Source organism: Gymnogyps californianus, chromosome 2 (genome assembly GCF_018139145.2).
Source record: "Gymnogyps californianus isolate 813 chromosome 2, ASM1813914v2, whole genome shotgun sequence".
NCBI lineage: Eukaryota > Metazoa > Chordata > Aves > Accipitriformes > Cathartidae > Gymnogyps > Gymnogyps californianus.
Window position 1 is genome coordinate 105,357,568 of NC_059472.1, and position 144,179 is coordinate 105,501,746.

A 144,179-nucleotide genomic window follows, 5' to 3' on the forward strand; every position below is an offset into this window, starting at 1 on the left:
GGAATCATCTACAATCCTCTGTGACTAAATGAGTAGGACAGGGAAGGATTGTGGCAACTTTTTTAGAAATCTCTAATTGCACAATAAGGCATTAGAGCAAATGTATATCCAATGGACATGTGTCACCTTTTGCTCCTTCAGAACAGGTGAGGGGAGGGGTTTGTATGCCAAAGCAAATTAGAATAGATGTGGTTGCACCTTTCCACATAGACAGAGTCCACTGGAGCAAGTCAGAAGCACAGTCACTTATGCTTGAGTGTTCCTTAATTTGGCTTAATCTCACAGAAACATTTTGTTCGTGTTTGTGTGGTCATGGCAGCATAGTGGGGGAGAACTGTGGCTGGGATCAAGCTCAACCATTATAAATGCTAAGTATGTAAATAGACTATACTTTTTACTATAAATGGGAAGCTGAAAGGATGCCTATGAGGTTCAGGCTCAGAACAGTGGCTTGGCAGAAATCCGGGCTTAAGCTTTAAGCTCTGCCATAAACTTCCTGTGTAAAACAGTGCTCTCTTTGGGTTTCTTTTTCCTGACTGTGTATGTAAGAAATAATCAGATTTTGTTTATTTTAAGAGTATTATGAAAATAAGATCACTGCATTATTCAAAGGACTTTGGTTATCAGGTACAGTAGACAGACTTCATAGGTTTGAAATGGTTAACCTCAGGGATCAACCTAAGGGAGATAAAATTGATAGCATATTATTTAGCACTTCAGAAAACACAGCTATATCATACAGATGCTCCCAGAGTATAAGGTATAGCTGGGAGGAACAGGAATCATGGAATAGAAAGAAGAGATTCCAGCTTTACTCATCTCTGGGATCAGATTCAGTTTGAATTAATCCATCCTGCAAGAGTATCTTACATGGTGATACTGTTGACTCATGAGTTAACGAACCGTTTTTCAACCACTGTTTTTGTAACACTAAGCAAGTGAGTATCTGATTTTTTTTTATCTACTTCTGTCTTTTTTTGTTGTCACTGAACCACCATTCTTTCTCTCCTGTGGAGTTTGGTGAAATACCTTAAGCTTTTGTTAGGGAGTACTGGTTGGCATAATGGGATGTCACAGAGAACTGTCTTCAGGTCTGACTGAGTTCAGGCATGAAACAAATGTGGGACAATGGCTTTTCAAGGGGTAGTTATGCCAGACACAAACCATGAAATATGACATAGTAAGTGGGCAAACTGGCTGGCTCTCATAATGTACAGCTTGTGGAACTGCTGTCCATGCTGTGAGCATATGTGAACAAACATAGCACCCAGCGGTCACGGCTTCAGTATGGTGTACACCAGGAATATTATTCCTGGAATAAGTGACTGAAGTTCTTAGAAATCTGTGGTTCTGGGCATATTTTTCCCCTGTGCTACACATAATGTGATATCCTACATCTGGTAGGAGACAGGTCACTACTTGAATTTTGTGTCCCAAAACACAAAGATCTGGGAAAGAAGAGATGATGACTACTTCAGAAACCTCCGTAGGAAAATACATTTCCAGAAAAACATAAACAAAATTTGCAGACATCTAAGAAGCAGTTGGTACAATAAAAGGAAAAACAAACAAACAAATCTTCAGCAGCTGATAAATGAGTCAGAAGTCAGTGATCTCTTGTTGCAAAAATAAGGGTGAGACTAGGCCAACAGTGGTTTGTTTTTGATACATGAGTCTGAGACTTGACCTCACATTGAAGGGTCAGTAGCTGCACATATAAAGGCTAATGTTCTCTGGGACAGAACACTGGCAACCTCATTTGTAGCGATTGAAACAGCAAGTGCCAACAGGCACTAGTAAAGTCACGACCAAATCATTTAGCATGATCAGAAGAACTAACTGTGAAGAAGTTTCTCCTGTTTTGGAAAGGATGAAGAAAACTTATCAGATTAGACAGAGAATAATGTATTTTCCATCTTTAATTTGTGGTACCTCCAGTAAAATAGTAAACCAAAAACCATTAGTGGAAGAGAATAAACGTATAAATAGTGGACACCATTTCCACTGTCTAAAAAAGTGAAAATACGCAATAAACTTAATACAAATTGCTATGTGACTTCCCATCTACCCTGTTGCCAGTGAAGAATGAATCACACTTCTTTTTTAATAGTGTATGAAGTGTCTTGCTATAAATCTCAACCAAAGGGATGTTTCTTGTTTCCTTCCCAAATGCTAGGAAATGAAAGCATTTTAGCTATTGAGTTTTACTCTTCCTTTCCAATTGTTCGACAAATTACTTTTTCAGCTGATAAGACTGATGAGACTCTGCCATCCTGCTCTGTGACCTGAAGTAGAGCGGGCATCCCCAAAATGGATGGTTTGTTTATTGCTGGTGCTTCACCTCTCCTCTACCAAACACATCTAATACAGACTTAGCTGCTTTTATGCTAAACTTTTGTTTTATTGTTACCTTGTTTTCCTAACTCACATTTCTTTGTTTAAGCCCATCTGCCTGCCTGACAAGGCAATTGCAAACCTCCTGAGGCTGGGGCTGGTGTGTCTGTACTCGTCTGCATGGCGCCTAGGACATTGCATTTGTCACTTTTGACCAGAGGCTTAGGAAATGCTCTTCACATAATTCAGCTCTGTGTGTTTCTGTTTTTTAGCCCCTGTCACTTCCCTTTCCAGGTTTCTTCTTCCCAATTGAAACTTTCATTTTCCATTCCCGGAAGAGGTAATTTATGTTGCCATATAATTTGATTATTTTGTGTCCATTTTTACCACAGGTGTTTTCTTCATTCTGGTTTTGCAATGTTTGCCTGTCTGCGCAGCAGCTTCATTTAAGAATATAATAGTTAATTCTTCCTCCTGGTTATTACAGAACAAGTGCAATAGGGCTGGCTAGTAGCTAACTATACTGTACTTCATTCTACAAATTGAGAGCTTTCTTGCTTTGCTTCAGTTAGTTTGCAATCTATTTGGTAGTTAGTATTTATATCCAAGCCAATCTGAATTAGTTATACAAGTTACACAGTGTAATCTCGCATCAGATATTTAATTTTAAAAGAAAATCAGATATTGTTTGTTACACCACCTTTTTTTCTCTAGAGTCTTATACATATACTCTTGCTGATCAGTTCCTGAAGCATGGACCTAACAGCTGTGTTGTCAGAAACCTGGAAGACATTACCGTTACATGAGGCATTCTTCTTTTAATCTGACTAAGTGTGAATATAATTGCACATGTGTCTCTGTGGAGCATGGGTATAAAAGAATGACTTTCCTTTCTAATATGGGTTCCACAGTTAGACTTATGATTTGGTTATTGCTAGCATCAGTCCTCCTCTTATTCTGAAGACTGATAGAGCGCTTCCCTTTCATTTTACTTCAATAGCTTCTACCTTTTGCTACTTTTTGAGTACTGAATTTTTTTTTAAAACCCATCATTTAAAAACCAAATAGTTCTGTTAGCAACCCTGGCATCATGTTATCTATATCCATTGACCTGTTTCTATTTGTACAAGTATTCTAGCACTGGCTTTTCAATAAATACTCAGTTTATTAGATGCTCAGTCCTTCCAATAGATATTTGTGGTGGGTTGACATTGGCTGGCTACCAAACCCCCACCCAGCTGCTCTTTTGCTCACCCTCCTCAACAGGACAGGGGGAGAAAATAAGATGAAAAAGCTTGTGGGTCAAGACAAAGACAGGGAGGTCACATACCAATTACCATCACAGGTAAAACAGACTTGACCTGGGGAAAATTAATTTAAGGGCAGTTTCTCACACTTTTTCCCTCACCCCTCGCCGCCAGGCAGTGTTCTGCCCTTTCATAGCTGCGCTTTCCCCAAGGCACCTGCCTGTGGCTGAGGGGCTCAGCTGTGCCCTGCAGTGGGGCTGCTGGAGCTGGCTGTGTCTGGCACGGGGCAGCCCTGGCCTCTCCTCACAGATACCACACCTGGGCACCTGCACCTGGTAAAATATTGCAAGCAGATTTGTGTGTCTATTTCCTCTTAAACAGTACAAAGCAAAACTGAGTATATATTTGTAATACAAATGACAGCTTAGCATGGATGTGTCTGACTTGGCTCATTTAAAGCTAACTCTAAATATTAAAAGAAGCCTGACTGTGGCAAATAAACTTTTATGTAAGGTGAATTAGCATAGGTACCTGTGCTGAATTCTTTAAAGTTACATTGGATGATTCATATTATACTGTGGTCTTCAGTACAGACATATTTTTGACTCACTGAGATGGAATAACTGTGTTGTGTCTGATCACTTCCTTTTTTACTATGAAATCTTGGCAGGATACTGAAATAAGAAACATGTGCGGTTAGTGTAGACAAAGACGTGAACTGAAGCTGAGACTTAGAGCTTCATCTCGATTTGAAGAGGAGATAGGCATCAAGCTGTATTTGAAGACCAGGCAATTTGAAGCAAGGTTAAATAGCTTGAAGTAGAGTTTCTTTCATGAAGCTGCAGAGTAATGAAGTACGTATTGCTTGCTTGCTGCTGAGGAGTCTTTCTACATTATTTTTAATTTCGTTTCATGCATGGGGAAATATTCTCTGTTTTATAATGAACAGACTCGCTAGCACATGGCTTCAGTGATGCCAAATCACTGTTTAACTTCCTACTTATATCAGATTGATATCTACTTTGTTTCCCCAGAGTATGCTGATGACTCTGACTGCCAAAAACTATGTATGTCTAGAGAGAAAAGAATATTTCCTCATGATTGCAGCTTTGTAGACATAGCAATGCCACATATTTAAAACCTGTTCTACAGCGACACACTCCCCCCTGCAAGGTTTAAAAAGCCTGACTTTACCTGAGAGAAGAAAGTATTCACTAATAGACTTTGAAGGACAGGGAAAATGCTGAATTGTAGATTAATGTCATTGTTAGATGTAAAAATGCTACTACAGTTTATTTTTTGAAATTCTCAGAATGCCCCATTTCATTGGATTGAGTCTGCAATTATTTTAGGGTGTCAGTAATTAGAGCCTTTGTCCAGAAGCCTCTGTCCACTGTTTTTGGATTTCAAGTGCAAAAATAAGCATGGAAATACCAAGGAGCAGAGGCAGTTATGATACCTGGAGATGCTTTCATCTTTTGCTCGTGATCTGATGAGCAGCAGGGAGTGGGGAGTCTGCAAAGCAAGGTAACTATGGCTGAAGAAATAATAATTTTGCTCACGTCAGGTGAGAGATGGCATGTAGCGTTGAGATAAATCTAGTACATGAGAATCTCATGCAAGCCGTCAGTATCGGTAAAGGTCCTTTCTCTGCTGCATTTCAAAATTGAGGTGCAACCTATTTTACAATGTACAAAATGAACCTAGGAAGACACCAAATTTTAGGTGGAAAGGAGAAAAAAGATTTCTAAAACTGCATGGTCATTTTGTTTGTGCTTGCTTCAACAGATGCTGTATTACAAAGCAACTATTGTTAAAGTGGTAATGATCAGTTAATCTTAGAGTAGCTTGGAAGCTAAATAATTGCATGCTAAAAATGAGGTATTCAGAAAAACAAGCTCTGGACCTCTGGCTCTGTTCTGTGCATGTTTCTTTGGGATTCCTTCAAAGAAACAGCACCATTCAGTAGAATTGCAAGTCATGAGGCAGATAATGGAACTTTAATCATACTGAAAGCAGATGGAAATTCACCCATCATTTCTATACAGGCCATGACTGAATTTCTGGGCCAATGAAAGGGCCTTGAAGTCTCTGTGCCTCAATTGCTTTTCTCCTGCTCTCCTTCACAAGTATAAGTTGTTTACGTATACATAGCCACTACTGAACTTCCAACAAAAAATCGATTTTCACATAGTTATTTTTTCAACATTGGCACATGTTATTTGACTCAAGATGTTTTTTATAATTAACACACAAGGTCCAGGCTTCTGACCTCTGATGTGGTTGAAATTCCTGGGCAGAACTGAGTTTCTGAGAAGTACACAATCAAGGAAAATTAGACTAAAATGAGTGATTTATTAGAACACTGGCCAAAATATTTATCTTTTCCAACGAGTATATCTTGATGTAAAGTTGTTGTTATATTAGTTTTTAGAAGTAACGTGACTTGTCCACAGTTTTCTGAGGAGCTGAAAACAAACTGGCATCTTTTCAGCCTAATCAAGTACCTCAACCAAAACATCAGTCCTTGTCTTTAATGTATTACTGAAGAAGGGAATCTGATCAACAAGTCACTGGACATATTTGTGACTTAGAGACATGTTGTAAAATGCTATTAAGTTGGAAACTATTTTTTCTGTCTTGTTTGTAACTCTTGCCATTTGTATTAGCTTTGGCCTCAAACTACACTTATTTTGATGTAGTTTTATTTCATTTACATTTAGGCAAATTTAACTGAGGTAAATGTAAATGAAAGGAGATTCTTGATTCTGGTGTCAGTGGGTTGCTTGAGAAAGAAGGGAGTGTATGCTGCTCTTGCAGTTGGTTGTAGCATGCTCCTGTGAGGCAGAGTGTGGAGACAAGCTGAACAAAATTCTTGGGCTCTCACATTAAAATTCCTTCATGTAATTGAAGCGAGGGAGTAGAAATGATTACTCTGTCTTCTGGAGTTCTTAGGATAGAGCTAAACTCCCTGTGCCAGATACAACTGATCCCTTAATGTTCATAAAAATACTTAGGAGCATTTCTTCCTTTTCCCTTTGGAATGACCTTGTACAAACTGTTTAAAAAATATGCTGTGGGAAGATGTCCCAGGTATCCTCATAAAATCTTAACTTGACTTCTCCTCTACCCAAAGTATTGTGATTGTAAAGAGTGTTATGCTAATTTTATACACAGTTGTATCTTTCAGGAGTGTATCTAAAATCATAGCCAAAAGATGCCGCCTCCTTGCAGTTTAATTTTCACAGATGAATTTTTGGGGCAATTGACCTTGGAGAAATGGGCCTTTACTGACTATGTCCAATTGGTGGTAGAAGACTCTGAAACAGAGGAGTTGTTATTCCTTAAAAAAGATATACCAACATTTTTTTTTACAGGGAAAACGCAGAGGTAGCTGTTAACTTATTTATTATTTTTACTGAGAGAGAACCTATAATTCAAGCACTACCTTGTGATAACTGTTGTTAAAGTCCAGGAAACAGATGCTTTTACATAGGTGAAGAGAGGAAAAGTCTTAGAGAGGAAATATCTCCACTTTGGTACCTCAGATTGTCCCTGAGGAGAATACATTTCTAGTCTGAATGACTACAGCGCAGCCTTCTTTGAAGAGTCTAATTTAGTCCTGTAAGTTCAATAGGATAAATGTTCCCTGTAGATTGAAATGATTGTAATGATACAAAAGATGATGATATTTTGGTGTGGATTGCTTCATTAGAAAATTTATTTCAAACGTGTTTAGCAAACCTTCCTTTTGAAACACATGATGTGATCATTTTTTGATTATGAGATACTAGATTAATCTTTTATCAAATCCAACCTCTTATTGCAATTCATATGATTTTTAAAGGATTCAGTGCAGGTTACAGTGTGGACAGGAGTCTGTTTTTTATTTCTGGCAACACTGCTGATCTTTTTTATAACCTCAGTCATCTGACTTCTCACTCTTTGCTGGCCTTATATATTTGAATAATGAACCCACTGAATCTTCTATGATTTTCTACTGTGCCTATCCTAATGGCATCTCCATAATTGGTTGGAGGCTTCTGGGTATTCATATAACTGATAATAGCGGTCCTACAAGAATAACATTCAGAACTTGTATTCCAGTTTTAGCTGAGTTAGTTCTGCAGTTGAATGTTTTGTAAGTCTGTTTAGGAAAAGAGAGGCGTGGAGGTATCAATGACACTATTAGTTGGGATAAAGAAAGGGCTTTATCCCTGGCAGTTTATTGTACTCACACAGTCAGACTCTGACATTAAGTAAGTTTCAACATGATTGAGCAACTGAAGTGTGTTGAAGAAATGAAGAGCTGCATTTTATATTCAATAGTTATTACAGACACGTAATAGCTATGAGAAGAGATTTCATACATTGCATGATTCTTAAAACAAGGACATAAAATGAAGTATTTGGTAAGAAACGAGGATGTTACTGCACAGTAAGTCCAGGAAATATGATTTTCTTGATGTGGGGGTAGTGAAAAAAGGGATGGAATAAGAGACTTTAAAAGATCTTTACTGGCTCTAAGGCCAAAACTAGCAACAACAACTGTGAGAAAGCTGTGCCAAGGCACTTGTGTTGGCATCTCTACTTGGCAACATGATAGTTAAGATGAAGCAGCTCAAAATTCACTGCATATTGGGAACAATTTACCCATGATCATTAACTAATTGATTTATAGGTTTCCAACCTCCCTGCTTTCAAGCCTGTTTATATAATTCCACTGGCTTGTTCTATTTGCAGGCTGTACTGCAAGAATTAATAATACTAGACCAGCTGACAGGATAGCGACCTTCCTACATGTTAAAATTTGAAGTCTAGAATAGGAAAGTTTTTGCACACCATAAGTATTAAAGATGGTGCTGGATTAGTAAACAGTGCTTAGATGTAACAGCCTTTTAGGGAGCCATGTAAAAAGTAAAACATAGGAAAGTGAACACCTCAGTGAATACCTGTCTTTTCTCTGGTGATAGAGCTAAAATTATGAAAGTCTTTACAATTTTGCTAGAGGGCACTATTGGTGGAATGAGGACTAGTCTGGTTAAATTTGGAGATAAAGACCTGTAACAAAAATTTAACACTCAGGGTTACTACAAGTAACCACAAAAAAATTTTATCCCAAAACAGAAAATCAAAAAATACCATTGTAATTAGGGCGTCATTCCTATCTCTTGGTTTCGGTTTGTCTTTGCTTTGACCTCCCATGTTTCAAGAAGGATGCAGCCCTTACCCTGTTGGTAAGAGTTCTGAGAAGAGCTACAAGGATGACCACAGATTTACCGAAGCATTCACAGAAGGAGGGAAAAATAGTCTTAATGCATGCAAAGACCTTGTGCAAAGAGAAAGAAATTTCAAGACCATGGTGAATGGGACTACTTTAGTAGAATGAAATTGCATCAAGGAAGATTCAGGTTAGGTATCTGGGAAAACTTGAAAAAAGAAATGACAGTAAAGCAGTAAACTGGACTAAGGAATTTACAATCTGACATAAAACTCCATGATACTGTTCTCCAAAGGTGTGTGAGAACTTCAGGTTCAAAAATCTACTCTTAATATATGCCTTTCCGCTGCTGCTGAGGTGCAGTTGCTAGCTACTCTCCTCTGTCTTCTAAGTAGGGATAACTGACAGTCTTTATTGCCCTACTGATTCCTTTCTATTTTTAGTTTTCTATTTCTTTCCTAAGAAATAAAGGGAAAGGTGCCTCCAAAGGAAGACATCTCTGCTTTCCTCTGCGCTATATCCTCCCCACCTCACATGTCTGTTTCTCTGTGGGAACACCTGCAATTTTTATAAACTCATGAAAATAAGTTCTGACACGCAGTCAAATCCCATCCGCCACACATGCATATTTTTCGAATATAAGGGCAGCTAAATTGACAATATTACAGAACTGGGAATAATATATATATATATATATATATGTAATTGCTTTAGGGAATTTTCCCTTGCAAGCACTGCCTACTCAGTCCCTTGCATTTTTTGTCACCCAAGGAGCCAGTAGCACTTTTTCCTGAATGCTTTTCCCCCCCAGCTCCTGACACCTGTATCATTTCCCTGTCTCCAGCCCAAAAGAATTACACCTCCATCTTTCCTCCTCACCAAATTCCCTTTAATCTTATCTTTTCCTCTATCTGTGCTTCTGCTGCAGCAGGAGCACATCTGGCAGGAACAACCTGCTCCAGGGCCTAATGGCAGAGCCAGTCTGTGGATTGTAGCTTACATATGTGCAATAGCAACCGCCTAGTTTTGGAAAAGGTTGAAATAAAGTCATTTCTCACATCTTTGCAAGATCTTGTTCTGCCTATGTCCATGGCAGTTGCAGTTTTATCTTTCCTTCCACTACCTCAGGAAATCTGTCCCATCTTTGCCCTGTATCACCTCTATCTTCAGCTATGTGTTGCAGTACTGTGACAGAGATGTTAGAGAAGGTGCCAAAAAATCTGATATGTCTGCGAGGCACAGTGCTGTACAAGGCAGAGATGCCAGCTTGGATTTTAGTAGCTAAATAAACATGTTGACATGGTATATTATTGGGCTCATTAGCCCTGTTTTTGATGGCTAACTTAACTGGCATTAACTTGGAAATCCCAGCATGACGTCATGTTCTGTGATGCAGATATGTTTTTAAAGGCACTTAACAGCTTTGCAGCTGCTTTGCTGCGGAGAAGAGGGGTTACAGAATAGCAAGTAATTGGGATATTTTGCTTCACTTAAAAATACTTTCTCATGACGGGTATTATTTGGCAGATCATTTTGTATGATAAAGAGGCTATTGTGAATGTCAAGCATTGGAACAGGCTGGCCTGGGAAGTGGTTGAGTCACCATCCTTGGAGGTATTTAAAAGACGTGTAGACGTGGCGCTTAGGGACATGGTTTAGTGGTGGACTTGGTAGTGTTAGGTTAACGGCTGGGCCCAATGATCTTAAGAATCTTTTCCAACCTAAATGATTCTGTGATTCTATATGTGCCTGCACAATTGTTGAGTAGAATCATGCTTAATAGTATTAAATTCATGCCATTTTCTGCAGATGAACAAGTGGCTGAGAATTTTTGTTACCTCAAGCAATATATTTTTGCTAGTTTCTGAGGGCCAAAATACCTAAAAGATGTAGTGGTATCTGCAAAAGAGAATAAACTCCAGTTGAAGGCAAAATTGAATCATGTTTTCCCCTAATCTCCTCTGGCTTATCAGTTAGTTGATGGAAGTGCTTACAGAAGTCTCAGCATCAAATTGTAATGACACAAATGGGGCCTAATGCTTGGGTCAAGTCCAAGGGCATGGGATGGGATTGTCCACATTCATTGTCCATGTCTACAATTAAATGATTTCACAAGTAATTGTAAAATTGTAAAGTCACTATCTCACTGAAGTGTGAGAACACTCAATGGCAAATTTATTTAGGAAAGTGGTAAATGTTGCTGTTATTGTCCAAAACTGCACAACAGCAGTGACAACGTTTTAGCACTGTAAAAATACAGTCATAATGCCTCCATCAGCACATGGTAACTATCATAATTGAGACAAGATCTATTTGTATACTACAGATTGGTTGGGGTTTTTTTTCCCCAAACCCATTTTCAGGTTGTTTGGATATAAGAGAGGGAAGAAACCAATGGTTACATTACCTTTACTTTGTTAATAACAAGTCATCATATTCCATTTTAAAGAGAACTCTTAAATGATTTTTAAAAACTATTTGATAACATAAATGTTCATGCTGAAGTCTGTGACTTACTGACTTCACAGGAAAAAAGCTCAACTAAATACATAAATATATTTGATAGTTGCCTCACACAAACTATCTCTGCGATTAATACCATAACACTGCTTACATAAATCCTTGTGTAAATAATGTCTGCAAACATCCTGAAGACTATTCAAATCCTACTGAACCTTGATGGTAATAAAAGCAACAATCCAGGTGAGTTTCCACCCTTCAAGGTCAGGCCCTGAATTCTTACAATGTGTATCTTAATAGCTTATTTTTCACTCCCAGGGAGATTCTTCAAGTGATTTAGCCAGAGCCAGTGCTGGAGCTAGAGCTAGAGCTAAGCAGTTACCACATTTAAAACTCTGGCCATTTCTTTTTTCCCTAGCACAAAGTAATATCTACCAACTTTTGAAGGAAACATTTTTCTTTTGTAAATAACATTCAGGTTGCTTCTTAACATTTCAGTTGCCATCAGCTGACTGACTTGTTGAAAGTCTTTGTCTAGTTGAAAAGCCCCTGCACATGTAGCAGCATCAGGTCAATAATAATTCTGCTGTTGGTAGTTGTTTTCTCATGTATGCTGTGTGTAGAACTATGGGTTTTTTCCCTCTATATCTTTTCTTCTGTTGATATAAACTTTTTTGGACTTCTAATTTTCCTCAGTACAGGTAGGATATGTCCATATTTTTCTACCTTTTTAATTGACTATAAGACTGTCCACACATCTTAAGAGTCAAGAAGGATGAAAGACCTTTTTTGTTTACTTAGTTTCTAAATGGTTACTCTTTTCCTTAAAATACTTTCTGTATGAATATTTGCACTTCACAAATGAATCTATTTCTCTTCAGTTCAAATATAGCTGTTATCATTTGACAAATACAGCAAAATTCAAGTTGTATATGAATCCGAGGAAACATGACTGGTTTTTTGTTGGTTTTTTTTTTTTTTTAAGACCAGAAAGGGTTCACTGGTGTGAAGAGTAGGATTGCCTTAGTGTGGTTATGTTAAGTACAGGAATACCATTGTATACAATTTGTTGCAGCACAAGTGCTCTGAGAGAAAGGTGGGAACCACAATTACTGCCTTAATCATTTTATTGTGAAACAAACATGGTTTGGGAATCTCTGACATGGATTTTACCCAGATCCTAAATGGAGTCTGAAAACCTGTGTTTACTACATTACGATGACTATAAAATGTTCTTTCATATGGAATAAGGCCTAGAAGGCCTGCAATGATATTCTGACACTTCAGTTGTGTAGCCACTTGGACCACCAAGAATGGTAAATTATAGTTCAGTGAGCTGTACATTCGCTTTGCTTGGTTCTCCATTTGGGCTGTATTTCTGTTGAAGAAGGAGGTTAGGCAGACCTTCCTGGAGGAAAAGGGAGCTCATTATTCTGTCTTGGGAGGCTGTGCTGTGGGAGAGGAGGTTCACAAGCCTGCACGATATAGAGTGCTCAAAATTTACAGGAGGGAGCTCCAGCCCCCTACTTATGTGGAAAAACTGGCAGTCTCCTGTGAAGAGAAGAGAGTGAACAGTCAGGACTTGTAGCTAGAAATACCTTTCTAGGGGTCAGATAGTACCACGCTTTGTTGGCTGCAACTATAAGAAGAGAATTATGAGTTATGTTTAAGCCTTTCATACATCTTATTATCTAACTACTGAGTTTTTCTTCTTCCTCATTTAAACCAAAATAACCTATTTGATATTCTAATGAAACATGGCTTTTTTGAGATTATAAACAGTCTGGTCTTTTTTCAGCAGCTCGCTGTAGGAGAGAGGCTCAGGCAGATCTGCCTTGAAGCTTTAGCTGATTTGGGCCTCCATCACATGTTGTCAATGTAGTTAATGAGCTGGCCATTGCATAGAGGAACTCTATCTCTGGTGTTCCTGCTGTCTTCAGTAAAGAGAAGAGCAGATCTCTAAAATTTTATATTGCATGTTAGCCTTGTGCATCTTTTTGTACTATATCTGTTAGCCTCCAACCCCCCATATAATGTGGGGTCTCACAGGGAATTTATGAGTACAAAGCCACTAAAAATTGGGATGTGGAGTGCTATATGAATGTCAAGATTGCTAAGAGTTTTATGCAGAGCAAGCTTCTTTTGGAGTTCTGAAATTGAAATTCAAACTGAATTTGAGCCAGCTTCAGCAATTATGTAGCTATAATTCACATTAACGCTGCTTAAAAGATGTGTGAAGAAACCTAACATGGTAGCTTTGACAAACTTTAATGCTTGGCCAAAATAAGTTTTTCGTGAAAGCATTTAAAAGACTTAAAACAACCAAATGCAAATGTTGATTTAGTTACCCTACAACTGGCACATTGTTCTCCTGTCATTCAAGCATTTGTGTGTGATGGACTGATCTAAGAGAAGCTTCCTCTGTTTGTGGCTTTCTTGTGGCATAAGTAACAAGTGGCAGTTAAAGCCACTTGTTGGCTAAATTCCAGTACATTTTGGGGGGGGTAAACTGATGTACGTATTAGCCTGGAAGAAAAGGTAAGCAAGGCATAAAGCAAGGAGTTGTCTACCGACTAACACTTTAAAGTTCACTTGGATCCAGGACTGGGTGACTTCCAGCTGTGGAAACTCTTGTGAGGAAACATCACTCACTCCACACCAACATGGGAAGTCCAAGGGCACGTCTGCCATGTTATCCAAAAGTGTAAGCACAGTGTAGACAGGGCTGTTTGAGCTTGCGTTAAGCTGGGTAGCAGTAGAAATAGCTTCCAGAACAGTATGCAAGCCTTGGCTTCCTGCTATTATTATGGATTCAGATCCACAGACATCCTAAGCCTATCTAATTGCTCTCTCCTGCTGGCAGGTCTTGATTCCAATGTTCCTATCTAATCAGGTAATTTCCTATGTAATTGGAGAAGTAAGCCTTGCTACATTATCAACATAGGGAGAGATCCAATGAGTAGCAGTTTGGAGGGAGTGGGGAATGCATTGATGATTCAGATAGGTGAGAGTGGGTAGCATGAACAGGACTTTCCCACCCCCATTTAATAGCAGTGAGTTAGATTTGTTCCCTGCAAATCCTGAAGCTGCAGCCTTCAAAAGCTGAATTGTTCAGAAACTTGTGTTAGGACATCTTAAGTATTACTAAGCATATTTACTGGCTTCAGTATGCTTCCTCATGCTATGGACACACTTCAGGTGACACTACTTCTCAAACTTTAAGTTTTATGTCCTTCTCCTCCCTTCTCTGAGATGGCATGCTCCAGGGTTGAGAAGTAAGAATTGACTGTAATTACTAGCTACAGGTGTGTCAACAGTTTTCATTGTACATTGACTCCTCACACATGAGATGAGAAACAAGAGAGTGCAAGGAACTAGCCCTAGAAAAACAAGGCTCTTGTGAGTATTTATTTAGTAACTTACGAGGTATTGTTTCATGCTCATTTATTACGCAGCACAGATAAAATGGCAATGATAAGAAGTCTACAGTTACGTGGGTAAAAATTGTGAGGGAAAAATTAAAATAAGAAAAGAAAGGTTTAAATGAGAATTTAAGGTTTACAGTGAGGATCACTGACAAGTAGTCAGTCTTTTGCAGAAGAAAACTTATCTAATTCAGCTTAGAGTTTGAGTGAAGGTATTGGGTTATGCATAAGCACGTTCATTGGCAGCTTAGAGTTAATGAGCCACTATGTTCCACTAATAAACTACCTTTAATCCACAAAGGTTAACTGGATGTCAGTGCTGTATACATGGATGGGACAGATGGGGGTTTGTTCTGTTCATGGGTCTGTTTTTGTGATATCTCTCTGGGAGGTGGGGTAGCCAGGCAGGAAGAGAACTGCCTCTTTACCATGCTCTGGTTTCTGTCTGGAGGGCCTGGGAAGGCTCTGCCTGAGAGCAGTTTGAGTAAGTGGGAACCGAGTCCCTTCATGAATTTGAGTTGGTGCCAGCAACGGTGACCATAGTGGTCAGGGAGCCAGGTGCTTGGGAGGGCTGTGGTGAACTGGGAGCAGCTAAAGTAACCAGGCCTTGCTGGAAGGGAAGACCTTCACCCTAGAGAGCAAGGGAAGGCAGTGCAGGGTTTGCTGGGATTCCAAAAGTTGCTGAGTTGTTATATGGAGAGTGTATCTGGAAGGTCTTTGCTCTGCAAAGAGGCAGTGGGCTGTGTGAGATCTATTTATGACCTCCTTTTCTTTCTGTCCTGGCTTGTACCAAATGTGCTCTCCTTTGAGAGGTGAGCCTAGGAGATAGCAAACCTTTCTGATTCTTGTGGTACCTGCATCCTTTTTTTGGTCAGAGCTTTACAAAGCTACTTAACATTTAGAAAGAAAATTCAAGGTTCTCCCCAAAAGGTGAAATGGACAATGTCTTATATTTTTGTCCATAAATCTGCTTACTTGAAAAATTTAATTAAACTTCTATCATTCATTTATCTGACTATTACATTCAATTCCCCCCACCCTCTCATCAGTAGTGGGGAGGAGAGAAGCACAGTGGTGGCGGGGCAAAATCCTTCTCCCCCACCCCCTTTCCCACCTCCTTTGCTTACTTTGGGTCTTTCTATGCTCTGGAGACTTTGATGACCTTGGATTGTCTTCTTTTCCTCTTTCTACAACTGAAAAAAATATGTTTGTCTATAATCTACTTTAACTTCACCTGGGCCATGCCAGCTTCATGCTCACTATCAAAGAATTGTTTCTGAAGCCCTCTCCTCTTGAGTAGCCCCTTTTGGCTCAAATTAACTTCCTCCAGGACTTTGTTTCTCTTGCTAGGGTTGCAAAATTTAGATCCAAATCCCTTCTACATAGCATTTCTGTGATGGGAAGAGGGCTGGCAAATGTAATTTGACCCAATTAAATAAGAACACTGAGTCCTTTGGAAAGAATTAGGTAAGGAGTAAGTTTTAGGGTTCACACATCTCTGATTACTGCCACATGATCGGTATATGTGCAAAACAGAAAGGAAATGTAAGCAGAAGCAAACTGCAGCAGGAGGGTGGTTTTCATATAAGCTGAACTCTGCTTCAGTATTACAGCACAATTTTTTTCTCATTTCTCCTGCCCTCTTCCCCTCCCCTCCAATTTTAATCTTGGGTTGCTGTAAACAACTCTGTGAAAGAGACTTTTCTAGCTATAGTTATTCTAAAATTAACAGGCTGATAAACACTTTGCTTTGAACAATTCAGAATGTAGTTCCTTAGTCAAAGCAGGAACCTTTGGAAAATGTCCAAACTTCAAACTGACTACAAGACATTAGTAGTCTCAGGGATGCAGCTACAGCATCTGTCAGCTTGGTGGCTTAAATCCATTCGACATGCTTATACATCTGCTCGTTTTAATAACCCTCTTGCCTCTTTTTTTTCAGAAGGCTCGAAGACCATTAGTAATGGTCAAAACATAGCTTAAGAAACCCATTCTGCATCTGTTCAGGCCAGACAGCTGAAAAATGAACAACTGAGATGCCCTTTCTCTTCCTCGAAGAAATTGGTTAAGCAATCCAAACGTAAATGATAAAGAGTTTAAGAATGAGTGCTTATGGCTGGTTGAGATATTTTTATTTTCTGCATAAATTCACCTACATAGATGCTGCACTGCCAACAGATGGCTCATTGCCATATAAAACAGTTGGTGTCAACTTGCTAAAAGGTGAAAGTTGTAATAAATCATCTTTTTCCATTCCACATTGTCCAACTGAAACTATTTAAATGCTCCATTGTTTCTAAAAACCACACATTTTTATGGTGATCCTTTAAGCAAACTCAGAAGATGAACTAGAGTTGGTCAGACAAATATTATAGCGGATCCTTTCTATCAGATGTAGCACAGAGCTAAGTGAGTTCAAGTAAGTTATTGGAACTAGATGATGATGGACAATCTAGGTACAGTTCTCAAATCTTATCTGAAGGTAAGATTTTGTTTTACTTTCATCGAAGAAGAGAAACAGGAAAAGCTCAAGGATAAAACTGACATGACAAACTCAGGAAGATACACAAATTAGCACAGAGATTATAATCTCTGTGTTGCTCCTGTTGCTCCTTTCAGTGTTTGGCTATTGTTGCAGCAGCAATGAATGATCATATGATGCCTGTTTGGCAAAACAGACTGTCAAAACCCATTGCATAAATGTGCACAAAGACCGTCTATAAATAGAAGGCATACTTCATGGAAAAGCTTCAATTTCAAGGCAGCTGTTCCAAACTTCTACAAAGTTTAAAGGATTGTATGCATACAGCACAATTCACATGGGTATAAATAATTGGATGATCTCTTAAACAGAGTCGCTGGGGTGAAGGTAGAAGAAACTGCTGGATGCAGCTTCCATTGTCTTTGGTTATATGGAATAACACTAAGATAGGACCTCTCCTGTACCACCCATTGCCCTTCTTAGATGATTTGACCATAAAGCATAGTTCTACAGCTGATACCCAGTAGATTTTTTGAGGGGCTTGCTTTAGTAAAAATACTTGAAAAAACCTGCAGCAGTAAAATTTATGTCTGTATTCAATGCTATTTTCTTAAAATCGTAGGAACTGTCATTTCACATTTTTTTAGGAATTCTTTTACATAAGATGAGTAGTATTTTAGTTTATTCTCTGACATGAAATGTTTGAAATAGAAATAATCAATTAGTTTAATGTTGGAGGTGTAGACATAATCAGAATGTAGCAGTGAAGATCCTACTGTAAGGTTAACACACTTGTGATTAATCACTTCAGTAGTTAACTTTGGTCATTTATTGATCATTTTTGGTCACAAATATGTCTCTGATTTTGTCTGCTCGCAAATGTCATGGCCTTCTTTGATTTCCATTTTATTGCTGCTGGCAGGGAGCTACAGCCTACTACTGAAGCAGAGGATTGTGCTTGTAAAGATTTCAGTTTACTGATATCAGGCCTCACCTCTCCCCATCCCCCAACCCTCTCACATCTCTCTTCTATATCTCCCTCCAAAAAAATCTCTGTATTTTCCAAAATAACTTATTTTAATTCTGTCTAGTTGGCAGGGAAAGCAGTGCATGGGTTTTGGTCCGGACACTTGTCTGACTGGTGGCCAGTCAGCTGCCCAGGAACTATATTTTCGTTGCGTAGCTGTCTAGCCTCTCCTTTCTAGCCAGTAGGTAGAACAAACAGCCCTATTGCCTTTTTACTATTTTGTAGATTCCAAAAAGTGTGCATCGTGTCTTAGCAGCTAACAGAATGGGTAGCCTTGTGCTGTCTTTTGCTAATCTTCGATTACAGCTAATTCTTATGATTGTTCATTAAAGATAGGCCAGGAATAAAATTTATTATCTCAGAGTGATTTTTTTTCAGTGATGAGATTTTCTTGTATAGGTCATATTGTTGCAATAGAATCTTTACCATTGGGCTTCTTGTCATGAATTAACTCCACTGAAAAATGGATACAAGATGTGATGTCACTTCCTTTTAGGAGAGACCTGTATTTTAGGTATGATTTGGTATGCTTGTTGTGTGTCGTCAGTGTCATCTCTATCAACTTCCAAAAGCTGAAGCTACTTTACCTCTGAAACTACTTGAAGCTAGCTGGGGTTAGCTTTGGCCTTTAGAAAACCTAGTGGTATGTGATTTAATAATGGCATATCCTTCTTCTGGAAGGAACTACAGGAAGTGCCTGTATACAAGACGTACTTTTTCCTTTTGTGACTGTATCAGCTGCTCCTGCTCTTGAAGAAAGTCAATGTAGAAAAGAGATTTGGGAGCTCATCTCTACTATATTTGGGAAACGAGGAGTTCATACTTTCTTTTAGGTAGTTTCCCAAAAAACCCCCTGGATTTGATCACCTTTTCTGCCTTCTAAGCTCTGAGATGAACAAGAAGAGAAATAACAGCAGACAGGACAAGAGGAGTCCAGCCCGTTTTATATATTTACTGTGCTTGCTGCATCACTGAGCCTTTGAAGCTTGTCATCAGAAAAGTCATGGAGGCTGTTGAAATCTGAGACATCTCTAAAGACAGGTTCTTCAACTGTGCTGTGTGTAACGCTGTGTTACTTTATCAGCTTTGACATTCACAATGAGTAGGGTGAGATTGTTCCTAAGAAGTCTTGGAATTATTTGCTGAGCAGACAGGACTCCTTGGTTGACTCTAAGACCACCATGCATTTATTAGGAATGGCACATCTGTCCTGAAAAACAAAGTTCTGTTGCAATGAAATTACTTAAATTGAACTATTCTGAAAGTAGGAAAGGAAGGGGAAAAAAAAAAAAGGTAACCAGTTATTTCAGCTTTTCTAAAATTTCTGGTCTAGGGGAAAACTTCTACCTAAAAAAAAAATCCCTGTGGCTCCAAAGAAATGTCTGTATAGCCCAGGATTCTGCCTCTGACTGTGACTAGTAGTAGGTGCTTAGGGAAAGCATAACATTCAAGGTGAGTAGAATAATACTCCCTATTATGGTCTGTCAGCTCTTCACACTGTGGTTGAAGACATCCCAATGCCAGAGGTTCTATCTGTACCTTTGTGCTCAATGGTCTTTGACGGGTTTAATGGCAAATTTATTTTTAATCTTTTTTTTTAATCATCTCTAAATGCCTGTGACTCACAATATCCAGAGGCAGTAAATTCAGCAGTTTAATTACTCATTTAAAAAATGGAAAATGGGCTTTTGATTCTGTGTAAACAGTATCTGATAGTTTTACTCAATAACGCTTAGATGTGAAGGAAGGAGCAAACAACTGTGTAAACATCTCTACTATTCATACTTTTACAGATTTATTTTACTCCTTCTGTCACCTCTTTTTAAAGTCAGAGTTTAATCTCTAATGTGGAAGCTTTTGGTCATACTTGCCACCTTTCTAGCTGTACTATACCCTTCTAGAGACAAGAGAGGTGGCTATGGCAAGTTATGTGAAAAAACAGCTATTGCATAATATTTTTTCTGTTAGTATCTTTTACGCAAGACACTAGAATATTACTTACCTGCTTTGGACATGAACTCTGATTGGCATCATGACATTTTTTAGATAGTATAATCAATGAAGATTTGCAATGTTTTGTACGAATAATTTGTGCATTAAAAATATACTTAATAGCCTGTGGACAGAGAGAATAACTTTTGTAGACATCTTCCAGACAGCTCTGAGCGGGTAGTAATTCCCTCTGAAGACAGCTGTATGCCTAAATGTGGACTTAAAAGTTTAATACTTAATATTTTTTTCTGAAAAACTCCACCAGAGAACTTTTTTGTTTATCCGTTTGGCTTAGAACCGATGTTGTGAAGGCCTTTGTTTCAAAGAAATGCGTAAAGTTTAACTTCAGTAAATATCTGTAAGCAAAATAAATAAGGACTAATTTAACAAGACTAATTAAGGTCTGCAAGTTTAAAAATAGGTGAAACAAATAGGACTTAGTCTTAAAAATAGGTGTCAAAATATTCTGAATCAAATTACTTAATAGTAATTTGTAGTGAGTGAATTTCAGAAAATCTTGATTATTGACAACTGTTCTATTAATGCCTGATCAGAGATTATTAAATCCTGATCCCCCTGAAAGTCTAACATGCTTTGTATGAACCTTCAAATACCTTTTATACAACTTCAACTCTGCAAGTGACTGTACATACTGCAAATTGTATGAAAACAGGATTTTTCTTGAAATATCCTGTACTATGTTCTTGCTTTAATTCCATTACAGCTGGAGTTAGGAAGTACGTAGATGAGCAAAAATGAATAACTAAAAGAATGGATCCATTCTAGTGACGTGGTTTAGAATCCTGGAATATTAGAGACCAAAAAGTTTGATTCAGCTTTAGGATGCAGAATAGGTTTTCTCCATTTCTTCATATATATATTTCTACTTGAAATGGTTCATGGGAGGGAAAAGTGAAAAGATAAGAGATGCCTTTGCATTTCATTGCTCAGAGCAGTAAGGAAAACATTGGTTCTCTTGATTTCTCTTGCTCTAGCAGCGCATAGTTACAGCTTTTGGCTACATGTTTGTACTACATGTACAACCCTAGAACTTATCATGTCAAGGAATGGTATTTGGGGATGCTGGGCTCTCAGCAGTTGTCTGTGTGATCTCTGAGCTTCTGCTCAATACCCTTGTTTGTTAAGCCAACAGAGCAAGGCCCAGCTACAGAGCTGCCTTCCTCCCTTGCACTTCTGGGGTCTGATATTACGTTGACAAAGGAGGGAAACTTTCCTGGCTGGTGTGCTGATTGGCCAGCGACGCCCAGGAATAGCCTGGGGAAGTAGCAGTTTTGCTTTGTCCCATTTTCTCTGGTCCCTGAAAGCTGGATGTTGAGCTGTGACTGAGTTTCATCCCACTTACGGTGTTTAATAGAGATGACCTGGCTGTTGTGTGTGGTTCTAGGTCCTTGTGGCTTTAAAGGCAAAGTTGGTGTAGGTGTTGAAACCTCGGATTATGGTTTAAATAATTTGAATACCTCTGTGAGGTATTCAAACCTGAGATCTGACCTGATTTTCATGGTCAGTAGAAAGTGTTGGGTTTTGGTTTGGATTTTTTTTGTGTTCTGTGGGGTTTTTTTTGTTTTATTTTGTTGTCATTTGTTTGTTTTTAAATACAGCTTATGGAACAATTGTGAGAACATGGTAACAGCTTTCTGTTGTGAATGCTTTTTAGAGTACACTTGGAAAGACTAGAAAACTGCTTTTTTTTTTTTTTTGTCTTGAATGAGGTTTGGACTTAACTATTATTTAACTGTCTACTTACTTACTCTAACATTATTATAGTTTAAAACTCTAAAACACTATTTTCTGCTATGAGAAAAAGAAATGAACACTGTAACATGACAGCATTTCCAAGTGTCTGTGTCAGTTGATTCAAGATAGGAGTAAGACCGAACTGATCCTGTTTAGAAGGAAATGCTCTAAAGAAGTTCTGACTTTTATCTTTATATAGAGCATAACTACTGGTAGATTATGTTGGTCTTAAATTGTTAAAAGACTGCTGAATTCTTCACTGGCATTAGATGAGAGGGGTGGGGTAGTGGTCTTGTAGGAAATGCCATTGTAGGTGGCCACAAGATGGAGCACCAAACTGCTGGGTGTCAACCTGATTTTGTATGTGTGGTGGGGGAGGCAGAAGGGAGGAGATGAAAAGAGTGTACTGGCTCATAGGGGAAGGCTGTTTTCTGAGAAGGAAAATGTTCTTTGTGGCTTGTTCTCATGAACAACTGTTCTATGATTGTAACTGATTTAGTTCCAGCACATCTTTCTACTGAGAAATGAAAAGTACAGAGACAAGACTTTATATAGCTTTATTTCCAATTAGTTAGAGAAGAGTTTTATTTTTTTAAGTATAGTTACAGTCAGCATCTTCAATATTGGTTGCTGTTTGCCTCTTAATGAGAATTGCATTCCTGTATAGTACTTTGGTAAAGATGTTCCCAGCTCCAGAGGTAAAGCTAGAAGTTAGATTACTGCCATGTCACATATAGGTGCAGGAACTGACTTCTTGACTGCACCGCATGTGGGAGATGGATTAAGCAAAATATATAGCCTCTAACAGGCAGCATCTTTTTCCAGATGTTCCCCTTTTGGATTTTATGTATTTACTTTGGACCTGGACACAAAAGTACTTCAAGTTTATTTCCTTCTCTCTCTGCACTGTATGGTGAATATGTTCTCACTCAAAGTGTAGGTGATCTTGAAAGGGCACTTTGGGTTATGCCTCACAAGTTCTTGCCTTCTTCATGTAGTAAGTGGTTTGTCTGGGGTTGGTTTGTTTGTCTGTTTGTTTTAACACAGGTGTGGAGGTTCAGTCCAGTTGCTTGGCAAATAGTCCTCAGTGGTAAATTCTCAGGGTTGTAGACCAGTAGACCTAGGAAAGGGGTTGTTCTCTCCTTACATGAACAATGGCTCTATGGCTGGGCTTACAGTTTTTAACTGTAGCATTGCTATGGTTTAATAGAAAATAAATGTGGCTTCTCATTACAAGTGTATCTTTTCGTGTCTATTACCGCTTTATATGGTGTTGGACACTGAAAGAGTCTATTCCCAGAATCTTTAAACAAATGATAGTGATTAAAGGCTCTTTCTGAAGAGGTGATAGAAAAATATTTTTCTTCTCATTGAAGTTCCCACTTCTATGTTCATTAGAGATGTTAAGACAGCAAAGCATGCTTTATAAAGATAGTTATTTTGTTACTATGGAGATACAGAATGACATGGGGTTACTACTTTCTCTGTGCAGCAAACAGAGGCAGCTAACAACAGATGCAACAATTGTTGCAGCAGTTATCCCAGGACGGACACTGGGGCCCAGAAACACTGATCAAGACTGCATGGGACCGCTTGACACCGTGCAACTATGGTAGTGATGTGCCATGGTTTCTGATGCTGCCTGAAGCCACTGTCCCAGGCACATCAGAGGCCTCAATGCGGACAGGCTCCAGAGGGAGCAGCCAGGTCTGGGGATGAGGGAAGTACCTGGTCCCTCTCCCTGGTGCTGGTGGTGAAAAAGACAAATAGTGGAGTTACAGTGCTGGACTTCAGGACAGCAGATTTGAGTTAATTCAATAAAGGAGAGCGCAAAGTCCTGTGCCTGGGATGGAATAACCCTATGCACCAGCACAGGCCAGACAGCTGGAAAGAGGCTTTGCATGATCAGGGGTATTGGTGGAAAACAATTTGAACATGAGCCAGCAATGTGCCCTTGATTGAGGGAAGTGGTTCTTCCCCTCTTTGTGATACTTGTGAGACTGTATCTGGAGTGCTGTGCCTGAATTCGGGTCACAAGACAGGCAATGACATACTGGAGCAAGTCCAGTGGATGGCTACCAGTATTTGGTGAAGGGGCCTAAGTGGAGAGGTTGAGAGATCAGAGTCCCTTCAGCCTTAGGAAGAGAAGGCTAAAGGTAGATTTTATTGGTGTCTATACCTACCTGTTGAAGGATGTAGAGAAGATAAAGCCAGATTATTCTCAAAGGTGTGTGTTGATAGTACAAGAAGCAACAGATGCAAGCTGCAACATGGAAAATTCCAATTAGAGAGAAAAAAATTCACCATGATGGTGGTCAAACACTGTAGCAGGTTGCCCAGTGAGGCTGTAGTATCTTCATTCTTGGAGGTAATCAAAACTCACTAGAACAGGGCCCTGAACAACCTGCTTTGAGCAGAACATGAGTTTGACTAGATGACCTCCAGATATCCGTTCCAACCTTGATAATTCTGTGATTCTGAAAAATACCTGAAGGAAGTATTTTAGGTGAATGTATTCAAACACATTGTCTCTTCGACCCTAACTGGGTGACATTGGTGAAGATGTCTGAATTATTACATCCTTGGTATCTTGCTAATATATTTACTGTCATTAACAACTAGTGTAAATGCATTGGAAAGTTTAATAGTGATTAAACAGTTGTCATCACTGCCTTTTTTCTAAACTTCATGCTCAAAACTAATGTGAAAATTAACTTTGGTTTATTTAACTCTGGTTAGATTGCTAAAAAATAAAAGTAAAAACTTTGAAAAAGAATTTATGTTCAAATTTTTTGGTTACCTAAAATGTGTGTAACCTTCTAAATTTATACTTTGTGCAATGTTATATATTAAATCTGGGTTTGAGCTCTGAGCTTTGGGTTGGAGAACCACTTGCTGTATTTCTGTTACTTTCACCGAGGGATGCCTGTAGCTAGCCTCACTTGTCTAGCTGTTAGTGCAGCTTCACTCAGTCAGTGCAGGCAAAGCAGCTGAACTAGAGGCGCTCAGCTGATCTTGAAATGTTCTATGCAGGAACGGAGGAATGACCTCTTAGTTCTCTAATTCGGCTTCTTTCTGTTCCTCCTCCCAGTGTCCACTGAGGAGAAGTGCTTAAGCTGTAGCTGCATCTCAGTGAACACGGAAGCAATACAGCAGTAAATCTCATAGTCTCTAATCTTAGGGCTCAAACTGTTCTTGCTTTGGATTATCTCCGACCACTCCTCCTTCCTCCCTTGCCCCCCCCACCCCAAAAAAAAGAGAGAAGGATAAATTAAGAGTGTAATTCGGTCTCCCTCCCCTTTGTTCCTTGGAGGGAAGGGACCTCAAAATGTTGTTTATGATACATAAAAACACAGTGTAGAACTTGGTTTTCCTGTGCTGAACCTTCATCAGCTGAAGACTTCTGGAGCATGGTTAGGGGGCCAGCTCAGTCTCTTTATGGGCGGCTGTTTGGGCTCAGTTTTTTCTGGCATTTGGTTAGAGATTTTTTTTTCTTTCCCAGTTCTTATTTTGAAACCTTACTGCTTGTGCTGGATGTCAGTAGGTATTTTATCAAAAGGTTAATAAGCCTATAGTTTGAACTTGCATTTCACTGTGTCTCTTACAGATGCTTACAAGTCATGAACCTAGGAAAGGGAAAGTAGAGAAAAAAATTCTTGTGTTTGATATTAGCTTTTTTGTCTGTCAGGGAGCAGCAGGAGTGGGGCTGTGCAAGGTCAGCCGAGTCAGGAGCTGTGAATGACACTGATGCAGGCTGTGCCCTTGCTGACAGGCTGCTCTCCATCCAGGAGACTGGCCCCAGGCTTACCTATGGCATAGAGCAGGAGAGGGTTCCCCAGCCTGAGCTGACATGTGGCTCCTGCGCCTAGGGGCAGGGAGTGAGTGGTGCAAACACAGGAGACTGTTCAGGGCCGCCAAAGCCTATTAGTCCTGTCGTGGTTTAACCCCAGTCAGCAACTCAGCACCACGCAGCCGCTTCCCCCTCCCCCTCCCAGTGGGGTGAGGAGGAGGAAAGCAAAGGAAAAAAAAGTAAAACTCGTGGGTTGAGATAAGAACAGTTTAATAACTAAAGTAAAATATAATACTAACAATAGTAATAATGAAATATAATAATAATAGTAATGAAAAGGAATGCAACAAAAGAAGGGGGGGGGGGAGAAAAAACCAGTGATGCACAATGCAATTGCTCACCACCCGCTGACCGATGCTCAGTTAGTTCCCGAACCGCGATCCGCGCCTTCCGGGCAGCTCCCCCCTGTTTATATACTGGGCATGACGTTCCATGGTATGGAATACCCCTTTGGCTAGTTCAAGTCAGCTGCCCCGGCTCTGCTCCCTCCCAGCTCCTTGCACACCTGCTTGCTGGCAGAGCATGGGGAACTGAAAAGTCCTTGGCTTAAGATAAGCGCTACTTAGCAACAACTAAAACATCAGAGTGTTATCAACACTATTCTCACACTAAATCCAAAACACAGCACTGTACCAGCTACTAAAAAGAAAGTTAACTCTGTCCCAGCCGAAACCAGGACAGTCCCCTCAGGGCCCTTACAGTATTCCAGAAAAACTAAACTTTTCTAGAAGTGAAAAATTTCATGTACATTTTCCACAACTTTTTTTTCTGTAAAAAATTTTCTTTCATTCAAGTCTTTACCCAGTCATAGCTGTGTTCAATCTACTAATTTTATCACTACAGGAATCTATACCAAATAGAAAATTATTTAACTAAAATGTTAACTAAACTGCAATGTGAAAAATACAGCTTTTTATAAGGTAACTATCTAGGTTGTCAAAATCTAGGATGACAGGATATATTGCAGGTATTTCAGAGGATTTCTTGTCTGTTTTAGAAATGCTAAGAATTGCAGTATTAGGCAATAGACAAATATAATTATCTTGGTTACATATAAGAGATTAATGGATTTAAGAGGAAAATGTTGAGTAACCACAGGTAGGACAGTAAATAATTTCTCTTCAATTGTTTATGTCCCAATTTGCTGACAGTTCATGCCCAGGTAAGAAATAAGGAACAGCCAGTGTACTTCGGGTGATTTGCGACACTGCCCAATCCCTTTGCTTTGGAAATTCTGGGAGAGCATAATCTGTCAAGATTATAGTCTGAATGACAAAAATACATGATTTGTGATCTGGTATGCGTGTCCAGACGTTTTGGCACGTGCTGTCTGACTTGGAAACTTGTTGTTTCAGGTACCATGCTTGAATATCTGGTGAACGGTCTCCTTGGGGGTCTGCTAGTGCCATAGTATGGTTGTCAGAAGTCAAATCCAAATGGGAAAGATTTTTTTAAATCCTGGGCTGTTGGAGAAAATATAATTATTGAAATAGTTGCTTTATATCAGGGCCCTGAGGGCACTAATAGGCCCTAACAGCCCTGACCAGCCTGGCCTGGGGCCTCCACCGACTGCCTGCCTGAGGTCCCTCTTCAGCTCAGGGACGGGTGCCCTGAGGGGGACTATAGGTCAGCTTGGCTCAGCCCACCCCTACAGATGGCCCCATCTCCTGCTTCTCCTGGCTGGTCCCTGGATCTGGTTCATCCCCTGCAATGACAGGGCCTTTGACGGAGCCTGTTATCTGCTTGCAGCTCTGCCCACCTGGCTCAGGCCTGGTGGGGACGGCACCCCATCAGCAAGGGGGTCACCTTGGTGCCCAGCCCACCTCACTACTCCCTGGCATTTCACATGACACAAGCCTACCTTTTAAAAGGAAACAAGCCAAAACATCGCAACATCTCTGAAAACCCAGTTGCTACTTCTGCACGTACTTGTTCCCTAAGAGGAGGTTAGGTTTATTCTTCTGCCTCCTCTAATCTATGCTAGCAAAGATACCTGTCCCTTGCTGTATTTGACTGGATCCTAGCCTGGCTGTTTTCTCTCAAAAGTAGTGTTTGTTTTTCTCCTTTTCAGGTCTGCCTCTGCAGAGTTAGTCAGGGTTGTCCGCTGTGAACAGATATGGCATTTCCTTTTCATCTCTTCTCTTCCAGGAAGAACTAACTCAATATGAATGAAATAGTACCTGCTGCCAAGACCTGAGCATGGTACTATTCATGGTTTAAATAGGATGCAGCTTTACTTCTCAAAAGTCAACATTAAAAAAAAAAACCCCAAATCAAACCAAAAATTGTAACTGTGAGTACCCATTATCCCACAACATGTTTCAATGATGATACCACAGATGTGTACGAAATCTAACAGCAGAGCCATTTATCATATTTATGGTAACTGAGAGGCCAGAACTGTCACCTGGGGAAAAAAAATTTTTCACTGAAACCTGGTTAAACCATTCTAGTTTCAAACCTGAAAAATACTGTTTGTGTTTTTTCTTTTTTTGTTCTTTTTCTCCTCCCTACAACCCCATCTCACTTTTTTATAATAGAAGTTAGCAAAGATATTTTCTGGGACATTATGTTTTAAACTTGAATTGCTTGATCTGGGGGTGAAATCCTGGTCCTTCAACACAACCTGCAGGTGGACAAGTAAGCCTGAGTGGCTAGAAGAATCTTGCTCATGGTGGAAGTGAATTACCTGGAAGAACAAACAGCTCCCCTCCCCTGCCTTGCCATGTACAATAACTATTTTCTCCCTAGTACCATTTGTGAAACTATCAAGTGCAGAGCAGATGTTCTCAAATTGTTCTTTGCAAAGCACTGCTCTTGGTTTGTGAAACAGCAGCTGAGAGGTCGTAGTTGGTCAGATCTTCTTGCACGATTTCATTTGGAGAATACATGTATTAAATATTTTTCTATTTGAGCTGTTACAATCACAGGAATGGTTTGCAATAGTAAAACCAAAGGGATGGTCTAGGCAGGTGTGAATTGTAATGCATGGTGCTCATAATACTATGTCTATTGCTTAAGTCAGGAGAGGATAAAAGAAAATGTGAGAGTCCTAGTCTGGGAAACATGAAATTAATAATGTCTTGAAAGGGAGATGAATGCAAAGAAGATTTTTTTTTTTTCATAACTTCTTGAGAAAAAGGATTTCTTTTACTAGCTGGTTTGTATGACTCCAAATTTTGCCATGGACACCACTGGGGAAATTTAATTTTGATTTTTGTCTCAGCAGAATTTTGTTTGTTGCCTTTATGGGGTTAACCTGAGTTTCCTCCACCTTGCTGGAGGCTTCAGCATCATCTTATCTTACAGCTATCTTATAAGTGAAAGACTTGCTGTATACTTTACTTCTTTCTGATTGCCTTTAAGATCAGAATATTGGAACATTTGTGAGGAAACTGGCTAGTTCTCCTTCTCCTTTACTAATTTGCTAAACAGCTCTTCGTCATAGCGGAAGAGACCAGTTACACAAAGGGATTTTTGAAGAGGCCATGATGCTTCACTGTAAAAAATGCACTTTTGTGTGTGTGTGTGTATGTGAAAGTATAATGACTTCCCTTGCTATCCTTATCCACTGACTGTAAGGGGAGAATCTTCCCAAAAGCCTTTTGGCAATCCATGCCCATATATCAACCAGATGAATCATACTCACAAGCCTGTTGACCCCTTCAGAGGGATCCAACAAGTTCATGAGGCAAGATTTCTCTTTTCCAAAAATACACTGCGTTTGTGTGTATACACATACATTTTGACATGTGTTTGTTAATCACATTCCTTTTGCTTTTTCCAGTGCGTACCAGACTTACAGGCATGATGTCTCTTGATGTTCACTGGAACCTTTCTAAATAATTGGTGAGCATTTTTTGCCATCTTCCTGTCCTTAGATACCAAAACAGTTTTAAACAAGAGATCAAATACCACATGATTTGGCTATCTCTTGAGTCTGGTCAGCAATCTACTCCACAAGCAGTGTGACTGCAGGAGCTTCATTTCCTTAAGAAAGCAGGGCCAAGTAGTAGCTCAAAAAAGTGCAACTTAATACTAATAAAAAGCCACACTGATAAAGAAACATTTAATGTGCATAACAGAATTCAGTCGTAATAGATTGTTAGATTTGCTATGGTACACAAGAGCACTAGTTTTTACCGTGCCTCATGAATAGTAAACATAGTGTATATTATATACATGGATTGTTTTCTGTTTTTTTTTCTGGGCATCATTCAAAGAGCTTCAGACAATCAACTATAGATGCTGTATGATTGGACTGATTTGTTTTATTACTGATATGCCTAGTCCAGTACAATTCTACTTGTGAGGATTGTCATGTTTTGCTGGGAATAAATGACTTGAAACCTGTGATTTACTTGTGACATTACTTGGAAGGACTGTATAAGCAGTACAGACGTCCTGATGCACTCAAACAAAGGTTAGGACTCTGTGTGTAAAGTAGCCATTAGTTTTTTTGGCTTATTTCTATTACATGTCTTGGAGGATCCATATAGAGAAAGATTAAAAAAAATAAAAATTATTCATTGCCTAGAAAATTATTGCGCAGGTGTATTCTAGGTTCTATGAAATGTCTTGAGGCATGGTATGAATATGCTATATATCTTTCTGGGGGACTGAGTGTTATCACAGCACTCTTCAACTTGTTCTAGTGGGGAAATGTGTAAAGAAGGAAGACAGGAGTAGAAGTACTGTTTACAGAAGTCATAACCAATTTATACCAGCTAAAGACTTCAGCCATATATTCTATAGTTGGTGATCTAGCTGCTCCTTGAAGTTGACTCCATATTATGGTTCTAATTTGTATTTCTTGGCATTAGTCATCTGACTCCAACTGTTTCTTCTGGCTTACTTTGGCAACTAAAGGGAAATAAAGAGATTTTTTTTTTCCTTTTTTCTTTCTTTGTTGTTGTTGTTGTCGTTTTGGGTTTTTTTTAGCCTTTATCTAAAATTCCTAGAGAACAGCTTTGTTACTTACCAGTTGTGATGTCAGTACTAGTGTCTACTAATGAGAGTTGTGCAAAGGGTACATTTGCTACTGTGGGCTATATGTATGAATGTCATGTTAATAAAGCCCCCTTTTAATGTGTATTATTGCTGTGGGAACATCCTAATTCTGTAAGTTATCTCCAGAAAGCAGTTCAGACTGATTTGAGGAGGGCTCCAATGGAACCAGGCAGAGTTCAGAAAGACCTTCCTGACTTCCCACCTCAGGCACTTAGCTGTCTGGCAGTTTCTTTGCAGAACTGGACTGCTACCTTTTTCTTTCTTCCTCTCTTTTTCCTTTGTGGTGGTTTTTTTTTTGTTTCCTAATTGGATACGTGCACTCCCCTAAAAGGAATTCAAGTAAGCAGCCCCGGCTGAAAACCACTACTGCCTCTCTTCCACAGTACCCCACCCCAACATGCACTGGAGATGAGGCTCCTTTCTCTTCTCAAGAGAAGTTTGAAAACAACAAGCCTAAAACTGAAATGAAACTATATTTGAAGACTTTGAATTCCTGCATGAAATGTAATTTGCGTCTTTGCTCAGTTATCTGTAGAATACTCTTTCAGACAGAAAAATGAGGAGATTAATGTTGTGATAGCTCATTTGTTTTTAGCACAAACTTCACTTGATTTGACTGAGGACTTTGAAGGCAGATTAAGTTCAGTTTTCTAGAGTAATAAGATTATGGAACTCCAGGGAGATATTTTTTTAAAAGCCTATTTTGTCCAGCAGGTGTCACTCATTCATAAAGAATCTTACAAGGATCTTTCCAGTTCCAATCCTTCGATAAGCGAAAACAAAGCCTTCAGAAACAATTACCTGGTTTGTCACTTATATCCCCCCATTTAAAAGAAAGTACAAATTACTATACCGTATGTTACTGAAGTTTGAAATGAAGGAAACTTCACAAGAAGTAGCTCCCATTTTGATTCTAGTTCAGTCTGAACAAAAACAATGGAAAACATTGTAGCAAGAAGAGGCTGTTCTTACTCTGGAACTGACATGGTGGCGATTCACAGCCATTAGGCCATTCTGACATGGTTTGAGCAAGGTTTCTTTGATGAATGGTCACCTGACAACAGCTTTTAAAATGTTTTTGTATATACTTCCTCTGTTTTTTAAACAAAAACCTTGTCTGTTCAGTGTCCTATAGAAAAACTATTCTTTCTTTTACCTCAGCCAATTTTAACATTTTTAGGTGGTGTTGGAGAAATTAGGTGAAGGTTTGACACTGTAAGAAACAGAGGCAGTATGCCTTTGGCCAGCTATTGCCAGCTGTGCTTATGGCAAAAACATTAAAGGATGGAAAAAGTAGTCATGCTTGCCAAAGTGCACTCAGTTGCCTTTGCAACTGGTTTTTCCTTTCTGAATTTAAAAGTTAAAAGCTACACATTTTTACTGTAAATGCAGGAAGAAGGCAAAAAAACTGCAACAACATAAATGAACCACAAACACCATGATGACTGTACTGAGCTGAGAAGGATCTATGATATGTGGGAAGCTATGGTTTCTAGGAATGCTTTTAGAAGAATAGTGATGTTTGGGTGATATGTTTTAATTGTAGTTAAAGAGTATTTACGTTCTTAAGATACATCCGCTTGATTCAATTTACTTCTAATCAACAACAGGTCTTCAATAAACCGCATGGACAGCACACTGCAATGATGCTTCAGCATTTGCTTTTGGATATCTAGATAGAGCTAACTTGGTATAGACTGGTGCCTTTGATGGTAACAGTACTACATCACTGTAGTGCAAATTTTCTTTAAGTATCTGGAATTTGAAATGGCTTAGGCTTTCAACATTAGGGAATCATATGGATGTAAGAATTGCCCTATTATCTGCATGAAACTACAGGAGGGGCAGAAATTGGGTAGAAAAACTGGAAGAGGTAGAGAGCAATGAGCTCTGTTTCCTCTAGACCAAAAACACACACTCTCAGTGCTTGTCTTAATAGTTGCATATGGACAAATCTATCCAAGGTGGATGAGATGCTGGCTGGGTGAGGAGGGGAATGTTTTGGAGAATTTGTGTCTTATCGAGGCACTTTCATATATGATAATTTCAATGGTGTAGAGCCAGCAAACCGAATACATGTTGAAAAGCTGCAGCTCATACGAAAAAGAGAAGCCATACTTAGAATCTATGAGCGGAAGATCTACTCTTCCATTTTCTTATATTGGCTGTAATGTACAGATCTATTTGAAGTTCTGCTTCAGAGACTAGCACCATTTAGCTGAAAAATCACTTTTTTCTTTGAGTACCTCACATTAGAATAAGGGAGCTGTGATGAGCTGTAGAGAAAGCTAGCAGTACTGCTGATAGGTGTATTCATGATGGAGGTAGACACTTACTTTCAGATGCGAATAGCTAACCCAATGTAGAGCAGGTTAATGAGGGATGCAGCTTTGGTTACAAACAAAACACCAAAACTTGATTATGGGGAAAGTAACAAGAATAAGTGGGGAACTAATTGTTCTCAAAATTAAAATACAACTAGCTCTATGACTTAGGTTATCCTCATGCACAGTTGCACATACATATACCAACAATTTTTTTGAGAACTAAAATCCTATAAATTAAGCTGCTTCTCTTACATACAGAATAGAAAGAATTTGGAAAAAAACCCAAAACACAAGGGAAGACAGAAAGCATGTTATTTCTACTTGTAAATATTGGTTGTGCTTAGATACTACAGTGATGGGACCGTGTAAATATCTAGTTAAATAGATAGAATCTTTTGTGCTGTTTAGCTAAATACTCCCCACTCCTCTACTAATTTCCACTATAGAGGAACTTTTCAGACCTTGCTTACCCTATCCTGGTTGATCACATGATTGTCAGCAGAGCAAGTAATAGTCATGGAGTCTGTTGCTTTCCCCCTTCCCTCCCCCTACCTCCTTTTGAGAATAGTAGTATTAAAAAGTACTCAAGTGACCCACTCAGTTCCTACTCTGATCCCTGCATTGGGGAAGTAAGGAATATGTGGCTAAAGAGAGTAAATAGTGGCAATCTTCTGCAGGCTGAGCCACAAGTGTGTGCTTCTAATGCAGAAAGTGAAAAAGGAGGCCTTTTTGCTCTGACCTGGAAGCTGTGCTGAGTGCACCTCCCTCCCCCATTCACAAATAACCAGGAAATTGGGAAAGTGACTGTACTTCAAATATTGGCAAGCCACAGTGCAGCAGCTAGGAGTATGGGGCACAACAGAAAAAAACAACAATCAGTGAGTCAAAGGAAAGTGGTCTTTCCCTCATCTAGATTATTTTGTCTGAGAGGTGCTGTTTCTTGTAGTCTTATTGAACACTTGATTGCAAAGGCTCCACAAAACCATTGTGATAACAATCTGTTCTCCTTTTAGCTATTTCCACAGTACAGCAATCCAAACCCATGGCTTACTGATTTGGGGAAGGCAAAATAACTGGAATAACAGCAAATACCTGGAATTCCTTATATAGTATTGAAAAGTAAGTGTCTTTAGACAAAACACTGCTACTCTGAATGGCAGATCACACCTGGGTACTACACACTTCAAATCTTGGTCTTCTATCAGCCTTTTATTGAAGAAGAAGCTGACAATATTTTAGTTGTACTGACTTTGTCTATTGAGCATTGTAATCTCATTCAGTCTTCTGGAAGTTGTAGCTCTTAGAGACTGGTTGACCCCTAATTTAATTGGTAGGTTATGAAGCTATGCAGCTGTATCTTGTGGGAAAAATAGTGTATGTCACATTCTCATGCTACTGTGGCATGTTAAAACATCTGTGTTCCTTCCTTTAAACCTCTGTCTTGTTCAACTCATCCAGAAGAAAGGCTGTAATATGTATAAAACAATCAACTTCTTTACAATACTTGTATGCTAGGCTAGATAGAGCAGTACAAGCATTGATATGCAAGGTTTTCTGTTAGTGAATCCTGACTAAAATCTCTTAAGTTTCACATGTAGTGCATGAGCCTCATTTTTCTGGCATTTGTTTGTTTCCTAATGGAAATTCCATATTCTCTCCAGTCTGGGTATCTGTGCTGCAACTTTTTGGTTTTCTGGAGAAAAACACAGGAATGAGTTGCAATTAAGGAGTGCCTGGTGAGGCTCTGTGGGAGGCAGCGACCTCCTACTTGCAGCCTTCTTGTCTTGCTCTTCCATCGCATGTGACTTAACCTAGGAAAAGTGCTTTCCTTTGCCTTTGTGAGACTCAGTGCATGGTGCTTCATAGAAGACAAAGACTGAAAGGTCTGCATGAATTGTTTTTCCTTATTTAGCATTTACATGCTGGAGGAAGGCGCCGGCTGAGTGTTAATTTGTAGGTTCTAATTGAACACTTCAGCTGATCACTCTATTCATGGTAATGTTTTGATTAGCTTCCAATTCTGTACGTTTGAAAACTTCAGTGATTCCCCCCCCCGCCCTCGAATCACGTCATTAAATACTAGAAAAAGTTCATGCTACATTCTCCATAATACAAATACAAATATTTTTTCTTGCTCCTCGAAAATTTGGGCGTGCAAGAGAAAAATTAATTGCAAAGTCTCCTCAAGAGAGTATAAAGACTGAGTTACTATAAGCTTTTCTAAACTTGGACTCTAGGTGTGAAGTAGAAACAATAACTCAAAGGAAACAGTAGTCTAAACTTCCTTGGATTATTCTAGCCCTTATATTTTTATACATACACACATTTTATCAAAACTCTGTGATTCCTTCCATGTCAAGAGCCAGCCCTATCGTTTTCATGTGAGTGAGAAGTTAGACCCTTTTCTCCCACTATCAGCCAGGAGAATTGTATGTTATCAGGTACATAAACTTGGACTTTTTATAAGTGGCCCTGTTGTGTTAGTGTTTCAAATTGGCTTCAAAATGCAATCACTTGTCACATAAGTAATCTGAGCCATAGTCTTAATTTAGAATGAATAGAAGTGTGTGAACTAATAAGGAGTGACAAGATGTCCTCATAATTTTAGGAAGCCGTCCTGAATCATAGCCTGAATCATAAATGCTGCTTTGGTTTTTTACTCTGCCATTCATTCATGCTTTCAGTCAGTTTTAAAGGTTTAAAAGTTGCTTTGTGACTTCATATTTCTAATTCCACAAGCAACTTAGGCAGCATAAACCCCTGATTCTTCAGTGAACTTCATATTCTGTCATAATTAATAGTGCATGGGTGCTCAGAAAGATGTGTGTGCATGGCTGCCACCTTGGTTGACCTGCTGGGAACTGGGATTGCTGGAGCAAAAGCATTAGCTTCTGCAGGGTGAGTGGAGGCTCTTTAGCAGGGATTGTGTCTCTCTCACTCCCCTATGCGACTAAGGCATGGAGGGTTTGTAATGCACTCATTAGGATCAGGTCCTAACACTTTCAAAGTCTGCAGTTTCCTAACCAAATATCAAGCAGTATTGCCAACAGCAACACAGGTGGTCCAGTCACACATTTGTATGCGTTATTTTAGAGGACAAAATGTAGGTGTGGTACCACCACCCTCTTACTGAATTTGTAGTTGACACCTCATATTCTGCTCAAAGACCAGAGGAGGAAAAAAAAGAAAGGATCATAGTTCCTCTGCCCTCATCTTTTCTCTTGTCCCACCAATTCCTAAAGAAGGTGTGTTAGAACATTTTTCTTAGAGTTTTCCCAACATGATGCTATTTTTATCTTCTTGTATTTATGTCTTGCAGTTGCCAAGTTAGCTGACCCAGGAGCATATGTCTGGTCTACTCCCTGGACAGATCACACTGCCATCTCTGCCAGGCAGGAAGTGGTGAATGCATATAAGGATTAGGGTAGGACCACTAGTAAACATTAGTAGCATATTTGTTAATCAACGGGAAATTACCAGTATGATATATAGCTGGAATGAAATATGGCCTCTCTGGGTTTTGAGCTCTAAGAGGTTAAGAAAGCAGAGCAAGTAATATGAAAAGGACATTGATTTGCTGCCATGAGTTCTAACAGAGAACTACCTAATCATAGCAAAAAAGAGTCCATGGACAGCAAATCCCCAGGAATGTAGCCTGAAGCCTCAGACTCTGGAGAGGGGCCAGCCATAAAGCTCCCCTCCTTAACTTGAGTCCATTCACTAGGACACAGAGGCCATTTACAGATGCTAAATTTTACTTAGTGGCTATGTTGCAAAAGCCAAAAATAAATCGATTTGTTATTTAAACTCCACAAATGTAGTTCATATTTGTTTAAATCTATGGTTCCCAGGCCTGCCAGTGACTCCAAGGTAAGATGTTTTCGGAAATAGACTAATTATTTTTTCAGGCTTTTGTGTAACACATCTGTTGACACATGCAAATTATGGATACTATAGTATATTTCGGTGTCTAATGGCTATACTAATCTTCTGTAAGCAATGAAGTGGTAAATTTTTATGAAAGAAGAAACAGCTGTGCTTCTAAGTGTCCCCTTTACTTTGAGTACAGGATGTCCATTATTTCAGCTTGCTGCATAATATAGGTATTTATTTTTTTTTTGCCTGAATGACTGTGGTTGGAAAATATTTGGTGAAATCAGTAATACTAGGTTATAGGACGAATAAGCCATCCAGAAAGAAACCCAAAGACAAAGATATATCTATTAGAATATATCATAATTATTTAAATAATAGACATGATATTTTAACAATTTCCTTAATTTCCTATTGTAGAAAAATAGTTAATTTCAGACATCATGTCACTCAAACAACTACTTACCCTTTTTAATGGGGAGCTTGGATATGCCAGGAAATAGAAGAGACCCAAACTACAGAATACACTGGGCTTTGTGACTTTAAGCATCAAGTATGATGTAGTGTATGTGGTACAAAATGAAAGAGAAAGGATTTGTTAATGTACCTTATCTTACATATTTAATAAAGTTAACTTTGGTGGAATTGCATATAAAGAAATAGAAGAGCATTCCTATTTTGCTGCAGGTATTTTTTTTTCTTGGAATTCCTTTTCACTTTCTTTGAATAACTAACATCCATATTAGTGTTTAAGGCTGCATCAAGAATGCACTTTATCTCCCAATTGCTACCACTTAAAATATTTTGCTTCATATCCTGAAACAGTCTTGGAGTGTATGAACTACTTCTCTCTCTCTCCTCCCCTCCCCGGCCCCCCGCCCGCCCCCTGTAAAGCTATATCAGAAAATGTGCTCCAAAAGTGTACCTAATACACTCTAACCACTAATAGGTCCTCAGTCTAGGTGGCTAGACTAAAGCTACTCCAAAGTAAACCCCCCAAATGCAAGTGTTTTGGACATGGAGTCTTCAGCACTAACTACTGTGCAGTACAAACCAGCCCTTATTGTGCTGTATTACTTGCTAACGCAGACAAAGACTGTGATGCCATGAAAAAATGAGGGAAAAAAAGAGTAGAATTGCAAAATATTTGGGCCAAAAGAATTTTACGACTTTTGCACGTCTTAGTGGGGAAGGTACAGGATTTTAAGCTGATGAACTGAGAGGTGGGAAAAGCATCTTCCTATTGTTTTAGCTAACAATTTCAGATTGTGACCTGTTATATCCACATAGCATCACCAGTGCACGCAAAGGAGCCTCATGTTCAGGCTGGTAGACCATTCTTGTTGTGTTATTTATTTAATTTCAGAGGTGTGACTATAATGATGACTAAAGATGGAAGTCTTGGTGTACAGATTAGCCCAGTGTGGCTCCCTCTTACTAGTAGCAGAAGAAAATGGTTTGTAAACATCACAGTGAAGCTAAACATGCGTATGACTTCGTGTCGAGGTTTAGCCTCAGCTAACAGCCAAACTCCCACTCAGCTGCTTTCTCATGTCCCGCCTCCCCCAGGATGAGGGGAGAAAATAGGAAGAGCAGGAATAAGAAAGCTTGTGAGATGAGATAAAGATAGGGAGATTACTTACCAGTCACTGTTGTGGGCAAAACAGATTCTTCCTGGGGAAAATTAACTTAATTGATTGCCAATTAAAATAAAAATGTAATCACTAATTTGAGTAGTGGGAAACAAAGGCAAACATTAAAATAACACTTTTCCTTTCCCCTTTCCCACTACTTCACTCTAGTCTCCCACTAGCCCCGCACTTCAAGTGGCGCAGGGGGATGGGGAACAGGGGGCTGCAGTCAGTCTGTAACAGTTCCTCTCTGTTGCTCCTTCCTCCTCACACTTTTCCCCTGCTCCAGTGTGGGAAGTTCCTGTCAAGAAAATCTGTTCTGGTGTGAGCTCTACACAGGCTGCAATTCCTTCAGGAATACTCACCTGCTTCAGCATGGGGTTGTCTATGGACTGCAATGACTGTCTGCACTGGTGCAGGTCCTCCACAGGCTGCAGGGAATCTCTGCTCTGGCACCTGGAGCACCTCCTCCTCCCTCTCCCCTTTCTCTGACCTTGGTGTTCCCTCTGTTGTTTCTCACTCTTTTTTTTGTTCCCTCTTCCTCTCTCTCTGTGGTGTTTCCTGTCTTTTCTTACACACATTTTTACAGATGTGCCACAAAATTTTCTGGTGGACTCAGCTTTGGCCTGTGATGGGTCTGGCTGGAACTGGCTGTGACTAGCCCAGGGCAGCCCCTAGCCTCTTCCCACAGAAGCCATCCCTGCAGCCCTCCTCCTGCCAACATCTTGCCACCTAGACCAAATACACTTCTATATCTTTGAAAGCCTGTAGGGTGGCTGGCAGGGTAAAATCAATAATTCTTGACTGACTTGTTTATTCTGACCCACAGAGTAGGAGTGTGGTAGCTATCAGCCAGCAAGCAGGAAGGAAGCAAAAAGAGATATGTAGTATTGTACACAGGTTTCTTTAAGAATTATAGAAGATACACATAGAATAAAAGAAAATTTGTACAGTATCTTTACTAGTCTGTGTTTCTACTTTGCCTGCCTTTGGACATTTCACTTATACTAGGGTTAGGTGAGTAGTAAAGTTATGTTAATGGCATGTGACTGGAAGAACCTTAGACTATATGAGATTTCTTAGAAAGAGAGCAGGAATTTTTGATCAGAAAACAAGAATGCTGCTTTAGCCTGAACCACTATTAAAGTCTAAATTGCAGACCACAATACCTAATATAGGCAAACGTATTAAATTAGGATCAGTGTGTAGCACAAAATGCACAAAAATGATGCCTTAGGCTGTACATGGAAAGCCTCGTTCTGTGTTGGAATTTCACAGAATGCCATCACTGCCAAGGGACCTTTCACTCAGACCATGTGTACTGTATATTTGGGAGGGGAATCATTTATTGCGAGAATATCTAAATTTGTGGTATCTGGTAGGAAACAGGACTTTGCCTTCCTGCAGAGTAACTAACAGAAAGGGAGGAAAGAGTTTATCCATGATTTTTTGATTTACAATTATTCTCTCTGGTAGTTAGTCATTGATGTTTATATACTGGTTCCACATGGACTTCTCTGCTTTGAATGTTTGAGAACAATAGAATCAAAGAAATATGGTCTATTGACAGGTACATGTTAGTGTGCTTTTTTTAGGGACGTCAGTGACCATGAAAGCTGGTGTATAGCCTTAAAGACTGAAGATCTGTCTCTACTAGCATACACTAAAAGAAATAGTGTAAATTTTATACTTTTTTTTTCCCAGCATACCTCAGTTGAGCCTGTTTTGCCATTATTGATAGCTCATGATCCTCTAGGCCCAGATCTACAGAAGCTTCATAACTCCCACTGAGAGTTAAGCATGAGAATTAAGCATCAAAGTGTGTTAGGCATGTGAGACTTAGCAAATCTGCATCTTCGTGTTATTGTTTCATCTCTTTAAGCACATTTACATTTATGCAAGGTAGCATAGTCCTGGAACATCCAAACTAGAGATGTGGTAAATTGTTTTAGGACTGTATATAATATACTTATTACAGTACATGCCTGAGACAACATATATTAACTTAGGAGCACCACATTGCTAGCCCAGCTGTTATGGGTTAATCCCGGTAGGCAATTAAGCCCCACACAGCCACTCACTCACTCCCCTGCAGTGGGATCGGGGAGAGAATCAGAAGTGTAAAAGTGAGAAAACTCATGGCTTGAGATAAAGACATCTTAGACAAAGTCTAAAAACTTGCAGGTAAAGCAAAAGCTGCACACGCAGGCAGAACAAAATACGGAGTTAATTCATTACTTCCCATTGACAGGCAGATATTTAGCCATTGCTAGGAAAGCAGGGCTTCATCACACATAACAGTTACTTTGGAAGACAGACTCCATAACTCCAAATATCCCCCCCTTCCTCCTTCTTTTCTCCCAGCTTTTATTGCTGAGCATGATGCCATATGGTATGGAATATCCCTTTTGGTCAGTTGGGGTCAGCTGTCCTAGCTGTGTCCTCTCCCAACCTGTTGTGCACCCCCAGCCTACTCACTGGCAGGGCAGTGCGAGAAACAGAGAAGTCCTTGACTCTGTGTAAGCACTGCTCAGCAATAACTAAAATATGGGTGTGTTATCAACACTGTTTTGGTCACAAATCCAGAACATAGCACCGTATGAGCTACTATGAAGAAAATTTAACTCCAGCACAACCAAAACCAGTACACCAGCTTTAGTGCTTGAGTTCCCCTTCTTGACTTGTGCAGATGTTCTGAGCTGAAGCTGCTGGGACATTTTATACTGCATTGTCATATGTGACTTTCAAACACCAGAGAATATCTACTAAGTTGTTGCCATGGTACTGACTTAAATGTATAGAAAATAGACTGGAAAGAACCTGTTAAAAGAATGTGACTGGTCTAGATTTGAAATGGTTGTCTAGATTTTTTTCTCATATCTTAGCAGTTTCCTGTATCATCAAGTAGTGCTGTAAAAGTGTTTCTAAATGATACTTTTGTATTTTCTAAACTAAGTATTGCTTTTTAAGAGAATATCTCTTTATTGTGTTCCTGCGGAGAAAGACTTTTCATTAGTCATTAGGATTTTTTCTTTTGATGACTAAAACTTAGAGGAGAAAAAATGGAAAAAATATTCAGTTTTTTATGCTAAAAAAATAGAAGGTTGAGAGAACTTAGCTTGCTTCTTAGAATAATATACTTTAATTGGCCAAAATGGTAGAGGAAAAATGTTGCTTTCAGTTTGTATGCCCTGAAATATGTAGAGAGAACTTTCATTATGCTTTATATAACATGGTTTTGACTGCTAGGAATGTCCCAAATTATGCATAAATAGTTCATTTAAAATGTTTTTCATTAAATGTGCTGACTGGTAATTAGGAAGGTATTCTGATTTCCTCTTGAAGGGTGAGTTGTAACTGCACATCTGCACTTAAAATGGCACCATCGAGCTTTTGCAACTCACTTTATGACACAAGTTACTCCTGGCACAGGATAATACTGGTGCAGTAATACTCACGCTTATTTGACTCCCATGAGTTCAAGAGTGATGATACATTTCTCTGATGTAAATTTGATACTTCAAAACTAGTGTCACAATATATTAAGTACTGTATATCAATTAGAAATTGTAATTTAATAATGTCACATATCCGATGCAGAAGCTTATCAATCCTTATGCAGGCATTGTTGCCAAATTCACCATTGCAAGAGCTCTTGGCCTCCCTTCATACCAAGTGGACATTTTCAATTGATGTTTTGCTATTTCTGCTTTGCTGCCACGTGGTTTGCAGTACATGCTGGTTTTGTCCTATTTGTCCACCTACTAAATCAAAGATGTGGCTGAGATGTGGAAGACATCGCCACTGGACATAATTTACCTAATTAAGTAACAGACAGATTCGGCTTTAAGAGGTTCAGTAAAAAGCATGTAATTGCAGTCCTTGTTTGGTTTTTAATCCGCTTATTGGGCCAAGCTGGAAGCTGTGTGTGGTGGGTTGACCTTGGCAGGCTGCCAGGTGCCCGCCAAGCCACTCTATCACTCCACTTCCTCAGTAGGACAGGGGGAGAAAATACAATGAAAAGCTCATGGGTCGAGATAAGGACAGGGAGATCACTTAACAATTACCATCACGGGCAAAACAGACTCAAATTGGGGAAATTAACTTAATTTATTGCCAATCAGAGTAAGATAATAAGAAATAAGAACAAATCTAAACCACCTTCCCCTCACGCCTCCCTTTTTCCCAGGCCCAACTTCACTCCGGACTTCTCTACCTCCTCCCCCTAAGCGGCGCAGAGCGATGGGGAGTGGGGGTTGTGGTCAGCTCATAACGTGTTGTGTCTGCCGCTCCTTCCTCCTCATGTTCTTCCTCTGCTCCAATGTGGGGTCCTTAAAGAACTTCTCCAACATGGGTCCTTCCCACAGGCTGCAGTTCTTCAAGAACTTCCACAGCATGGTCCTTTCCATGGGGTGAAGTCCTTCAGGTACAGACTGCTCCAAAGTGAGTCCCCCACAGGGTCACAGGTCCTGCCAGAAAACCTGCTCCTGCGTGGGCTCCTCTCCATGGGCTGCAGTTCCTGCCAGGAGCCTGCTCCAGCCTGGGCTCTCCATGGGCTGCAGCTTCCTTCAGGGCACATCCACCTGCTGCAGTGTGGGGTCCCTGGGGGGGCTGCAGGTGGATATCTGCTCTGCTGTGGACCTCCAGGGACTGCAGGCGAACAACCTGCATCACTATGGTCTTCACCACAGGCTACAGGGGAATCTGCTCTGGCACCTGGAGCACCTCCTCCCTCTCCTTCTTCACTGACCTTGGTGTCTGAATAGTCTCTTGCACATATTCTCACTCCTCTCTCCACCAGCTGCTGTTGCACAGCTTTTCTACTCTTTCTTAAATGTGTTATCACAGAGGTGCTACCAACATTGCTGATTGACTCAGCATTGGGTCTGTCTTAGAGCCAGCTGGAACTGTCTCTGCCCAACACAGGAGCAGCTCCTGGCATCTTCTCACAGAGGTCACCCCTGCAACCCCCCCTCTACCAAAACCTTGCCACGTAAACTCAATACACTGTGAAACACCACCACTATAATTGTTACATATATTAGCTAGTTTAAAATGTATGTATGTCTATTTAAGTGGGCACTTCCATTTCAGAAAAGCTGACTGTTCTGAACAGTTTAGACAATAAGAGGGATAATATAGGCTCAGCTAATTTTTTTGGTTCTAGTCAAGGGTAGGTGGGCTGTAGCAGATGTTTTCTTGGCCTGTGTTGCTTTGTCTCCACGTAGGACAGAAGTTCTGGTTTTCAGCTGGTGATGGATGGATCTCTGTAGAACTTCCGAGTGCTTGTGAGGACTGTATGACAGACAACAGAGAAAAAAAGTTGCTTGTCAGTCAGCTTATATTTATTATAAAAGGGTCTGCACTTCCAATAGAAAGTTATGAAGTGTTCATAAATTGTGAATTGGTTGAAAATCACAATGCTTTATGTGTTTAGGAATAATGAGCTGCAGTACCACTGGCAGATCCTAGTAACATTGAGCAATAACTGCAAGGGTATTTATGACAAAGTTCATTCAGTGCATTCCATGCAGCTAATAGTTTCCAGAAATCTTATGTATGTAGTACCTGTTTGAACTGGGGTTTGCATCAGGAAATCCCCAAAGTCAGTTTAGAAATGATGGTCAAACTAAGTCACTTTGTTATATAATCACTAACATACATGCTAGTTGACTAAAAATCATTAGCCAACCTGTACGATACATTCCAGTCTAAAGGTGTAATAAGATATAAGGCCAGTAGATGGACCCAAAGATGTAATATCCATCATGATGTACATACATGATTTCCACAGAAGTTCTCAGTATGCTGACCATATTATTTTTATTTCTTTGTAGTGAATGGCTATTTCCTACTTGTTTGCATTGCCCTACTTCTACATGGCCTCTGATAGATTTACTTACACTTTTGTTAGATTTTTAAAATAATTTCTTTATTCCAAGAACAAAATAAATGGCTATCTGAGGGCTTAGATAACAAGATGTCTTAGAATAAGAGCTTGGAGGTGTTGGGAAAGTCACTAAACAGAATAAAATTTGACCAGTTAATAAATTGATAGTATAGCAGCATTTATGCAGGGGAAACTAAATGCATTGCACATACAATTAGATGCTATATGAATTACAGGGATCACATTCTGAACAGAGGAGAAAATCAATAAAGCTTCAAAACAAACTTTTTTTCCTAAACTAGAATGGCAGCAGAATAACGTAGATGTGCCTATTAGTACATACTTTTTGAAAAGCTTCTGACCTTTCCTTTTTTTGACTGGCAATAAAATATCTGGTTACTTTTCCAATCTGTTGTCATATTGCCTTCTTAGCCAATTGAGGGACAGGTTTATTAGTGATTGAAAAGCTCATAGAAGTGATATATAATATAAGGAAAAACAGCTGGGCTAACATGGCTTGCAGTATTGATCCCAGAATGACATGTGCTAAGTGGTATAAATTGCCAACACTATCAGCCCTATTAAATAAATTAATTTGAATCTGCTACAGGATACTTCTTCTATACTTCAAATAAATAATTTCTACTGTTGCTAAGTGTGTGTATGTGTATACACACACATTTTTACCTCAGTGCCAATGTCCATTTTTACTCCAGCCAATGTGATTTGATCAGTTCTTTCTGCACGGCTTTTCAAGGTCCTGTTAATCCACTTCAGATTTAGCTGGCTATTTCAATTTTTTATTTTTAACCCTGCCCACCTGTATGCTATAGTTACAGGAATGCAAAATATTGAAACTACACTGTTCAGAAAGTTTGGCTACTGGAACGGTTGGGGAATTCCTTGTTAAACTTTTAAAGAAAGAGGAAATAGCACATTACTTTGAAGACCTCCAAAAAGTGGCAGTAGGGAATAGGACAGAATGCTAACTTCTGAAATCTTTCTATAAAAAAAGGTAAGTATCTATTTGTAAGGGCAACATCCAACAGGGATGTACAGAAAGTTGTTAATTAGCTGGTAATGAGAATACAAGTTTACCCTTTAAGCTCTGGCTTACTTTGAATTGCCAGGTTTGGAGATTCCTTCAGACAGGTAGGGTTATTAATTCTAAATTAAAGCAAACTCATTAGAACTTCTTTGATATAGAAATTGGGTAGGAAATTTATCGAGAACAAGATTTGTCATGAGCTTTTCAGTATTCCCTAGATTTGACTGAGTTGGAAACATACAAGAATAGCCTTTCTTGTGGTATTCAGACATTCCTTTCTGGCTGAAATGGAAAATCTAAAATACACCATTTAAAATAAATAAAAAAAAAAGAAGTGCTGAACCTCTGAACTTAAAAAGTTTTGTACCACTGTTAAAGGATAAGGGAAAGCTTTAAGGTAGTTCCAATTTCATTGTCCCCAGACTCTGGTTGATTTTCTTTTTTTGGAGTGGTATGGGAGAAAGTGGAGGATTCATGGATTTTAAGAGCTGTTTAATTTGATCTCAAAGAAAGATTTAAGAGAGATCATGTGAACTTCCCAATACTTCATATGAAGTCTGTAACGGAAGCCTGGAATTCCTGAGATCTAAGTCAATGCTTTAACAACATGGCTATTTTTTACATTTTATGCCCCTCTGTTGCCTCCTCAAGTGAAAAAGCTATGTGATTCTGAGCCAAATTCAACCTAGTGCAATGTCTGCTCTCACTCGGCTGAGATGAGTATAGACATAAACTGTGGTGTAAATTACCAGTTGGCTATATCTCGGTTAGAAAATTGGCCAAGTTCTGTGGTCATCAACTTCTACACTCAATCACATTATTATATATTTGGAATAACTGTAATCAAGTTAAAATAATAAGAAAGGAAAAGAGAACATTTGTTAGCAATAAGTGAATGGGAAGTTTTAAAAGACTTAGTCTGCATTTACATTGCTACTGAAGAGGAATGACCCTTAAAAATCCTTTATTTTTAACTTGCTGAAAACTTGCATCAAGTGACCTGAAAATTATGATGGCAGCTGCCATAGGTAGTAGACATCTCATCCCATAGCACTGTTTCTTGCAGAAGAATTACCAGTACATTTTTTTTTTCTGTGATTCAGATACCTACTAAGATGGAAAAGTAATATGTTTTAAAATAAATTTATCTACCTATATATTAAAGAAGCCTCATTAAAATGATGGAATAAAGTAAAAGCTTTGTCAGACATTTATATTAGAATGTCTCCCACCAACTGTAGTACATTAGAAATAATTTTAGCTTTGATGGATGTACTAAGAGAAGGGAGGACAGAAGAAACAAGAGTCTGGTGGCCTGAAGGTATGGATTTCAAAAGCATCTAAGGGATTTCAGTACACAACTTTCAAGTGCCAAAATCAATGGGATTGGTGTGTCCTTAAGCATTTTTGACAAATCTGCCTTACTTCACTGAAATCCTGATTTAGCAAAGCAAAGAACTACATGGTTTATTAAAGTTAAGCCCTGGGCTTAATATTTGTGAATACTTTGAAAGCCCCTTGTTGAGGCAGTATGGAACGGAAAGTAACTTTATTACACCCCAGCTTACAGTTTTTAGTACTTGTGTTTTGCATTGCAAAATGAGAAAGTTCACATTATCATTTGAATATCCTAAGACTCCTAGAAGTGTAGGGATCTGTTCTGTACATCTAAAACTTAAATGGGCAAATAACTTCAGCTAAAATATCTTATCAGAATCACATTAATATGCAGAGGTTTCTTTTTTACAGTGTTAAAATTCTGAGGAGACTTCTTTTACATGTCTGCTTCACTGTATTAGATATTCCATGTGATAGAAAGATACCTCTAATGCTCAGAATTATTCTGAAGGGGTTTTATCCAGGATTCTGCTGAGCATTCTGGCAGGGTCATCTTTATCCATGTTACAGTTTACGTTCTGTGTGGATGTTGTCTACTTTGCTTGCTTAGCATGTTAGTATCTGGAAGTGCACATTTTCTTAGTCTTTCACCTGTGTGAAACATAGTCCCAGATGTATAATCATGTGTTGTATTATCTCTGTTGTAGTTCCTAGTACACTGAGTCATTGCATAACTGTTCTGTGCTGGACTTTAAGAATTCCAGGAAATATAAAGCTGAACTCCTGAATGCTGATGCTGTACCTTCCTCATGTTAGAAATATTCTGAATATCACATTCAAGACGTTACTTCCTAGGCAAGCTTAAGGAAAGTTTAATAAAAGCTGCTGTCTATTTTATTCTGGACATGAAAGCATTCTTTTATCCACCAAAGCCAAAACATACTGTCCTTACTTAGGTATCAAAATGTTGTCATGGCCTGATATTTCAGAGCATTTTCTTTAATGATCCGCGAGAGGTGATGTGAGCAACCATGGTATTTTCTCCCATTTTCTTTCATATAAAAATATAATACAAAGAAAGAAAGAAAAGAAAATGCAGCAATAAATTGTCTTCCACATTGCTGGGTTTTAGAGTACATAGGTGCTAATAGTATTGAATTTCTGTCTTAATAATACTATCACTTCCCTATCCTCAAGGAAATTCCATTTATTGAAGACTTATCTTTATTCCCTTTATAATTTTTTGTCTGTTTGTTTTGCGTCTGTGATTTCTTTAGACACTGAGAATTTTCCTATCCAGTATTCACAGTGAAATCAGAAATGTATGTGGCCTTCTTCAGCATTTCAATTTACAGACTCATCAGATAGATTCAGCTAGTCTGACAGTGAAGTTTTTGAGCAAACATAGTTACAAGCTAATCAGGTTAGACTTTGAACAGTTCAAATGGAAAAAGCGTATCTGTTCTGTGCTTGGATTTTTCTGGTTTGTCAGGTCACACTTACCTGTTTTGATTGAAAACAAATTGAATGTGTTTGGACTGCAAATCAACCAAACTGGTAAAAATTTATAGAAATTAGATCTATACAAAATTTTATAGAAAATTTTCACACAAATATTTTCAAAGATTTGTGGGGTGCTTAGTAGATTCAGGTTGCAAGTTGGTTTTGTGGTTTTTTTTTTTTTTCTTCCCAGCTTCAGAAGCCAACCAGAAGGCAGATGTAGCTTGTGCTTTTTCAGGTTTATTTAAACTTAAAGTCCAAAAAAATCTCTTTTCTTAATTTCCCTTAAAGAACTTCAACATCTTTTTTTTAATGACTAATCAGCAAGAAAAAAAAAAAGAACTAGGCTATTATGCTAGCATTCTCTCTACTTTACCATGCTGAATAAGGAGATGAAGTCTCTAACATTGCATGTGTTGTACAGACAGTAAGGACACTCTAGTTTGCTAATCCAGAATGCCTCTGGGTGATTTAGAGTACTACCTTTTGTAGCAGGAGGCATGCCTCAAGTTTGCCCAGTAGGCCATGCTGACCTATATAGAAATAGGACAGGCAGGGGCTGCAGCCATCTTCCCAGTGTATTGGAGTCACTTTTGATGGTAGACCATCCTGATTTCTGTGATATTTTTAAATTGTTAAACAATATTAAACATATTAAATATTCTAATTAATATTGCTAAACAATATTAAAGAATACTAATCAAAAGCCCATTAACAGGGAAAGTTTGGTCCTTCTAATACACCACCCTCCATGTGCATCCATGCAGGACTAACCACAGTACAGCCCTTAAAGTCTGGACAAATCAGTGCTCAAACACTCTCCTCCTGCTTGAGAATATTTTGTTTAGTTTTTCATGCCAGCCAGGCCTGTAGGCATTTTCCCATCTAAAATTCTTCCCCACATATCTCATGCCAATATTTGCATTATGGTAGATTATGTTTTTCAGGGGCTCTCCTACAGCAGCTGAATTCTGAGAGGTGACTCCCTAAAGAATGCTGCTGTGGAATTCTGTGATTTTTCTGTAAAAAGAAAGGCTCTTTTTTTCCTAATGACCTTTCCTGCACATCAAGCCTTGGGATCTAAGCAGCAGCCTTTCTGGCTTGTGCTTCGTCACATATAGTGCAGATTCCACAACAGAAGCTTAGTAAGGAATTCTGTCAGTCATTGGTGAGGCAGAATAACAACCCGTGTACATCCTGAGGAGGAAAAAAAATATTTTTCATGCCTATATGGGAACATTTCACTTATGCTGGACCTGAAATGCTAAGAGCCAAAAGGTATTTGTACACATTGATTTAGGCCAATGGGTCTCAGCCTGTTGTCAAGAATTTTGATTTTGACAGGCTAGCCTGTCCCCTAGATTATTCCCACACAGGCAAGCACTATATTCAGGAGTATTTTTGCAAATTTAGGGACCATATTTGTAGGCCTGCTCCCACTATAAAGGTTGGACAGAGGGCTGTGTGGAAGCCAACAGTGCTGTATGCACACAGATATCCTCAGCTCAGCTTTTGCGAAGCACAACAAGCAGAAAGGGCAAAAAGTGAACTCTTCATGCAATGTATAGCATACTTTGTTCTGCTTTTAATCTTGCAAGTAGAAATAATCTAGGTAACTTGTTTGGAGGTCACAGTGAACAGCTGAGGCAGAACAGGGAATTTACCGCAGTTTTCAATATTATCCCAAGTACTTATTATTCCAAGCACATTACCTGCTTCACCCATTAATTTTCCTTCTATGTTCAAAGGGGTCAAATACATGTACTCTATCCATATGCAGAATTGACAAGTGTGCTTGTATTTCTTTTTTGCTACAGAAATTAACAAATATGCTTTCATATATAGAGTGATCAGCTCCATTTACTTGCCAAGAAAGTGCTATTGTTTAGTAACCACTTTTCAAAGCAGAACTGCTCTACTAGTTGTGGGTTTTCTGTGGCTCCAGTTAGCTTTGACTTTTAGTCAAAGCTTTACTGTGCTGGGTTTCTCTCATACTGTGAATGAAAACACTGCACACACAATGTTCAAAGATTTAATTGAACATATTTTCAGCTTAATTGCTGCATTGGACCTTGCCATTAAGAGTGTTATGTCATGTGACTGCTTGTATTGCTATATGAAGTGCGAGTAGTGAAGGCAAATGCCTCAACACCATGGAGCTATTTGTATATTGGGTGTGTGGGACAGTGGTCAGGGAATAGAGGTCACATAGTTTATATATTTTCCAGGTATTTGGTTTTCTGTCTAATTAATTTTATAACTGAAACACAGATTTGTGTTTAGAGCAGTTGCGAGTCATGAAAAAACTAGTTTTACTAAAATATATTATTCCAAGTGAACAAAACTAAGTTATTTGGACAGCATATTTAAACAAGCAAAGAAAGCCAATTGAAAGGATTTTCCTGTTTACTTTGCCATACATGAGTACTATGTTGATTCTGGCTTAACCCAGGCATTAATGAAGAAATCATTCAAACCATATTTATTGTTATTATTTTTAAAAATAATTAAAACATGTTTGAGGCCCTGACTTCCAGAGAAGCCTAAAATAATTATGTTCCTAAATTCCATTAAGTGATTGTCCCTTTTAAGTAATTTTAGACTATTTTGAAAATCAAAACCTTGATTGTTAGATTACTTAAAATTAAGAGCTAGAATCTCACATTCTTTTCTTGAGTTGTCCTAAGACTGGCCAAGTGAGGCTAGGCTTGAGTAAGTATTATCTAAATTGAATATAGGTACTAGGATCTGACCTTACACTGGTAAGGTTATTGATGAAGAAAAAAATATTTTGAAGCCTGTTTCTGAAACAAGGTTATCGAGGCATAGATTTATGTAATTATGTACACAAGGTCAAATCCTAAATGGATGTTGCAGACATGATTAACACCAGTCTTTCACTATGTGTGTTTTAATAACAAAATTTTTTTCCAAACATCTGATCAGACATATTTATTTAAAGACTGAACAAGGAAAGGTGTATGACTATATAAGGTATGGGATGTCTTGGTAGTTTTGAGAATAGAAGTTGAGGAAGCCATGGAATGAATGGAGAAAGACAAAGACTTTTCACAGAAAAATACCATAGTATGTTGGAACACAGATTCTTGGTCTTACAACGGTGTTATCAGTGTTTCTGTAGAATGGCCAAGAATTGGCCACAGCTGAACTGGATTGCCCCAAATTTAAATGTTCTACCGTGTAACATTTGACAAGGATGTAAAGTTTGTAACTGGTTACAGTACACCCAGCTTACTTACACAAATACTACATACATGTCTACTAGTGGACTTCATGGTTGTGCAAACGGCGTAGATTTTAATACAGCAAAAAATGGAATTTACTCCCTGTTTGGTGCTGTAACGAATCGCATTCCATCATAGTAGTAACCACATCCATCATAGAAGTAACTGATTCTAATTCCTGTTTTAAAAAAAAGTATTACACTTCATATGTAGGTAGTGCTTAATTTATTCCCTCTGTTACAGCATTCTAATTTTAACATCCTGGCTCTCCTGTAATTACTAGGCCTGATTGAAATCTTCCTACTGTTTCAGAGAAAGTGAAAGACAAGGAGACTAAATTTTTAACCAAGTTATACTGCCTTTATTTTTATAGAACCACTACAACTTTTAATTTTAAGTAAACCCTGTTGATCTATACTTTAAAGCTGCTAAATTAAGAAACTGAAAATCTGAAAATAAATTCATTTCAGGTTTGTCTGTGAGGAATTATAGCTTGCATGCTTCACAAAACCAATGAATCAAAAGCTGAATTAAATACCATTCCAACCCCCTCCTACCCCCAGGAAAGAATTGGGTTCCTTTTTACCCTTTAGTCCCAATAAGAAGGCAAAGTAGGATACAGAACATTTAAATTCTACTCTACCATCTTCTTGATTCAGTTGCTATTTGTGAGAAGTTTCCTGTCTGGCTATAAGGTATTTTTAGTTGGCTTGTTCTTTCCCCCCAGTGACTGAATGGCCTGAACACAAAGCTGTTGTGCACTTGTGACTGTTCACTCAAGTCCTGCTTAGATTTTGGCTAAGCCAGCTCATGCTAAGGCCTGATGGATCCTGGGAGCAGCACCACGAGGTCAAAGCCAGAGCACCACATAGACAGGACAGGTGGCCAGACAGAGTTAAAGGGCCATTATGCTGCCATTGTCTCCTGCAAAATTGCTGTCTCCTGCAGAAATTATGTTTTCTCTGGCAGTTTTGTCAGAATCCACTAACTTATGGAAATGGTACAGACTAGTCCTCCAAGCTGGAAGGTATAAAAGGTCAGCTTACCCAGCAAGCTTTTAAGCGGATACAACAGCAGCTGGACTCCTGAGGCTTTCATGCTTCCCAGTGTGACCCAGGGGACGCCCGGGAAGCATGGCAGAGGCGGAAGGATGAGCACTCTCACCGTTGGCTACGTAAATAATTCTTTTTTTTTTTTTTTTCTCATAAGTGCATGATATTAAGAGTTATGGGTTACAAGTTATGAAACTTGTGTTGTGTGACTTGAATGGTGAATAAGTGAATTCACGTGCTAGACTGGTCTGGGCAAAAGGGGATTGAGCCCCTGTTTATTGTGTGTGTTTGTTGCATTTCTTAATGAGCTCATGAAATGACGCTTAAATCATGTTGTCCTGTAAATTGGAGAGATCCAAACGGACCGTGACAGCACTTTCAAACAAAATGTTAAGATCATCACTTGAAGGGAAGCCACTTCCTATAGGATACTCTCATATCTACTCACTGTTAAATAAACAGTCTATGAATAAGAATAATTAATCTGATACTAATTACAATAGAATTCTGAATAAATTTAGCATAACCTGAGGCATTGCTAGAACACTTCCACAGTTCCAGGAACAGTCAGTCTGTCTGTCTGTCTGTCTGTCTCTCTCGCTCTCTCTCTTTTTTTTTTTCCTTCCCTTCAGTCTGTACTGATCTTAAACTGCCTCGGATCAATGGCGTGGTTCACCTCTAACTTATCTCTCACTTGTGTTGTTGTTACACTGAGCTAAAACCAACATAAATGACAAGTAAATGTGATTGGTTTTTTTTCCTCCAACATACATGCTGATTGATCTAGGAGGAGAAAAAATTGAGCACTTAATGTAGAAATATTTCTATTATTGTAATGTGGTAACAATTAGCTTAACGGTACTGGAAAATAGTAAAGAAATGCTTGGTCTTAACTGCATGTCTTTCAGAACCATATATTGATTAAAAAAATTAAAAAATACAACTTGTTTGAGAGTGTTGCTTTTGCACAATAAGAAAATTAAAGCTAATGAGAAACCCAATATAAAACATTTTTCCTATCATTCATAAGAAAATAATTGACTCTGAACAGTTTTCTTCTGGAAAAAACCCAAAAAATTGCATGCACTCTAAAGCAAGACATGTGAAATAAGTACTATAATCATTGTAAAAGTGCCAGAAATTTGTTAAGTAAGCTTTTCTTTTTATGGCTACGTTCTTCCAATTTCAAGCTGGAAATGTAGAATACCAAGGATACTAGGATTTGTTGTACTTTATTGAAGAAAAGGATTAGTAGAGGATTAATTAATGGAGTAGCTGTTGATTTAAGGAGCCAAAGGGGAATTCAAACTATTCTCCACACTCATATTTTCAAAAGTGGTAAGTACCAGCTAGTCATGAACGGGATTCAGAAGTACCAAACAAGATTAGGAATCTAATTCACTTTAATTTCAGTAGAAATTATATGCCTAATCTGTTGAAGGACATTTGAAAATCACCTTATAGAAACACATGCATTTTTATGTTGTTAAATCACTTTAAATATCTTGCCCAAGGTAAGTTACAAGCATAAATCCATTAAGTAATAGCAGATTAGTTTCTATGTTGCTTTAGTTTCCTATTAACTCCAGCTCTCCACTCTATGCCTTCAGTTATATCACTGCATTCTTGTGTTTACCATTGGAAATAAGTGCATCTTGTAAATTCAACAGAGTGTGCTTGCTAATAGTAGAGACTTAGCAAGGTCCCCTCTGTCACACAGACTAAAGCATGAAGTCGTATGTGCCAGGAAAAGAAGAATTTGCCAGAAAAATACCTTTTCCCTGCTCCTGAGGCTCCATATACAAGGTGTAGTTGGTAGGGGCTCCCCAAATGGGCAACAAGCTACAGCCAGGATGGGGCATGAGGAAAGTTGAGGCATCACAACTCAGATGCAGCAGTAGCTGCTGAAGAGACCAAGAGGCAGAACTCACATACATGAGTTGTGCTCTGTTGGGAAGACTTGACAAAGTTCTGTGGGAATTAAACTTATCACTCTTCTGTATTTAGTTCATTTTAAAGTATCAGCAGAAAAGAAACTCCTCATGTATTTTCTGCTTGCTAATAGGTAGACAATGCATGTCCTACCACAAAAGTAGTCTCCAGAAAGCCTTATGCTATCTGGCTATGAATGATAAAATTACGTCTTGACGTTTCTTCCACATAGGAAGGGTGGGAATTTAGTTTATAAGGACATATGTGCTGTTACTATTTGAGCTCGTAGATAGCTTTGGGGGAAAAAATTGCAGTTTAGTCAGGAAACTGTTATGAGTAAATTGCATAGCCTTGTTACTTTTCAACAAGAAGGCTTCATTTATTTTTGTAATTAGTTTAATACAAAATAGCTCCATAAAGAATAGAACATGAGTTCATTTTTCCTTATTCTATTGTAAATGTTATTAAGTTCTGAAATAACGTATTTTCCTAAATAATTTGGTAGTTCTTATACATCTTTTCCTTCTGTGGGATGATCCCTCTGTCTTTCCTTAGATGTAAATGGAAATAAACAGAGAAAGAATGCTCATTATTAGGGAGGCTGCCAGTGTATCTGTAATTTTTCACTAGAAGCTGAGTAAACTTAGTTACGTAATAACAGGCTTGGCTCTGTTTATTTTAAGTCGAAGTGACAAATAATTTTTTGTAAAGTACTATCATATCACTTAACACATTTGTCTTTTAACATGATGTGTGCACATGTAATCTGATCATTAGGACTGAATAGTTCTTATTTTTTGTTTTTTAAGGGAAAGTATGTTTTGCAAATAGGATATTTTCACACATTAGGTTTAAATCATAGTATGTTCCAACATCAAAAGAAAGAAAGATTTTTAAGACTTAGGGAGGTAACTGCAAATGCAACTGACATTTTTGACCTATTCGATAACCTAAATTCACCTAATGATTCACTTCTGTGAGCAAGTCATATTGGTAGGTGACTGTGAGAGGTATTAAGGTCTTACAAATGCTAACATTTGGGACATAAATGGTGTGATGATAATGTTTTCATTTGGATAATGTATAACTCTGAAATTTTGCCTGTGTGGTGTTAAAGAAGCGCAATTTGGTCTGGGTGTCCGGTGTTAGTTGCTCCGCAGTTCAAGCCCTAGGTTTCTCGAAGCAGAGTCTCAGGCATCGAATCTCATAAAAAGAAATAATTTAATAGAGTGGTACAGCAGCAGGATCAGCTCGAGATGGGTGCTTCCAGGGAGGGACCCCAGAGAAAGAAATCCCTGGGCAATTATACCCTTACAGGCTATGCATCCACCCTTCATGCGATCTCCACATGCCTGGCACGTGCCCTTTGGTACAATAATGATTCTGACCTGAGATCTTCCGACACCTTCTGACTCCTTATTGGATTCCTTCACTGTCTCCAGGCAAGCCATTATCTTGTCTAGTTGCAGCTGCTGTTGATGGTTGTACCCTCCTTATCTTCTGGTTTGCGCTGGCTCTGAAGGACTTGTCTTGCTTAAATAGATATAAGTTCAGTACAAGTTCAGCAAATCTAGGTGAAAGTTTACAGCTTGCGGCCTAAGGCTTCAGCAAGTCTAGCTACTCATTCTAAGAAAGTGAACAGCATACTAAATCACACAACATTACAAGTCTAAGCGTTTCATTCTATTTAAAACTTACCTATTTAAGCTGAACAACTAATGTTTCTTAACATGTGGAATTAAATTGATTCTTTACTTCCTCTATTAGTTACATTTCCCAGAAGGAGCCCTGAGGGGTGAATTTTATGGTTCAGAGAGTGATAGTTTCTGCCTTGCTCCTTGCTTATTCCTGAAGAGAAATAATTTATGTCCTTATTTTCTCTTACTGCCAATACCAATTCATATTGAGCCAATACAAACATTTCTGGCAAAATGTACTTCCATCAAAGAATGCTATTTTGTCATAACATAAACATTTGATGCAATTCTCTTTTGTGAAAACATTCTAAAATTTCTTTTTTCTGCTTCAGTAGAGAACACAATTCAAAAGTCAAAGTTTGTTGCAAAATAGAAGAGCCAGCCCTGCTCAGCAGCTTCTGCTGTTGTGCTTTTCTGTTTGTCATTTTTCCCAGCCCATTCACTGTTTGCCTATTCTAGATTGCGGAGGGAGGGAGAGAAAGTGGAGCTTTTTTTACCGATACATAAAAGTTGTCTGGTGCCCTCCTGGTGCTTCATCCTGTGGCATTGAGAACTCATTGCAGAAGTGTTGCTTCCCGAGAAAGAGAAATAATTTTTTTCCCTTTTTAATATTGATTTAGAAAAATCAGAGGGAGAAATCAGTTGCCTTAAGTGCAGGAGGCTGGAAGAACTAGTCTTAAAGTCTTGACATTCCTCTAGGATTTAAAAAAGCTGTTTAATGAAAACTATGTTTAGGGCATAGTGGGGTCCATTTTTTACTCTGGAAGAAAACTTAGAGAGAAGTCATATGGAAGTCTTGCTAGTTAGGCTGTTAGAAATCATGATATAGTCTGTAGTATGATCATGATATTGCCTGTAGCGGAATCTCAGAATGATATGTTGAACCATAAAAGATATAGCAGAACCCAAACTTCTGTATAGAATTTTCATCCAAGACTTGTCTTTTAAATAGAAAATAATGTATTTGTATTTTGAGCCTTAAATCCAAACATTTGGTCTTGCTGAATCTCTTAAACATGCTGTCAGCTAACCTTCCCATTTCTTTCAGCCTTTTTGAACTTTTCTCTGGCCCTTGGGGCTGCTTGCAAGAACTCTCTGACCCAAAGCTTTTTTTGGCTTTCAGTGGTTGAAAATCATCTGGAGTTGCTGTGGAAATGATTTTTTTTTTTTTTTGTTATCCTGAAAAGTGGATTCATAGTAAGGCACAGTTTTCTGATTATAGATAGTCTCAAATCTCTGGATGCAAACTGGAACATTTGAAATTCGGGTATAAATTGTATGATTTGGACCTATATTTTTACAGTATGCATGTAGGATACCTGACCCAGGTAAAAGCTAAGTTTATAATAGCGTATGAAGACAGGTGTGCGCTATGGATAGGAAAATATCTGGGTCGTGCACTTGGGTCACAACAACCCCATGCAACACTGCAGACTTGGTGAAGAGTGGCTGGAAAGCTGCCTGGCGGAAAAGGACCTGGGGGTGTTGGTCGACAGCCAGCTGAATATGAGCTGGCAGTGTGCCCAGGTGGCCAAGAAGGCCAATAGCATCCTGGCTTGTATCAGAAATAGTGCGGCCAGCAGGACTAGGGAAGTGATCGTCCCCCTGTACTTGGCACTGGTGAGGCCGTACGTCAAATACTGTGTTCAGTTTTGGGCCCTTCCCTACAAGAAAGACATTGAGGTGCTGGAGGGTGTCCAAAGAAGAGCAACGAAGCTGGTGAAGGGTCTAGAGACTAAGTCTTATGAGGAGCAGCTGAGGGAACTGGGGTTGTTTAGTCTGGAGAAAAGGAGGCTGAGGGGAGACCTTATCGCTCTCTACAACTACCTGAAAGGAAGTTGTAGCGAGGTGGGTGTTGATCTCTTTTCCCAAGTAACAAGTGATAGGACGAGAGGAAACAGCCTCAAGTTGCACCAGGGGAGGTTTAGATTGGATATTAGGAAAAATTTCTTCACCGAAAGGGTTATCAAGCATTGGAACAGGCTGCCCAGGGAAGTGGTTGAGTCACCATCCCTGGAGGTATTTAAAAGACCTGTAGATGTGGCACTTAGGGACATGGCAGTGTTAGGTTTACAGTTGGACTTGATGATCTTAAAGATCTTTTCCAACCTAAATGATTCTATGATTCTATATAACCTCCTAAAGACACCGTTAGTTCCTTCTTTCATGTATGCTCACTGTTCCTCTGCTCCTCTTCTAAAAGGCCTTTTAAATTAAGAGCAAGCAAGTTGTATTGTGTTCTGTGACTAAGCAGACTTAATGCAGCAAGACTGTTCACCAAGTTCTTATTACTTTTATTCTGTATTAGCATGACCATGGAGATGAGCATTTGCTGCAGGGAAAACTAAGCTGGATGCCAGCTGTGTATCAGACAAAAATAAAATGGCCCTTGATTCAAGATTAGGTTGTTCAGCTAACAAATTTTCAGAAACATTTTGGCAGTTCGTTTGACTTCATAGTTAGCTGCTCAGAAATAGGCTCAGTAAACCTATGGGACATTTATATTTTCTAGTCCAAATTTGATCAGATTCTTTTTTTGGGAGGGACGGAGGGTGGAAGAGAGGGAAGTTGGCATTTAGATTGATGCTTGGGTTGGAAAAGATTCCTATGAGTGGAGAAGTATTTTCAGCCTGTTACATTAATTCTCAGGCAGTTATGCTATGCTCATTTGACAGACAACTGTTTTTGCAACACTTAGAAGGTACTGTTTTGTCCTGTTGTAGAATATTTTTGGCATAGATGAAGCAAAGAATTCAATAGATTAACTCCATAGGAAAGGAGAAGCACTCTGTAGTAATAAGTGGGAGCTGTGCTGGCACTAGTTTGAGAAAAGAGAATGAAATATGCAGGCTCTGAAAGGTTCTAGCAAATATCACTGCTGTGGTGGGATGAAAGGCAACAGAGGAAGTGAGCAAGATTTTGGGTCACTGCTATAATTCACTGAACGGTGCAGAATTGATGTTGCTTGCCCAGTGAGAGGCAGTCTTGAGCTTGTTGTTCCTTCTTGACATCAGTCTGAGACAAAATTGTACCAGTTTAAGTTCATATTCTTCACTTTTATAGATTTTCAGGACAGAAAAGATCTTAATTTAATTACTCAGCACCTCTCTAACTGTGCTGAACACAAAGACTTTTTCCATTTTCTCCCCACACTTTTATTCTGTTTTCTTCCTGTAGATTACAGATAGCAGGTTACAGTGCAGTTTGTTCTTTGGCCTTTTGATTTTAATTTCTTTTATTAATTAAAATGCTGCTGTGCATGACTGAGAAACCTCATCAACTCTGAAGTTAATTGCTTTTGTGTCATGAGAGTGCATTCTCAAATTTTGAAGCTTTCTTTTTAGAAAATGTCTGAGGCTGTTAGAACTTAATGCTGTTTTCTCTTCTGCACCCTGGCATACAATAAAAGTAGTCAGGCTTAATGAATTTCCACTAGTCAGCTGTGGCAACAGCACCAACTAGAAACTCTGTCTTTTTATTTCAGGCATGATGTCTGTCTTGTCTGAGTCTCCTGAAATGCTGTCATGAATATGTCTTTTTTGGGGGAGTAGGTGAGGTTTGCTCTTTTGGCAGCTGAAACAAGTAAGGAGTTGGTTTCATATTTGCAGAGCAGAGAAAACGTCTTTTCCTTCAAGTGGGCCAGCGTCTTTGCCATGAAGGTTAAATGCAGGAACCTTTAGTGGTGAACCTGCTGCACAGTCTTCACTCTGAGAATGAGGCTTCAGGATTGTATTTGTTTCCAGTTCTGTTCCCAGGAGCCCTGTCTCCTCCAGTCCCAACTGTGTGCAGAAGGGACACAGTACTTGCATGTCAATGTAACTTTAATGGAAAACTCCACACAAACAGGAGAGGAAGCGTACCACCAAACACAAGACAGGGAACTGGAAATTTTGAGATTAATCATGGCTCTGACAGTGATTAAACAGGCTGTTCCAGCTGTGGACTATATGATTTTTTTTAAAGCACAACTCTAAGCACAAGTAAGATTAATGCACATGGGCTTGGCCAGAGGACAAGTTTCATTTTGGTGAATCCAGTAATTCTCTCACCTCTGTTAACAACCCACTTTGAATGTGCACCCTGCCATCACAGCAGAAGGTGGGCAACTGTACTAATTAGTTAGGTCTTTTCCAATGTCTGGCTACTATTTGGCAGGCTCACTACAGTGAATGTTTCTTTTGACATCTTGCTACTTGAGTTGATGTTGCAGAGTTCATGTGCTGATGGAAGGAAATAGCACTGATTATCCTCCGCCAGATACTCATTGCAAGGACAAATGAGGCAACAGCTCTGTAGTCAGAAGAAGCTAGACAACACAGAGTGCAGCTAGGAGATTTCCCTCCCCGCCCCCCATGTTCTGGATCTAGGAATAGGGTTATGCGATAAAGCTGGTTTGCTTTTCTAGTAAATGCCAGCCCTTCATGGCTAACTGGCTGGCTTGGTGCAATGTGTTATTGTTCTGTCCCAAATGAAAACACGCTGGACGGAATTAGGAATGTGGGGCTAAGTTCCAAGGAAAACATTTCTCTGGCCTAAAAACCTGCCACCACTCAGCACCTGTCTGGGTATGAATTGAACATTGTAGCAGTTGATCCACTGCAGTCTGACTGATAGATGTGTGAAATTCTTAGCTGTGTGTTCTCAGTACTTGAGCACCCTCCTGGGAAAAAAGCATATGAAGCACATTAGCTTAACCCCTTTTGTGGAGAGCAGGCAGCCTAGAGAGAGGACTTGCTCACTTTCTTTTCCTGCTCTTGTTTGTGGAAAATGGGGAGAAGTAAAACACTTGCAAAACAATGCAAATTCCTTTTAGGTTAGAGGCACTGGAGGATGGTGGCAACTGGGGAAACAGGGAAAGAATGGGAGAGACAGACAGACCTAACCTAGAAGTGCACCGTATATTCAGTTCAGGAAAAGATCTCGGTTAGCGTTTACTTCTCAAGGGGAAATTCTAATTGTAACTGCTCAGCAGTGGTAATTTGTGACCAAGGAATGATCTGGCATGGAGGGCAAGGAGGCCCAACTGTAAGAAGGGGTTAAACTGGCTGGGAGCAGGAATGCCAGAGACAAAACAGACTCCTTGCAAGAGAGTGAAGTTTCCCTTGGTAATGAGATAAGAAACAGCTTCAGCATTGTCCTGTAGACCATTCTGGAATGCAAGCACTCAGGGGCCCAAGCTCAGGGGTCACCTTTGGGTAGCAGAGCTGGGCTGGGGGATGGACCCAGGGCCTGGCTGACTTGCCCCATGCAACCGCTCTCGGGATTGGTGCTGGTGCAAGTGTATATAAGGAATCTGCTTGTGATGCATCTTTGCAGACTCCATGTAGAACTGCATATTGTGGTAGGACTCTGCCCAATGCATTGTTCATTAAATTTTTCTGTTGTGTTTAAGCACAAATGTGTGTTTAATTCGCCTTGAGAGGTGCCATAAAAATTCCCCAACAGTTCCCTTCTCTATTTGATTCCTTCTGATACGGTTGCTCAGCACTAAACATGAAACAAACAGTTAATAAGTGGTACGCAGGAAAATTCTGGAGTTGCAGACAGTGTAATTTCACCTGTCTGATCCTACTTTAAGACTCCTAATGGACCTGAAATGATCTACAGGTGTCAGCTATTCCCCATGGAATTCTGTGTGAGAACTGCTTTAAAGAAAACAGTTAAGTAAAATAGAAAACAACTTAAGTAAGGGCTAAGACTTAGTGATGGGCAGATTGCTTGCATTGCACAAGAACTCCCATCCTCACTCTCTCAGCCCAAACATGATCTGAACTCTGAAACTTTAAAATTCAGTTTGACTAACTGATACACATACACATTCCTTTATATTTTTTATTTTCACTTCTTGAATTACTCTGAAAGCAGAACACAAGAAACACAGAACAAGATATTTTTCTATTTCTTAAGCAGCCTGAGGCAGGATATGAAAGAAATATGTGCAAAGCCTCATAAATCTTGAGATGAAATAACACCTTCACAAAAGTTCTCTGGTCAGTTGTGCCACTTCAAAATTCAGACTTCATATATTTGGGTCATATACGAGCCTGAATTTTAAAAACTAGGCTTTTCTAGAGTTTTCAGTGAACTTTGTGAGCTCATCATTGTGGCTGAAGCTTGACAAAGCTTTTCCGGCTGTCTCAAGTCAGACATGAGCTCTCACTTGCCCTCTGGAGGAGCCTCTGTTATTTAACTGACCATAGACTTAACATAATTAGCCTCCACAGGGTAAAGTTAGACTCTATGAAACCATCTTGCCCTGCCTTATTTTTGAGTGTTTTTTTTTGTTTGGAAGAGACCTTCTTGTTATCTACCTGGATGGTTTTATGGTTAGTGAAGTGAAGAAAAATTACAAGATGGGAATATCAGAAAAGTAGAAAAACGTAAGTTCTCCATATGTTTTCCATTTGCCCGCACATTAGCATCATACAGGATTAATTTCACTTTTGTATGTATTTTCTTTTATATATCATGTAAGAGATTAGTCTATCTAAAAGTTATAAATTTCTTTTTTTGCAGTTCATCTCAGCTACAGAAAGTCTAAAAGACTGCAAAGGAATAATTTCAATACAGGCAAGAAATTTGCCCTATGATATCCAGAGCCTTTGCATAAAAACTGCACAATGGTAGGAACAAGCTGTTGACACAGCTGGTACTTAGGGTGCAGCTGTTGCTGTATCCTGTGCTCTTATTGATCCTTTAAGCAAGGGCTTGATGAGACAATTAGCAATGGATAAGCTTCAGAAGTTCAGTCTGGATAAGCTCTCACAAGTTTTAGATGCTTACCCAAAGCTTATCTTGGGTCTCAAAATTTGTGCCGGAAAGGGCACAAACATAAACTCTCAAGATTTATGAGGCTTTGTGCATCTGCTCTTAATGGAAATATTATAAGAGCAGCTTTTCTCAGAATTCAGGAGATTAACTGATGTTTTAAAATGGGTAGGAGATATTAAATGACATTCTTCTCTTAGACAAGCTTTTTGAATTTTCCAGGTTCCTGTATAGTTAAGTTTGTCAGCATGGTTATTCTTTCTTTACTCATCCATACTAATGTTGGTTTCTGATGAGAAAATATTGTTTATTTTTTGTTAAAAGGATAAAATATTTGTAACCTGTGATGTGGTACACTCATTATAGGTAATCGGCACCTAGAGCCTGGTATATTATGTTCACAGCAGTTCTCCAGTAAACTTACTTCCCTTCTCTCTTAAAAAAACCCAAGGAAATAAGAAGTTTTGAAAAATACAAATAAATTCTCTACAGCTGAGTTGGAAACTTGACTGTTTTGGAAGGGCAACTGAAGAGGTTGTGAGGGAGACAAGGTAAACAGGAGAATTTACATGGGGATATTCCCACAATTATTGAAATTTGTCACGTATGATATGTTTCTGTTCTCATACCATCAGTATGATCCCTTGGCTGAGTAATCATAGCATATGGTGATATAAGAAGCTTGGTAGGCTGGAAGTTCAGTTTCTCAGTGGAACAGAGGTGGTGGGTACTGACTGGAGTAGATTCGTTAAGTATAATTTACATTGTAAATATCAGTCTGAATATCCATTCTGAAGAAGCATCCCTGGTACTCATACAGCTCCCTGCGAGAGCCATAGTCACAAACACAGAACCTTGTTGGGCTGCTTAAAGAAACTCTGTCAAGTTAGCTAAAGAAAGCATGGCCTACCTTCTCAGTGCTGAATAGTATTTTGTGCAGTCATTGCATGATACTTATAATCCTGTCTGTGGTACTCAGAGACCAAATTCTCTAATTATCTTCATGTCTGCATAATATCAAAAACAGAGAGACTTCCTCATTCTATTATATGCAGACATATGTTGAGAGAATAAGTTATTTGCATATTGAAGACTGGAGAAGAATAGAAAGGATGGGATTTTTATAAAGTGAAAAATATAGATGAGTTGACACAGTGCAAGCTACGGTTTCAGGAAGCATGCTTCTTAATGAAGCTATTTCACTGATGTGGTCTTCCTTTTTGTCTTCTGAAACTGAAATAGTTTGGTTTTGGGACCTTAGTTTGTCTGCCTCTTCTTCTGAAGTGTATTTTGGCATTGGAAATTGTGCTGTCCAGCTGCAGGGATGTTATTTGGCCTAAAAAAGGGGTTAGGTTGTACTCTAAACCTGCCCAGGGAGAAAATGGGTGGAGATATTTTCCTGTATATATAGTCCATTCCTTTAATTTGTTAACTTTTAGGAAAGAGCTTACCTTTCTGTGAGAAAGAGTATGAAAGGCAGATGGATTAACAGAGCCTTTGTTCTCCTGTGGTAATTCTGCATAAGAGGAGAAAGGATGACATAATTTGCTTGGAAAAAGTAGGTTCCTGTCTGCTTGGATTTCCAGTAACTGGCATGTTTTCGGTCAACGCACCATAATGTACTGTTGATACTGGTAGCACATGATATGCAATGTATATTCTGTGGTGTACAGAGGTAGATATATGATGTGCAAGTAATAAACCTTTATTTGTAGTTAGCACTACTGAATTCTATCGTTTGACTTCTTACATATATCTTTTCAAATTAAAAAATTCGGAATGTTGTAGTCTTCAAATATAATTTGTTATTTGATGGTGAAACAGAAGCGGCATTGGTGCAATGTCTTTATGCTGGTGTATTTGTAGGACATGTATGTTGGCACACACAAGGAATATACCTATGAAAGAAACTCAGTGACACTCGCTCTGGAGCTTTCCATCATTTAAAAATTTTAGAAATCACGTGGGAGTTCAAACCAACTAAAGTAGGTTGCATAGTAGAAAACATGATGTTGTGTATCACTAATTTAATTTAGAATAAAAAACAATCTAGGAGGCTATTTCTTCTTGGAATAACTACAGAGTAACTTGTTCTTTTGAGGTGTATGGAGAAGCCAGTGTAAAGCATTCAAGAGTACCATAATGTACAATCTCAAGACCAGCTCTGGTAAAAGTCAGTAGACTGTAACAAACAAAATATTGATTATTATTAAAAGATTATTTTTGGATCAAGCTTGTCTGTGTTTTAAAATTTATTTTAAACATTCAAGTCCAATATAGACTTCCAGCTGTTTTAATGAATCACTCGATTAGCTTGTTGGCTCCCAAGGGAAAAATTAGTCTATTTATACTGAGGTGTGTTGGATTTCAAAGTATTTGGCAGCACCTAAGAAAGGCATTGTGAAAGTAATTAAAATTAGGAGAGGTAATTGCAGATGTGTTATCAGTCTTGAAATAAGCTTCTGCCTTGAGGTACAACTGCTATAACATCATATTCCAAAAGCTATCTTCTAAAAGGTTCTTCAGAGACTCCTGGCATTATTCAGAGGAAATAATCTTCCCAATGTGAGTAAGGATTGGCATTAGATTCTAGACTGTAATACCAATACTTTGAAATTACAAAACCTGTTAAAGGACACTGGTTTAAAAATATTGCTTTTGTACTTCTGGATTCTGATTTATTATTATCCATAAACCCAAGGTTTTCCAAGTGATCATTCATGACTTTGCAAAGTTGGATTTCAGGAGCATTTAATCACCTTATATAGATTGGATATCTGATCTTTTTACTGAGGATAATTGCACTACTGTAATACTTGACAGTACTACCACAAAAACATACCTGTGATATATCTTTATTAATTAACTGAATGTAGCTCTCTTTCCTGGGAGAGAATGCTCTTCCTAATGCAGACCGGGATGCTGTTGGCCTTCTTTTCTGTGAGGTTGTATTGCTGGCTCATGATCAGCTCGAGGTCACCAGGACCTCAAGGTCTTTCTCTGCAGAGCTGCTTTCCAGCATTCAGACTCCAGCATGTGCTGGTGCCTGGGGTTGTTCCTCTCCAGGTGCAGGACTTTGCAGTTCTCTTCGTTGAACTTCATGAGATTCCTCTCAGTCCAATTCTCCAGCCTGTCCAGATCCCTTTGGGTGGCAGCACAGCCATATGGTGTATCAGCCACTCTTCCCAGTATTGTGTCATCTGCAAACTTGCTGAGGTTGTGCTCTATCCCATCGTCCAGGTTGTTAATAAAGATGTTAGACACTATTGGCCCCAGTTTTGACCACTAAGGTGCACCACTAGTGACTTGCTTCCTAGTAGACTTTGTGCCATTGATCATGACCCCTTGGGCCTGGCCCTTCAGCCATATCGTGTGATATCATGCTAAATGTTATTAGCAGTTAGGTAGTAAATTTCTTAAACACATTTCAGAGTCTCACAATTGAAGTTCTAAGCATATGGTCCTGTTTATTTTTTTGTTTATGGCACAGATTCTAACTTTTTAGGAGGCCATCACTATCTGTAGTTACTGACAAAAGAAGTTGGGTAGCTAGGTATAAGATACTAAAACTTAGCTCTGAGGTGCTAAGAAAAGCAGGAGGTAATTTTCAGTGGTCTTAAATGCCACACTTGCTTCCCCTGGAATTTGAAAAAGCTTGTTTCAGATCTTTAGGAAATGTCTTAAGGCATGTCATTCCCATCTGCTCATTGAATTAGGCTGTCTAGAATTCCTTTTGAGGAATGTACAATCTCATAATTTCTTGACTCAGTGAAAAATTTTAATTAATTTATTTCATGTCCTATGAAAAATAAGAACCACCTTTATACAAAAGCAAAGTAAAGCAGACTGTACTGAAGCATCTCTTCATCATCTGAAAATCCATGACTGTGACCCTAAATGTGACATAGGACTTAAGCAGCTTAAAGAAAACATTAATACCCATGTTTTTAAAGGTGTGGGTTTATTTGGTACATAAAGTCTCATTATTTCAGATCACTAGTATTTTTTAGTGTTTTCTGTACCTGTATTTTCTGTGAAATAAATCAACTGAGAAATTTACTAAAAGTATTCGTTTAGACTGTGTAGGACATCTAACTTCTGGTATCTGAATATATGCTAATATAGCTACATCTTTGGAAACTGGGATATCTAAGTACCTTTACAACTGTGGATTTAAGTTTTAGTAAAGCCTTCATAAGAATCTTGTCCAAAAAACTAAAAGTGAGGAAGTCTTACTCTGTTTCTGCTATTTTGATCTTTACAGTCTAAACGTCAGATGCTGCATTGGCTGTATTATACTGAAATCTTATTTATCTTGTTGACCTGGAATATGTGGGGCGTTTGAGACATAAATGTCATATCCAAGAATCAGAAACTGTGAAACAGAATATCACTGTAATCTTTGGTAATCTGTAATTCTGGTAACAAAGGAAAAATAAACATGGTAACCTAGTGTAAAAATGGTTTTGAAGAAAAAAGTAAATATTTATATTAATAGCCTTGTGCAAATAGAAGACCTTATGCACAATAAAAAAATATAGGAAAATACTGTCTGAAAGTGATCATGGTGTATTAACATCACACATTACATAAAATATCCATCTGTATTTGCATTTTGTATAAGAGTGTATTTGTCGTGGTTTAACCCCAGTCAGCAACTAAGCACCACACAGCTGCTTCTCCCTCCCCCTCCCAGGGGGGTGAGGAGGAGGAAAGGGAAAAAAAAAGTAAAACTCGTGGGTTGAGATAAGAACAGTTTAATAACTGAAGTAAAATATAATACTAACAATAGTAATAATGAAATATAATAATAATAATAGTAATGAAAAGGAATATAACAAAAAAAAGGGGGGGGGGGAACCAGTGATGCACAATGCAATTGATCACCACCCACTGACCGATGCCCAGTTAGTTCCCGAGCCTCAATCCGCCCCTCCCGGCCAGCTCCCCCCTGTTTATATACTGGGCATGACGTTCCATGGTATGGAATACCCCTTTGGCTAGTTCAGGTCAGCTGCCCCGGCTGTGCTCCCTCCCAGCTTCTTGCACACCTGCTTGCTGGCAGAGCATGGGAAACTGGAAAGTCCTTGGCTTAAGATAAGCGCTATTTAGCAACAACTAAAACCTCAGAGTGTTATCAACATCATTCTCACACTAAATCCAAAACACAGCACTGTACCAGCTACTAAGAAGAAAGTTCACTCTGTCCCAGCCAAAACCAGGACAGCATTTAACACCATATCTAAATCATTGAACAGCTGATATAAACCAAAACCAAAATTATATATCCCTTGGAGAAGAATCTAAGTGTTGAGTACAAAGACTTAGGTGTTTAACTGTCACCTAAGCCATACTGTAGGAAATTAAGTTCAAAATGTAAATTAAGTTGAAGTGTTCCTTAAACCTGGTGAAATTTCAGATGTAAGGATTAGTTTTATGTGACATTTTAAATGTTACAATCTCCTACCAATGCTCTTTTTCTCTTTCTTTTACTTTAATAAATCATGCCACGCAGATAAGGAAATTGAATGTTATCTTCCACATCTTGAGTGGGTCCTACAAGGACTGGATTAGAATAATTGAGTTAGTAGAATAACTCTATATGTGTTTTCCATGGAGGAGTTGATTCAGGTGTCTACCTTAAGGAATGAATTCAGAGTTATGAATTCTGAATGTAAACAGACATTAACACTCTTTGCAAAGGCCTGATTTCAGCCACATTTCTCTCTTTATTGACTGATACTAATTGACTTTATATCAAGTGTCCCACATCTTATGTGTAGAGATGCCAAGTGCTTAAATGTGGGCTTTGGAGTCAATTAGAACAGGACAACACCAGCCTCTGTTTCCCCTAATTCCCTTTGCTTACCTACTTCTGTTTGGGTGCTGTGAAGTGTTCACAATACACTCTGAAAAGGAAAAAAATACTCCATTGTGTTGGGATATTACAGGGTTCTGCAAAGAAACAGGCTTCAAGCTGATAGTATTAGGAAAAGATCAGAGCTCACAAGTGTAAGGCTGAAATTGGAGGGTTCCTGTGACAAAGGCATACGATAGAACTTCCTGGTACATACGTGTTTTTGTGTGAGGTTGTAGTTTGCAGTAATAAAGACAGATAACAAAACTAAGCAGTAAGCAAAGCACTCAGTTCCCAAAACAAATTTCAAAATACAATGCTTTATTTGCAGAAACGATTATTGAATTGTAGCGCTTGCTGAAAACTACAATTTGTTAGCTTTGGAAATAGTCTACTGAGAAATTGATCACAATGCAAAGTGCCCATCTTGATAACACCATGTGCTTAAATCATCCTCTGGAAGGACTGTTTAGTCTTTTGCTACAGTTAATACTGAAGCTGATTTTAGGGATAAATGACCAGTCATGTGAAAACTGCCCAGGACTGAAGTGAGATGAACTAAACTTGAAAATTACAATTTGGAATACTCAATGGAAGAGGAAGTGTGAATGATGTGCAAGAGTAGCTACAAATCCTATGGAAAGTGTGATCTTATTTCTGGCTAGGATTAGAGAAAGGTGGAGACAGAAACTCTGACGCTTAAGAATATGGGAATAAATTCAGATAAGACATTGAACTTCAGCTTGTGATCTCATCATATCCAAATGATGCACCTTAATATATCACTGTAATCAAACCCACATCTGGATGGTTCTTTGACAGATCTCACAGAAGCAGCTCAGACTGGGGCTGGGATTTATTTGGTGGCATCTGGGAGCTGCAGATGTTCTGCCTTCTATAATGAAGCATTTTTTATATGGTTAAAGTACAGCCTTAGAAAGGTTCGGCATTGAAGCCTGTAGTCTTTAGGAAAACTCACACTTTGTCATGGCAGAGTATACTTAATGGTATTTCTTGGCAGGTTTTTACTTGATGGATGATCCTGCAATATCGAAGTGCTATAAAATAGATAAGTATATGGCTCAGATACTCAGCTGGTTGAAAGGACCGTTGGCTACAATGAACTACCTGCTTTCATTTCAGCTGGGAATGGGACATATAATTTTCCCAAGAGATTCCTCAGACTGTTTCATTTTGTCATTACATGAAGCTGTCTGCAAGGGAGAATGCTGGCCTCTCTCTGCTATATAACCTTCCTATCTTTAACTGTTTGTTGGTTTGTTTTTTTCTTTTTTCCCCTACTGCTTTGCTGCTTCTGTTTTGTATTTTAAAGATCTTGTATCTCCCTGCTTTGTTTATAATTCTCTAAGATAAGTTTCACAATGTGTGAAGTAGCCTGGGTTCAGAAATGGGAGAGGGATGTAATGTTTCCACAAACATTACATCAATGCATCACTCTTCCTTTCCCCCCTCTTTTTGTGTTGTACTGTCTTAAGACATACTCTTGTATTCTACCATGTTGTCAACTGAAAATGTTTTGTAGGAATTGAGGCTGGTTTGTGAGGCTTCTAGAGGGGAAAATTTTACTTAAACATAAATGGTCAAGAAACAATCCCATAAGAAACTTTCAAATTATATAAGCAGATGAACATTCTTGTAAGTCTGTAAATGTTGCTTCTAGCAACTATGTGATAAATATTTTGAGTTGAAAGTTCTGAAGAAAGAAGGTTTTAAATTAATGTATATTTGCCTAGGAAAGTGGTGGTTTTTTGTTTTTTTTTTTTTTTTTTTTTTTACCCTTTCTTCTTCACTGCTTCCCCCCCAGCTTTGTGGTCCTTTTTTTCATAATGAGTTTATACATCTTTAATATTTCTTGATTTTTAAGTGTATTTTAGACTTTCAAAGGACAAATTAAAATTAACTGTACAGAACCAAATCCTGTAAGTATTCCAGTTTGGAACAGAAAAAGTGAGGAGGTACATAACTTTCTCTGAAAATGGGAGACACTTGCCTCTACATAGGTAAATAGATATTGATGACAAATCAGTACTGAACTATCATTGCTGATATATTTCTGCATCCATTAATTCAACAACGCGGACTTGCATAATTTAGGATTTTATATTCTGCAGACATCTTAGAATTAGAGAATAATTCAGGAGATCTCTAGTCTACCTTCCTTGTCAAAAAAAACTCCAAGGATGGGGACTGCACAACTTTGCTGGGCAACTTACTCACTGTGCAACTCTCTTTGTGGTGCAAATGCTTCCTTGTGTCACATTGGAACCTCCCATTTCTGTTTTGATCACTACTTCTCATCCTCCCACCATACATCTTCAGAATTAGCCTGGACCTGTCTCTTCTCCAGGCTGAACAAGCTCTAGTCCCTCAGCCTCTCCTCACAGGGAGTGCTCCAGCCCCAACCATCCTGGTGGTCCTCCACTGAACTTGGCCCAGTTTATCAACATCCTTCTTTTCATGGGGTCCAAAACTACATGGAGTATTCTGAACGCTAAGTAAAGGGAAACAATATCTTCCCTCAGTCTACTGGCTACATTCCTCTCAATACAGCCCAGTGTGCTTTTGGTCTTCCATGCTGCCAGGGTATGCTGACAGTAAAAGCATCCTTAGTTCTACAATAAACAGTAATGTCTTAATTTTTTTAGGTCAGTGTAAAAAACTAAAGTTAATATTATTAAAAATAATCTGATCTCTCCTCCCCAGAAACCTAGCTTCCAAAGTCATAAGCAACCAGAAATCACACTTTTTTCCTACTGTGGACATCCTATGTAGATGCATATGTGTTTATATCAAATAGAAAGAAACAGTACCATTTTTTTTACTGATGGATCTTTGCTATACTGTCCATTTCTTTTTATCTCCATTTTATGAAGATATTCATTTATTTTACTTGATAATCAAGAAATATGGTAGAACTTCTTCAGTGCTTAGTTAAGCACCTGTATTTGGATGACCAGGATTGTAGCTCTCTGATTCTCAAATAGGATGTGATGGTCTTTAGTGTAGGTTAAGAACCCATTCCTTTTTATTCTGCGGTGTGTATTTTTCTGTGCGTGTATACAGAATTACTTACAGAATAACAGTATTATATGTATACAGTAATTTAAATGGGCAAATGTGTTTTATCATATTATGCCAGCATTTCCCAGAATACTGTAACATTGTCATGTTATAATACATGCAACTTAATACGGAATATATAATACATAATGCTACCCTGGGTACCAGCTGCAGGATTAATAGATTTCATATTAGGGCTATTGTATATTTTGTATTTTTATCACCTTTCAATGTTTCTGGTCAGAGAATTGAAAGAAACACACACACAAAAAAAAAAGCCCACTCATGTTGTCTCTAATTTCAGATTTTAGCTGCAAAATTAATGTACTTACTCTCAAAGACTAATTCATTAGTTTCTTTGCCATTTATAAATACATTTTAGAAAACAGAAAATACTTGCTTATGATACATATTAGAATTTTAATTGTGAACATATTATTACCAGATATTTATGATTAATATGCTGTGTTGTATGAAGTTATAAATCTGTATTTTTTCCTAATATTCTTTTGCTAATGTGTTGAAAAATGTCCTTGCATATAGATAACCAATATGCAAAACTCCTTTCAGAACTGCATTTGCAGCATGTCACAAGAGAGTGCAGAATACTTCAGAGTATAAAGCCCTGCTCCTGTAAGCACTTATGTAAGTACTTCCCCACAAGCTTGAAAATAGCCCAAGTGATTTGAATGAGTCTATTTAGAAACTTCTGTGTTTGAAGTTAAGCGTGTGTCCAGATGTTTGCAAAAGTAGGGCTTGAATTGGACTTGTGTTCAAACCCTACTTTTGTAAAAAGACAACTGAAGAAGAAGCCTCTGCATATACACAAACGTCATGAAGTACTAAAAGTAACTGAAAACAGGGATGAATCTAGATGAGTGTTTAGAGAGGGGGATGGGGAAAAAAAAAAGCCCAGGTCTTCACAGTTCTATATATAAAATTGCTGCATTTTTTTAAAAGGACTGCTGGTATATCACCTTGTCTGCAGTGACCTTTTGTTGTTCATGTCTTCCTTTTAGAAATAAATCAGAATAAAAGGAACACTTTGCAACACATTCTGAAGTATTGGGGAAAAACACTTTAGAGGAAAGTATAGACAGCTTTCTTATACATCAGACAGTGAAGGAAATGCTGACTTAACACAATTTACTTTTTTGTTTAGCTCTTAAGTTTAACATCCCTGCCAAGATCCAGCTATACAATAACTAAACACTTTAGCATCTGCAACTTCTTAAAACCCTGTTAAACAGATGTAATTCCTAGCATAACTTAGTTCTTGCCAGCACTTTTTGTTACATTCCACTAAGACCAAACAGGAAATTTATTTCCTTCAGTCTAAGAGTTCAGGAAGAAAATGAGCCTCTCTTTGTAGCACAGAACACAAGGAGACCTTCATTGCTTCATACCATCAATTAACAGGTCAATGGTAAAGTAAATGGGCAGTACTCTTAGTGTGTCAAAGATGTGAGTAAATTTATTAATGTTGATTCCTTTTAATTTGCATATTTAATATTTTTTCCTCTTGCAGGTTTTAGGTATGTGATCATTAGAACACTTTCTCTAGTGCCCTTATTGTTTTTATTCAGTATACATTCACAGTCAATATCTCCAGTGTACATTTTGTAAGCAACTTAAGTTTGGATTTTAATGTTATGTTTTATTGGTTTTGAGTGTGAAAAAATGCAGAAAGATGCCTAGAGGACTTTTAAAAAGCATTTTGTCATTTAATGTTCAGTCAACAGCAAATGCTACGGAAAAACCCTTCACAGATCTTACACACAGATCTTAACCACAGATCTTGTTCATGGTGCATGTTATTTCGGTGAGACGTAAGAAAATTATCACTGAAGATTCAGAATGAACTTGTACCTTCATATAAACCTGAAATTGAACCTTTTTTATGGTTGAAAAAGTTCATTTGTATTTTATTTGTTTATTGTATTTAATTTCTTCTTGTGGCTCTACCCTTCCTGGTTTGAACCAGGCGTGGAAACGGAAATACTGAAATATTTGCAGAAATGTTATTCTTTAGTCTATTTTTGGCTTGGGGAAACCATAAAAAACTGGAAATCCTAGGAGAAAAGCAGCTCTTGCAAAACGTTGTCAGCCATATTTCCAGATGTAGAGATTTAAAAAAAAAAAAAAAAAAAAAAAAATCAGGATTTATCTGAATTTATGAACCCACTGAGGTTCAGCTACCAGTCATTCGTTGGAAAGTTGTTGAATATTTCTTTTGGCTTATACAAATCAGTAAAAAGGATGTGTTGCCATATGTTTTTACAGCTGTTCACGTACCACTAAACAGCAACACTAATGCCCAAACTAAATTATGACAGAAGACCGCAGTACAGGTTTTTGCATTAATTCAAAGCAGATCCAAAATTTAAATCTCCTTTGCAGAAATTTTCTAATCTCAGAATCTTCCCAAAATCCAATTTTTTAATTGGAGAAGAGGCAAGACTGGAAATAAGTGTGTGTATGCATGCATGTGTATAACTCATATTCACTGAATATTGTCATTGCATGCAAGTCTGGGCTTGATTTTTGATTAGCAAAGCTGAACTTTCTCTTTGATTTTACTTAATCTAAGTTAGCAGAATTTAGAAATTTCCCTTTCGTTTGTGACCAAAGTAAATCCTTTCAATTACTCATTTGAATTTTTTTACTATTTATCAAAAATGCTTAGGTACTGGTATATTTGACCCATTTGAACATTGTTTTTTAATTAAGTGATCTTTCTAATCAATACTAGTACATATTATATATTCTACCATTCTGTGTAGTAGATAGAAAGGATAACTATTTCTGAATTTGGTTAACCACATAATTTATTTTTTTTATAAACAAGTTCCTCTGAAAACGATATTGCCTGTAAGTTTATCTATAATGCACATCATCTACTAAACGGATGTTTTGTCAGAATTTCTCTACTTATCTGTGATAAATACTTTCGAGAACTGAGTTACAGAGGAATACTGCAGCATTTTGTTGCAGTAGTTATTCGTTCTTACTAGGAGTAGGCCATTTTAAACCATTTGGCCTTTATGTTACAGGACCACAGGGCATTTGCTCTCTGACACTTATGAAATATTTTTCAGATATAGCAGTAGTTTTACTTAGAATTCTATTTTTTAATATTTTATTTTTATTGTTATGGTGTTGGTTTATAGTCAGTTGGTAAGCTCAGTCTTTTCAGTTGCCTGTAATATCTGTACGTGCAATCAGTTATGCTAGTTACAGCTATTATAACTGATTATGTCTATAACTTATGCTTGCTGCTTATGTCTATAGTAACTTAACATAATTCACAACCAAGCTAGAGCCCAACACTCCTCTCACTGAGAGGTTAAACAATCACGTGCACTGAACTTGAAGCAGAGGGCATGAGTGGAGTGGAGCATCAAGGTGCAGTGCTCCAGCCCCACAGCAGCAGGCACGGTGGGATGATGCCGACTCTCCGGGGAGGGGAGTGGGGTGAGAGTGCCCCATAGGATGGCTGTGCTTTTGTAGACTGCCTCTGTGAGAATGCTCCCAGTCCAGTTCAGGGCAAAATCAAAGAGTGAGCTTAAATTACCTTTGGGACTGTTCTGTAAAATGGTCATAAAACTGTTATGTTGGCTGTACAAGGAGTCAGTAAGCTGATGCTAGCTGCCAGTTGAGGCAAGAGGGCTGATGCAGCACAGAGCAGAGCAGCTTGCTGTGTCCTAACGCTAAGGATGCTTTAAACTAATGTCTGCCTTTTCACACTGGAAACATCTAGAAGAGTTCATACTGTCAATTAGAGATAAAAGACAGTTCTGCAGTTGCTCCTCCATGCTTCTCGGTCTTTATATATGAATGCCAAGCTGAGGCTGCAATCTTAGTGCATTAGTGAGTAGGGGGTTTCCATGTTCAATGACATCAAATATCAATGCGTCTTTGGCAGGCTGAGCTGAGTTTGAAAGCCTTATAAGCTACCCATGCTTATCCTTGCCTGCTAGCTGATTGCTGTGTTGGGGAAGGGATGTAGGAGATGGGTTTATTTTCCCTGCACCTTGCTGTTTGACAAGCCTTTTTTTTTTTTAAGATTATGTATTTATCTTACCAAGCCTTTAAAAAAAGTTCAGTCTGTGAAAGAGGAGAGAGGCAGAATGTCAGAAATTTCAGCAAGAGATGAAGTATTTCCAGCAGTAACTTTGTCTCACAGTAATTAAGTGCTAGTATTTTTTTAAAGAAATGCTTTGTGAAGGCCTAGGGCAAAAATCTCAAACCTTTTAGGCTCAGAATTCTGTAATGGGACTGGAGTGCTGTGGGAATATCATGGAAGCTTCCTGTGGATCTCTTAAGTGCCTGGAGACAGTCTGTGTATGAGATTTCCTTGACTGTACATGATGTTCAGTTAGTATTTCCATTTATTTAATAACAATATTAGTCTTTCAAATCCGGTATGCTAAGCTGCACCAATTAAATAATTTTTTTGCTTTTTGTCCATAAGATTCTAGTAAAGTTCACTTGGGATTGAGACAGTTAAATCCATTTACCTTTCCTATCATTTACATAATTGGCAGACATTGTAAAAAAAAAAAAAGTAAAACTTACTGACATTTATAGTTAAATGAAAGTTTGCATTATAGGCTTACAAGGCTAAGGGGGGCTGAATATTGGCTATTTGATTTTAATATATTATGAAAGTAGCTTTTGGTTTTTTATACTTGTTCTTACTTGATTTGGAGCAAAGCTCTCAAACGCTTTGTGCCTGGAAGGAGTAAAGAATTTACCATCACCTCCTCAAAAGAATCTGTCTTGGCTGGCATAAATTTAAGAACATGATCTAACTCATAATCCCACTCACAGTGGGATTTCTTTTCAAGAATTGTTTGTTTAATCCTTCTTTTTTCATGACCTATAATAAAAACGGATCCTGCAGTGGTAAAAAGTGCATTTTCAGATATCACATGTGACTAATATAGTTATTAGTGCATATATTCACATACATTCTGTGCTGGTCCATCAATTTCGTAAATTCAATAAAGACACTTAAACGGTGGTGAATGAATGCTTCATACTCTGTTTTTTCCAGACTGCAAAGTCGGTGGTATGTTCTGCATTATCTTTGCTCTGTTGTGGTTTAATGAGATTTTTAAAAAGCTTAATGAAATCTATCACAGAGTTCTTCAGCGAGTGGTATTTGTAACAGTTTTGGCTTGTGTTTTTATTAACGATCTTGAACAAAAATAGGACTATGCTGATGAAATGCACTTTTCCACAAAGGTGGGAGGCATTTACATAAAAAGTCATGTATTTAGAGTATATCAGGAATGTTTATTTGAAATAGTATCTAACATGGAAAGACTTGACTATATGGCATGTATCACTGTTGTTACCCACCATGAAAAAGGCAGAAGTCCTCAGATGTGTTTCATGAGGTATTTCCAGTAAGGATAGGAAGGTAGATGTCATTTTAAAACATACTGATCAAGTCTCATTTGAATATAATCTACCACATCAAATTGAAGCTATTGCAGAGAGGGATAAATGGGAGAATAGAAAACCTGCTTCACAAGAGAAGAATAAAAGATGTTGGCTTTCTATAAATACTGTAATTTCTTTAAATTTGAAAGTTAGGAGAAACATTTCTGTCAGCTAAGAATTGAGCTTTTCAAACGTTTCTACAAATACAGACAGTAGAGGCAAGTTTTTGATGCTCACTGTACATACATGAATGTCTAAGCCCTCTCTTAAACCTGTCTGTATTTAAAATGGGGCTCAGTTCAGTGTTACATGGGAAGATATGACCTGACCTGAGTGTTAGGGGTGTGAACTTAAAGATTCAGGATTTCCTTACAACTTCTGTATTTGTCCAGATGATTAACCTCATTGTGAATGGTAAAGAATCAGTCTGGGAAGTTCAAATGACTTAAGTTTCTCACGTGCATGATTGGTCAATGGACTGTGGAATTTCGGAATTTATTTTCATTAAATTCTGGGAATATTTGGAATCAAATGTTAGTAAGAAAAATTTGTGCCATACTTTTCTATTTTTCACATACTTTAGAAAAGTCTTTGCATCTTCTGAATTCTGGACGCTACTAAAATTCTGCCTTAAAGCAATCTGCTAATGTCAGTGCAAAGTTGATTTTAATTATATAAAGTTTTAGCTTTCAGAACCCTGAAGGATAAATACCATAAATAAAGGAATTTATGCACATATTAAATGCACACTGTAGGGGAAAAAACTCTCTAAGGACAGACACATGACTCTTTCCATTGGAGCTTGCCTCTTAATGTCAACGCCTTTACCATACAGCAATAAGCACTAAAATTACCCATTTAAAAATGTGACATCACTCTCAGTAAAGAACATATAGCACGCACTGTAGTTCTAGGTTCATGTTTCCAAATTCACAAAATCTTGTCAGCATTCTTCATCTCTTAAACACAGTTAAAAATTTGATATCAAATTGCTGGCAGAGCATGGGAAACTGAAAAATCCTTAACTTAGGTTAAACGCTACTTAGCAACAACTAAAACATCAGTGTGTTATCAACATTATTTTCACACTAAATCCAAAACACAGCACTGTACCAGCTACTAAGAAGAAAATTAACTCTATCCCAGCTGAAACCAGGACACAAATATACACTAAAAATTGGGGGGGGGGGAAATACCACATAGCAAAGCAAACATATAAAGTTTTACTCATTATGTTTCTTTGCCCATTGCTGTTTTCCTGCTTGTCAAAGAAGTTCACCTGTATTCCTCAAATGTCCCATCACAGACTATATTTAAATATAGTACTGTCCTTAAAAATATTCTATCGTAAAAGCAAATGCTGCCAAATTATGTAGCATCCCTTAAGAGATTTTAAACTTCTCCATCAAGCTTTATGTCAAATTTGTTACACTAAACGTTCATCCAGAATGACAATGTGCATTTAATCATATTCATATAAAACTGTGTGTGATGGGGACAGGTTTGGGGGATATCCCTTGGAATCCTGCATTTCCTTCTTTAATCCAATGTGGTGATGTTTTTCCATGCCCCCTACAATCATCAGGAACACTGCTCTTGCTGTAAAACTGAAGGTTGGGGAAAGGGAGGTATAAATTTCACCAAGCAATAGAATGTAAGGGTATATGTGTTTTGAGTTAAATCCAGCAGGATTTTTGGAGTAGCAATTGGAAGAATCTTCCTGAGAAGAATTAATTAGATACAAGTGGGGCATGTTTAGGCTCAAAATCTTAAATATATACTACCCTTGCATTTGGTGAGAAAGGCAAGCTATATGTTCTGCAGCAGCCAGACCAAGCAAGTTCTGGAAGCATCAACAAAAATTATTTTGTTTTGTCCTCTTGTTTTCTTTTTGAATCTAAGTATCTAAATGTATAAGGAATGTGCTTGTGTAAACTTTTTGGGGCATGCTCTTTCGGCTGAATTAGTAAAATAAACCTAGGCACTGTAGAAAGAGTGTGTTGCTGAGTTTTTGTTTTGACGTGGGCCTCTGGCAGAGTTTCTCTCTATCTGCGAAGTCCTTGGCTTTGCCACACATACCCTTCAAAGGACAAATAATGTCTTTTTGGCTTCCATATCTGATAGGTGGTCCCTCTTCAGAGCTTTCTAGTGCCTCCCCTCAAATGACTGGAGATGGTTAGCAGAGGCCACGTGGATTAACTTTTCTCTTGGATCTAGTTCCTCTCCTCAGTATTGCCAGCCCTCATTGGCCTAAAGAGGTAAGTACTGGGCCCAGTGTACTCCCTTAAGTTTTCCAGCTGCAATAGGCAAGGAATCTAGTATCTATTTCTTATTTACTATGCTGCAGGCCCAGTCTTCAAAGAGGACTCAACATGGTCATATTAGGTCATAACCAAGAATTTAGGAGAGTGATACCTATGTATTTATAAAATTATTTATGCACAAAAACTAACCTGGGAAGTTTTTTTTCCAATTTTGTAACCCCAAACTGGTGAGACTCCAGGACGTTTCATCCTGTATGAGCCTCAAGCCTCACAGAGGTCAGATAATGTGTATGCTCACAATTTTGTTTACTTTTAATCACCATAAAACCTTTCACATTTTGTTAGTGTTTTCCAAAGACATCTTGAAAGAGAGGATTTAAAAACCAGGGCAACATTTATTATTTAGGGATGTTCTCCCTGCTGTGAAGAAGAATTTAACCTTGATCTTGCTCAAATGAGACATTTTTAGTTAAAATTCACAATCCAACTTCTCATGTGTTTCATATTTGTTATTTTTTAAGGATGTTCAAGTACAATAGAAGATATGGAGAAGGAATGGAAGTAGAAAACATTTTGAAAATGTCTTAATACCCCACCAGCATATAAAAGGTTAGACAATTTGAAGTATTTATCATATATCAGTCGCCAATGTGAAAAATAGATACCTTTCGGTGAAAAACACTTGAGGAAAAATTAGTGTTTTCATTATTACATTAAAGTAGGAATTGAATTGTTAGAAAAATAATCTCTCTGTTTTGGGTTTTGCATGTTTCTAAAACTAAGACAGGGAGTTATTTGACTTGAAATCAGTTTCTGAAAATTAAATGAATCCTTCACACTTTGAGAAAGAATAGGAAAAAAAAAGTGACAATATATATGTGTGTGTATGCGTGTGTGTCTCTATATATGTACACTCTAATATGAATAGGGTACACATATTGAAAAATATATCTTCTCCTTTTTTCAAGTACTATATCTGATATATTCAGCTTACCCAGTCAGTGTGAGAAATTCCTGATTCCATCAACTTCTCGGAAGAGTTGTAGTAGTGCAAGTAATATTTTAAGCAGCTAGGTATAGGAAGTGTACTTAAAAATGTTCCATGCTTATCTTGGCAGGTAACTATATGCTTTGGCTTTAATTTGAGATCAGCTCATACTCAATTCTTTGGAATATTTAAGAAAAGTCTGAACTATAAATAGTTACATTTACTCCATATCTCTTTTTTTATAATACAAAATAATCATTTATTGGTGGCTGTCACAACTACATTTTCCGAGTTGCTTTTATTTGCTGCAATATACCAATAAATGTTGTAAAGCATTGGTATTACTAAAAGTTACTAACAATTCAAGAGAAAGTTTTGGTGCAATAAACTGCTTTACCACAACAGTGTATGAATGTCTCATTGACTGAGAGCTACTGCATCTGAAATGCTGTTTGATTCAAAGTTTTCTTCTGTAAAGGTCATGAATAAACTAATTTGTCTTAGTTTTGAGGGAATACATGAACTGCAAGAACCCCATAAAGTAATATTTTGATTTCTCTTTTTTTTTTTTTTCCCGGAGAACATTTCCAGCCCCAGTCCCTTACCCTGAAAAGAAAAGCATTTGCTCACTGCATCTGACCAAGAAAGTAAAGTTCAATGGATGTGAACAGCAATTTCTGTTCTCTTAAAGCTGGTTTTATAAGGCAGAAGGTCTAGATGTTGAATTTTTGAGCTTCTCAGGTATGGCTTGGTTCTGTGGAAAAAAACATGAGCAATATTTACAGAAGAAGATATCTGATAGCGATTTACTTAGCAAATTATTGTCTGCAATTTTTCTCTTCTGTTTATGATCTATTTAATTAGCCTTCACGAAGGAAGAAAACCATCCAAACCACAAAAGAAATCTGTTTAATTAAAATAATATGTTTATAAATAGATTCTCTCCACAATAATTTTAATAGAATTTTTTCAGCTTTGGCTGAAATTAAGGGGAAAATATTTACATGAAGTTTTATTTAAATATCTGTTGCTGAAAATTTACATGACATGAGGTCAAAGTAAAATCCAGTAATTTTTTTTCTAAGTCAGAATTAGTTTTCAGTAATAATACTTATCCTAAATCTACTAGCCAATTGTTATGGTTTTGAGAACAATTTTTCCCTATTTGTTAAATATAACCTTTCCTTTTTGCTCTTTCATACAGTGCAAATCTAATCCCAAAGAAAAGACAAATTATACACCTTGCAAAAATGTATACATCTATTTGCAGGAAGCCCATCTTGTCTTTAGGCACATATAGAAATCTTTTTCAGACTGGCCTAAGAAAGGCTGTCATCCTTCAAATCTGCAATTCTCTTTTCTAAATTCATAGTTACAGTAAACATTGTTAGTTGTAACAATGTTTCATGCTTTGTGGTTTTGTAGGCTGGAGGGTAAACTTCAGACAGCATTATATTTTACTTAGTTACTCTCTGTCCTCTTATCAGCAATACTTATTGAATTAAATGTATTTTTTAAAATATTCTATATTGAGGATCATCTGTTCTGGAATAATTTTCTCTTGTGATCCTTATCACAATGTGTATGCTGGTCTGTTGTCTGTCTTAGGCAACAGAATTAATTCTGAAGATGTATCCTTCTTTATCACGTTAAACTTGCTGCTTTGACCATACTATGTACTACTGGCAAAGGATCTAATAAAGTTTGCCTGGAGAATGTATTAAAATATTTTGTGGTAAAGAAGGTGATAAATTCAAAACGGCTGCTGATTTTAGCATTTTGTTTTTTCATTTGAAGACAAATTATTGTATATAATTTTTTCCTGAATGTTTGTAAAATTGTTATTAAGATGCACCTGATTTCAGTGAAAATTACCCAGCTACACACTGATGCCAAAATCGTTGGGCGCTAACCTTCTAATACCTTCACACAGCTTGAATTATGAAAATATTTATCTGCTTTTCACATATGGTGTCTTTTCCATCATGTTGCCTCTCTGACCTTCACTGGCATGTCTTCCTTTTTTGAAGATTGTCATTAGGATACTGACAAAATTAGGTCTTGCTGTAAATTGACAATTAGTAAAGAAAAATAGTTTCTGTTGTTTATCCTTCAGAAGATAATCTTAGTCTATCCATCTCTGACAAAAAACATAAGCAGCATTAGCGATATACCCCTTAGCACTTTGAAATATTACATTGTCTCATGGGTTAGTTCTGAAACTATTATTAGATACCTTCTATCAAACTTTCCAGTGAAAATTTTTTCCCCTTAAAAATTCTGAAAATACTTTCGGTGGTGATTTTTAAACTGATTGCATATTTCAGACACCCTCATGATATTGAAAAGGGAATCTGTTGCAGTGCTTACAGTAGGTGGCTAGATGGGAAAGTGGTCACCAGTAAAATCTTAGTCCTGTATACTGCAGCATAGCCTGGAAATATCCAAAATACCCACCCTAATTCTCTCTCAAAAATATTTTTTCATGGAGATATTTACACTACGTGATGTTAGAATTCTCTAAATTAGGTGCCTGAATTTGAACCCTAGGCTCTCTTCCATAGTCAGTGGGCCATGCTAGAGGAAGCACAGGGTAAAACACAGGTTTTTTTCAACTTGCAAAACACTTTTTTACATTTAGAAATGAAAAATTAATTTAAAAGGAACTTCTATACCTGATTATGTCCAGTGTGAAAAATAATCACCTTTCTGTTGGGTTTTGAAACAATTAATTGCAGTTGGAGAGGGTATGTAAAGATTCTTCCCTTCCCAGGACTTTCATTTTTCCAGACTGTGGAAAAGATGGAGATTAATTACTTAGACTTTAAACTGCCAAGGAATATTGGGCACTAAACTTAAGAGAACTAGATTTGCAAATAATTGGAAGATGGGATTTTTAGTTTTAACCAAGCCTATGGAAAGTTTCCAACCCAACAATGGCTTGTTTTTTTTAAGGTAGTATTTACTTAGGTTATGGAGAAATGTCCATATAGGTAAACAAATAGGTTATGGAGCAAAGCTTTGTCAACAGTAGCCTCTTTTTTGCACACACCAGTCCTTCCAGCACTGTGGCACTTTCTCAGTACTGTGGCACTTTCTCTAGGACTGTGGCACTTTCTCAGGCTGTATCTGGAACTGTAAACTGAAGGTTTTTGTTTTTAAATAGAGATCAGTTTCCAAATCTTATTGTAGATTAATTCATACTATGACCTGACAAATAATGGGTATGGTAGAACAAGGCACCTGTTTGGTACATAAGCAGGAATAAAAAGGTGGCAAGCAGAAAATCTGTGCGTAAAGCTTACGGCTGAAGCTACATGGCTGAAGCAATGCTGTCTCATTGAAATACTTCTTTAATAACAGTCAAATCTTTAAGCCAAGTAGATGTTTTCGCTATTGTAATTGCAATGTCAGGTAACTGATTTAGAATACCATGGACAAAATCACTTAGAATTTCATTCACCTTTCATTCACACTATGATAGTGTGGTTATTTGCTGCAGATGACCTTAGATAAAGAATTTTCTGTGATGGATCTCAGCTGTATTATTATTCTTTTTAACGTTGGCTAACTGACATCAGATGTGGCTCTTCTGTCATTGTCTGTGGGTTATCATTGTCTAGGAGTTGAAAATAGATGTAGGGAGTCTTTGGTAGTCTTTACTGAGAGGATAAAGTGTTGTGGAAGTTAAAATGATGTTTTAATTGTTAAGGGAAGGTGGAGGCTAATAGCTCTCATTTTGTCCTGTTCTTTATGCAACAAAAGGAAAAATGGTGTAACTTGTTTTAATGAAGATTTTTCCAGTACAAAGTTTCTTCTTTGGCAATTGTAAAAGACTTAAAGGTATAATGGGCATGTTACAGGGTGATTCTATCCGTTATGAATGTTAGTGTATATGAAATATTTAGTTATTATTACTTTTGGAGCAAAACAACATTCAGTCATGTTTTGCTTTACTTGTGTGTCTCAACGTAATGATTTTTCTTATTATTACTATTTTTTATTAGTAAGGCTCTCAATAGTTTGCATAATGAGTGAGGTGGAGTGACTTGTGTTCAGTACTCAACTCCAGCTGGTACTGTATACCACATTTATGCAACACATGTACAAAAAACTTTATATACTCACTTGGAGGCTAGGTATTTATGAATTATGTTAAGGGAAAGACATATATTCTGGTCCTTTTGCCACATGTTATCCTGGAGTCCTCCTGCCAGAATGTGAGTGTGTGGCTGCAAGTGCCTGGAAAAAGCAACCAGGAGGTGTTGAGGAAGCACAAACTCAGAAGAGTCTGTTCCCCTAAATTGTATCATATTTTACAGGTTATCTTTCATTCTGTGTTATTTCTGTTCTAGACTGTGGGAATGCCTCCATCGGACCTTCATCCTCAGGAAAATTTGTCTATTTTCTGGTTGTCAGATGGCAAATCAGCAGCCAACAACACCACTGAATCTCATATATCTGAATATTAACTTCTCACTCTGACAGGAAGATTTAAGAAAAAAATCACCTTATGTGATAGACTGTGCTTCAAAAAAGGAAAAAAATAAAAAGGAATAAATATTAACCAAAACACTAGAAACGTGTTCTGAATAAAGTTCCAAAGTTTTCTGACAACAATAACAGCAACAACAGAATTAGAACCACACAGTTGACAGCTCTTGCCCAATCACGCATGCTGTCAGACAGGAAGTTGGCCTGAAGTGTAACTAGAGGCTTTACTAAGCCATGCCAAATACAAATCTGGAAACTTGGAACAAAATTTCCAGAATATTCACAAACCTCTGAAATTCTTGTGAAAATTTCAAGGTACACAAATTAGTGGTTTAGGCTAAGCACACATTTGATTGATAATTTCATTTAATTTGCCTTTTACACGTGAACATGGCATGATTCTTGGCGAGGGACAAGTATACAGGAAAGAAGTGGGGCGGGGAAAAGCCTGCCAAGAAGACAAATGGCAACATGGCTTGCAAGTCAGGGTGCTTACAGCTTCTACAAGGCTGGAAGAAAGCACTTTAAAGGAAACAAGACGATTGTGGCAGAAGTAGATACACAATGGCAGGCAGACTTGATGGATATGCAACAGTTTTCCAAAGACAACAATTGTGTTAAGTACATCTTAACAGTAATAGACTTCTCATCCAATCATGCCTCGGCCATGGCAAAAGGCAAACCAGCGGCCCTTTAGCAAGGGGTGCAAGCCTCAGAAATTACAGACCGACTGTGGAACAGAATTTTTAAACCAGCATTTAAACAAGCTTTTAAAGCAGTGTAATGGTCACCATTTTGTTACTAATAATGAAGTAAAACCCTCTATCATAGAGCATTTTAACAGGACGCTCAAAACCAAGATGTAGAGATATTTTACAGCACACACTGATGTGTTGTCAGAGTTTATAAAGAGCTATAACCTTGGCTTCTGCAGAACTATCAGAGCCGGGCCTGTGGATGTGAACACTTCAAATTGTGCAAGGGTTTGGAAAACCATATATGGGGGTATATTTAAAATTAAAGAATTTGCACCTCTGCTTAAAAAGGGAGACCACGCAGGGTGTCTAGAACAAAAGAGGGATTTGAGAAAGGTTACAAGCACACAATCAAAGATGAAATTTTTATACTAGCTGAAATTGTGAGAAGGGGACAGATACCTCTGCACTGCTTAATAGACTGTGATCATGAAGCAACAGAGGGGACATTTTACCCTAAAGAACTTTAAAAAGTTAAACCCAATAGGGATAGAATCTACGAAATTGAGATCATCACTGCAAAAGGGAAAGGAAGAAACAACTGCTAGTGACTTGGCATGGCTGGCCCCAGAAATTTTAACAGTTGGACAGCAGCAGTTGGATAGAAGGGCAGAAAAGATGGAAGGCAGATGGGGGTTTCTGCATCATGCTGCACAGCAATGCCAGAGCCAGAATGTGTCCGCAAAACACCAGCTTGAGCTTTACCATACAACTGGTGAGGCCTTTGTATCTCTCTGGGAAGTGGAAGGTGGGGCTGAGGGAAATACAGTACCCTTAGAGCTGGAGTAACAAAATTTCCTAGTTGCTGACATGACTGCTGGCTCATATGCTGAACGCTTTCATGCCTACTCAGTCCACTGGCTATTTAATATTAGCCGTAAGTAATGCCTCAGCATGCCTCAAACGCATGCCAGGTATCACCAGCACATTCTTAACAAACAACAAGGCATAGGTAGCTTGCAGGGTCCTGCTGCTGAGGAGCTCCTTTAACAAAAGCTGTCTTTGCTGCTTGTCAGCTTAATTTTTACGTCACATTGTCCAACAAAATCTCGTCTTGAAAGAACAGATTGCTGTGGAGGGGTCCCAATAGTTCGATCCTCCTATTGTGGCCTGTCAGAGCAGAGCATTGCCTAAACCGCTCATTACCCATACCATCCAGCACGACTGCTTCCTGCTGCCTGACTGGGTCTTTGTACAACAGCCCCATGGATGAGTGCATGGGCAGCATGTCACGGCTGTAGTTGAGAAACAACTCAATGAAGGTACAGTAGAGGTAGCAGTTATTGCTCTGGCTTATCCATCGATCACCCAGCATAATATCCATCTGGCTGAATATAGGGGCCAGCAGGTAATTCATGAGGCCCATGGCCTCACCAGCTCTGAGGCTGGATCTGTCAGCTTTTACAGTTTTGCAGAGGATTGTTCATATCTATGTAATCTTCACCATTCCCAGCTATGAAAAAGTCCAGAGGTGCAGACTCTGCAATAGTGGAAAGTGGAGGCACCTCAACAAACAGGGTTTTCTCAATACTGGTCTGCGTTGGAGATACTTCAAACAAATCCAGCTTGTGTTTGGTACATTCTTCTGAGCAGCCGTGAACCAAAGCCATCCCTTTGAAAATATATTTCCTTTTTCTAGAGATAGAAACGGACCTCTTTCTCAGGTTTTCTGTCTCTTTTGCACTGTTTGGCCTGGCTTGTTATTCTTTTTCTTCTTGTCCTGGTTGGACTGCTGTCTGGCACACAACCTTGCTTTTTGTTTTAAAGGGCTAGGGTGGACATTTTCTCCGGGTGCATGACACACTTCTCTTTCTTTTAAGGCTTTTTCTTTCAGTATAAACAAGTCCTGAACCCTCCTGATTTGAGGGCATTTCCAAGGCTGACAACCTCGAAAACATGTCCAAACATGTTTTTTGGAATATCTTGAGTGGTGCTTCTAGTGCGTGGCTTAACAATTTCCAAACGCCTTTTCACAAGCAGGGCAGCCTTTCTACACAGGATACGGAACATACCTCTAACATCCACACCATACATCACAGGAACACCTTGAAAACCAGGGAACCCATTGCTGGCCTGGGCTCTGTAATAATTCATGTACAATGAATCACAATGGAGTATGAAAACTTTTAAAAGCGCACCTTTTCACTTTTTAAAAGCACAGGAGCAGGCAATCCCATTGTGTCGTAAGTCAAGCAAGCGGGGCAGAAGACCAGCTTGGCTGAACAGGGAACTCCTCGTGGAACTCAGGAGGAAAAAGATACTGTATGATTTCTGGAAGCGAGGTCAGACTTTGCAGGAAGATTACAGAGCCATGGTTCACATATGCAGGGAGAATACACGAAAGGCCAAAGCTCAATTAGAGTTGAAACTGGCCAGCATTGTGTCAGACAACAAAAAAGCCTTTTTAAAGTACGTTAACAGCAAGAGGAGGTCTAGGGAAAACATTGGACTGATACTTGTTGAAGGTGGTCACCTGACTAATAGGGATGGAGAAAAAGCAGAGGCGTTCTATGCTTCTTTTGCCTCAGTCTTTAATAATACTGACAGACCTTGGGCTTGCCTGGTCCCCTGAGTTGGAGGACCATGAGAGTGGGAACAGGGACTTTCCATTTGTGGACACTGAAATTGTAAGGGACCAGTTGTATCAGCTGAATGTTCACAAATCCATGGGGCCCGATGGGATTAATCCCAGAGTGCTGAAGGAGCTAGCGGATGTTACGACAGGACCCCTGTCGATCATCTACCAAAGTTCTTGGGAGTCTGGGGAGGTCCCTGCTGACTGGAAGCTATCCAATGTTATTCCAATTTACAAGAAGGGTATGAGGGAAGACCCAGGGAACTACAGACCTGTTAGTGTAACCTCAGTACCTCGAAAAATTTTGGAGAACATCATACTGGGTGCTATTGAAAGACATTTAAAGCACAATCATCAGGCACAGTCAACATGGTTTCACAAAGGGAAAGTCCTGTCTAACTAATTTGATATCCTTCTGTGATAAGGTCACCTGCCTGGTGGAAGAAGGGAAAGCAGTAGAAGTAGTTTTTCTGGATTTTAGTAAGACTTTTGATACCATCCCTCCCAGCATCCTTCTGGACAAGTTGTCCAACTGTGAGATGAGCAGGTAGATGGTGCGCTGGGTGAGGAACTGGCTGAAGGGCAGGGCTCAAAGGGTTTTAGTGAATGGGGCTACACCTGGCTGGCGACTGGTAACCAGCGGTGTTCCTCAGGGTTCAATTCGAGGGCCAGTTCTGTTCAATATATTTATCAATGATCTGGATGCAGGCGTTGAATGCACCTGTAGCAAGTTTGCTGATGATACCAAACTGGGAGGTGCTGTTGACTCTTTTGAGGGACAAGAGGCCTTGCAGAGGGATGTAGATAGATTGGAGCATTGGGCAATCATCAATGGCATGAAATTGAACAAGAACATATGCCGGATTCTGCACCTGGGATGGAGTAACGCCGGGCACAAGTATAAATTGGGAGAGGAGAGGCTATCCTGAAGTAACAGCAGGAAGTGGAATGGTGTGAACACGAGTGAGTTACTGTCTTTTTTTATCCATACAGAACCTTCTGTTCAACATCTGAAAGATACTTGACAGACATTTAACTTTGAGCCTCAGCAGGCCCCATCTAATATACAAGTTATATTGCCTCCATTTTATGGCAGAGTGGGTAAATTGCAGGGACAATCTGTCCTGAATGCTGTGTAATTTCTGGTGCATTCCTCAGCTTCCTTTTCTGGTTTCTTTTTGCTTTTCCTTTGTTCTTTTCCCTTTTCCTTCCCCTCCCTTTCTCCTCTCTCTCCCCCCCTTTTCTTCCCCTTCCCTCCTTTCCCCCTCTTTCCCCTCCCCCTTCCTTTGCCCCTTTCATTTTTCCTTCTGCCTTAATTTAAGGTGTAGGCCTATGAATGATTCTGGGCAATGTTCCCAACCTAGCCATATTAGCAGTTGGTGGGCCCTTAATGAAATGGGGGAATGACTACAAGCTTCATTGCTGCAGGAAGAAACTGGAAACTAAAATTTCCCTTCTATTTGATGAGGCTTTTTATATCATGAATATGCAATGTTGGGCTCTCAATCCACGTTTAGTTATTTGAAAACACTTGTCCAATTTAACAACAGCAACAAAAAAAGATAAATGCTGGAATAGTTTCCACTGAAATTAGCAGAGAGAATGGATACATTTGAAATTCAGACTTTTTAGGAAGGCACAAAAGAAGATTTTTGAACCTAACTGGTTACAAAAAGCCACGGACATTATAGAGATTATACATATAAAAGATCACTTATTGGGGAATATCCAGTACAAATACCTTTCTTCCCTTATAAAAGTTTCAGAGATTATTTTAAAGATTATATCTGTGATGTTTTCTTAATCTGAGCTAGTGTTCAGGAACTCTTATAGAATATATGTTTAGAATTTTCTAAAAACTCACCATCTGTTGAGTAGGCAATCCCAAGACAGAACAGCTCTGTATGCATAGTGAGGTAGTAAACTGAATTCTCAGTTCACTATTTTGCCTAGGAATTAAATATTAGCAGTTTACGGTTGATAGGGATGTTAAAAAATGAATAGTGTTGCTTTTACTATATTCTGATTTCTCACTTTCTGAATAGAAAGGAATCTCCATTGTAATATTCATTCCAATGCTTCTTATGTTTTATTTGTCTTTTCATTCATTGGATTAATTGACTGTTCTTGTTGAATATACAGTTATGTATGACTTTTTGAGGGCTGTAGCTTGGTATTCTTTCTAATATTTTCTTAACAGAATGTGTAGTGAGTTATTTTAAAAAGCATATTTGATTCCTAAAGGAACAATGACTTGAGAAATATTTAGTGAAAGGTATTAACATTGAAAGAATACATTTCATTTAAGTAGCTACATTATTTTCTTATAAAGAGTTGGCACTAAATATATTTAACTCCATTTTGAAGACAGTTTCATCAACAGAATATTAGAAGCAGATTTGACCGTCTGACCCACTTTGTAAACAGATGGTCTTAGCCAGGAGTATCAGTATGTGTCTAAATGATATCGTGTGGTTTGCAACACCCCTGGGAAGGAAAGCATTACATTGCCGTGCTGCAGCTAGGGAACCCTATAGACCCAAAGTCTGAAACAGCAACACAAAGATTCCACAGCATATTCAGTCTATTCATCAGCGAGCTACCATGTATCTGCTGTAAGGATGTTGAAAGGCCTGCAATTGGTCCATCAAAAGCAGCCTGCAGCTTAATTTTTTAGTGCTCCACTATACTAGGATGCAGATGGGTTTTGCAGAACAGCTGATTTAGGTTATAGACTTAGAGCTTTATGAAAGGTAGAGCAAGAAGTGTGGAGCATCCCACAGCAGTCAATTCTGTTTCTTCAGCCTTCACATCTTATACATATGTGGAATTTACAATGAAATACAAGAATAAAAGTTTGCAACATCTGAATTTATATTTTATCAAAATAAGTGTTTATAAACCTTTAAAGCAAATGTAGTGTGCATCCAGATGTGTCAGTATAACTGCATTGACTTTAGTTATTTCAGAATTATTTCAGTATGATCAAAATCTGTCTTCACCCTCACCTACCTTCTCTCATCATCAGATGTGAGATTGGCATTTGGCAAGGTGCTATTAAAGGCACAGCTCAGAGCTGCATTTTGAAAAACGTGGATATTAAGTTCCATCTACAAGTTGCATTTCATATTTTCTATGAAAAATCTATTTACTACTTGAATCTAGATAAGATTAACTGGTAACTATAAACAAAACGTGTGCCAATCATGCTTTTCCAAGTAGTTTTTATAGTGATTCTTTGTATTATCATCGGCTTTGGTAACATAGTTGGGATTTTAGTGGTTCACAGGTAACTTTTCAGTTAAAACATACCAGGCATTTTGGAAAGCAATTTCCAATACCAAGTGTTTGGAGAAAGCAACCTGGTTTCACACATTTACCCTTTCAATGACGTGTCTTGATCTTCCTGCTTTTCCAATGTACCAGTGACCTTATTTCCAGAAAGATATTTGGTGTAGAACACATATAGTTTCTTAAACAACTGCTTTAAAATATGGACCTCCCTTCCCTCTTATCTGTTTTCTTTAAGAACTGATTCTGGGCATGATGTGGACTGTGCCTCAAAGGCTTCTCAATAAAAGTAGCTGGCCATCCAAGAGAAAAAGAACAGTTAGAGTGCTGGCTTTATTGTTTTTCTTCATGATACTAGTTAGCTTATAATATTTGATATGGTGCACATTTGAAATGGCATACATTAAATGAATTACTCCCTCTAGCTAGTGCAGATGTGGATGCCTGCTCTAGGGCCATTGTCCACTTTGTGTTGTCCACTGTTAAGGGATGTTGACACAAATCTAGCCCAAAGACTGTAGTCTTCCTTTCTAAGCCTTTCCCACCCTATAGATCTTCTTTGGCATTTTATTGTGGCTTTTGAAATTTCAAACTTCTTAGGAGATCTTGAAATCTCCTGTATTCTTGTAAGAACAATTCTAACATCTTCAGCTTTATAACTTTTGTAGTTTTATTTTTTAAAACTTCTTCCTGAGAAAATATGATAGTTTTTTAAACTCAGATTCTCAGAAGCTTGTAGAGAAATGGTTGTCATCTGTCTTTATTACCACAAATATTACTGTATTGTATTTATGAAGACAGCTTCATAAAATCAGGTATTCAGTTAAAAGATCAGGGCCAGATGATATCCTCAGTTTCATTTTTTTTCAGAATGTAGTATAGTGTGCAGTTTAGTTTTGCAAATCTTTTCTGCTCTGTGGAACTGACACTGGATTAAATGAGCAGAAGCTGGCAGAAGAAGTTTGTCTGGGCCTGTCTTCCATTAGAAAGTCTGTGGGACTCTTTCATTTCTGTTCTGAATCACAAGTGGAATGATTTTTTTTTTTTCCCCCGACTTACAAACTTAGAAGAAAGTTAGTTTTACTCCTTGTGAAAGAAATTACATATAATTCCATTCTAACTGACCTGTGGCTATACATCTAATGTATTCCATCTAAATGGCCTTTCTTTACAGATCTTGTTTCTCCAGTGTAGCTTCTTGTATGTTTGAGTGCTGTTTACTGCTTAATTCCATTTTTTAATCCCATATTCTTTAACACAGATATGAGCTTGTTAAACATAGCACTATACAGAATATGACTTGCTTGCTTTCATTGGAGGTTTTTGTGATGATCTATACGGTGGATCCTGTCATGATCCATTGTATAGAAGTAAATGTCACTGTCCAGAAGGAAATGAGAGATAAAATAATGGATTTGCAGGTTTTGGAATCAACCAGATGGATAAAGCATGCATATGTGTTCCAAGTGTGACTGCAGAGGGGATCACAAACTTGGTTTCCCCTGCACACTTTTCATATTACTGCAAGCAGGATGTTGTTGAGTCCAGGCTGTTTGTCCAGGTCATAGTAAATTTTCATGCTGAATGTGACCACTAATTACTGACTTGAGAATTATTCTTGGAGTTCTCTAATTTCATTTTTTGATATCTGATTATAAAACAATATTTGAGAATGAACACAGTCCAATTTAAAATTAATAGTCTGGTGGACTTACAGCGATGTGACATAACTTGATGCTTTGCTAATGGATGTAAGAAAATTCTCTACAACTTTAAAATAAAGCAACCACAGCTTAAAAACTCCTGTAGCAGTTAATAATAAACTAACCTGTTAATAAAACAATAAAACAAGGAATTAATAAAAAACTATAGCTTACAGAAATTATTGAAACTAAGGACAAGTTGTTCCAAAAATTGCAAAAATTCCAATACAGAATTTCATTACATCATAAGTCATTTTTATGAATTAGTTTTGAGTCAAGCCATATTAAATAAGAAATTGTACCAAAGACACATATATTCACCAGCTTACCCATACAAGGGGCTATTTATATTGTTCTCTTAGGAAAAAAGAATGAAGAACAATAAATCAGGTTTCCTAGCTGGACCTGCTTTCTGCTCTTACCAACACTTGTATATTTTAGGAGTGATACAATGGGAACTAAAAAGTTACCTTTAATATTAACATTGAAGGATGCGATTGGAACTGGGTGAATAACTGCTGACATTTGTTCTATCCGTGTAAATAACAACATGCTGTGACTTGAACGTATCTTTTTTCCTAATTGCAAAGGTAACCATAAGTGCAGCGGCACAAGTGTTTCCAAGCTTTTACAAGAGTGAGAAAGTATGAAAAACTGATATTCTAGAGTTCAACATACGGGGGCATGAGAGCCTAAGGGAAGCCAATAGTCTCCACTTGGAAGACCAGAAACGTCCAGTCTACTGTGCAATGCAGCAATAGCAACTGTGTGCTTTATTAACAGAGCAGCTAACAGTGACTTAACCTTTTTGGAGTTCAGCTGTCTCAGAACAGAAAACAAGGCACCTTGAGGCCAGTGAATTGGCTACATTATTTAAAGGTAGGCCCCCATGAGTATAAGTAAGGCTGAACAAGATCTTTCCATATTCATCTTAAAATCAGTTTAATAGGAAAAAACACCTTTGCATGGGCTAAACACAATGTGCCAAACAGTCTGTCATTTCAAAAGAGGAGCTTATTTTGCACAATGGATATTTTTTTATTTATTACATTTTGTATCTCAGTGAAAGGGTTGTACACGACTGTACATTTTCAGTTGTGTGACGGGCTGTTTTTATCAAAACAAGCTCTTTCTTGCCTATATCTGGATAAGCCATCATATCACTTATTTGAGCACTACTTTCAGAACTTTGGCTTTAATTTACTGGGAAAATGTAGCATACCATACCAGTGCAAATCTAACTCAGAAGTGTCTACTAACTCAAAAGAGTCTTTTCTAGTTGTAGGTACACTGTGTAGTTGCCAGTTAGAAACAGGTATATTTCCTGTTCTCAGAGGGTTGGTTTGTATTTTACAATGTTATCCCATGTGAAGACGAGCTTTAAAGTATGCTGGCCAGGAGGTATAGTTCTTCCTGTAATCTCTTTTGCTCTGATGTCAATGAGATGGAGAAAACAATTCACTGAAGCCCTTTCAAAGGAATAGCTTAATTCCCCACTTGCTGTTTCTCAGGAGAGAGAAGAACGCTATTAAGTTTCTGTTGGTCAGTGAAATGGAAAATGAATTGTTCTCACAGTGCTAATTATGATTTATACATTTATTTTTGTATTAGATGCTTGGGTAGCTCAGAGGATAGGTGAGAAGATGGTCTTTTCATTATCGATAATGTCTTCTTGTCTGGTATGTTATTGACAGTGTTTTAGAGGGAACAGATACAAAACTACTGCTAAATAGATTGGATGATTTTTAGAACCCAGATAGCATTATAAATACTAAAGGACAAGGGAATGGATTAGCATCTGATGCTATAATTGATATAAGCTCTTGTCTTACTCTAGAATGGAACCCAGTTTATTTCAGTAATACTGCTCGGGAGGGATTAATCTCATTTGAATTCACTTAGATGATGTAGACCTCTGCATTTATGTTAGCCATATTAGACTCTTCTAATGCTAAAGGAGGCAAGTAGGAGAGAATAGGTACTTGAGCTATTTTAGATGTCTTAGTTTGGGAGAAAAGGAGCTGCATGTTTGGCATACTTCTCTCTACTGAATATACTGGGAACACAAAGGAGCTGTGAAGGGACTATGAAAGATAATTATTCCAGCTACCTGCACTTTATTAGCTGGAAAAAGAAGGAGAAAAAGAACTTTTGGTAGTACCTTTGCAGCAAGCCCACCGATTTTAGCATTGCTGCAATACTTACTTTGCTTTAGTCACACCTGCCATTGACTACATTAAAAAGTAATTTTCCATTTCTTAAAGGCTCTTTTTTGGGGGTTCTGTTTGATGCTGACTACAGACCTATGCATCATATTCCCGAGGAGTTAGAAAAGTTCAAGAAACAAAGAAAGAAGGTACTGAAAACCTTTCTCAAACCATATTGTTAAAAGCAAAATTAAAACATTCAGATATGGGTAAATGTTACTTGCTATTCTTTCTGTAACATAAATATTATCATCACTAAGGTTTGCTTTCAATCTTCTCTGTGTCTTATTGGAAAAAGTAATCATTTATGACATTTTTTTCATCCATGTATCAAATCTTAGTCCTGGTAAAAGATCAGCAGACAAAAGCTTAAGTGCATGGAGAGTGAACTTTTTTCCAAGTTACGATGATCTACCCAGTTAAGACTATGGTTTTGAAAATGTATGGATGTGTATGCAGTTGAAAATATCATATAAGCCATGTGTAAATCTACCATGTTTAGTGACACAGTTTCCCTAATTTCCTGTAAAGTATATGTAATGAATTAATATCAGGCAAATAAATTGTATTGTTTTGGCCATGAGTTACTTTGGACCAAAATAGATTATACTGGAGGCAACAAGGAGACAACAACTGGGAAATGTTTAAGGAGCTAGGAGCAACAATGTTAAATCTATGTCAACATGATTTGAAGACAGGTTTGTGTGCTTGATCTCTTGCCTAACTTTTCCCCAAATCTATTGGTTTGTTAAATAAAAAATAATGAGCCCTCCCAAGACACCTTGCCTCATGTATCTCTGTAGACCACCATTACTACAACAATGCTTCTAATTCAGCATTTGAAGATTTAAAACATTGCAATGTAAGAAAAGGGAAAAAGTTTATTTCTCACTGTGATTTCAGTACATTTTCCTCAGCAGGTGTTCCACTCTACGGTAACGCTCAGGAAACTGATGGAAATCAATGGGAATCTTCACCATACTTCACTGGCCTTTTGGAACAAATGCAGGAAAGTTAATTACTGGTTCTCTTCTGCTGGCCTCTGTTATCATTTGGTAAAACCTAGCACATTCTGTCTCTTTTCTTCCATACAAACGGTGAGAATGTAATCAAAGGTTTAAAGAAGTGCCAGAGAATCCGGGGACTCCAAGTGCATAACAACACAAGTACAGTTTAGAATAGGTCAGACAGAAGCTTTACTAAGTGTGGTCATAGTGAGAGAACATTCGGACAGCATCTCCCGCTCTGCTCCCCTGTTATCTCCCAAGTGATTGCAGAGACCCAGCCTGTATACTGTTTCAGAAAAAAAGAAAGAGGTGAGGAAATTAATTGTTTCAATGTTAACAAGGCCAGGTATCCATCCCTGGGAGAGATGGACTCCTTAAGTAGCTTGCTCACTGCCACAATTCTAAGAAGAAATCAAACAGTAATAAATAATGTGACAGTATGGAGAGATGGCTCTTCGTGGAGCCTATAGGAGTGGCACACCCAGTGTTATCTTAGCTCAGAAGTGGGGAGCTGGAAAGAATCACAGACTTCTAGCTTTTAGTTGAAAGGAATGTTCTTCTAGTTAGCATAAACTTCTTAGTCAGATAGCTAAATCTTAAATGTTAATAATTTTACCACCACAGAAGGGAGATATAGAAATAACATTGTGATGGAAAGGCAGAGAAAAAGAAGTAAAAACACACAAGGAAAGTGTGTAAAGAAAGTAAAATACACCAGGAAAGCCAGAAAGAGGAAAGAGAAGAACCCCAAAACAGGACTAGGTCCTTTGGGCTATGTACAGCCAAGGAAGTGAATTGTGTTAGGCTGAGGTCAGTGCTTCCTCTTTTCAATGTCTTGAGTTGTTTGGGCTATGCAGACTGGGCTTTGCTCAGTGCTCCAGCCGTGGTGGTGAGAGCTACTATTTTAAGTTGCCAAGCCAGCAAACAACTTCATAAAATACACCATTCTTTGCTCTTCTGTAACGTTTTGTAGTTTCTTATGTTTTACTTTACTAATCCATTCACTGACCAGCAAGTGATCTCTAAGTACCTTTCCTGTGTTCTGAAATAGTAGCATGGTCAGGATAAAATTACTACAGAGCACCTGAGGCAAAAGCTTTTGCTTCCTTGTTAATATGTATTTGTGTCAGAGCTCAAAGCCTACTTTATATCAGGCTACTTTCCAAATGAACTTGATGCTTTCCTTTCTGTACTGCTGCTGAGGTAGGAGCAGCACAATTCCAAGGTGACCAGACTTCCCCTCTTCTGGTCTGAAAGCCAGATTGTACCTTCTAGGAGTGGGTTTGAATCCTTGGTGGCACAATAGTCTGACAAACAGTAGTTGCTGATCTAATACTGGATATGGTTAAAGAAATCGCAGGAAGAGATGTGTAAGGTATTTTTGCTTCAGTGTGCTTGATTTTGATTCTTGTGCTGAAGAATAGCAATGTAACTGCTTAAGTTCAATACTATAATTTTGCTATCACCCGAAATAGGAACAATTGTTTTCCACATCTCAGGGCCTTTTTTTTTTTTTTTTTTTTTTCCCCACAAACTGCTGCCTGTAGACCACTTTATACCTGCTGGCTACTGGCATGCCTCAAAGAAAAATGTCTATAGTTCAGCATACACTTGACACTTCCTCTCAGATCCTTTATGCTAGTTTCTAGCCTTCTTGCATTCAAAATTTCTTAAAAAGAATGGAGTAAGCTGAAGGTTTTTGTACCAAAAATCAATATAGATATAGTAATATCAATATCAAACTCTTTCAAATATATTATCAATATCAAATATCAATATTATGCTATTAACATTGGTATGAAATATATGCTATGAATAGCTATCTATTATTAAAATAAATTCCCAGAAACATTAACAGTGGTGAAACAGAGGATTTTGCAGCATTTCATGTAATTCATACTTTCTTGTATAAAAGGATGGTATTCAGAGTACAAAATACAACTACTCTATAGCTTGATCTATGGAATTAATTTACTGCTTACTTGGTTACAAAGAAAATCATTAGAAGTACTTTGATACAGATTAGGTGGAATGGAATGGAAAAATAGTTTGATCTAATTGTAAGGTAAGTGCATTTTGTTGTTGCTGTTTTGAAGTTTATGCTACTTTAAAGACGGTATTTCAGATTTTAGGAATATAGTACTTTGGGGGAGAAGAGTCTGAGCTTCATAAGGTTGTACTTGAACAATCTTCTATTTCAGCTTGCAGTTGCACCCATATGCATACCTTAATTATGGAATTTCCGTATGTGTGGTAAATGGAAGTTTTCTTAACTGCTGTCTTTATGGAGAAAATAGGTACATTGAGCATTCTTGAATATTTTTACTCTTTTTTTTCTCTTTTTCAACCAAATTTTTATTGAACTACAATTGTTTATACAAGATTGACATTGATAGAAAGAATTATACTTAAATACTACTTTTTTTCCAAAAATGATTTAAACTTCATGTTTTGAAACATAATTCCAGTGCTCATCTTGGAAATCCTTACAACAGCAGCAATTGTATTGTACTGTGAGCCAGTAGAGTGAGAAGCATTGGTTTTCTATCTTTTATTGAAAGACCGCTAAGTGCTCTGTTTACATTCTCCATTTGGCAAATCTAGTTCCCTTCTATGCTGCCTTCACCTTTTGTTGCTATGAGGAAAACCCAGCAGCACAATATTTGGAATGTGTTTTGTGGGGGGAAAAAAAAGTTGGATTAGTAATCCTGTTTCTTGCCTGTCAAGAGAAGAATTAATATCTAATAATTGAATACATATCATGAAAAATAACTGCAAAACACTGTGCTGAAGTTTTAATCAGTAGCGCTTTAGAATTTTGTTCTTTGCTTCTGTGCTAACACAGTTTTTATTTGTATTCCTTCCGTGCCTTTCTGAAGAAAAACAAGGTGATTGAAAGAGGGGTAGTAGCATACTCCTTTATATGATATTTTTTTTGAGGTATAGTGAAGTTAAAATTAATCTAATAAAACATAGGGGGATTGAAGGTAGTCTTTGGCTTGTCAGGTCCTCTAGTGTAGGGGCATCAGAATGGTTCAAATTCTGGAATATATCTGATAGAGCAATATTGAAAAAAAAGGTGTTACCACAGCCTAGGCCCTAAAACTTGACAATCTGTGATGTTTCCTCAAGACTGTGCTCATGTAAATACAATTTAAATCAACCACCAGGGTCTGGACATTTCTCAAGAAGTTAAACTGGCCTTTGTCTATTAAAGAAAGTAAATCTCCTTTGCTATTCTCAAAGCTGAAATAGAAAGAAAGCCTTTATCCCAACAACAAGTAACATGAACTTGAGGCACTTGCTGTTTAAATTCTTCAAAGTAAATGTCAAGGTATTCAGTTGAATCGACCAGAACAGAGATTTGCATAGACCTTTTATAATCAAAACAACATCTTTTTTCTTTCATTTCAACTTTTAAATAACTTTAAGTCCTTTACTGGTAGACAGTTCTGAAACTACAAACCTTAGATTTTCCACTGGTAAATTGTGAACTGGTGTCAATTGACCTGATAGAGATTTTCGTTTATCCCCTTGTAGTGTCTTACCTTTAGAAGAAAAAAAAAACCTGAGGAACTGAAACTGAATCTAGCTATCAGGACATAATTTCTGAAGCAGAGTGACTAAAGAGCTAGCTCTGAGCTAAATTTACAACTTCTGTGTAAATGTGAGGAAACCACATAAACCTCCTATAGATCTGTTTGTTGTAACAACAGTAACCTGAATACCTTAAATTTTATTTTTCAATGGAAGGAATGCTAAAGAAATTAAACAAATGTAGTTCCTGTCTACCAAATTAAATGGTGCTTTTGAGAGAGAAACAGGGAAAGGGTAACCTTTATTTTCCTTCAAGATTTCCTCAGTCATGTGATCAAAATAGGACAGGAACTGGTGTAATAATAAAGCAAGGGCTTTTTTTAGCTTTTAGTGGTGCAGCTTGAAGATTCACAAAGTTGTACTTTTCAGTACGTGAAAATGGGCTGCTGGCTTTCTACAGAGAATAAAGGAATACGTATTTTCTCCAGACCTGTTGTGGTTGACACAATTATGAAACACTAAAGGAAGGTGATATGCTATTCAAGATCATCTTTAGCCCTCCTGCTAAGGCCTGTAAACTGTTTCCCTTTTCCCTTCAAATGTGCTGTCATTAGTCAGCAACTTTCCCAGCAAAAGTAGATCTTCAAAAAGAACGGGAATGGAGGGGAACAGGAGGCTTCCTGGACAATCTGAGGGTAACATGTTTAGCAGTGAAAACAAGGATGATGAATGATTGACAGAATAATTGCCAAACTTGCATGAGATTGATGAGGCTAGGGTCAGTAGGTTATCTCTTTTGATAAAATATTTAAGGATTTTTGCTTGTTTCTATATAGAGTTTGGTCTTTCTTTTCAATGACAGTGATATCAGAGCTAATATGTTCCCATACGTGGACTAGTTATTTTTTATTAATACTGATTCAGAGCAGAATGCAAATGCCACCAAGTGATGGAAAACATTATTTCTTATATTCTTTCCTATGTTTCAGAAGCATTTAAAGGCTTCCAATGAAATTAAGATTGTCCTGCACGTAAGCACTCTTAAACCACATTATTGTGAGTCAAACCCTGCCCTCAAGGAGTGTTAGCAGAGCCTCAGGTCTCATGTGTCCCAATGCAGTGCCCTAGCAAGGCTGCCTCTAATTATAATGTACACAAGTAGTATTGCACTCAATTAAACTTAGAGTTAGCATAATTCACAGCATTCAAAAGAGATTGGATTCTCACTTCGTAAAAGCAGGCAAGACAATGGGCATTTTTTAATTTCTTTTTTTAGCTTTGCCAGGATTAGAATGACCTTGACTCTCAGCCAAGAACATTCCAAGTGAGCTAACAGCAGGAAACACATCCACTGTTGAGATCATCTTTGCAATCAGATAACAATTTGTTTCCATTTGTGAAAGTCATCCAGCCTCATTTAAGGACACTATTAGTGTACAGCATGTTCACACCATGTTTTAATGTCACAGTGTGAAGCACATGAAAAGAAGTTCAAGAACCAGGATATACCTACTTTAAAATATGTTATAAAATGATGCAATACTATTTTTGCAAAATATTATAATGAAATGTCACAGAGTTCGTAGTTGTGACTCTAACTTTAAAATCTAACTGAGTTTCTTCCATTTTTCCCCCCAACTTAACTCCATATTTTTGCCCACTGTATATGGATGCATGCAGTGCAACCCCATCATACATTTGGAATCAGAAACCATTGTTTGAGAAGTCAATCAAGACATTATCAAACTGCCCAGAGTAGTCATATTTGACTAATTGGAAATCAGAGAAACTGCATTCAAAAACAGTTCAGGATACCTGTGCAAAAGAAGCAGTCGTGCTCTTCCAGTAAAAACTTATTTAAATTAAAACTAATTCTGATCCATTTCATCATGCAATCATGCAGTTTCTTCAGATTGTGCAGACTGGGATCAAGGATATGATGAGTGCTAGGGGAGGCACCTTTTTTGTACAGCACCACCTTAAAGCACGTATGAAAACATGGCTTTAGCTTAGACTAAGCTAAAGGAGGTGGCTGTGCTATGGTACCTGGCTGTGAACTTGAGTGACAGAAGTGTTGGTGTATTCTTCTCTGCCTCTTTGCATGGCTGAGTGAGGCAATTTCTTCAACTGCCTCTCCTACATATGTCCATGGATGCCTCTCAGATCCTGTGGATAGATGGAAAGGAAAGAAAGCTATTATAGTCTCACTAATTTGTGTGAAATGCTTTTCAAGAAAATTACTTGTAATTTTTGGAAGATCAGTCACAGAAATTCTTGGGAAAAAAGAACTGAGGTAACAGCAGATATAACAAATCAGAGGTTGCGCTACAGATGGCTTTCCTGTTTTCCAGGATTCTGAACAGGACAGGAAGGCTTTACTTTTAATAGCTTTGAACTCATTCAAATAATGTATGTGTTGGAAGACTGAGAGAAAGAGAAATTAGGGACAAAAATACAATTTCAGTTAGGCTTAGCAGGTCACCATGACCTACTTCTTTATCCCCATCTTCCAAATCTTTGAGTCTTGGAAGTTAAGAGGAAAGCCTTGCTTGGATGAATTAGGTAGTATTGTGATGAATTATGATGACAGTGACTTGAGACAAAGAAGACTCTCCTCTCTTCCCACTCTTCTTACTCTCTTTGCATTTCTGAATATAAAGATATTTCTTAGGGGGAGGAAACAACAGCCTTTTTTAGATTATATTGCTGAAGAAAAGGTGAGCTACTAGGTCCCCAAAGACTTCACAAGTCAAAGAGGATTTCAGTGCCAGTTGTGGAAGAAGGATTTGGAGGATGCTGGCAAGTCTACTCTTATTGTGGAATCAGGGAGAAGCATACTTGGCTTTTAAGGGACTTAAAGCTAGATAGACCACATGCCTTTATAGGTAGTTTTTGTTTTCTGAAAAATCAATCTTAATCTCATAATTGAAGAATTAATGAGATTTTGATTTTTATTTTTTTTTACTTTCTTTTTATAGGGCTAATTCTGATTTTACAATGATAGCAATTTAGGACTAATTCTACCACAGTAAAAGGGGCTGTGCCAGTGCAGAAATAGTTTCAGGAAGTTAATAATCAGTATGTTTAATTGCCTGTTCATCTTCTTTCTTGGGCTATATGCCTGTCTCTGCCACTGTGTCATTTCTGAAAGAACTTCTTTGCCTCAAGTTAATGTGTATATTATTTAGCTTTTAGGTAGCACTGGGTGTGCTTTAGGGCTCAAGTAACGGATCTATCAAAGTGTGCCAAGTAGAAGTTGCTATATGGCCACAAATTGTTCATAGTAATTATTAAAGGACCCTCAGTAAAACTCATTTTACATTACTAATATTGTACAGTAATGAAAACACTGAACATATTTCCATGAGCTTTTTGTGATGAACTTTGTTCTGCACATGGAAATCTCTTTTAATGAAGTTCAAGCTTTTGTCCTAGCATGGCTTTTGTGCTTTCAAAGTCTTGTATTTGCAGGTACTGAACTTATTTCTACATGGCAGTGTACAGGTCTGATGATTCATTAGAGAATTTGTGGCTGAATATCTGCAAAGGCCACCACTCCTGCTATCTCAACTTTCTTAATTTTAAAAGTCACAGGAAAAATATTTGTCTCCTGGCTGTAAAGTGTATACACTTACTAAAATGACTGTTGCAAGTCAAACTGCACATTATCCATTTTCAGTTGTTTTCAGACTGTTTTTTTCCCCTGCATGCTCACTGCAATATCCTTTTATTCTCTGCATTCCTTTAGGCATTCAGTTCTGATGTTTCAAGCTCAAAGTTTCTCGTTTGTGTGAGTACAACTAACTGGGCACATGAGTATTTACTGTCTTGGAGTATTCTTATGTTTATCCTCATGGGTCCCTTTGCTGTTTGCTGCTGTGTGACTGAACACACAATTCTGGCTTCAGAAGCTTCTTTTAGGCCTCTGTAAATACTGAATAAACTGCCACTATCATGAACCATTTATGGAATCAATGTTACATTAAAGCTTCTGGCCAACTTTGATACCCAGTCTGTTTGATAAATGATGTGCTGTGAGTGTTTTATAATCTTACTGAAATGCATACAGTGGCAGGATAATCTAAATAGATGTTTAGAACTTGTACAATCAGGAATTTGACCATTTGTACGGCACTTTTTCTTTCTCAGAAAATAAAAACTTCAATCCAAATGCACTAGGTGGTTCTTCACAGGAAATGTTATCCTATTTAGATCTCCAATTTTCTTACCATTTAAGCAGATAAAGACCCACTGTTGAGTGCAGACCATCAGGAGTAGGTTCCAAGTTAAACAGTGGACCACAGCTTCAGTTTAAAATTCATATGTTGTTTTCACCACTTTAGATGCCTGCCAATGTTCTGATTGGTGCTGCTATCATGATCTATAAAACTGAGACCCACGGAGACTAGTAGCTAGAACCAAAAAGTGCCATTCAGAAGACGTTGTCCAGAAAACTAGTCCTGAAAACACTGGCTAAGTTACTATGTGGCTCTACAGGAATGGAAGTTCCATCATTACTGAGTAACATGTTTTTTTCAGGTGCCTGAAACATGCCATGAGTCTCGACATATTTTGCTGCCTTGTAGTCAAGGATTCCCATTGCTTTTATGGCTGACGAACTCCCTAGTCATGAGACTTTGCACTCCCGTGATACTTTTTAGCAGCTTGACTCCAGCTCTTTTTCTGATGAGCTGATAGCCAAGTTCTGAGTTTTTTTCAGGCTACCAGCTCTAGGGCAATAAATTTGGAAGTCCTGGTTATTGCTAAAAGTGTCTTATTTACCCATAGCTTGAATAGCAGACTTTGGCTAGCTGTGCCTTGACAGTAATATTCTGTGATGGTGATGCAGGAAGCACAAGGGACCACAGACATCCAAGCAAGCTTCTAAGAGTCAGCTGTTTTAAGATTTGCTGGCAGTTTGCCAAACTTACAGATTTGCATTGAAAAGGTTCCGTTGATTTTTTTTTTTTTTAATAGACATTTGCTTTATTTTAAAGGATTTTTTAAGGATGACTGCTTCTGAATGTGTATCATTTTTTGTTCCACACACCCTAGTGAAAAATTTTAGTTGCAAGAGTCTAGGAACCCATGATTTGCCTTACAAGTACTCCTGTTTCTTAGAGAGAGTTGATTGGCTACATTAAGAAAGTATTGGGAAATCTACCTCCTTTTGTGCTCCTTTTAGTATTAAAATGGTCAGAATAAGGCTTCTTGGGGAGCTGCAGAATTTGCATGGGCCCATTTTCTATGATTGAGAGGTATTAAGAAACATCTATTTTCTTTTCGTTCTTTGCAGAGCATCAGAACAGACTCCGGCAAATGCAAAAAGATAATATAAAATGTTGTAACATCATTGTGGGTCCTTTAAATGTATTTATAATAAGCAAGTCATTCTGTACTGGAAGAATGTCAAAGCTTGAAAGATGATTAGATTTGGAAACAATTTCATTCAACCCTCCTAGTAAATTGGGTTATTGGGCAAAGTTTCCTACATGAATGATCCAAGCTAGCTAGGGGATGCACTTTAAATTCTTATGGGAATTTACTTCATTAAATTATCTTTTAGTGTCATTTGAATAACCAACAATAACAAAAAGACACTATCAAACTTAAGTGATTTTCAGCAATTAAAATAGTTCTGGTATTTTAAAAATTTGAACATACTGACATTTACTAGTGTTTTCCATTAAGTGCGCCAAAAATAAAATAAACTTGTAAATGTATCCCCAAATCATAAAACAGTGCCTGCTACAGGTTTTCTAATGTATGACTTTACTCAATTTCACCTTGCAGGAGTAGTGCTAGGAAAGATTGCTTTCCCAGGAGCAATCCTCTCTCTGTAGAGTTGCCAGCCTGATTGAGAGGAAGAAAATAAAAGAGAAAATGAAAGCCAGAAAGGAGGAAGGAATGAAGCATGAATTTATAAGCATTTCTACTGCTGCTGAATGGTCCCAGTTTTTAGTACAGATAATGCTGATCATGTAAGCATTTGAAAGAAAAAAAGTAAGTCATTTTTTAGCTCTACAAATAGGCAAATATAATGCCTTATTGTTTCAATTATATAAATACGTTATGTACCATACGTAATCTAATAAATCAGCCTTTGGAATCTCTGGTATTTGTTTTGCAATTATTTTGTCTATGATTTCTCTCCGTGAAAGGTCTTGTCAGACAGTCTGAGCAAAATCTCTTTAATTTTAAGGAAGATACAGGTTTTTCATAATTGTGCAAAGAGAATGAAAAAAAACCCCTAAACATCTAAAAGGCTTTGTCGTACCTGCAAGATGTTTATAAAAGATGAGCTCATATTACATCTTTAGATTTGAGATAACTGTTGGAATTGGTTACTGCTTTTGGTCTGCACTTGCATGTCCTGTGGTTTCCACAGAAACACTTGTCATGTTGAATTACTTAAGTTCTGCACCGACAGTAGTGCTAAGTAAAAAGGTGTTAATAGGAATAAAACATCCTTCCACTCAGTTTTAAGCCAAACTTAGAAGAGATCAGGATTCTGATAGTTTAAATTGCATAGAATACGACATTGCTTACGGAGTGTAATACCCACTGCATGCAAATAGCATGAAGGTGTAGGTTAGCCCTTTGTTGTTTTTATGTAACTGTGTCAGGTATACTACAATATGTGCAGCAAGAGCTTTGGAAATCTCAGCCCTCGAAGTCACCTGGTTAATTATGTGATCTATTTCATTTGTGGATATTTATTTTAAGAAAAACAAAAGTAATATTACAACAATGCGCATTAAAAAAAGATTTGGAACTTTAGGCATGGTATCCACTTTATGCCTTGAAATTATCCTTGAAGAACATGAGGGAAAAAAAAGATTATACAATTTGGACAGTCTCAGCTTTTAGATCCAGGAAATATGAATGCCTCTCTAGTTGAAGTAAAAAGAAGAACGAAATGTATCTGAAAAAAATGGAATAGATAATTGTACAGACTGATGTGAATCGTTGAGTGAATCTGAGTTCTTAGGTCTGACCTTTATTGACTACATTACAGGCAGCTCTGATTTTTGAATGTGAAACACAGATGAGCTTGAGAATTAGTGTAAGCAAATTGATGTGACACTAGCTTGGGCTTTGATATTCTAAGCATTTCTTTCTGTGAAACATTTAAGGGAAATAAAATTACATGAATATTTTTTTAAGATTGTAGATGTGTGATAATAATTCAAATAAGTTATATTTAACAGGACATCTTTATTATCATCCTTACACTTTGTTATATCATCCTGTGTGTGCACTTTATACCATGCTTAGCGTATAGCTGACATGTATCCCATGCATACATTTTTCTATATACAGTACTGCCAGAACTTGTGTGTACCCTAAGAATTTAGAAAAGCTTTTTAATGCATTTGCGGATGGTGACTTAGGCAAACTATATTTACCGCCTAATGCACTAATGAATGATAGGAATGGTAGGAAAAAGAAACGTTTCAAGTTCATGTAGTTTGTTTACACACTCTTGACCTTCAAAAATCTTTTTAAAATAATAATCCGTCAGTCTTTTGGATTTTGTGAATTAGGAACAATCACTGAGAACTTCTTCAGCTAATGTGAAGACTAACATAGGGGCAGCTTTCCCCTTTTGTGAGTATCTTACATAATGTTGCAGGATCTGAGAAAAAAATCAGTGTTTCTGCAGTATAGAAAGAAAAACAACTTCATCAGTGCCAGTAACATGTATGCATGTTTTCCAGATTTCCCAGGATTTCATTTTACAGTGAAAACATATTTGTATACTGAAGTCAGAGCTTAATTCTGTGGCCTTTATTCATACACGTACATCTTCAAAGTGAATGGATCTACTCGATTGGAGAAAAACTGAAAGTCTGAACGTATGTGTTCCTTAAATTGCCATCTCCAGAATAAAATAGCCTAAGCACAACAATGGTATTTCAAACTACTAAATGCTTTACAGTCAAATTTTCCAAAACTCATCAATCTCTACAGCCCCTCTACTTCAAAAAAACCCCCCAACCAACCCCAACCCAAATCAAAATAAAGCAAACCAACCAACCTTTCCCCCAACTTCTTTAGGAAAGATTTAATACCTTAATTGCTCATCTGCAAAACGAGTTTCTGACCAAAGCATAGTTTGTTGCTTCACTGTGACTGTCTAAAATACTAAACTCATTCCATAAAAGGCTTTCTTTATTCAGTTTTTTCCTTCTTTAGTTTTTTTACTTCTTAAGGATAGATTTCTGCACTTTGCAGCCCTATGATGCATTGTGTTTCTGCGGAAGCCTGAAGATGTCAAGTCAATGCACAAAAGAATATCTAAGTCGTTTTTAATATGTATGAATTTAGACGGTAGGGTATGGCTTTCACTGCAAAGAATGTAGATGGGCAGATGAGGTTTGGCTTCAGATGTTCAAGTCTCAGCTATATGGCCCAAAGTACAAACTCAATTTTCCACACTATCATCTGCAGGATTTCAGGTAGACCTTACTTGCACAGACATCTGCAAAGGTAAAGTGAGTTTTATGTTCACGTAAACCTCATGTAATTCTCAAATTGATCTTTTTTGTGGTCTGTTTTTCATTATAATAACTTAGTAGAACAGCATTAAATTAGTTCTACCCTATCAGAAAATGACAGCAGGAAGTTTAGCTTAACATACATTCCAAGGGCAGACCATATGCAATTCATTTTTATTTTTAATTGCTTCCATAAACACACAAAGATTAAATTAGCAAAGCTGGTGTAGGTTTTTTGGTTGTATGTGGTATTTTAACTAAATACTGAAGGATAAAAATGGAAACCAGCAATACCCAGGAAGCCCGCAGGTTTTAATTTATGTTGTGGGCCATGAGCATCAAAGAAAAATTGGATCTTTGAGATGTTTCTTTACGGATAACAAGTTAGCCCTAAATTGCTTGCTACAAAAGAAATGTCATCAAATGCCAAAGCCCAGCTAAGCAGGCAGTACTGGAAAAAGTACTTTTATTGCTGTTTGAATCAATTTTTTAAGTACTTTTATTTGAAATAATTTATCTGAATTAAAAAAAATCTAAAGTAAGTTGAAATAGATTCTGAATATTGTGTAGAAAGGCATATTTCAGGCCACACAAATAAAAGTTACAAAGCAGACTGGTACTTAACATGCTGACTATTTTCTCTGTACATTGCAAAAAGGCATTAACTACAGTGTCAAAAGACTGAAGACTGTAAAACAAGCTAGAAAAGGAAAACTTTTCTTTGCACCAGAAGTCCAGATTGAAGTGTCTTTAGTCTGAAGATTACAAGACACACATTTGGTCACTTCCATTTTCTAGGTAGTATTTTCGGAAATAACAGTGCAGGTTTTTCCTGCTAAAGGAAAGGGTTTAGGTGGGTTTTCTTCTGTTTTGTTTTGTTTTGCTTTGTTTTGTTTGCTTTCATTGGGTTAGTGCATCTGCAAGCCCAAAAGAGGCTGACAGTAAAGAATGTATAGGCCTGTGCTAGAAGTACTGGGGAAGCACAAATGCATTTCTTATCTATTGAGATACAGTTCTGTAGGGATTCTTTGAGTGGTAAGTTAGGACAACAACTCAGTCTGATCTTCAGTGGCCTGAAGCAGAAGGGGGCTAGTTACATTTTTCTTTTTGCTAGTTATCTGCTAAAACTTTCTCATCACTACTTATTTACACTGAGCCTTTTTGTATTTTCTAATTTTGGGGAACTGTTCCTTGTTAGAAGGAAGACCTGCATATTTAAGTGAGCCAGAGACCTGGACTTGTATGTTTCTAACTTATACTGTCCTCTGGAGTATTTGTCTTAACTCTTACTAAGGTCATCTGAGGCAGAGAACTTGGGAGTAGGGACCAGTCATAAAACAACGTGCTTATACATGTGTACTATAATAGGGACAACAGTGGAGTTGTATTTGTAGTTTTTGCTCTGGGCTTATTAAGTTTGCTAGAATTAAAAAGTATATTTGTAGCACATTGCTGGACAATGTTATATTACTTTTTAAACTCTAGCATAATAACAGATTTTGTCTTTCACAGCTTTTTTTTATGAATGCAGATCTATACGTCTAAGCAAATAGATAAGGAAGATAAGGCATATCCTGTCAAACCACAAAATAAAATACATTATTTATAATTTCAAAATAAAACTATTCTTGGCTGGTTTACCATATTAGCATATTATTTTTTACTTTTTCCTCTCTGTTTCTCTTAGGTTGAACTGGAATTTCCCTTTGTTAACATGAAATTTCTTGTGCTTCTGTTCTTTGGAGTTGCTGATGCTCTCTCTTTATCCATCATACAACGAGAAATTTGAAACGCACAGTTGTATTGCTAGATCTATCTTTATTGTTTCTCTGAAAGCATTGTATTAAGACTAAAAATAAACTGAGTATGGCATGGCTACTCTAAATAATAGCTTCTGCTCAATTGAGCATAATTTTTCTTCATCTGTTTCAGGGCTACCAATGCACCTGGTTGTACTGCATATTACTTTAAAATAATGGCTATCATAGCTGTTGGACTAGGTGCAATGCGGAAGGAATAAACTTTGAGATGATGGCAAGGATCCTGAAGACTCTTGGAGGGATTAAATAAGACTATTTCTGTAATCAGTTTTCCTAATCTGTGCAACTGGAAACATTATTTTCATATTTACTCTTAATGTCTGACATTGTATCTGATGTAGTTTTAACTAAACAGATGAGCCTAATTAAATTTTGCTGTACTGGTATTTGCTTTAATTGGCCAATGAAAAATCTGGAAAACTGATGACAAATTGAAAAGGGTTGAAGATTTACAACAAATACTGAGGGTCTAAAAAGATAAGCTCTGTGATGTGAGACTGAGGAAAAAAAGAATTTTAAGACCTGCCCTTGTCACAGACTAAAAGCACCTACATTAAACAAAAACTTCTGGTGTCAGTGAATGAAACCATAATGATATCTTGGCTGGAAGCTGAAAATTGACCGACTGAGATCAGAAACAGTGTGCTTCTTAGTGAAGTAATTAGCAGTTGAAATAACTTCACTGAGGAAGTGGTGGATTTTTTTATTACTAGGTAAAAACCCCCAAACTTGATGTGTTTCTAAAAACATATAGTCCAACTCAATCAGAAGGTATAAAAGTTATCATAATAACTTTTGTTGGTATGGTAGTAACATTGTGAGAGGAGTCCGCATCAAAATGATTGTGCTGGCATTCCGAACTATGAATCAGCTTTTATGTTTAAATTGACATTTTCTATTTCTTACAGCTCAGAATAATGTTCACTTTCTAGATTTTCAGAATATTACAGTCTAATGAGTAACATTCATGAGTTTTCTGCTTTATTATTTTAGGAAAAATTTCTATCCAGCTAGCCAAGGACTAAAAGAACAATTCTTAGCTTTTATGGCTATGAATAGATTCCTCAAATTGGATTTGATTTTAATTCCTCAGATCACATTTTGAGATGATTATGAAAAAGAATTAGATTAAAGATTAATACATGAAATTCAGCACCATTTCAGCAATTAAAGTTTAATATTACATACTTTTGAAACAAACTCTAGTTCTTACCAAGTGGTGACTTTTTTTCAGGATGGAAACTAACAGAAGGGAATAACAAACCTGAGAACAGAATATTTCTTTAATGTTATCATTTATTTTTCTTCTCAGAATAGTTATCATCTATATGATGTAATTTATCTGTGGGAACAGGCTATCTTAAATGTTAGTTTTACTGTCTGAAGCTATGTCCATCTGAAAAAATAAAGGTGATCTAGAGACAACCTTTGTTGTTATTCATTATAAACATATGAGTTATAGTCATGTGTGTTATGAAAAGTTACTATAAAAACAATAGTTTAAAAAATTCCTATGGAAATTTTCTTAATCAAAACTATTGTATTTATAGATTATTTTGAAAAGAACAGATAGTCTTGAAAATGCAGATGGGGACTGAAGATAGTCAAACTATATTCTCTCTAGCTCATGCAGCAGTTCGGTTAATAACAGTAACATAAGGTATAAGTGGAATATTATAGTTGTATTTGTATACATTGACTGTGACACAATTCCAGACTGTATAACTGGAACATTTTTAGTTCAGTCTCATAACTATATACAATCTTCACTTCAGCACTAGGGAAACATTTTGTCAAAATCAGTTTTGTTAAATAAGTGGTGCTATTTGTACTTTTATTTTCAATATTGTGTGAATAATAATCCTGTTGCAATAATTTTCTTGACAAGCAATGGCCAACAGTAGGTGCGTGCAACTGGACTTGCACATAGCTGTTATATCTCACTGGCATTCAATTTGAGTCCTTGAGAGCCAAACCAGTGTAGCCAACAGAGTAGTGCATAAATTCAGGCTTTCCTATTGGCATGAGAGGAGGACCAGTCAGAGGATATTGCCTCATACAGGCTTGTGATGTGACCCACAGGACAATGAGAGAGGCAGGAAGACTGAAGAAGCAGCATGTGGCGACTGAACACAAGTAAGTCCTGTAGCACTGTGGCAGCTCAGTTGAGTTTGAAGAATGATTGCTCTCTAAGGAGTCTCTGGCTTTTACAAAATATTATGGTTAAAGAACGGTTGCTGTGAAAACAGATTGAGGGAGAGGGACACAGAAAGTAGAAGTAAGGTAAGAATAAGTTGTGTTTGGGGGGGGGTGTGTGTTTTGGTTTGGTTTTTTAATTTATTTTTTTTATTTTATGGCCGGCCAACTATCATTTATGTTGCTCAACATGCTCACCATTTATAGGAATTTATGTGTATTCTGAAAGATTATTAAAGGTTGTTAAAGCAGCTTTAAATTTTTTTGTGGATTTAGGATTTCCCACCCAACAAATAAAAAGTTATTAAAAATAAAATGTTTTGTTACATTGACACAAACATTCAGTGCAAGCCATTCGGCTATTTTCTCTTGACAGCAGTTAGACAGAAAGGCTTTTCGATAGAGTAGATGTAAGAAGAGTGAAAAATAGAGACTGAGAGTTTAATTTTTAAAAGAAAAAACAGTCCTACATAGAATGGCAGGGGTTTTGTTGCTTTTGATTAAGTTTACATCATGAAAAGGACTATTATTTAATATTCTTGAAATTAATCGTTAAAAAGCCATCAAAACAGGCAACTTTGTATTTTAATGTTCATGGTGTAGTATGCTGTAGCATGGGCAAAGCTTCCTCTTTTTTCTGTATTGAGGCATGCCTCTGCATTCAGCATGGTAAGGGCAAAGATTCTGTCATTACAGTTCTTTCAGTTCTTGGTATTCCAGAAAGGATCCCGTATAAGTGCCAACAATCATTGTGGCTACTTTGTTATGCCATGACAAAACTCAATAGAAGAACTTGGAGAAGTAAGGAGAGGGGTTAGCAGAACTGCTACCTTGGACTTCCGGAGGGCAGACTTTGGCCTGTTTAGGGACCTGGTTGACAGAGTCCCTTGGGAGGCAGTCCTGAAGGGCAAAGGAGTCCAGGAAGGCTGGACATTCTTCAAGAAGGAAATCTTAAAGGCACAGGAGCAGGCCGTCCCCATGTGCTGAAAGACGAGCTGGCGGGGAAGAAGACTGGCCTGTCTGACAGAGAGCTTTGGCTGGAACTCAGGAAAAAAAAAGAGAATTTATGACCTTTGGAAGAAGGGGTAGGCAACTCAGGAGGACTACAAGGATGTTGTGAGGTTATGCAGGGAGAAAATTAGAAGGACTGAAGCCCAACTAGAACTTAATCTGGCTACTGTCATAAAGGACAATAAAAAATATTTCTATTAATACATTAGCAACAAAAGGAGGGCTAAGGAGAATCTCCATCCTTTATTGGATGTGGGGGGAAACATAGAGACAAAGGATGAGGAAAAGGCTGAGGTACTTAATGCCTTCTTTACCTCAGTCTTTAATAGTAAGACCAGTTGTTCTTGGGGTACCCAGCCCCCTGAGCTGGAAGACAGAGACAGGGAGCAGAATGAAGCCCCCATAATCCAAGGGGAACTGGTTAGCGACCTGCTACACCACTTAGATACATACAAGTCTATGGGGCCAGATGACATCCACCCAAGGGTACTGAAGGAGCTGGTGGAAGTGTGCACCAAGCCACTTTCCATCATTTATCAGCAGTCCTGGCTAACCGGGGAGGTCCCAGTTGACTGGAGGTTAGCAAACGTGATGCCCATCTACAAGAACGGCCAGAAGGAGCCTGGGAAGGTTATGGAGCAGATCATCTGGAGTGCCATCACACGGCGGCACATACAGGACAACCAGGTGATCAGGCCCAGTCAGCACGAGTTTATGAAAGGCAGGTCCTGCTTGACTAACCTGATCTCCTTCTATGACCAGATGACCCACTTAGTGGATGAGGGAAAGGCTGTGGGTGTTGTTTACCAGGACTTTAGTAAAGCCTTTGACACTGTTTCCCACAGCATTCTCCTGGAGAAACTGGCTGCTCATGGCTTGGATGGGTGTACTCTTCGCTGGGTAAAAAACTGACTGGATGGCTGGGCCCAAAGAGTGGTGGTGAATGGAGTTAAATCTAGTTGGCAGCTGGTCACAAGTGGTGTTCCCCAGGGCTCAGTATTGGGGCCAGTTCTGTTTAATACCTTTATCAATGATCTGGATGAGGGGATCGAGTGCACCCTCAGTAAGTTTGCAGAGGACACCAAGTAGGGTGGGAGAGTTGATCTGCTTGAGGTTAGAAAGGCTCTTCAGAGGGATCTGGACAGGCTGGATTGAGGCCAATTGTATGAGATCCAACAAGGCTAAGTGCTGGGTCCTGCGCTTGGGTCACAACAACCCCATGCAACGCTACAGGCTTGGGGAAGAGTGGCTGGAAAGCTGCCTGGTGGAAAAGGAGCTGGGGGTGTTGGTCGACAGCCAGCTGAATATGAGCCGGCAGTGTGCCCAGGTGGCCAAGAAGGCCAATAGCATCCTGGCTTGTATCAGAAATAGTGTGGCCAGCAGGACTAGGGAAGTGATTGTCCCTTTATAATTGGCACTGGTGAGACCACACCTCGAATACTGTGTTCCGTTTTTGGCCCTTCCCTACAAGAAAGACATTGAGGTGCTGGAGGACGTCCAAAGAAGGGCTACGAAGATGGTGAAGGGTCTAGAGAACAAGTCCTATGAGGAGCAGCTGAGGGAACTGGGGTTGTTTAGTCTGGAGAAAAGGAGGCTGAGGGGAGACCTTATCATTTTCTACAACTACCTGAAAGGAGGTTGTAGCGAGGTGGGTGTTGATCTCTTTTCCCAAGTAACAAGTGATAGGACGAGAGGAAACAGCATCAAGTTGCACCAGGGGAGGTTTAGATTGGATATTAGGAAAAATTTCTTCACCGAAAGGGTTATCAAGCATTGGAACAGGCTGCCCAGGGAAGTGGTTGAGTCACCATCCCTGGAGGTATTTAAAAGATGTGTAGATGTGGCACTTAGGGACATGGTCTAGTGGTAGACTTGGCAGTGTTAGGTTAACGGCTGGACTCAACAATCTCAAGGGTCTTTTCCAACCTAAATGATTCTATGATTCTAAGATTCAATAATTAAGGCAGATATTACAATTTCTGTTCTTTTTTCTTTCATTGGTACATCATTATTCCTTTCTTTCAAGCCAGCGCAACAATAAAAGACTGGAGTTTTTCTCAACTGCCATGAAGTTGCAGGTTCCTAGAAATCCAGATAGCGTGGGTTTGCCCTGTCATACAAGTGCTCAGGAGAAATAGCTACAAAACGCAGCTAAAATAGTTGAAAAATAAAGCAACAAAGAATGACCAGGTCATACATTTTTACTTTCCACAGGTAACTCTAAGCAGTAGGAGACTTCCTTTCTAACCTCAGTTCCTCTGACAGCATGAGCAAGAAATATTGATTTGAAAAGCATGACAGGGTTTTCTGCATTCTTTCAGACAATGAGTCCCCTTTATTATCCTGTTGAATGCTCAGAAAAATGAAAATACAGAAGAGAATCCAAAGTATTCTTCAAGAAGATGAATATTGCCAAGGTGATACATTAAAACCACAAAGCATGCAGTTTTTATTGTGTGGCACAAGTTGTTAATATGCAGAAATGAAGGAAGTGATCTTAAGCCATTGATTCATTCACTTGGGATTAACACCATAGACAGTGCTTTCTGAATAGAGATCCTTCTAGTAGCGCGGTCACATCATATAGTTTAGAAAAGTAATCAGTTTCACCAGAAACAATCCCTGTTAGATGATAGATTCACCACCTTACCCATGTAGTTGTTCCAATATTTCATCAGCCTCCTTGACAAGAATCACTTCTTTATTCAGAGTTGAAATTTCTTGTACTGTCATTATGCTAACTCTGCCAAGCAGGTTTTTTTATGTCACGTTCAGCAAAGTTAAAGCGTCTCCCCTATAAAATGATTTGCCTTTAAATACGTATGCATAACAATGAAATCTCCCTTCTGTTTTCAGTGAGTTGAAATGTGCAGCTTCTCATTGTAGTGTGTGTTTCCAATCTCTGGATCATTTTTATGGCTGTCCTTTGAACTCTTTCTGTTTCCAAATCTGTTTTTAATAACTTAAATATATTTAACTTGAAATAACATAAACAAAGAATATAGATGTTAGTTTAAATCATTCTGCCTCTTATGAGTTGCTGCTTTCCTTTTAACTGAGTTTTTTTGGTTGACCTTTAAGTAGACTATTACCACTTTTTTAAACCATCAACCAATTCTGTGGTAAAATTAAATTGTATCTTTACTGGAATCACAGTTTTTGACTTCCTATGAGCCTTTTTTTGTGTCTACTTAATCATTTAGAGGTTTAATGATAGAAAATAGTGTTCTCCCAATAGAAAGGTTACTTTTGCATTTCTTAAGAGCTCATTTATTTTTTTCAAAGAAATCTATTTTCCATACGTGAATATTGTTACAAACAAGTCTGTATTTTTCTGAAGTTTGAAGCTGTACCAAAATCTTACATTGTATTCAATTTTATACATCAAGAACTTAAACTGTTATCTTTTGCAGGTGCCATTACTGAATTTGATTGAGTTTTGAAAACATAACAAATTACCCAGCTACTGAAACTCAGTTGTGTCCCTGTACCCTTAAACAATATGTCTAAAGGCCTGTCATTATGCTTACTTATATTTTTCAGACTATTTAGTACTTTACGTGTGAGTTACTTGCTACAAACTGGTCAACATTTTGATAGGAATGATGATTCTCAGGTGAATGAAACCAGGCAGCAAAGGGAAGCCAGACAGATGTTTGTTTATATTCCAAGGCAATTTATTATTTCTTAAATTTGGACCTGAAATCATACAACCTTATTTTGCTTTCCATATTTTAAATATTTTGCTGGGAAGTGAGCACTTTTCAAAGAAGCCTTTATTTTTATTTTTTTTTTAATAGTGATGGGTTGTTGTCTTTGACCAAATTCTTGCAGTGTTTCCACTTTAGCATTTTTTGCTTTATGTTTCAGAAAAACATTTTTTGTAGGCTTTGAATGTATTTGTTTGTTTATTTTTGGGTGGGTATCAATGGAGCACAAATACACTTTTCCCACCCCTAACTGTACATACTACAAGTTGTTTTTGTTAGTGAAAAATATATCCTGTCGGATCCAACAGCCCAAGAGAGGTGAGGCAGCTGGTGCTCCATGTGCCCAGGTCCTGTAGCAAGGCTGAAGATGTATTCTCAGAAGGCGCACACACACAGAGCACACATATACACTACATATATATACATATATACATATATACATATATACATGGCTGGCCACACAGATTGCATACAGGCACTCACATTAACACAGCACCAATGACCTCATCCTGCTCGCCTCTCTGGCTGAGCTGAATGGAGGTCCACTGGTGAGAATATATACATATGTACAAGGCAGATCCCTCTAGCAGCCAGACTTAGACTTAGCTCAGTCTGACCAGTAGCTGCCCCTGCATCTCAGTCTCCCCTGTTGCTGGCACATGAACATACATGCTCCTGAGGCCAAAGTCCCACTGCCATTACTGGTACAGACCATCACACACAGACATAAACACACAGCTGGCCAGGACTTTCCAAGTCCCAATAGCTGACCCCCTGTGCTCTTAGAGATAGACACTCTTGCGCACAGAGCTGGCTGTTACGCACCCACTCACCCCCTTGCTCTCAGGCTACTTCACCTGTTTATCAGCTAATCCGTCTTGATCATTGCTAGTGATCACCCACTCACTCGCACACCCACACTTGCTTGAGTTACTGGCACCATGCATACATGGGCCCTCCAGCCCATGGTTTGACTCCAGTGGCTGCACTCACACCCCCCATATACACACATACACACAGAATAGACAGCCCCTCCCCCAGGAAAGAGTTAGAAAGGAATTTAATAAGAAGATAGGACAGGCTGCACTGATCAGACACAAGGCTTGGCCAGACAAGCATACAGACCAGACCACTATTCACACGTGACGGGCCCTTTTATTACCTTACCCCTCTATTTGCCCACTCTTGTTCCTCTCCCGCATCACCTAAGCCTCTCCCTTGTCCCACCTTTGGTTCTTCCCCTAAGCACCCTATAATAAATCCTGTGTGATCCCCAGCTGCTTTTCCTCTGCATCCCATAATGTGTCCAACCCCTAGGCCGCAACCCTTAGTGCAAAAGGTAATCCAGAGAGCTGCTCTAGATGACTCATCATGATGGTTTTCACCTTGACCCTGGCCACAGCTGAGGCTGTGCTGGGACAGCCCTGGGAGGGGCCCAGACAGGGTGTTCCTTCTTCGGGAATTGTTGATTTGGGTCCCTGCCTGCCATTGTGTCCCTGTGCTCCTCTGGGCTTGTACAGATAGGCATTTGTGGAAGTGGAAGATCTTTTGATAAAAGAAATCTACACAGCCAGGATTTGCACTCCTAAGGAACATAAACAACTGTCCAAATGCCATCATGAGATGGAACATAGGAGGGCTCTGCAGAAAAAAGTGAATGTTGACTCCTTGCTGCTTCTTTATTCCTAGCTTTTATTCCTGGAGACCACTTTCAGATCTGTTACTTCAACATTTTCATGCCCCCCTGTCTGCAAATGACCCCAGACCTTTCTTCAAGTTGCCTTCCAGTTTTAGGAATAATACATAATACAGCCTCAATGACTTTCAATTAGTCTTCCAATACTGACTTCAGTCTATCTATCATCTTACCTGTCCAATTTTGTTTCATCAGTCTTTTAATCTTTGTTGCTTTGTCTCTTATTTTCTCATCTTGATGAGTCCATATTCTTTCCTAGATTAGGGCCGTCATTTTTAAGATATTTAAATGAAATGCTTTCTTTTATATTGACCTTGAAGTGTTGTAGATATTATGAGAGACACAGGGAAAATAACACTACTACAAATAGGTTTGCTAGTTAAAATTATTTGAACACTATTTTTGTTAATATTGTTCCATAAACCCAGCCAAAGGCTTCCAGTAATTGTGTGAATTTAGTCTTACATTATGCGACTTGTGAAGGTTGAATTTGACCATCTCTCTTGATTAATCATTATGGTGTTTATTCTCCATTGTTGCTAGCAATTGCATCTTATTATTTCATGGATGGTCTTGACTCCTCTTCTCACGTATTTAAGAAATTAAAAACACATTTTGCTGCTCAGAGGAAAAGACTTACTGTTATACAAAATGATGTAGCCCTGCTTCTGTATAATTTCATTGGGAGAATCTGTACAGATGGACCAACTTCTTTGTTGGCAATTATGTAATATGCTAACATACTTTTAAATCATTTAAAAATACTTTTAAATCAGTTAAAAACAGCCATGCATGCATAGAATGTTTTAATATCACACCAGCCAGCTCTTTTAGCTACCAGACAGCACTACTTAATGGAGCAGTGGTTGAAAATGAAAGCAGTTGACGGATTAATTTGGCGATCCTTCTCCAGAGAAGTCTACAGCACCACTCAGATATTGTGACTTGTGGTAAAGTGACGGGATTCCACTGGGTAAAATATTTCAGTGCCATGCATTATACCCGATGTCACACGCAGTAACGAAGCAGCTGTTACTCTGCACATCCTGGGGTACATAGTGAAGAGCAAAAGATGTCCCAGCGATGACTAGAGCTTTTCAAGACTCATGAGAAGATGGACTACTTGTAAAGCCTACAGAGGTTCTACCTCATTCTGACACTTAAAGAAGACGACATTCTTCAGACTATAAAACCTGAATATCTTGAGTTTTGTTTGGTAGTTGCAGGCATTCCTGGAAAAGGATTTGTATATTTGTGTTGAATTTTCATTTCCTTCTCCTGAAATCTTGGTGAAAAAAATAAGGCTTTGTTACAAAACTATACACACAAAACAGTCACCGTAATTCTCAGCACAGGTTCTCTGGGAATGAACTAACTCTGACAAAAAGAAGTTGTCTCAAATACCTTGATGGAATAGGTCAAACGATCCAATTTGAGAGAAGGAAAAGCATTTGTATATAGCATGGCTCTCATGGTAAGTCTAATGTTCCTGCTGGGAAATATGTTTTAAACAGGCAAAAATGACTAAGACTGCCCCTCTTGATTGAGGATTGCTAAGGAAGGATTGATGCTATATCATGATTTAAGTGCAAACGGAGAAATTGTTTCTACAGTTAAATGGGGTAAAGTTGGACAGTAATTAAGTTTGGGTTTCTGAGGCTTGTTCTGGAATACTGTGCTAAGGTATGCTCTCTGATAAGAAAAACTGATGCTATTTCTATCTGTTTTCAACTGGGATTTTTCATTTTAGGTTCTAGTCTAGTCTAGTTTTGAGGGTAAAATTATTACATACTTTTAAAACAAACTCCAGAAAAGGATGAACAGGCGCTGACCCATCCAAAAACTTCTACGTAGTCATCATGGCACAAGCCCTGCCTGATAAATGGAGTTATAACTAAGACCACCATCCACCTAACTTAGAATTTATAGAGCTGAAGGAGTGAGATAAATTTCCAATGTTTTCTGACATATTAATTCAAAATGAGTTTTAAGTAGCCAAAGTTGAAGTTAACATTTCAAGGCCTCGTACAAGCAAGCTTGTTTGTGTATCATGTACAAGTTAATAAAAATAGGGGCCATTCCTTAAAATTTGTCCTGAAACAGTATCAGAAATTAAAAAAAAAAAAATTAAAAAATAAAAATAATTTAAAGTGTCTTAAAAATCTATCTTTTTTGCATAGAATAAATTTAGATTAAGATATAGCCACTTAAAAAGAAAACCCTTTTATTGCTTCCACATTTAATTTTGTACTTGTTGGGATATGCCAACAATAATTCTTATAAATTTAACCTGCATACAAGCAACAGTCATAATTCTACACCCACAGCACCTCTTTTGAAAATGTTTTTTTGAAAATATTAAAATATTAAATTCTTACTTCTGCTTTGGAAAATCCAGTGAAGAAAACAGAGGTCTTTTTGCTATGAGAGTGACAGCCATAAGAGAATGGAAACTTACAGGGAACAATTTTGCAAAAACTTTCAAAGTCAGATGGGAAGTTTATTGATCGCTGTGGTGGGTTAGCCTCAGCAAACAGCCAAACTCCCACCCAGCCGCTTGCTGAGTCCTCCACTCCCCTGCAAGGGGACAGGGAGAGGAAATGAGAAGAGCAGGAATGAGAAAGCTTGTGGGTCAAGTTAAAGACCAGGGAACTGCTTACCAGTTACTGGTGCAGACAAAACAGAATCAAATTGGGGAATGACTTAATTGTTTGCCAATTAAAATAAATATTTTTCAGGTAGTGGGAAAAAAAAAAAGACATTAAAATAATACCTTTCCTTTCCCTTTTGCCAGAATCAGCTTCACTCATTCATTCCCAGCTCCTCTACCTCCTCTCCAAGCAGGGCAGGGAGATGGGAAAATGGGGGGTTGCAGTCAGATCATAATGGTTTTTCTCTGCCACCCTTTCTCATCACACCTTTTCTCTGCTGTGGCACAGGTCCTTCCACAGGCTGCAGTTCCTCTCAGGAAAATCTATTCCAGTGTGGGTCCTCCACTGGCTGCATCTCTGCTCTTGATTTTACTCTGTTTAGTTTATTTTTTGTATCCAGCTTACCTCTTAACGCTCAAAAAGTAAAACCAAAAGCCTGTGAAAATAGTAATTTTTATTGATAAATTTTTACTAATTTACTAATAAAATTTATTACTAAAAGAATAAAATACCACTAATTACTATTATAGAGAGGAAGCATGTCTTCTCCATTTATAACCAAAGCTGGTTAAGGCTAAACCATTTCTTACCTTATATTTGTACAGTGTCCACCACAGTATACTGTGATGAGAACAGTATTTTTTAAAATGTAGTTTCAATTACTTCATATTCAGCAGGATGAGTGCTTTTAGAAAGCCTCAGAAAATATCAGTGTTACATCTGAATCCTAAACCATCTCTAAAAATAGCAACAGAATCTTATGCACTTAAGCATATGCGTACATATAGGTTATTGGCCTATAATTGGTTGGCACAGTCTTCTAGTTAAGAAAACAAACAAACAAAAATATATAAAATAATAATACAAATAAGGATAGATCAAAAGGTAAGCCTAATATCTCAATGCTATTAGTGCATTTGGAGAAAAAGCAGTAATTTAACAATTTTTCATAACCTCTTTATTTGAAAACAAATGCATTTTTTGAAAACAAATGCATTTTTTGTAAAGTAATGGAATTACTCACTGATGGGAGTGGAATTAATAGCTGAAAAAATGAAATATTCAAGAAAGAACCTCTAATAACAGATTTGCAGCAGTCAGTAGGACTTTTTCTTGACTTGTGATAATGAGTACCGAGTACTCCAGAGAAAGGAAAAAAAAAGTTGGAATAACCTACTATAAGGGAAGTTTCCTATGTAGCCTTCATCTGCAAACAACTGACATTTCCTAGAAATATGATGATTCCATACAGTTTTTTATTCCAGAAAATTATAATTCTGGTTTTGTCTCATTAGTTTTGAAGTCTTTTTGTCATTAGATCACTAATTTTTTTAATCCCCTAACCATAAAAACCGTTTTGGGTTTGGAAATTCCAAAGGTTGTGGGAATTGTGCATTGTGTAAAAGTTTGTAATAATTGTAACTGGTTTTCTGTTTAAGTTATAAGATTATCTTGTCTTGTACTGAGAAATTGAAAGCTAGAGTACATAGACTTTTTAAAAAAATAATTAGTTTGTTAATTTTAAAGAAACTGAGCTTATCCTGAGATTAATGAATTATGTCTACCCCACCCTACTTGTTTTTCCTGGACTCAATGATAGCAGCTTACTTGAAAACAGACCTTGAAAACATTTTTTAAGCATTTCGACTGCTTAAGGATTCAGATTTCACCCAAAAATTTCTGAAAGATTTATCTAGCCTTGGGTATTGTTCCTTTTAATTTATCATTTTGTTACGTTTCCTCTTGACACCTCAGAGTTTGACAACGCTTAATTTTTTTTAGAGGAAAAGAAAAGTTTTCATGTTCCTTTCATTTCTTGGCATCTGTTAATACCAGTAAGGAAGTCAGAAATGATGGTGGCTTTCCGGGTATGTTGAATGGAAATATCTTTCCTTTGCCTCTTGTCTGCAAAACTATATTCACTTTTAATGTCTGGACCACAAAGCAGCTGTTGAAAGGGAAAAAAACTAGTCAACTGCAGAACAACTAGATGTATTTAAGCTAATGCATTGCCTGATATGAAACAAAGGATAGTAGTGAAGGTGATGGTTCCTATCCTCTGTCTCATGATGTGTTTTCAGATATTTTGGAATGTTTTACTTAGTTTTACATACGATGAGTGTAAGCAGCTAATCCATTATACAGGTCTTCCTGGTCTTTCAAAAATGAATAACACTCATTCTTGAATTGCATAAATGTTTGATCGGGCTGAGACTGACATTTCCTCTTGCTAGGTACATTCCTCTTTATAAGTAGATGTTAGCAGAGGCCAAAAATAAACTGAAGTTCATTGGTTTGGGTCAAAGACATTTCCTTTTCCATTGACCTATAATTTGACTTTTTGAAGTCTGAGTTCATGTTAGACCTTATGATCCCTGCCACTAACAAGTGATGGAAAATGTACTATTGAGTTTGAATTACGCATTAATAAAAATTTTTTTTTCCACATCTCCTTCATCATGTGATTATTCCATCTTCCTTTTTCCCCCTCCTCTTTCTTTTACTTTACTTCAACAAAATATTGAATGTGACACCAGCAAGGTAAAGCCTAAAAAATGTCAGGAAAAGAACATACATAATCTTTGCAACAGTGTAAGAAGATTTACTAGGACTTTGACTTTCATCCAAGTGTTGACTGCTGTATTTTTTTATATTCGATGCTTTTTTTTTTTAAACTTATGGTATTCAAACTGTTGTGTTGAAAGGAATAGAATGGGAAGGTAAGGAAAAAAGTTTCACAAAGCATGGTTTTACAGTGTAAATGTAACTATATGCTTGTATAAAAAGACTCAAGAGTTGCCAATTTTCATCTTTATATGGATGTCATAAATTGATATGTTGTCTTATAACTTTGAAAGCAGATCTTGCACAGCTGTTTAAAGACATACAAGTTTACATATACTGGATTTCCATGCTTTGCCTTTGAACATTTTTTTTCCTATTTGCATACTTAGATCCAGTAAAGAACTAGAACTCTCAATTAATACCCCCTTTGTATGACTAGCAGTTAGATAGATACTCTGTTGCCGTAGTGATTTGCAGAAAGTTCTGGCCTTTCAAAAATATGTATATACTGGTTAGATTACTACCTTAAACAAAATAGTATAGCCAGTGGAAAACCTACAGATTATGTATGAATAGTTTAAAAATTGGAATTTGTTGCTTGAACATTCTAATTAAAGCCCACTGAATTGTTTTTGTTTCCTGATGGGATGACTGTGGCTTTAACTAAAATTCTATACTTGGAACAGTTCCAGTTAATCATCAAACTATTCTTGATTGACTAAGTATCTTGTGTAGATACAAATTGTACTATAAACCAGATTGTATAAATGAATAATTAGCATGAGTTTCCATTAACAAAGAATGATCAGAACTGAATTGCAGTGAATGGTTTTGTCAGTTATGAACATAGGTATTTTATTACTCAACTGTAGCTATGTAAATCACAATACAAATAGAGAAGAGTGTAGGAAATGAGACAATGTGAAAAATCCAATGACCGCATCTTAATTTTCACGAAAAATGGTTTTAGCAGATACTAGAAGAGATAATAGCAAGCAATGTTTATGGGTTACCTTTCTTCCTAATCTTGGGAATTTAGTTTTTAGACAGAAGAGTGAGAGCTGTGCAATTAGATTTCCTAGTCCTGTAGAAATATGAATACCAGCAGTCTAATTATGTCTTGGGCACAGAAACGACTTGTTTATTTCTAAATGGTATGGTGCCTCCTTGTTGTTGCTTTATTACAGGGTAAGCACATTTTCCTGTTTATTTCTTTCTGGATCTCGTAATGAAACCCTGATTATTCTTAATGAAATATTTCTAATCATCAATTATGTAGAAGGCTTTCCTTCCTTACAATCATTCTCTGAGCATTTCTGTTTATGTCATTCTTCCTGATATTTGGTTGATAGAGGAAATGTATTTTTAGGGTGTATTCTGTCTCTTTCTCTCAATGCAGCTTAATTATGGAGAGTCAACACTGAGTTCATTGAGTATTTCAGATGGGTCCCTTTAATCTCTCCTGTTTGATAGTTCTTCATTTGTCTTTTTTTTTTTTTTAAATAACTTATATATAATACCCACTTTTTTTTTTTTCCTAATGATATTCATAACATTTATTTCTTCTAGCTCAGACAGGGCCTCATTTTTATTATATTCAGATAAGAATTATGACCAAAATACTGGTTTCATGACTGTCTCTGTAACCTATTAATGTAAGGACTTTCACTGAAGGTATTATTTCATTTATCTCTTGCCATGTAATAGGTTGACTGTCTATCATGTGCTTTCTACATTGGCTATGCATATATTTCCTTCTCTACCTCCATACCCATAGCCATTACCTTCACACTCTCTGTTAAGTCTCCAGGTTTAATATTCTACCAGACACTCTTGGTCACTTTCTGCTGTCAGCTTTAGGCTATCCACTTCTGGAGAAGATTATTTTGTCTTGAACAAAGCTGGCTTGCCTTTCTATTTACATTTGGTATCCCTGTCAATGTCCTGCATGTTTCTTTGTTGTTGATGGTTATGGTGGGAATGTGCAAAAGATTGCGGCTGATGGCCTTTCTATGTAATATTTAAGAGATCCATACTGTTATTTTCACTATGATGATCATTATGGTCGTTATGACTTTCATGCATAACACATGCAAGAGAGACAACACGAGTTGTTATCAATAACACTTAGAAGCCTTTTTTTTTTTTAAGTCTGTTTATAGAAAGAAAAGTTTTGTCCCTTTTTATGATTTAATAAGGAAAAGTACAATAATAATAATAATAAAGTTGATAGGCGATTACTAGATTTGGGGATTTCTATGATAACCATTAAATAGTTTCTTAAATGTGAGAGACATAAACTTAATACAAAGGTCAGCTGCTGAAGTAGTTCTTAAAATTACAGAAATGCTAACCTCGGTAATGTTTGTAGGCAGCCTAGAGGTACCCTAGAGGACAGTACTTATTAAAATTAGAGGATATAAATACTCAGGTTTGATCCTACAGCTTCAGTCTTGCTACTTTTTAAATTTGAGACTCTTGCTGATAGCATCTGTGCTATTCTGGACTATACCAAAGAGCAAGAGAAGCTGTAATACTCTTTACTTAATAATGAAAATTAATATCCTCATACATATATACATTTTTATATATATATATAAAATATTGGGCTATACTAGTATATTATTGGGACACGCAAAGTTTAGATTTAGAGCAAAATGAAAGTATTTTGGTCAGGAAAGACAGGTATATCCAGAGATCACAGTTAAACAAGAGGTTGATTTTTGGAAGGATTTTTATTTTGACAGTACAGTGTTTCATTGAATATAATGAGTATTTAAAAAACATAAAAAATTTATGAAGTTACTAATGATCAGAAGAATAAATCCTTTTAAACATTAAGCAAAAATGGTTTGAGGGCAAGGGAGAAATTCAGACATCTGTACAAAGTAATGGAATTTATTCTATATTTGCTGTTACTACAGACATTTATCATGAATTTCAATGACTTTATGAGGACTTACAGAAGCCTGGCACTGTATCAAATGAAAATTTTGAACTTCTTACAAGGCATTTTGGTTATGCACAATAAAGTCAACTTGGCATTGGAAAATAGTTGTTTCCTTGCAAAATGTAAAGGAAATTATCTCTGTCCTAACCAACATGGATAATATCCACACATTTCCAGATATGAATACCACCTACTGAGAAAAGCTATTGTGCTACTTCCTGGAAAAAGATTCAGTGAATCTCACTAGCTTTCTGAAATGAGGTTGGAGCTGAGGGTGGAAACCACATTTTCTTCTGTGACTGTACCTAATAACAGTCTTACTAGCAGAGGTCCTAAGATTAATGACAGCACAGTGGATTAAGGCTTTGGTTTTTTTAGCAAGGGAAAACAAGAAAAAAAATTGCTAGGGACACAAAACACAGAGTTATAGTTCTTTTCCTGAAGGCAAGCAATGCCGAAGCAAGTAACTTTTCTCCGAGAGGAAGAAATTTCTTCCAGAAATACAACATTTCCTATTGATTTCAAGAATAGATGTGAAGTGAAAACTGCTTCTTTAATGAACATAGGCATTAGAGACTTTGAGCCATGTGTTTCAGACTTTTTGTTAATCTTTCTGTGATATTGATTGTCCAGCACTGATGACTTTTTCACAAGCTGTGGGGTGGCTGTTGACTCATTTGAGAAATCAGAGAAGCAATTAATAGACGGTGTAATTGTTAATCCTCTCTGTGACACCGATCAAGTTTCTGGAGAGAGAAATAGGGAGCAACAACAGACAGAGACAATGGGTTGAGATGGACTACTGACAGCTGATTATCAGGACAAGGCTATTTCTCTATGCAAATATATCTGGTGCATGCAGCACTATTCCCTTCCTATTCCAAAGTTTGAAGGAGGAATGTGGAAAACATTAATGATGAAGAATAGCTAACTCCAGTCCTCTTCAGGTAAGGAAATAGGTGTTGCAAAGAAGAAGAAACTAAAATGAAAAAGGGATTGGAGAAAACAGAAAATAGTAAACAACTGCAGTGTTGGAGACACAGGATTTTGTCTGCTAGAGAAATGGCTCATGAACTCACAAATAGATTCAAGTGTTACATTGGAAAATTGTAGGTAGAGGAGGATACACTGAAATTTACAAGGGTTTTGAAGTATATAGTAAGAAACAACATAAACAACATAATTTGGCACACTTATGAAGACAATAGTGCTAAAAAAAGGAGATTCATATTTTCAGTGTTAAAGCTCAACATAACTTTTTCTCCCAAATTTTTAGTCACATGATCAGTGAATTTTCTCTAACAACATTCAGCATTCATACTCTCTGTAAACGTTCTTCAAATATTCTAGTAAGTGACTTTTTATTTTAATAGCAGAAATATACACGAAAAAGGCACATCTTCTGTAAAAATGGCAGTATTTCCAACAGTAAGAGCTGCAAGAATGAAAACATTCATTTTGATTTGTGTTTAAAACTTCTGAAATCTTGAATGTCAAGTTTATAAGAACCTTGTCTTAAAAATTTGAATAAGGTTACAAATGTAGGGGGTTTTTTGTTTGTTTGTTTGTTTTTTACTCCTAATTGTTTCACTCTCAGTTATTAGGAAATCTTAGCCAGCTTTCAGGCTAAGCATAAAAAATTGAGCATAAAAAGCTGATATTCTATCAAATTATTTTCTAAACAATTTGTCCAATTTTTCTTCATTAGAATGATAAACATGTCTTACATATCTCCTTTTTTAACATCTCTTAAACTAACATGGATTGGCTACATCAGACCTTATGTGTAACAGATAGTCTTTCTTTGGAAAACAAAACAACTTGGGTGTTTTTTAGCGATTAATGTGTTATTTATTTATTTATTTATTTAAAACCAGGGCTTACTGCTTTTGTTGTCTTTACTGAAGGTTAATGTTATACATTTCAGTTACCCATTGTGGGTCTGACCCAGAGCTTGTTGTGCTTGTGTTTGTTTTATGCTGTTTGGCATAGATGGTATTCCCCCCCACCCCCTTTTAGAGTTGAAGGGCAGGGAAAAGGTTCTCTTATAAGATTTAGAACAATGTATTTTCAATAAAGCTATTCTATTTTCCTGGAATTTTCTTGATTTTGTAATAGATGTTGGGAACCATGTACTTCAACCATGGTCTCCATGTGCATGCATGCAGACTGAAAAGCATTATCACAGGAGTTTTACATTTCTGCATCCCAGGGCTTTAAACTTGTGTCTTACCATAAAAATTGAATTCTTTTAGAGTAAAATCGGTTAAAAAAATAGTCTTTGCTTCGTGACACTCTTTTTTTTTTCCCCAAGTCAAAATTCTATTTTGCGGTTAGGGTTTTGGCATTTTAAAACCTTTTGAGGAGAACTAGTAGGATTTTGGAGAGTCAAGAAAATATTATTTTTTAATAAAGACATTAATAGCTGTTGACTTTATAATTAAGTAATATGAAATAGGTTTACATCAGAATATTTTTTAAAAAGAAGCTGTGAACAAATAGCAATTATTTTGTTCCTAATAAAAATGTGTTCGTGTACTGGATTAAATTTTTCCATCTTGGTTTCCATCTGTGGTAAGGAGGGAGGAAATACTGAATATTGTGAAGTTTGTTCTTTTTATGAAACTGAGTACTTGCAAAGTATTCAATCTGATGGTATATCTCTTATTTGTATACAATAAAAAAGCATACAATAAATGAAGACTTAAACCAGACAAAATCTAGATAAATACTTCCATGCTAAGACCAAAATGGTGTTCAAGAATAAAGTCATCTCTGACACAAACCTCACCAAAGAGCACACCCAGTAGTAACCATAAACCTGCCACTAGGACTGCCAAAAGAATCTATCAGTGAGCCAAGTAATACTTTCCAGAGCCTGGCATATGGAATTCCTCATTTTCTGATAAACATCCAAGGATGCAGAAGGGTAAAACGCAATCATCCCTCACTAGTGGCCTTGTGGATTGTTAAATGAGTACTGAGCACATTATGTCATATACCACAAGCTACATAACAATTTTAGAAAAGGATTCCAACTACAAGACTAGACTTTTCTTAAGAAAATAACAGCAGTATTGTAACTGCAGTTAACAGCCAAACTCTTCCCATACAGTCTAGTTTTCTCATACCTTCTCCAGATAATTTTTCTTCTGTCAACATCAAAGTATCTGAAGTATCCTTCAGGTCTTGGGCATCTCCCTCCAACTTTCTGTGGACTCATTTGCCACCAAACACTGCCACAGAAATGAACTTCAGTTAAAGCATGCTTTTTAAATTTTTAGACTTTTTTTTTTTTTTTAAGGGTAAGTAATGGAATCATCAATACTCACAGAGGAAATTCTGGCCAGAGTAGTTACAGGCACTGAAAGTTAGGTGGGGTTCATTCTCTTCTACTATACTATGTAGTGGACCACATTTGGTATTAGTAACACTGAGTAAGGCTCAGTGCCGTAGTTTATTTTGCTTTATCAATTTTTAATTGACCCTAGGTTCATCAGGATAAGTGCTGCTATGACTCTAAAACCTGGTATTTCTGAGAACAGCTGGTTTTGATCATAGTAATTACTACTGTGGGCATTGTAGAACTTTTTCTTCAGGGCTTTATGCAGAAAGGTACTGAATGCAAGTCAGATGCTTTTGCTAGTTGAAGAGGTGATAAATGCTACCTGGAGCAGGCACAGTTTAAACACTGGTGTCTTAGAGAACCTGAAAGAGAGAAGTGAGCCATAACATTTGTTGTGGATATTTTCGGAAAATGGCAGTGACTAAATGTCACAGTTCTAAAAAACAGCTCAGTCTTGCTGTCCAGTCAGTCAGCTCGTTGTTAAGTTACTAACATCACTTGGGATCCAATCTCTGTCTTCCAGATAGGCTGTCGAGGCCTGTTATTTTGATAGTTGATTTTCCTCCCCATCGTTTTATTTATCTCACCAGCCACACGATGGCAGCAAAGTATTAAGGAACCCCACTTGCCTCCTCTAGCATCAAATAGCACAATAACTAGCCACCTCAAGATTTTAGCCTAACCAGAATTAGAGCCACAAACTGCATCAAACCTAGGTACAAATAATGATGCTCAAGGAATAAAACCATAAGCCCTGTGTTGTTCATCTGTGAATATTGCCTTGCTACCTTGTTATCTATAAAACACATACTTGTATGTTAGATGTCAGCATGGTTTAGAAACATCAGCTCAATGTAGAAAAGAAATTAAATCAGTTTACTCTATAAACTCACATTTTATTGTAGTTTACGTAATCACCACTCTTAAATGAGAATGAAATTCAGTATAGCTATGTTAATTCTGATAAAATACAGAATATATCAAATTGTGATCTCTAGGTTTAAAAATCGACCGAAAATATGGAATAGAGATATCTCACTGCCATTCTTAAGCCCTTGTACATGAAGAAGTTTTACACAATCTAGCTGTAATATACAAAAATAAAAAGGCATAAACTAGACATACATAAAAGACCATACCTGGAGAGAAGAAAGGAGAAGTGTGATGGCAGAAAATAAAGGGAATAATAGAGGAATTTAGCTGAAGACTTTGTATATTTTTTAATAACCCTCTCCTTTTTCTAGTCAAAAGCTGTATATATGTATTAAAAAAATATATATACACATGTGTGTGTATGTGTATGTATCTATGTTTGTATTTATGTATCTATATGCCCTAAGCAAGTGTCACAGGAGTAAAAAGTGAATTATATCAGAGCTAGACATTTGCCCTGAAATGTTAAATTTCTGAATATAGAATTTTTGAGTTCATTCCATGAAGAATATTTGGGTTGAATCAAACAGCTCCAATGTCACAAATGAAAAATGTACAACTGGCAATTTCTGAGTGTAATTCTGACTCAGCTCACTTATTGTTTTGTTAATAACCTCTGTCATTAATAATGCTATCTAAGTAAAATGATAAAAATCACATTTTGTAGTGAGTGTATGCAAAATTTGATGAAAAACATTTACACGTAAACTTTGTCTTTAGCCAAATGGCATATTTATGAACTATGAAGTATAAGAAAATAATTATTTCTTATGATAGGTTCACATAGCACTTACCAAACAACATATTCCAGCTATGTATTTTCGCCAAGAGTTGAAATTTTTTCTATATCCTTACATTTTTAGATATTACAGAGAAATTGCTGTAATCATAGAAAGTGCTGTATTTCTGCTATTTTGAACTTCACAAAGAAGCTTATAGAAATTTGTACTTCAGTAGCACCAAGCACGGCTGCTGATTGCCTGAGATGTGAGTCTGAACAGCTTTACTCCAGTGAATGAAAATAACGCCATTACAGACGTGACTCCTTGTTATGTGGACAAAATAGCTTTTTACATGACCCATGTATCTCATTTCCCGCAATGTACATGTTTTATTACACAGCTGTTCATTTACTATGTCTCTAACTAGGTGTGACATTTTTCTTAATCTTATATAGATTAAAGTGGGACATTGACGTACAGAATACAAATTGCTCTTAACCTCTTTGAAAAAAGTACAGAAAGAAACTACCCATGTTTTCATCTCAGTGTAAAAGATAAGAGACACACACACAGAGACAATCTCAGTCTCTAGATACTTAATTTAAATGTAAAAGTTAATAATTTACATAACTATCTTCCTTAAAAATATTTTTTTCATGCTAATATTTTTTGTATATTTAGGAGAAAGCTAATATCCCTTTAGGGCATGTTAAAACTTGTAACTGTATCTTTGCAGATCCCTGATTAGCTTCAGTTATTAAAAAATATTGCTTGGAGTATGGCATAGCACTTTTTAAATTATTATTTTAGATGTGTAGAGCTTACACAGAAGCCTGTTCTCACTCAGCAATTGTTCTATCTATACTAGCTAAACAGTAGGTCAAATAGATCTACTAACACAGGCTAACAGAGGTCGAAGCCTCAAATGAATTTCCACTTGCTGTATTTATCAGTATCAGTTAAATATATTTCTTACTACAAAGCATCTTTTGCTTTTAATGACTAATCTTTATATTCTGCTTTTCCTGAACTACTCAGAGGTTAAACAAAGAATTTGTATTTTCGGTAGATAAAAATTATAGTGGCTGGGCTGTTACTAGTGACTAAAATTAGATAGCCCTCTTTTTCTAAACATAGTTGGATCATACAGAATTATAAGGAATTATAATTTTTATACTGTAATTTTTCAGTTTCTCAATTTTAAAAAGTTTATGTCATAAAGTATAAAATATCCCCCCACTTCCTTATCCCTTCCATTGGCCTTTTAAAAATATTTGCTGTCAGAATATCTGTGAAAAGGGTGGCATAAGCTACCTATGAAAGTAGTACAAAGGCCAAAGGGTAATGAAATGAATGCAAATGACTAACTATATGTCAGCTACTGTTTTGAGAGTTATACTGAGCATACACGATTGGTTCTAAAGATTATTTTTCAAAATGAAAAAAATCACATGGATTCTTAATATTTCAGCTAGCTTTGGAATATGATCTATGCTGCCTCTGATTCTCAATTCTCAAGTTTAAAATCTAAGAGTTAAGAGAAGCAAGCTTTAGAATAGCTCACCTCAACATCACCTGTCTGTCCTATGATGGCAACTGGATGTGTCCAAAGACTTACAGTCTCAATGTCCAAGTACAGGCCCAATGTCCAAGTGGAAACTAGTAGCAAGTGGTGTCCCTCAAGGGTCTGTACTGGGATGAATACTATTTAATATCTTCATCAATAACACAGACAGTGGGATTGAGTGCACCCTCAGCAAGTCTGCAGATGACACCAAGCTGAGTGGTGCAATTGATTCGCTAGAGGGAAAGGGATGCCATCCAGAGGGACCTTGACAGGCTTGAGGAGTGGGCCCATGCGAATCTCATGAAGTTCAACAAGGCCAAGTGCAAGGTCCTGCACCTGGATTGGGGCAATCCCCAAAGTCAATATAGACTGGGGGATGAACGGATTGAGAGCACCCCTGTGGAGGAGGACTTGGGGATAGATACTGGTGGATGAAAAATTGGACATGAGTCGGCGATGTGCTCTTGCAGGCCAGAAAGCCAATCACATCCTGGGCTGCATAAAAAGAAGCTTGGCCAGCAGGTCAAGGGAGGTGATTCTCCCTCCCTACTCTGTTCTTGTGAAACCCCACCTGGAGTACTGCATCCAGCTCTGGGACCCCCACACAAGAAAGACATGGACCTGTTAGAGCGGGTCCAGAGGAGAGTCATGAAAATGATCAGAGGGCTGGAACACCTCTCCTATGAAGAAAGACTGAGAGAGTTGGGATTGTTCAGCCTGGAGAAGAGAAGGCTTCAGAGAGACCTTATTGTGGGCTTTCAGTGCTTAAAGGGGGCTTATAAGAAAGAAAGAGAGACTTTTCGCCAAGGCCTGTAGTGACAGGACAAGGGGCAATGGTTTTAAACTGCAAGAGGGTAGATTTAGGTTGGACATAAGGAAGAAATTTTTTATGGTGAGGGTGGTGAGACGCTGGAACAGGTTGCAGATTAAAATGTGCTATAATATGATGGAGTGGTAATTAGAGACTACATCATGGAGAACAGTTCAGAGTTAATGACATCTTTCCCCTTAAATGTATATATTTCCTAATTTAGTTTTCTTAAATACATCCTTAAAAGACTCAAGATTAGCCTTCTTTTTCTAAGCTCATAATGTTAGGCTTAATGAATGCATCTCCTCTGTAAAACCTCAATTACAAAGATACTGCTGGTGTCAGAAGGCTTTCACCAAATGTACTCTACAGTCTTTTAGCAAGTTGTTGGACTGAGCCCTCAGGTAACAAAATTATGAAATTTTATAACTTACTCTGTTCATTTCATAGTATTTTTAATCAGCAAGAATATTTTCAATTCAAAGATTAAGGTTGGGTGGGGTTTTTTTTGTCTTTATTTCCCCTTGGCCAAGGGAGGATTGTGTAATCTGTTGCACATTTCAACAGCATGCCTGTCAAGTGCTCATAGTCTGCACTAATGGGAACCGCAACTCTGTATTTAGTAGAAACCCTGTAAGGTAAGATGATGACAATTGGAAAGAACTACTCAAATTCGAATCAGGTGCCAAAGCTGTGAACATAGACGTGCTTGTGAGTTTTGTAGCCACCAAGTGGCAGCTTCCCACATTATTTTGTGGTAGCTCAGGGTATATGTACTGTTTTTCTTAGATTTTAAATCAGATTTAAATGTCATAATTTTTGGTGTGCTTATAGAAACATTTCCATTCTCATTGTTATGTCTGAATCTAAAAAAATCTTTCTCTACTTTTGTAGTCAAGTGTTTTGTCCATCTTAATTGTACAGATGACTAGGGAAGCCTGTGCTAACCTGTGAAATTAGTAGCTTTCCAATAGAATTTGGTAGTTACATCTCAAAACAATGAGCTGAATTTTAATTTGACAGTGTTGTGTGTCTGTATTAAAATTTGAGGAAAAGGAAATAACTTTATGGAAGTAAATAGGTGTTACCAAAGGTACTGTTTATTTCTTATGTCTCAAACCAAATATACTACAATGTTGTTACATTTTTTGTGGGCAATACGCTTCTACAGGTTATAATAATAGCAGTTTTCTGGTTTCAATGTCTTTGTAACATTTCTTAATATTCAAACATACATGTAATTCACATCTAAGAATTTTAACTTTGCTGTCTGTAAAAATCCAAATCTGAAAAGGCTGTCCCAAAGCTAATGGCATATCATTTTAGACCTGTCTGTTTTCCAAACTTTTATTTTGGGTATATCTCTTATGTTTTGGAAAACTTTCTGTAAAATGGAAATTGGAAGAAACTTTTATCAGAAATATCTAAATGGAGTTGCATTATGACTAGACTCTAAGATATGCAGGTCTAAGCACACCTGTATCGTCTTAGCAGACCTGTTCTAAGGCTTCTTATCTTGAAAGCCATAAAACTAACTGGAAAAGTATAGATCAGTAGTAGAATCAGTGTTCTTGTCTGTTTTATGGAAGAGTTCAAAAGATGGCTGAAGCTTCAAATGTTCTGCTAAAAATATTTTAAAATAGCCTAAACTGAGATCTGGTAAAAATACACATTTTTTTTTGTGACCAAAGTTGTAGGTTTATATGAAATCTGTAGTCAACTGAGAATAAATGTTTTGGAACAAAGTGAGGGTATCTAAATGGATGGGTAGCTCATACATACTTAAATTAAAAAGTTAATGTTGTTTTACAAATTAATGCAGGGGGAATTTTGAATGTGCATTTCTATTCAAAACCATTCATCTATTTCTTATAAAAATAAACTCTGCAAAACCTTCCCTTAACGTTTGCTTGGAAAACGTTAGAGAAAACATTCTTATTAGTTCTAATTCTAATCTATTTTTAAATATGACCCTCCACGTTTCCCTTTTTAAGATGGGACAGGAAAAGCAATTAATTTTGATTAATTAATTTCAAGACATTTCAAATGATCTCTAAGGGATTTTTAAGATTACTTGGTTGTGAGAGTAAGTTTTAATTAGCTGTGAATTACAGTGTTACACTTACTGTCTTCATCATTCTCAAAGATTAAACCAATGCTCTCTCTGACTAATTTTCTCACCTATAATTTATTTGTTCAGCTGGAAATTGTTTCTGGATATTGTTGGAAAAATTGGTCATGTTTCTTGGTAATTGCTGGGGAAATGTTAAATTAAAAAATCAGAAGCAATTTGATAGGCTTGGTGATTGTAATATTGTTTATGGGTATACTCAGCAAATTTGCTACATATGTGAGATAGTTACAAAGAGTGCCAGCTAAAGGGCATGACACTTCTGGAAAGGAGAAAACCCCACCACTTTCTTTTCCTGCTGTGGCAACAGCTATTCAATCTCAGCAGGAACTTTCTTCATTTAACATTTATCACAGCAAGATGTAGTGTACCTTCAGGAAAGAGGAGGGCTTGGATATTGTTTCTTTTTTTTTTTTTTTTAATATGAATTTTGGCTCAATGGACAAAATGTAATGGTTGTGAATTTTCTCTGCGCAGATTAATACTTGTGAGATAGGTCATCCATCAGCAAACTGGCTGTGAGGAAACCTTTTTTGTGAATCTTCCTCTTAACTTCTTTTAGCTTCATATTTTTGAAAATGACTCAGAGGAAGTAGGTGATTTAGACTCGGAATGGTGGTCACTCACTTTACATATTACCTCATTGAAAGATTGCGCACACATAAACATAGGTGTTGATAACAAGTTTTCAGTAGCTTCAGGGAAAAATTAACCTTTTGTCCTCTTAAGTACAGTGTGTTTATCTAAACAGTAAAGTACCTTCACTACTTCAGTACCTTGAGCTCTAAGAAATATGAATCATGTCAAAATGGAATTTTAGCCTATGTGTTCTAGTGAGCAGTCCCATAGGAAGGTTTGATAATTGTTATATGCAAAAAAGAATAATATACAATGTGTAAAAATATATTGTGAATAATGTTTTGACTGAATGCAGGGTAGCAGTTGCATTTAAACTGATTACTTCAAACGTGGTTTTTTAGAGAATTACAAATCCAGTACTTGCACTGAAGATGGGGAAAGAGAGGGAAATAATATCATACAGGAACTACACCAAAATTTGTCATAACCTCAATAGGATGCAAATTTCAGAAGAATTATGAAGGAAACATGGAAAACACAAAAAAATGCAGTACAACTTTACCAATTGCAAATCACTACATATGTGGTGAGCAAATTTATTTCATTTAAAATGTCTGATCATCTGTAGACAAAAATCTGAAAAATAGAAGAGTCAAAATTAAGACTTCTCTGGCGTTTTTGTGATGAATCTGGCATTCAGCACCACATATGAAACTATCATGGAGGACAGGGAATAATGAAATGGTAAGAAAGATCCTATGCTGGCAGAAGTTAACAGTATTAAGTGTCAGACGCTGGCTTGTACTCAGACTGGCATGAGCTTATAAATGATGAACCTGAAGGAAGAGTTTTGCAAATGTTCTTGTTTCATAGTTTTGTTAATGACCTTGGCATTTAAAAATAGACACATGCTGATTAAACTAGCTGTCAGTACAAGAATCTAATTTGAATGACTGAGCATTGGTATAAAAGAAATGGGTTAAGATCGGATATGATAAAGCTGTTTTCTTAGAGACTAGCAGTAAGAATATCTGCTGTAGGCTTAGGGTCAGAAGCAATAAATAAAAAAATCTGTGTTCAACACAGATTGAGTGTGAGGAAACCTTGAAAAAGTGATTTAGAGTTTACTGGATAAGATACTTCTAATAGAAATTAGAAAGACAGTAATGCCATTGTTCAAGGCTGTGCAAAAGCTGTGTGCAATTTGAATAACTCCTATAGAAAATGCATGCCGGGTGAAAAAGCGACATGGGTATACTTATCAGAAAGATTAAGGGAATGGAGAGACAATTGTAAAAGCACGGAGAAAGAACGGAGCACAAGAAGTTGGCTTGTTTGGTCTGGCAAAGCTAAGGCAAAGAAGGGGGGATAGATTTGTGTGGATTAGAAAAAACCTTAGTGGGGCATACACCATAAAAGAAAGCAAGCTAAAGGATAGTATTAGCACGAGAACAAATAAGCAAACTGGCTACTACTGCATTTATCTAAAAAAAATCACAGAAAAATTTAAATGCAAAAAAGTTGTAACCTTATTTTAAAGCAATTAGGTTAACTCCTAATCAGAGTGACTACTTTCAAGATGCAACTCAGTAAGATTATGAAGGGAATTCTATAGGGCAATAACTGCAAAAGGAGGGGATTGAACTAAAAGAACTAGAAAGTCTTTTCTAGTATTACACTCATAATTTTGTCCAAGAAATAAGTGGTATTCTCAGTCTATTATGTAATATATTTTCAGGTTCCAACATAATTCGCATTAGTGATAAAAGAAGATAAATGACTGATTAGGATGCACACCCTAAGAAAGTGTTATGGAGTTTTATGTATGCTTTAATTTTTACTTTTACCTTTTTACTTAATTCATCTATATGTATGCTTTTTCTGATTGCACCATAATCCATTTTGATATAAACCACCTTGTTTTCATTTTAAGTTGACCTTTTTTTGCTGATTTTGGGTAAAAAATGTGTATTTTTGTTGCCCTATAAACAATCTATACGTAGATTTGTGTCAAAATAACTGAAAGAAGTATAAATCATATATTGAGTTACTTTGGTTCTTGACAAACCATAATTCAGACAAACCATAATGTTCCAAATGTCCTTGCTTGGTAACATGCCACCTCAATCAGCAACCATCATAAATGGAAAAGATAGCAATGCCAAACTGTTTTGAAATAATTCACTCGGTATCCCATATATTATAACCAGATGGAAGAAAAAAACTATGGGGAAAAAAAGTATCTGTGATCTGGGAGCTTTTAGAAGGTTTCTGAAGGAAACCAAAATATTTAGTCTGTACTCAGGAAAATAGCATTTTTTTTCTTTTTGAATTACACATCTGAAACCAATTAAATAGCTGTAATTGTAATGAATAAGGTAATCTATTTGCTGGATTCAGCTTTATATTTGTTGAAGAAATAGAAGTTCATAGATTGATTAATGTAGTAAACTTTAGTATTCTCTTCAAACTCTTCATGAGTTCCACTTCACTGAAGGCTTAATATTGACTTCACATATAGATATTCTCCCATTTCCTCGAATCATGTTAGACAAAATTGAGCTGTGTCCAGATGGCTTTTGAAGATCTCCAGTGCCAGTGCTCAGTCACCCTCACAGTAAAAAAGCATTTCCTGATATTCAGAGGCAACCTCCTGTGTTTCAGTTGGTGCCCATTGCCTCTGGTCCTGTCACTGGGCACCATGGAAAAGAGCATGGCTCCGTCCTCTTTGCACCCTCCCTTCAGGTATTTATATAGATTGATAAGATCCCCCTGAGTCTCCTCTTCTCCAGACTGAACAGTGCAAACTCTCTTAGCCTTTCCTCAAGGGAGAGACGCTCCTGTCCCTTAATCATCTTAGTGGCCCTTCACTGGACTCTCTCCAATATGTCCCACGGCTCTCTGGGGAGCCCAGAACTGCACAAAGTACTCCAGGTTGTGGCCTCATCAGTGCTGAGTAGAGGGGAAGGATCACTTCCCTCAAACTGCTGGCAATACTTTGCCTAACGCAGCCCAGGATACCACTGGCCTTTGCTGCAAAGACACATCACTGGCTCATGTTCAGCTTTATGTCTACCAGGACCCTCAGGTCCTTTTCTGCCACGCAGCTTTCAAGCTGGGTGATCCCCAGCATATACTGGTGCATGGGTTGTTCCTCCACAGGTTGAAGGACTTTTCACTTCCCCTTGTTGAACTCCCTGAGATTCCTGTTAGCCCATTTCTCCAGCCTGTCGAAGTACCTCTGGATGGCAGCATGACCCTCTGGTGTATCAATGTAATCACTGATGTCAATAGAAAACTCTAAAATAAATATTTATTCTGATTTTATATTATAAGAAAGAAATCAGAAATTATTTAAGAATAGCCTTTTCCATTGTAAAATAGTTGTCTCTCAACTCAGCTACAAATAGACTTTATTAAATTATCTTATACCATTAAAGATTTGAAAAATGATTGTGAAGGTTTGAGAGGTCAGTCCATCTTGTTGTCTATAAGTTTAAAGGCTATTATCAAGATGAAAAATTAATTGGTCTGTTTACTTGATGTCAAGGATGGTAAATTTAGAAGCAGTTCTAATAACATCAGAATGAAACTGAGGGAGATTTACAGTTATGAGTGATGTTTTTTCTTCTGACCTCTTCCCTAAGTAGTGTTCTTAGGTGCAGTTTTGACTTGCATTAAATGCATTGAGGATACTCTTCCCTTCTAGTATGTTGTGGATGAAATAGGTTTATTTCTGATGCAGTAACACAAGTCTTCATGTATCTGTATGGAAATATTAATCTTTAGAATTATCTGTCAATAAACAGTATTTTTCTGAAAGAGGCTAAAGAGGACTGCTTATTTGTACAAATCTTTACAGATCTCTTCCTTCTTACTTTTTGTTGCAGCTCTTTTAGCTAATAATCCAAATACTTAACTACTGAAAGCTAGTTGTCTTCTGCTCAACTCTGTGTGACTATAGAAGTGGTAAGAAACAGCGGACAGTGTAGGTAGTGTCTCTGTTTCCCTGGTGCTGCTTTTAGCCTACCTTAAAAAGACCCCGTACCCACAGATGATGTCTACAAAGGTAGATTCAACCATGGTGATAGGTGAAAAGGTTATCATAAAACTTGATACCTCATGTGCTTATTTAAATTGCACTGGATATTCTGTTGGAGCCTAAATGTATTTGAAAGTCTGCCCTCAAGTCTGTGTTTATCAGCTTATGTTATACTGCAAATTTTCTTGAACTTGGAAGAGCCTGAACTTAGAAGATCAACTTAGAAGATCAAATACAAGTGGTTGTCTGTTATCTGGGTCATATGGATCAGAAAGATTGCTATTATTGTTGTAACATTCTGATCATAATGCACAAGGGTGTGTACTTAAAGATTGTTTAACGTCTGTGGTTGTCTATACTGTGGTTACAAAAGTAATCTTTGTACCCAGCAGAGTGTTCATATCAGAAGCATCCTCACTGGGAACCCTACTGGGTCATTCAAAACCTGAAACTGAGTGTAGAGTGTTAATATAAACTACTTACTTAAACTTATTTGAGGAATGCTTGTTTCTGGTTAAGAATTGACTCCTAATTATTTTATGGATGACTGATAAAGGATCTTTAAACCTGGTTGATAAGGTTTAATGAATAGAAACTGACTTATCAAAGGCTGCAGGGAGGTTGGGTGAGCAATCTACATTAAGTTTTTAAGGTGGAGTGGAATTATTCCAAAACTATTTTCTACTTCCTGCCTTTTATTTGGACTCAAAATTGTATAGTAACTGTTCTAGAACCTACAAACACCTGACTTGGAGGGCCTATGACTACTACCTCTGTGGTCCCCTTTTCAGAGTCCTGCTATTTTCAGATTCTGACTGCAATAATTTTTCTCCTGGCAAATAAACCTACTGTTTTCTAAATGACTCCATACTGTTGTTCTTTTTGGGTATAATTTTCTTTAGTGACTCACATTGATTCTCATCTGTTCTGTTTTCTTAATTGAATTAATTACTTAAGCTGATTTTTTTTTGCTAAGTAATACATGTTTTCAGACCTGCTGTATGAAAATAACTGCTCTTAATGTTTTTCTGATGATGGAACTGTGTGTTTATAAGCTTTAAGGATGATGAGGGCAAGTTAAAAGGAAGGACAGAACCAGAATTCAGAATGACAAATTGTAAAAATGACGTGGAATCAACATAGTGAAATAAGCTAAAAATGGTGGCAGTGGTTCAGTGGGAGAGGATTTGGGGGGGTAATAGTGAACACCATGCTAAGCTTATTACCAACATCTTTTGGGGAAAAAACTAATACTATTCAGGAATATGTGAACACATAGTTGTATGAACCAATGTAAGAAACTTCAGCTTTATTCAACACTGACAAAATTTTATCTAGATAACTGCTTCCAGGTTTGGAGAAGGTTATGCCATTTAGTTTTGCAATGTCATTTAACTTTGACAGCCATAGTTAACTTTGGGTGCCATGTCAGAGCTATAGTTTCTTCTTTTCCTCAGGTGTATTTTGTCTATCTGGCACAGAATTTGTTTTCTCTTGTGCAGGATTATTGCCTCCTTCATCTTTGTATAAGTACTATAGCCAATTTTCTTTATTTCTGGGTGATTTCCACTTTGACAATAATATCTAGTGTTGTGTTCTGTTTTTTCCCCCTTATTTTTGACCAATCTTCTCAAGAAGCACTGTAGTCTTTCATCTGTATGTTTGTGTTTTACATACCTTTTTCCCCAGCACCAAACAGACCAGTTTATGTCCTTTCTTGTCTCCAACAGTAATCCTTTTTATGACCTTCAGTTTATCCAGTTCTCAAAATTCGATGCTGTTTTCAACAGTACCTCTTTTTTTTTTTTTTCATCCCAGATGTCTTTCATTTATCAGCGGTGTAGTCTCAGCCGGTAAATTTTTCCTGTTGAAGGCTTAATTATTTGGCCTTTATATCAAACCTCCTTTCAATTAGTTATTCAATCCTTGGCTCAAGTGTTCTGTCTTTAGAATTACGTTTTCAATATACATTTTTCTCAATTGCTCTCCTTCAGTTCCTTGACATTTGGCCAGCATTCTGCATGTGAAACTGTATATACATCTCTTTCCTAACATGCTATCTCTTTATAGTTCACAAGGAGTACAGTTCTGAATCATTTCCCTCCTCTTTTGCAAGTTCTTTTTCCCCATTCTAACTCCTTGCCTTTAATTGAAAAGATAAAAATTAATTCATTGGGTGGGTCTCTTTGTTGACCCGTGGGATGCATGCTAAAATCAGAAGCAGTGACACATCAACTACCTTTGAGGGAAATGATAAATTCATTTCCCTACATCACTTTAAAAAATGGAGGACTTGACTAAAACATAGGCTTTCTGCTCAAGGGGAACATTAAAAAAAAAAAGTTATGTGATACACATGGCCCAGCTTTTCTGACTTCATTTTCTTCCTCCCCGTTCCATGCATGGAGTGTAAATGGTAGATATATTATTCAACAGCATTCTTTAGTAGTGTCCGTATTTTACACCAAAAGCTTGTTTAATGCTTATAGCACTTCACAAATCATATATTAATCCCTTTATTTATGGACTACGCAATTCCACTGACCTATGATGATGCTGATAAACCCTAATTCCTTATTCCCTCTGATTGACTTCGGATGATGTAAACATCTGCTGACACATTTAGTGATGCAA